General features: G+C 41.4%; 1 pseudogene; it reads left to right on the forward strand.

Annotated features, from left to right (window-relative positions):
- The first annotated feature begins 4,133 nt into the window (after positions 1 to 4,133).
- LOC100434266 (argininosuccinate synthase-like) lies at positions 4,134 to 88,020 on the forward strand (annotated as a pseudogene).
- Positions 88,021 to 144,179: the final 56,159 nt, after the last annotated feature.

Genomic DNA, 144,179 nt, shown 5'->3' on the forward strand with positions numbered 1-144,179 from the left:
CCTGAGCTTGTTTTCCTGCAACTAGACAGTCCCGTCCAGGGGTGTTGGGAGACAGTGACAGATCATCAGGCATTAGATTCTCATAAGGAGTCTGCAGCCTAGATTCCTCGTATGTGCAGTTCACAGTAGGGTTTCTGCTCCAGTAAGAACCTAATGCTGCTGCTGATCTGCCAGGAGGTGGAACTCAGGTGGTAATGTGAGCCATGCGGAGCAGCTGTAAATACACATGAAGCTTCGCTCACTCACCTGCCTCTCACCTCCTGCTGTGTGGTCTGGTTCCTAATAAGCCATGGACAGGAGACAGTCCATGGCCTAGGGGTTAAAAACCCCTGATATAGTGCATTCACAATATTGTGCAATTATCATCACTATCTAGTTCCTAAACATTTTAAACATCCCAAAAGGAAACCCTATATCCATTAAGCAGTCACTCTCCATTCTCCTTTTCTCCTAGTCCCTGGAAACCACTTATTTTCTGTTTTCTGTCCATAGACTTAGCTATTCTTGAAATTTAATATAAAAGGAATGATATAAGTGGTCTTTTGTGACTGCCTTCTTTTACCGAGCATGGTGTTTTCAAGGTTCACATATATAGTAGCCTGTATTAGACCTTCATTCCATTTCATGAATGAATCATATTAGACTGTAGGAATTGAACATATTGAACATATTTTGTTTATTCCTTGATCCTTGGATGGATAGGTAAAATTATATGTAATGCTTTTTTTTTTTTTTTTTTTTTTTGAGACAGAGTCTCACTCTGTCGCCCAGGCTGGAGTGCAATGGTGCCATCTCGGCTCACTGCAACCTCCACCTCCCAGGCTCAAGCGATTCTCCTGCCTCAGCCTCCTGAGTAGCTGGGACTGTAGGTGCCTGCCACCATGCCTGGCTAATTTTTTGTATTTTTAGTAGAGACAGGGTTTCACCATGTTGGCCAGGCTGGTCTTGAACTCATGACCTCAAGTGATCCTCCCATCTCAGCCTCCCAAAGTGCTGGGATTACAGGCATGAGCCACCCCACCCAGCCTGTAATGCTTTTTAGAAAAGAACCAAATACGTCAGCATTCATTTTCGATCTAGTGAAATAGGCACAGAATCTGCACATCATGAAATGAGCACCCATTAATATGACATGCAGAACATCTGAAAGCCACCGTGAAACCACACTTCCCATGTTTCTCCAGGGGCGTTATGATAGAAACCTTATATAGACAATATTTGCAAGGCAAGCACAGACTTCTTATTTACGAACTCTCAGTATACTCTATTTTTTTCTTAATGAGTAAACTTATCTATCCATCCTCCATGTATCCATCTATATTTCTATCAACCTATAGATTGTCTATGTATACCTATGTATCTAACCTCTATCAGTTGTCTAATTTATCACCTATTGATTGTTTATCCTATATCCTAGGGGTCCCCAACCCCCAGGCCATGGACTGGTACCAGTTGGTGGCCTGTTAGGAACTGGCATACACAGCAGGAAGTGAGGAGCAGGTGAGAGAGCGAAGCTTCATCTGTATTGACAGCTGCTCCCCATCGCTTGCATTACCACTTGAGCTCCATCTCCTGTCAGATTAGCGGCCGCATTAGATACTCACAGGAGCAAGAACCCTATTGTGAACTGTGCATGCGAGGGATCTAGAGTTTGCTGTGTGCTCCTTGTGAGAATCTAATGCCTGATGATCTGTCACTGTCTCCCATCACCCCCAGATGGGACCATCTCGTTGTAGGAAAACAAGCTCAGGGCTCCACTGATTCTACAAGATGGTGAGTTGTATAATTATTTCATTATATATTATAATGTAATCATAATAGAAATAAAGTATACAATAAATGCGATGCCCTTGAATCATCCTAAAACCACCTCCCCATCAAGTCCATGGAAAAATTGTCTTCCATGAAACTGGTTCCTCATGCCAAAAAGGTTGAGGACTGCTGGTCTATCCATCATCTACCATCTCTATTGTCTACCTTTCTAGCTATCTTCTTTATATCCACCTACCTATACTTGAGATAAGTTTAAACATTCATTTTTTATTAGTTTCATTAAAAATATAGCCTTCTTCAAAGGTTAGCTTAGAATCATGTTTGATCATTTTTTTCCTTCAATAGAATAAAATGCAGTTGTAATAAAATACAGTCTAAATTCTTTAAAAAGTGACTTTATTGTAATCCTTTCATTTATTTTTTTCTCTTGGCAAGTGTGTAAGATTTTTCTAAAACACTGTATAAACTTTTTGCATGTACGTATGTCTGGTTTTTGTTATTGTTGTTGTTTGTGCTACAGTGTGGGTAATCAAAGAATGAAAATATTTGTTTTATTCTCATCATACAGGCTTTATATAATTCTTGGGACTTAATTGATGAGTGACATATTGGAGGTGTCTAGAAAAATGGTGATTTCCAGTTCTTTCTTTTAGTCAATCCTTCAAAGTCCGTACATTCTCCTGTTTCCTAAGGGGGCAGGGTGTTGAGAAACATAAAAAACTTGACTTGAAAGTGCTTGTACAATTTAAATACTGTGTTTGTTTGGCAGAAATAGTGTTTTAACAAAAGCACCATTTGTTTCTCCCTCATTTATAAGAATTCTCGAGATGGAAAACCCAGGGATGAAGTTCTGGGATGCCAGCACCTTCCTCCCTTAGCATGTGGACTCCCATGTTTAACAAAAGCTGATGGCCTCACGCGTCATCCCAGCACTTCAGGAAGCCAACACAGGCAGATCAATTGAGGTCAGGAGTTCAAGACCAGCCTGGCCAACATGGCGAAATTCCATCTCTACTAAAAATACAAAAATTAGCCAGGCATGGTGGCACATGCCTGTAATCCCAGCTACTTAGGAGGCTGAGGCAGAAGAATTGCTTGAACCCAAGAGGAGGAGGTTGCAGTGAGCCCAGATCGTGCCACTGCACTCCAGCCTGGACAGAGCCAGACTCCATCTCAAAAAAAAAAAAAAAGACAAAAGCTGATGACTCTTCAGCCACCCCATCTGTATTCCAGACATAAATCAGGAGAACAGGAGGAAGGAAGAAAAACAAACAAAACAAGACCCCCTCCAGGAGCTCCCAGCACCACTGAACTTACAAAGTGTCAATTGGAAGAATCTTTAGAAAAGAATAGATTTTTCTGTTGAGCATATTGTATAGCGTGTGGGTATGTGAGTGTTTTTCCCCTACAGCTGCTGTAACCGATTACCACACATTTAGTGGATTATAACAACACAAATGTATTATCTTATAGTTCTGGAGCTCAGAAGTCCAAAATTAAGGTGCTGGCAAGACTGTGTTCCTTCTGGAGGCTCTTGGGTGAAATCTGTGGTCCCTTTCTGTATGTTCAAAGCCAGCTGCCTAGTGTCTTCCAATCTTTCTGACCCTCCTCCTTCCCTCTTCTACAGACCCTGTGATTACATCAGGGTGCACCTGGACAACCCAGGCTCATCTCCCCATCTCAGGATGTTTAACTTAATTATAAGGTTGCTGCAAAAGTAACTGCGGTTTTTGCCGTTAATATTAGGTTGGTGCAAAAGTAATCGCAGTTTTTGCCATTATTTTTGCACCAACCTAATACATCTGCAAAGTCATTTTTTGCCACACAAAGTAACATATTGATGGGCTCCAGGGATTAGGATGTGGACATCTTTGGGCACCTGTATGCAGCCTGTTACACTCAGTAAAGAAGTAAGGGAAAGTGAGTGTCACGTAGGTATCTGACTATCTCAGCCACAGTGAAATGGAAAAAGTTCCCTCATCTCCCTCACAGGGCGTGCGATGGGGGTGTGGCTCACTCCTTCAGTGCCCCACTGCGCAAACCTCTGGGAGGTGCAGGCAGACCGGGAGGTTGTGGGGTTCCGACCCCTCGGCAGCATCTAGGGATGAATGTTTACAGCTCCTGAAGCCCCAGTGGGCGTGTGTTACAGGGTGCTCTTTTAGTTTAGCCGTCCATAGGTGGCTTGTGTCACTCAGCTCAATTAGACCCCCTGCCTTATCACAAGGATGGAGGGCTTTCTGTATCCGGGGTTTCTTGTCTTTGTGTACCGGAAGAATCAGATCACACGTGGGCTTGGAGAATGAGTGCAAGGTTTTATTGAGTGGAGGTAGCTCTCAGCACATGGGGGAGCCAGAAGGGAGATGGTTTTCCCCTGGAGTTGCCAGCCGCCCAGCAATCCAGGCTTTCCTCTGACCTTCCCCGCCAAAATCCGTGTAGTTCTGCTGGTCAATGGCCCGCCGGCCCGCTGGCGTCAGCCTCTGGACTCTTCCGCTGGCGTGCTCCCCTCGAGGTCCGGCTGCTTGTGTCTTCTTCCGCTGATGTGTTCCTCTCAATGTCCAGGCACTTGTGTGTCTGCCTGCTAGGTCTCGAGATTTTTATAAGCACAGATTGGGGGCATAGCAGGCCAGAGTAGTCTTGGGAAATGCAACATTTGGGCAGGAAAACAGGAGTGCCCGTCCTCACTTAGGTCCGTGGGCACAGGCCCACAGGTGGAGCCCTAGCCAGGGACCGCACCCTCCTCTACCCAGCACTTCCCTGCCCCGCTTCCATATGAACAGTGCTGTAAATGAAAAAGTACATGACTGATTTTTATGTAGATTCATGGAGCTACAAGTACACTCAGCCTAGACCTATCTGTAACCTCTTTGTGCATACCAAATTTTATGGTATATCCTTAACATGTAAGCACTTTTCGTTGGTTTGTTTTTGAGACAGAGTCTCGCTCTGTCGCCCAGGCTGGAGTGCAGTGGCATGATCTCGGCTCACTGCAACCTCCGCCTCCCGGGTTCAAGTGGTCCTTCTGCCTCAACCTCCCAAGTACCTGGGATTACAGGCATGCACCACCACACCTGGCTATGGGGTTTTGCCATGTTGACCAGGCTGGTCTTGAACTCCTGACCTCAGGTGATCCGCTTGCCTCAGTCTGCCAAAGTGCTGGGATTACAGGTGTGAGCCACCCCGCCTGGCCTCATGTGAGCATTTTAATTGCCACTAAAAGATATGATGGGCTGTGAGTTTGTTTCATGGTAAAGTGAGCCACACAGCAAAGTACATTTAAACACGCTTTAGCAAGATAGCTATTCACATACCATGAGATTTCATCCTACACCAGTCAGAATGGCTACTATTAAAAAAAAAAACAAACAAAAAAAAACAAAAAACAGATGTTGGTGAGGATGCAGAGAAAAGGGAACACTTATACACTGTTCATGGGAATGTAGATTAGTACAATCTGATGAAAAAGGGTATGGAGATTTCTCAAAGGACCAAAAATAGAACTGTCATTCAATCCAGCAACCCACTACCAGATATCTACCCAAAGGAAACGAAATCATTATATCAAAAAGATACTTGCACTGGCTGGGCGGGGTGGCTCATGCCTGTAATCCCAGCACTTTGGGAGGCTGAGGCAGGTGGATCACTAGAGGTGAGGAGTTCGAGACCAGCCTGGCCAACATGGTGAAATACTGTCTCTAATAAACATACAAAAATTAGCCACTTGTGGTGGCGCACGCCTGTATCCCCAGCTACTCAGGAGGCTGAGGCAGGAGAATTGCTTGAACCCGGGAGGCAGAGGTTGCAGTGAGCCAAGATGGCGCCTCTGCACTACAGCCTGGAAGACAGAGCGAGACTCCATCTCAAAATGAAAAGAAAAGATACCTGTACTGGAAGCCCTATTTACAATAGCAAAGATATGGAATCAACCTAAGTGTCCATCAATGGATGATGGGATAAAGAAATTGTGGTATATGTACATAGCGGAACACTATTCAGCCACAAAAAGGAATGCAACCATGTCTTTTGCAGCAACATGGATGGAAGTGGTGGTCATTTTCTTAAGTAAAACAACTCAGAAACAAAAAGACAAATACTACGTGTTCTCACTTATAAGTAGGAGCTAAATAATGTTTCCAAATAGGCGTAGAGTGTGGAATAATAGACATTGCTGACCGGGAAGGGTAGGAGGGGGCTGAGGGATAAGAAGTTATTTAATGGGCACAATATTCATTATGCCAGTGATAGATACTTCACCACTGCACAATCTATCTAGGTTACAAAATCACACTTGTACCCCATAAATTAATACAAATTTTTTTAAAAACCAATTACACTGCTTCTAAAAGTCATAATTTAAAAAGTCAAGCAACAGAAAATGCATTTGTTGATTTAATCATTTGTCTAGTTAATAAATCACACAATGTTGAGTGTATTAATGTAGACTGAACTCCACATGGGCCTAAATTGTGTTAAACCCACTTGCTGAATTCTTTACTCAGGCAGGGAGGTCAGAATGTGAACTCCTGGCTACACTCCACATCTCAGCAGGGAACAGCATGTGCTGTCTTGCCTGTCTGCTCCTGCAGATCAGTAGCAACCTGTCTGAAGTGCAAATAGAGAACCAGTCTGGGGATGTGTCTGGGCTAAGCAGAGAAAATCACTTCGAGAAATCACTGATGTCTGCCAAGGGCTGGGAGAAAGGAGGACACAGGGGCATTCAATTAGCACACCTGCCCTCATCAGTCCTAATGCTATTTCAGTGCAAACTTTTATTGCATTGTGTCTTAGTCTGTTTCACACTGCTGGTAAAGACATACCTGAGACTGGGAAGAAAAAGAGGTTTCATTGGACTTACAGTTCCACACTGCTGGGGAGGCCTCAAAATCATGGCAGGAGGTAAAAGGCACTTCTTACATGGCGACAGCAAGAGAAAATGAGGAAGATGCAAAAGTGGAAACCCCTCATAAAACCATCAGATCTCATGAGACCCACCCACTACCATGAGAACAGTATGGGGGAAACCGCCCCCATGATTCAAATTATCTCCCACTGGGTCCCTCCCACAACACATGGGAATTACAAGAGTACAATTCAAGATGAGATTTGGGTGGGGACACAGCCAAACCATATCACATTGGTAACATGCTTGCCTGTGTAGTTTTAGGAATGTGCTTCTCCAGCCTACTAAAACGTAATTCTAATATAGAATATCTTATTTTAATTTTTAAAGATTTTTCTAACAGATTTTTGGAGAAAGAAAGATTTATATCAGTTTATTTACTGAAACAAAGATAAGAGATTTGTTTGTAAATATCTCCTAATTATGCAATATGGAAACTTCAAAGGAAAGTGAGCATCTGTTTGTTGTTGTTGTTTTGTTTTGTTTTGTTTTTGAGATAGGGTCTCAATCTGTCACCCAGGCTGGAGTGCAGTGGTGCAAGCATGGCTCACTGTAGCCTTGACCTCCTGGGCTCAGGTAATCCTCCTGCCTCAGCCTCCTGAGTAGCTGGGGCTACAGGTGTGCACCGCCATGCCCAGCTAACATTTATATTTTTTGTAGAGACAAGGTGTCATTATGTTGCCCAGGCTGGTCTCAAACTCCTGGACTCGAGCGATCCTCCTGCCTTGGCCTAATAAAGTTCTGGGATTATAGGCGTGAGCCACCACACCTAGCCTTCATTGTTAACATCTTATAATGCCTATAAGAGATCACTTGATTTCCAGGCACTCGTGTTCTATCATTGGTTTCTTCAAAATTTATTAGAGCAATTTTATCTTGTGTATATTTGTTAATAATTGTATCACAAATGATTTAATATAGTAATTATTATATTTATTGTTAAAAATGCAAATAATATATATTATATAAATATATGTGTCTTTAAGATATTTTATGTTATATAGGTGTATAAGATATAAAATGATATCATATTCATGAAATACACACTATATTATATTATATATAATATATTGCATATAAGTTACAAGTGGTGGCTCATGCCTGTAATCCCAGCACTTTGGGAGGCCAACATAGGTGGATCATAAGGTCAGGAGATCGAAACCATCCTGGCCAACATGATGAAACCCCATCTCTACTAAAAATACAAAAATTAGCCGGGCGTGGTGCGGCTACTCGGGAACCTGAGGCAGGAGAATCACTTGAATTCTCGAGGTGGAGGTTGCAGTGAGCTGAGATCTCGCCACTGCACTCCAGCCTGGGCGACACAGTGAGACTCTGTCTCAAAAAAAAAAAGTTACATATGAATATATAACTTGCATCATAATATAAATATCTTTCTATAATATGTAATATTTATGTTATTGATGATATATTCATTCTATTATATAATATATTCATATATTATATTATATTTATATATTTGTATATTATATATTATACATTCATTTAAATATATCTAATGTTTATCTAATCAAGTTATCTAATTATCTAACTTCAAACATCTAAATAAAATTTATATTTTATAGTATTATATCAATACATTTAAATGTATCAACATCAATATATTGTGTATTATGAAATATTTATGTATTATAATACAATAAATTCATATTTATTCAAACATGTATACATTTAAGTTATGCACTTAAATATGTATGAATATCTTATGCAGATTTCAGTATTAATTAGATAAGCATGCAAACATATTTTCCCTTTGCCTTTAGGGAGTTCGTTATTCTGTATAAGTTTTCCTTCTTTTTCAACTGGAAAAAACATAAATAAACTTGAGTTAAAATCTAAATGTTTGATCTGTTTATTCCAACATTTCTTACACTTAGTTTATCTGTCTATGGCTCATACGACTTACACTTAGTTTATCTGTCTATGGCTCATACGACTTACATGGATTGCTTGAAAGAGTTATTGGTAGGGTTATGGTAGGGTTATTGGGGTAGGGGTTTAAGCAGAATTAAATGTAGGAAACTGAGTTCCCCCTAGAAGCACAAGCAGAGACTAGGATTTGAGGGTAAGGTGTTTATGGGGCAGTGATACCAGGAAGGACCCATCGGAGAACCAGAAAATGAGCCAGTGGAGGCCCCATTCCAGAAACGTTCACTGAGCTAATCCGAGTGCTTGACCTGGGACTGCGCATTTTTGGCGAACACCAAAGTTGTTTCTGAAGCAAGTAGAATATGGATCGTGCATCTCCCAGAGGATACTCTGATTTGAAGGAATCTCCTGTTTACATTGGCTTATTGGCTTTTTTGAGTGATAACCCTGACTGGGCCCATGACAGGTCAATTTCACCTTGAGAAAGAGTAGTTCAGGGACACTGGCTCTGCTGTTAACCTTCCTAGTTACTCACAAGGGTGCCCAATGGCTCACAGGTGAGAAGACGAAGGTACAGCAGGGGGGGATCGGCAGTCAATTCCTACCACTAGAAATGACTCACATTGTGGCCCAGTAATTCCTGATGTATAGTGCATTATTACTGGATAAATGGCTGCCTCCTGGGAAGATACAGAATTCACAGGCCCTCACCCATTTGCCAACTTATTAATTTTCTGTGGCTGTTGTCACAAATTGCTATAAACTTAGTTGCTTAAATGATGCAAATTTATTTTCTTACACTTCTACAGTTCAGTAATTCTGGAGGTGAGAAGTTCAACAAGAGCTTCGTTGGGCTAAAATCAAGATGTCGATAGGCTCAGCGTCACGCAACGTAACAATGTAATGAACCTGCACATGTATCCCTTAATCACAAGTACAAGTTGACAGTTATTTTAAAAAATAAAAACCTTCACCAAGAATGAAAAATCCTTGTGAATTTCCTTCTGGAATCTCTTTTGAACAGATGTATGGTGTATTCATTTTTTAAACCTGATCTTTGATCTGATACAAATGTTGATTTTTTTTCCTAATTTTTACATTAAATCATTCATTAAAGTGGTTATAATTATAAAAGTGAAAAAAAAAACAATAGCAAAAAGGTGTCAGTAGGGCTGCATTCTATTAGAGAAGATGTTGGGCAGAATTCATTTCCTTGCTTTTCAGGGATGGTGGCAGAATTGTTTCTTGTGGTTGTAGAATCGAGGTCTCCCTTTCTGGGTGGATATAAACTGAATGTCATTTCCAGCTTTCAGAGACCACCATACTCATCTCTGAGTCTTCTGCTGTTTTTTGTTTGTTTGTTTTTTGTTTTGTTTTGTTTTTGAGACAAGGTCTTGCTCTGTTGCCCAGGCTGGAGTGCAGTGGTGTCCTTACAGCTCACTGCAGACTCGACCTCCTGGGATCAAGCAATCCTCACGCCTCAGCCTCCCAAAGTGCTGGGATTACAGGCATGAGCCACTGCACCCAGCCTTTTAATTTTTTTGAGATAAGGTCTTGCTCTATCTGCAGTGCCACGGTCATAGCTCACTACAGCCTCTAACTCCTAGGATCAAGCATTTCTCTCGCCTCAGCTTCCAGAGTAGCTGATATTACAGGTACATGCCTCCATATCTGGCTATTTTTTTTTTTTTTAGTAGAGACAATGTCTTGCTATGATGTCCAGGCTGGCCTTGAACTTTGTCTACTTTTAAGGACTCTCATTATTAGATTGGGCCCAGCCTGAATAATCTAGGACAGTCTCCCAGTTTTAAGGTTGAGTGAGTTAGCCACCTTAATTCCATCTGCAACCTTTATTCCCTTTCTCCATTGCAGGGTACCATATTCACAGGAGATTGGGATGTGGCCCTTTTTCGGGGGCCATTATCCTGCCTCCTATGCCTTTCTCTCTTTGACTCTGGCTCATGTCTGCCATGGAATCTTGTCTCCACCTGATAGCCCAGAACTGCCCCAAATGCTGACCAATTTTGACACACAGAGTTCTCAATAGGCTCAGCTCCTCAGCTGATAGGCACTGAATCCAAGCACATCTGACAGCCACACCAAGGCCATGGTGCTCCAAAGGAGCATTCAAAGCTCTTTCAGTGTACACTACAACACTCTCCACCCGGTGTCTGAGCGTGGCTCATGGGCCTGGGGCCTGTGTTGACCCAAACTCTTGGTCAGTGTGCTAACCCACCTGATATTTCTCATTGATTTTGATGTTGCCTCTAACCTGAATGGTATTAGTTTTGTATACTTGCTGTAAAAAATTACCTCCTCTTGCTCTATCACCTGCCTCAGCTGCCCGGGGTCGTAGTGGTTCACTGCACTGTGAAGACAGATTCCAGATGCAGGGAACTCACACCTCCAATCCCAGACGCTGTGTCCAGCAAAGGCTCCATGGTTCTGGCCCACAGTGGTGGCCTGGACACCTCCTGCATCCTCATGTGGCTGAAGGAACAAGGCCATGATGTCATTGCCTACCCGGCCAACATCAGCCAGAAGGAAGACTTTGAGGAAGACAGGAAGAAGGCATGGAAGCTTGGGGCCAAAAAGGTGTTCATTGATGATGTCAGCAGGGACTTTGTGGAGGAGTTCATCTGGCCAGCCATCCAGTCCAGCACCCTGTATGAGGACCACTACCTTCTGGGCACCTCTCTGGCTAGGCCCTGCATCACCCACAAACAAGTGGAAATCACCCAGCAGGAGGGGGCCAAGTATGTATCCTACGGTGTCATGGGAAAGGGGAACGATCATGTCCAGTTTGAGCTCACTTGCTCACTGGCCCTCAGATTAAGGTCATTGCTTCCTGGAGGATGCCCAAGTTTTACAGCTGGTTCAAGGGCCTTAATGATCTCATGGAATACGCAAAGCAACATCGGATTCCCATCCCAGTCACTCTCAAGAACCCATGGAGGATGGACGAGAACCTCATGCATATCAGCTATGAGGCTGGAATCCTGGAGAAACCCAAGTACCATAAGCACCTCCAGGTCTCTACATGAAGACTAAGGACCTCACCAAAGCCCCCAATACTGCTGACATTCTCTAGATTGAGTTCAAAAAAGGGGTCCCCGTGAAGGTGACCAACGTGAAGGATGGCGCCACCCACCAGACCTTCTAGCAGCTCTTCGTGTACCTGAACGAAGCTGCAAGCAAGCATGGCCTGGGCCATATTGACATCGTGGAGAACCATTTCATTGCAATGAAGTCCTGAGGCATCTATGAGACCCCAGCAGGCACCATCCCTTACCATGCTCATTTACACATCCAGGCCTTCACCATGGATCAGGAAGAGCACAAAATTAAACAAGGCCTGGGCTTGAAATTTGCTGAGCTGGTGTACACCGGTTTCTGGCACAGCCCTGAGTGTGAATTTGTCCGCCACTGTATCACCAAGTCCCAGGAGCTAGTGAAAGGGGAAGTGCAGGTGTCCGTCTTCAAGGGCCAGGTGTACATCCTTGGACAGGAGTCCCCACTGTCTCCCTACAATGAGGAGCTGGTGAGCATGAGTGTGCAGGGCGATTAGGAGCCAGTTGATGCCACCAGGTTCATCACCATCAGTTCCCTCAGGCTGAATGAATATCATCATCTCCAGAGCAACGTCACTGCCAAATGGACCCCTATACAAGTAGGAGCTGGGGCCTCCTCACTTTGCAGATCCCCCAAGTACAGGCACTAATTGTTGTGATAATTTGTAATTGTGACTTGTTTTCCCCAGTTGGCAGTGTAGTGGGCCTGCCAGGCCCTAGCTTTATTCCCTGGTCCCCTGAAGCCTGCAAAAATAGTCATCAAAGGGAAGGGTGGGGGGCAGCTGCAGTGGGGAGCTATAAAATGACATTTTTTTTTTGAGACAGGTTATGACTCTGTCACCCAGGCTGGAGTGCAGTGGCTCGATCTCGGCTCACTGCAACCTTCACCTCCCGGGTTCAAGTGATTCTCATCCCTCATCCCTCATTCTCATTCTCATCCCTCAGTAGCTGGGATTACAGGCGCACACCACCATGCCTGGCTAATTTTTGTATTTTTAGTAGAGGCAAGGTTTCACCATGTTGGCCAGGCTGGTCACGAACTCCTGACCTCAGGTGATCTGCCCACCTCGGCCTCCCAGAGTGCTGGCCTTGCAGGCGTAAGTCAACACGCCTGGCCAGAAATAACAATGAAAAGAAGGTTAAAAAAAAAAAATGACCTCCTACTGGGTGGCTGAAAGCAACATAAATGTATTATCTCCCAGTTCCGTTTTTTTCAAAATTTGTTAGTTTTTGTGGGTACATAGGAGGTGTATATATTTATGGGATATCTGCAATGTTTTGATACAGGCATCCAATGCATAATAATCACATCACAGAGAATGGGGTATCCAGTCCCTCAAGCATTTACCCTTTGGGTTACCAATAATCCAATTATACTCCTTTAGTTATTTTTAAATGTAAAAGTAAGTCATTTTTGATCTCCTAGTTCTCTTGTTGGCCTCTCCCTAGCTTCCAGTAGCCACTGGCAATCCTTGGCATTCCTGGACCTGTGGCTGCATCACTGCAGTCCCTGCCTCCATCTCCATGTGGCCTTCTCCTCTGTGTCTGTGTATCCTCTTCTGTCTCCTAGAAGGACACCTGCCATTGCATTTAGGGCCCAACCTAATCCAGGATGATCTCGTTTTGAGATCCTTGACTTAGGTATATCTGCAAAGACCCTATTTGCAAATGAGGTCCCACTCACAAGATCTGGGCATTAGGACATAGATATATCTTTCCAAGACCACAGTTTAAGCCACTACAGGTGTACTTAGTTCCCTCTGGAAGCTCTAGGGGAGGGTCCTTCCTGCCTCTCCCAGCTCCTGGGGGCTCCAGGCGTCCCTGGGCTTGTGGCTGCATCAATCCAGTCTCTGCCTCTGTCTCCACATGGCCTTCTCCTCTGTATCTGTATCTCCTCTTCTGTCTCTTACAAGTACACCTGTCATCGCATTTAGGGTCCTGAATCCAGCATGACTTCGTCTTGACATCCCGTACTAATTACATTTACAAAGACTCAATTTCCAAATAAGGTTCTATTTCAAAGTTTCGAGTGGACATGGAATTGTTTTAGTGGGGAAGGTGGGGAGAAGACACAGAATACCTGTTGTGTTTCTCGCATCCTCTGGCTCCTGCTGTTTTCTCCTAGCCAGTGGGATCCTGGTCTCTCACATCTAGCCATTACCTGGAATCTTGCCTGCAGGGAGCTACACCAACCCCCTGCCCTGACTGGCTCTGATTGGGTTATGTATTCCCCGTCTAATTGTATCACCACAATTATCACAAGGTATATCTCATGATCATCATCCCCAGTTTAGGGACTTTACCTTCAACCATCCTTTCATTAAAATGGCTTATTAAGGTGCTTACTGTAAGTTAGACTATGTAACTGGATATATTTTAAAAATACCTGAATTGAACAACATAATTTGACCTCCTACTCTCTGTTTGTCCTAGAAAAAAGCAGTAAGTACACATGAATTACAGTCTTAAAATATGAGAGCTTTTCAGGTTGGGCGCAGTGGCTCACGCCTGTGATCCCAACACTTGGGGAGGCCAAGGCAGGAGGAACACTTGAGCCCAGGATTTCAAGACCAGGTGGGCAACATGATGAAACCCCTCTCTCTACAAAAAATACAAAAAAGTTAACCAGTGTGGTAGCACGCACCTGTAGTTCCAGCTACTCAGGAGGCTAAGGTGGGAGGATCACTTGAGCTCAGGAGGTGGAGGCTGCAGTGAGCTATAATCAGACAACTGCATTCCAGCCTGGGCAATACAGCAAGACCCTGACTCAAAAAATAAAATAAAATAAAATAAAATAGGAATTGAACAACGTAATTTGATCTCCTGCCTTGTGTCGATCCTAGAAAAAAGCACTAGGTGCCCTTGAATTCGAATCTTAAAATATGAGACCTTTGTTCTAAATGAACGACCCACACTCTCCACACCTGTTGTGAAGAAGTAACTAAAATGCCCTGATTTTGTTTACTTAGCAGAATCCCCTATATCCCTAAGTGACTCATAGCCTGTTGCTGTTATGTAACAGCTTGCTAGAGAGACTAAACATTTCAGGATTGTTAAGGGAACAAAATGCAAGTAAGGTGTTCCTACAGAAACATTGCCCCGGCTATGAACACCTATGAGACACTTGGAAAATGATGTCGTTTTGTTTTGTTTTGTGGGAAGACAGATACACTGCATACTGTCCACATATGGAAACCATAGTCTGAGTATATAACCTGGGTAGCCAAATTAGTTGCAAACAAAGATATAGTAGCAATAATAGAGTGTAACCCTGATAGAAGGAGAATGAACAGATCCACAATAGGTCAGAAGGTTTGAAATTGCATCCACCTTTATTCATTAGGAAGCCTATAAAAAGCAGGAAACAGTAGCTAATATGCTTAATTCACGTTTAAAGAATAATTGAAGTAACAGATATCAGTGTGTTTTCAAAAGAAATAAAATTCAATGGCTGCAGTTTCCTATCTGGTTATATAATTCCCATGTAGTTGTATCACCCAATTGATGACTAAGTTAAACCCACAACACCCTTGCCAAGGCCTGCCCAGCCTCCAGCGATAGGCAGTGATATTTCAGTTCGTTTAGGGGTAGGTTTGTTCCACATTCCACCAGCTCTATTATGTGGGTTTTCCTTTTAGGGAGACAAAAATCCACCTCTAGGTAAGTTTCATGGATCACAGGTACACCGCTAGGGACCCTGTAGAATGTCTGTGATACTTTGACTACACAGCAGCCCTTCAAATCTTAAATGGCACACGCACAAAAATAATCATGCTTCCTGTGTCTTAATTTGGTTTAGAATAAATATGCACTCATGCATGTTGACGTTAAGAGTCTGCTATGGTCTGCATGTCTATCTCCCACCCCAAATTCATATACTGAAATCCTCACCTGAAAGGTGATGGTGTTGGGAGGTACGGCCTTTGGGAGGTGATGAGGTCGTAAGGTGGAGCCTCATAAGTGGGATCAGTGCCCTTAGAAAAAGGGCCCCAGAGAGTTCTCTCGCCCCTTCCACCATGTGAGGACACAGCGAGAAGGCTCCATCTTAATCCAGGAAGCGGGTCCTAACAAGACACTGAATCTGCCCCGCCTTGACCTTGGACTCCCAGCCTCCAGAAATGTGAGCAGTAAATGTCTGCTGTTTGTGAGCCCCCCAGGCTATGGTATTTTGCTAGAGAAGTCTGAGTAGACTAGAATACGGTTCCTTACACCAACCTTCGCTTTTCTATATTTCTTCAAATTCAAGCACTCAGTGCCAGGAGTATCTAGATGAGACCAGGTTGCGAGTCCTCACTAGACACTGAATCTGCCATCCCTTGATATTAGACTCCCAGCCCCAGGACTATGGGAAATCAATGTCTGCTGTTTATAAGCCATGCAATCTAAGGTATTTTGTTACAGAAGTCTGAATTGACTGGGATACAGTTTCTTATAGCAGCATTCACTCTACTATATCCCTTCAAAATGGAGCACTCAGCACTGGGTATCCAGGGAGACCAGGTTGGGATGACTGTTGGTGCCTACACTTCAGCTGATTGGAGCTGAATATCACAGCACATTGTTTGATTTGGACAGGTATTTGTCAGTCTTGGTTTACATTCAACCAGTTGTAGACATTCCTAAAAGTTTTTCAAGCCATTCAGTCATCTCTGCTCATCAGGTATGGTGTGGAGAGGTTCAGAACACTTGCCTTATCCAGGTGGGTCTGCTATCATCACAGGGATCCTTACAAAAGGGAAGTGGGAGAGTCAAAGCTACAGAAAAGACACAGGCTGCAGGTTGACATGATATAATTTGAAGATATAGGAAGGGGTCATGAGCCAAGGGATGCAGGGAGCCTCTAGAAGCTGGAAACAGAAAGAAATCGTTTTTCTCCTAAAATACTCAAAACACAGCTCTGCAGCCATCTTTATTTTATTCTGATGTCCAAAAGTGTAACAGAATAAATGGGTGTTGTTTTAAGCAACCACATGGGTGATAATTTGTGACAGCAGCCACAGACTCGCACACTCATCATCCTGCTGGTCAACCTTCCCTACAAGACAAATGCACCCCAGGCCCTTTGCACCTGCTGGCCCCTCTGCTTGGAAGCTTCTTTCTCCAAATACTGAACGATTTATTCCAACACCACCTCCTCAGAGTGGCTTTTCACCTATCCCTTTCCAAAATAATCTTCTCCTTTCCTTTTACCCTGATTCACTTTTGGAAACAGTTCCTATGTGAGTTTAGAGTTTATTTTACTGCATTTGATTCTCTCAGTAGAATGTGAGCTCAATGGAAGCTTCAGCGTTCTCACCCATGGCCCTGTCTAGGGTTAGGGTTAGGGTTAGGCAATCTGGAGCCATCAATAGCTATTGAATGAATAAGCATGGCCAGGTCTATGTTTAGAGGGTCAACTTCTGGACAGGGACATAATATCTTCTTAAGCAGTGAGGAAGTCAGCAAGAGCCATCAATCTGTCATAGGGAAAGAGTAGAAGCACACATATTGCAAGTGGAAATCAGAGTTAGGGGACACTCCATGGGTCTCTCTGATTCTGAGACACCCGACTGCATGGTGAGACATTGTATTAGTCCATTTTCACACTGCTGATAAAGACATACCTGAGACTGGGAAATTTATAAAAGAAAGAGGTTTAATGGACTTACAGTTCCACTTGGCTGGGGAGGCCTCAGAATCATGGCAGAAAGCAAGGAGGAGCAAGTCACGTCTTACATGGATGGCAGCAGGCAAAGAGAGAGCTTATGCAGGGAAACTCCCCTTTATAAAACCATCAGATCTCATTAGACTTATTCACTATCACAAAAACAGCATAAGAAAGACCTGCCCCCATGATTCAATTACCTCCCACCAGGCCCCTCCCACAACACGTGGGAATTCAAGATGAGATTTGGGTGGGGACACAATCAAACCATATCAGACTTCCTCCATAAGTGGTATTGGCTCCAGATACACAGTGAAGTCACCTGTGACGACCGTTAAGGTGACTTTGGAAGTCACCTGTGAGCTTCCAAAAACACCTGCACCTATGGTTCTAACTACATAGATTTGACTTCACTGGAACTGGGTGTAGTCTGAATTCTGGGAGTGCAAATGTTCTTCTTGTGAATCTAACAACCTGTAGATGGATATGGTAATGCCTAGATCCCAAGAGAGAAACAAATGTATAGTGAGCATCAAATTGGTTTGGGATGTGGGAGGCAGAGGATGCCATGGGTCAGGGAAAATGGGAGATCTTGAATTTGCCAACCTTTCTTATAGAGAAGGTCATATTTTCCTCAGAAGAGTAAATCAAACCCAATTTTAAACTTGATTTAGACAAAACATGTGTCTGCACATGGGTGTCTATCCCTTAAGGATGTAAGAGTCATTGTACTATCCATTTATATTTATGAAATATAGTTCTCTACAGGGAGAAAAATGCTGTAATTTTCTTTTATTTGAGGCCAACTCTGTTTTTTGGCCATGTGTTCAGCCATAAGTGGAACTGGCCGAATTTTAATTTTCCACAAGTATCATAAAGAATAGAAATGGAAAGTAATAAAGAGACAGTGATTGAGTGGGCAACATTTTCCTTTTCGCTCCCAAAGAGAATGGCCAATATTTTTCAACCCTAAGGAATGCCTGTCATTTATTCTCAGAAGCAATGTAGGAATTCATGGGCTACCTCAAGAGATGCCATGAGAACAAAAGTGTAGACCCAAAACAAAGGTAGCTAGTGTCAGCACGTGATGTATGATGCAATTTGAAGACCAGGGAGAATTTGAAGGGATAAAAGGAGGGACATTGTGTCTCACATATAAAATCATGTAAGGGAAAATATGTACAGTGTGCGAAGTGAGTGTTTTCCAATTGGCAGTAGACATCAACTCTTCTACTGAGAAATAGTATGGGGGGAAAGAGAAAGAGAAGGCTAGAGATATGTTGCCTCTGTATTGGAACAACTCTTTGAAAAATGTGTATAGAAAACTTCTAAGCGTTCCAAGACCACAGACATATAGGATGTAGATTTGGCCATGGACCTTTGGCAATGGAACATTTGCACTCCCAGAATCCAGACTACACCCAGGACCAATGAAGTCCAATATCCCTATAGGCAGAACCATTGGTGCAGGTGTTTCTGGATGCTCACAGGTGACTTCCAAAGTAAACTTAAAGGCCATCACAGGTAGCTGGGGCCCAGAACCACTCGAGGAAGGAGGCTCACAATGCAGTCGGGTGTCTCAGAATCAGAGAGACCCATGCAGTGTGCCCTAAATCTGATTTCCACTGGCAATAGTTGCACTTCTACTCTTTCCCTACGACAGCCTGATGGCTCTTACTGTCCTCCTCACTGCTTAAGAAGATATTATGTCCCTGTCCAGAAGTCGACCCTCTAAACATAGACCTGGCCATGCTCATTCATTCTTTCAATAGCTATTGATGGCTCCAGGATGCCTAACCCTAACCTACCCCTACCCCTAACCCTAACCCTACCCGTAACCCTAACCCTACCCCTACCCCTACCTCTAGACAGGGCCATGTATGAGAACACTGATGTTTCCATTGAATTCACATTCTAGACAAAGAGTCAGACACAGTACAATAAACATTAACCTCACATAGGACCTGTTTCCAAAAGTGAATCAGGGCAAAGAGGAAGGAGAAGGTAATTTTGGAAAGGGACAGGTGAAAAGCTGTTCTGAGGAGGTGGTGTTGGAATAAATAATTCAGTTTTTGGAGAAGGAAGCTTCCAAGAAGAGAGGCCAGCAGGTGCAAAGGGCCTGGGGTGCATTTGTCTTGTGGGAAATTTGAACAGCAGGATGATGAGTGTGTGAGCCTCCTGTGGTTGCTGTTACATGGGTCTGTAGGGTGATAAAATGAGAACATTTTAGTCAAATATTTCAGTGCCCCGTTTGAGGACAGCAGGTTGATAAATCAGCCAGGAATATTCCAGGCTTTTTCTCTCTTCTTTTTGCAAGACTGAAACTGGCCTTGTCTGTACCATGTTTCAATAACAGGCTGCCTTATTAACATGTACTCCTGTAGGATAGGAAAAACGCTGACTCAATAATAACACTGCCTGAAAAAAATGAAACAAAATATGTTTTTCCTCTTTCTCCCTCTCTTCTTATTCCTCCTCCCTCTCCTCTAATTGTATAAAGTGATATCTTATTATCTTCATTTTTATTTCTCATTACATTTTGATTTTGGCTCTCCTCGTACTCATTGAATGAGTTTTCTAGGGATGTTGCAGTGCATTCCCACAAGTTCAGTGGCTTAAAACAACACACATTGAGTATCTTCCAGTTCTGAAAGTCAGAGTCCAAAATGAGTCTCCCTGGGATAAAATTGACTTATTGGCAGGACCCCATTCCTTCTGGAGGCTCTACACAGGGAGGATCTGTTTTCTTGCCATTTCTAGCTTTTAGGAGTGTCAACTAAAAATAAAATTCTAACACCCCCTCCCCACTCCCCCACCCCCCACCCCCGCTCCCTGGTTATCTGAACTGATCCCTCCTCTCAGCCAAGGGCACTCCAAAGTTAACCTGAAAAACTGGTTCAGGCCATGATGGGAAGTGGAAGCTGGACATGCCTCATCAGGCGCTCCTCCCTTTTGGAATCACTGATAGAACAGACTCTCTAACTCTGATAAGAAACCTTTACAATCTATTCTCTCTGGAGCCTGCTACCTGGAGTGCGTGTGTGCATGTGTGTATGTGTATGTGTGCGTGTGTGTGCATGTGTGTATATGTGCATGTGTATGTGTGTATTGTATGTGTGCGTGTGTGCATGCATGTGTGTGCACGTGTGTGTATGTGCATGTGTGTATGTGCACGTGTGTGTGCATGTGTGTGTATATGCATGTGTATGTGTGCGTGTGTGTGTGTGTGTTGCATGTGTGTGTGTGTATGTGCATGTGTGTATGTGAGCACTTTTCTGTGAGGTACTTCTAAAATATTTTTCTTTCTTCTCACAATTCAAATACTTAACCAGAATACTTCTAGTTGTTATTTTTCTTTCCATAACTTTCATCTGGGACTAATTAAGAACCAGATAGCCACAAAGGTCCTATGAATTATTATTTTAAGAATAAAGATAATGTTATTTTGTAGATGTTACAAAAATACAATGAATTGATTTCCAAGAACACTGTGCACTCTTTTTTGTTTGTTTTTAGTGTCTCCAATAATTTATCTTGTAGGTAACCTATCCTCACAAAAGCACTCAGGGCAGAAGAGGAGACCGAGGTTTCTGTGCAATTATTTATTTGGAAATGGAGCCCATTCCCTCCCTGGAGCAGGAGCTCAGGAAGTGGAGGGAAGGATGTGAAACAGGAAAAGAGGAAAAGCCCATTTGAGGATTTATGACTGGATTTGCTGCCAAAGTGGCAACTATAGTTTTTTTAGGATAACTGTAAGGCTGCACTGGGGAGATGAAAGAGGAAGCTATTTCTCCATCTCCTTCCGTCCTCTACGGGTGAAGGATGGCTCCTTCTGTCTTCTGATCCTGAGTGCTGGAAAGCTGAAGAAATTCTTCTGAGAACTGAGTGAGTTCAGCCAGCCTGGATTCCCTGGAATTCTGGTGAAGCCTGACTGGGGTAAGAACAAAGATTGAGAAGGTCTGACTTGGTAGACAACCAGTACCTCATGAATAGATATCCTGTAACATAAAATAATGGTAATACTAATAATAATTATCATTATTATTAGCAATAATGCTGCAGGTTTGTCATTACTGCCTATGTATATTTTTTCCAGGATGAAAAAACTTCCTCCACATTATAGGACAGAATTTCACTCCATGAGTAGGTAGTCCACAGAATCTTAACCTCACAGGATGGTTCATTCAAAAGAGATTCAATGCTAAAACACACTTTGGAAAGGTTAAATATATATTATCCTTGGTAGTGACTCATAACCCTGTTAGTTATGGCTGTGTAACAAATTAACCCCAACACCGAGCCGTTTAAAGCCACACACAACACACATGTATTATCTTGGTTTCTGTGGGCTTGGGATCTGAGGATGAGCCAGCATGGTTAGCTGGGTCTCACAGCTGAGGGTCTCTTAGGAGTTTGCAGTTGAGGTGGAGGTGGGTGCTACAGCATCTCAGGGCTTGACTGCAGAGGGATTTGCTTCCAATCTCACTCACATTGCTGTTGGTGGGATTCAGTTCCTCACTGGCTGTTGTCCGGAAGGTTCCTTTCATTCTGAGTCACGTGGACTTCTCCATTGGGAAGCTTACGACGCAAAGGCTGGCTTCCCTCACAGCAAGCACTCAATCAAGCCAGTGAGGGGGATGAGGAATATGGAAGCCACAGCCTTTGTGTTACCTAATTTTGGTAATTGCATTCTATCACAGTGGACACATAGTGTTCATTAGAAGCAAGTCGTGCATCCTGCCTACACTCAGGGAAAATGATTATACAAGGGAGTGAATGCCAGGAGTCGGGGGTTCTTGAAGTTTCTCTTAGAGTGAGCTTTCCTATGTTGGCAACATATGCAGAATCTCTAGTATATCAGGTTCATTCAGGAAGAGACAACCTGCAAAATGGGACAAAATATTTTCAAACTCTGCATCCAACTAATATTCAGAATCTACAGGGAACTCAACAATAACGAAAAAAATCCGTATAACCCTATTAAAATGTGGTCAAAGAACATGAACACACAGTCTTCAAAAGAAGACATATCAATGGCCAAAAAGCATATGAAAAATTGCTCAACGTGACTAATCATCAGAGAAAAGCAAATTGAAACCATAATGAGATATCTTCTTATTTCAATCAGACTAGCTATTTTTTTTTTTTTTGAGACAGAGTCCCGCTCTGTCACCCAGGCTGTAGATAATTTGTTTATTACTGCCATGCCTTGGTATTTGTGTTTCAAGAGCTGCCAGCAACTGCTATTAAAGGATGCATTTATAAACATCCCTGTGAAATTGATTACTGAGTCAGCTCCTGAAATATCTGGAAAGACTGTGTCCACTTTATGTATCTCTCCTCTATATATAGGAAGTCCCAAGAAAATGGGAGTCCAGTATCAAAAAAGGATTTGCTTCTTAAATAGCACCACACTTTCTTCTATTTAATATTGAAAACTGTCAAGGACTATGTTCTTTCTTTATTTAGACTGCCAGAAAGTACAGACACATCACCATCTGTGTTCATCCTCGTGGTTTCATTGTCAGCCCTCACTATCATATCACCCTGGTTTTCTATCACTCATTTATAATCTGTATTCTTTATATCCTATTTTTAGTTGCATTTTGTATATCTTATGTTATTCTGTTTCTTCTTTCCTGAAACCTCCTCCTTCTTTTCAAAGGACAAGGCAAGGCCAGACATGATTGCTCATGCCTGTAGTTCTAGCATTTTGGGAGGCTGGGGTGGGGGGATCGCTTGAGCCCAGGAGTTAAAGATTAGTCTGGGCAACATGGCAAGACCTTGTCTATAAAAAATAAAAAAATTAGCCCAACACAGTGGTGCACACCTGTATTCCCAGCTACCTGGGAGTGGGAGGTGGGAGAATCACTTGATCCCAGGAGGTCAAGGCGGTAGTGAGCTATGATTGCACCACTGCACTCCAGCCTGGGAGACAGAGCAAGACCCTGTCTCCAAAGAAAGAAAGAAAAAAGGACAAGGCATGGCCTGTAAGTTGACAACCAACAAGAGAATCACTGCAATTACAAACTGCCCTCCAATTTGGAGCAGTTCTGGTGGCTCAGACCATGTGGTTAAATATCCTGGTTTCTAGTGACTTTGAGGGTGTGAGGTTTCCCATACACATGCACAGCACAGCTTCTCAGAGGTCCGAAAATGGTTTCCTTTTCCAGTTTGCACTCTCCGCTCATAGGTTTTACAACAGACGTAAATGTTCATGTCTTATATAGCATGTTCAACAATTGTGCAATGTATAATTTCACCATTTGCAAGGATACTAAGTGAGTGGAAAACAGAATTTATAATATTGATGTGCATTACACCTGTTGCCTGATGTATTAGTCAGGATAAAAGAGAACTAATAGAATGTGTTTGTGTGTGCATGTAGTTGACCCTTGAAAAACACAGCTTTCAACTTATACGTGAATTTTCTTCTACCTCTGCCATCCCTGAGACAGCAAGACCAACCCCTCCTTTTCCTCTTCCTGCTCCTCAACGTGAAGACAGCGAGAATGGAGACCTTTAGGATGATCCATTGAAAATGAAAGTTTAAAAAAAGAATATATTGGCTGGGCGTGGTGGCTCACGCCTGTAACCCCAGCACTTTGGGATGCCGAGGCGGGCAGATCACGAGGTCAGGAGATCGAGACAATCCTGGCTAACACAGTGAAACCCTGTCTCTACTAAAAATACAAAAAAAATTAGCTAGGCATGGTGGCGAGTGCCTGTAGCCCCAGCTACTCAGGAGGCTGAGGCAGGAGAGTGGCATGAACCCAGGAGGCAGAGCTTGCAGTGAGCCGAGATCATGCCACTGCACTCCAGCCTGGGTGACAGAGTGAGACTCCATCTCAAAAAAAAAAAAAGAACATATTTGCTAACATCATAAATAAATAAATAAATAGCAAATCTATTTTCTCTTCCTTATGATTTTCTTTCATGACATTTTCTTTTCTCTAGCTTACTGTATTGTAAGAATACAGTATTGAGGCCGGGCGTGGGGGCTCATGCCTGTAATCCCAGCACTTTGGGAGGCCAAGGCAGGTGGATCACTTGACGTCAGGAATTCGAGAGCAGCCTGGCCAACATGGCGAAACTCCATCTCTACTAAAAATACAAAATTAGCTGGGCATGGTGGTGTCTGCCTTTAATCCCAGCTACTTGGGAGGCTAAGGCAGAACAATCACCTGAACCTGGGAGGTGGAGGTTGCACTGAGCCAAGGTCACGCCACTGCACTCCAGCCTAGGTGACAGGGCAAGACTCCATCTCAAGAAAAAAAAAAAAAAAAAGAACACAGTATTGAATACATATAATGCACAAAATTTCTGTTAATCAACTGTTTATATTACCAGTAAAGCATCTGGTGAACAGTAGGCTGTTAGTAGTTAGGCTGTGGAGGAGTCAAAAGTTATAGGTGGATTTTTTCTTTTTTTGAGACAGGTTCTCACTGTGTGACCCAGGCTGGAATGCAGTGGCCTGATCTCAGCTCACTGCAGCCTCTGCCTCCCCAGCTCAAGCGATTCTCCTGCCTCAGCCAACCGAGTAGCTGGGACCACAGATGTGCACCACCACATCCGGCTAATTTTGTACTTTTAGTAAAGACAAAGTTTCACCATCTTGCCCTAGCTGGTTTTGAATTCCTGAGCTCAAGAGATCTGCCCGCCTCAGCCTCCCAAAGTGCTGGGATTACAGGCGTGAGCCACCATGCCCGACTGAGTTATAGGTGGATTTTTTACTGTGTTGGGGGGAGTCAGTGCCCCTAACCTCTGTGTTGTTCAAAGATCAATTGTATATATAGTTATATATACTTTTATATAGGTATACATATACATATGCCAACATGTTTATATTTGTATACATATTTTACATATGTATATGTTTATACGTATTACTATATAAAGTTACATATATAAATATATATGTATTGTGTATGTATGTATATAAATAAGTATATATGTCTTTGTGTATATAAATAAATACATATGCATGTAAATATAAATATATGTATATACACATATATTTATTTACATATACATACACTTACTTACATTTACATATACATATATATACTATATATAATATATACATACATACACTTTATATACACTCACATAAATGCACACTATATATATTTTTTATACACACACATACATATATATTTATTTACATACACACAAACACAGAGTTTTGAAGAAATTGGCTTATGCAATTGAACAGACTTGGCAAGCCCAATGTCTGCAGGGTAGACCAGCAGGCTGGAGACCCAGGGAAGAGCTGATGCTACAGCTGAAGCCCAAAGTCCTCTGTGTGGAGGCAGAATTTCTTCCTCCTCCAGGGCCCACAGTCTTTTCTTCTCTTATGGTCTTCAGCTGATTGGACAAGGCCTACGTACCTCATGGCGGGCAATCTGCTTTACTCAAAGTCTATAGATTTCGGCATTAATCTCATCTAGAAAATACCTGCACGACAATGCCTAGGCTAGTGCTTGACCAAATACTTGGGTTCCATGAGCTCACCAAGCTGTCACATCAATTTGACCCTTGCTCTAAATTTTAAAATGTCTTGTATTGCAAACTTGCAATTTCTTTGCTTGTACACACCCCTCTATGTAGGACACTTGTGCTCCACAGTCAATCCTGCCAACTGCACCTCTTACTCCAGTCAATGTCACCATGGCCAGTTGCCTGCAGCTTTTGCCATGTTCCCCAGGTGTCTCGTGGCTGGCTTGTCTCAGGTGTGCAGTGGCACCTTCCCCTCCTGCCACCTTCCTTCTCTGCAAATAGTTTGACTTTTGCAACCAAGCAAGCAAGACACAGGAGAGAAGAGCCTGAGATGGAGCAAGGACTCCCCTCTTTGGAGCCTGTGGGATTCCCCACACATGGAAATAAAGGAAAATCTTGAGTTCCTTGGAGGGAAATTCCAGGCATCTAGCTGGCTCTGAGAAGTCAATGAGCAGCCTGATAAGCAAGAAGGTAATCGTAGCTTAAAACAATTGCCAAGGAAGAAGTTAGAGTCACGAGATGCTTGGCTCCCCTACAAGAACTAAATATAACATCTTAGCATGTGTCCCTGAGTTGTGTTTGCAGAAACTCAGACCTCCACCCAATAAATCTACTACCCTCTCCCCTGACCGCAGATAAGGGGGACTGGGGGTTACACTCTGAGCACAATTCTTTGTTCTCAATTTCTTCCCAAGGGGCCTGGATGTCACGACCCTGGGTCAAAATGGACTTTCTTTCCTGCTGATCCCAAATTTTAAGACAAAGCTTTGCCTGCTTCACTGATTACAAATCAGAGGGACTTTGAATCCACCTAGACCCATAGGCCTCTGCTTTGGGATTTCTCGCCGTTTTAGGTCAAACCAATGTATAAACTCCATGCATTGATTTCTGACTTTGCCTGTAGCCTCTGCCTCCATGAGTTAAAGAATTCACACCAAGAAGCCGTCATGAAGGCCAGGGTTTAACCATGAGCTGCCCAATTCTCCTTGTTTGGTTCCCTGCAAATAAACACCCTCTTTTCTCCCACTGCGAACCTCACTGTAGACATCTGGTCTTACTGCACTGGGTGAGCAGACCCCAGTTCAGCTCCAAAACAAGATGATGCAGCCTCTGCACCTTAAGAATTGCAGGCTGCTGGACAAATGCCTTTGCTTGCAGCCCTTGGGAGGACAGTTCTGAGACACATTTCTCAAGTCCAGGTTAGATAAGACCCCCGTTGTCTGTAACAGGGACGAAGACCACAACCCAATCTTGTTTGCCTTTCTCTCTTCCCAGTTTCACACTTGACCCATAAACCACTTGGCAAGGAAACTTCCTGCACACAGCCCTGCCCAGGCAAAGATACCCTTGAGTGAGCATCTGATAAGCCAAAACAATTAAGAATGAAAGAATGCAATGACTTGCACAGTGAAGAATGCGAGATCCAAAGTAAGGTCTTAGCTGTGAGACCAGCCATGATATGAGTATGAAATATTGGAGCCTGTGGCCTGCACTCAACAGGGGGGGTTGCAGCTTATATGGAAATAAAATTAATAATACTGTAGGGTCAGAATAGGTAGAGGGTTTTGGATCGTGGGATGTATGTGTGTGTATGTATATGTATGTGTGCATATATGCACATACATGTATGTGTGTGTGTGTATATATATATGTATATATATGAATTAGCATGTGTATCTCTACCTTACTCCTTGAGGCAAAATTCATCTTCTCATATACTGGGCAGAAATATTGTTCTCCCCCCACAAAGTCATGTTCAAATATTGTGACACTACCTTATCCAATTTTGTTATTCACATAAGTTAGTCCACACACCTCTATAAGGCAGTTCAAATCCTTGATGAATATCTACATTTACATATAGCCATACATACACACACACATACATGCATGCATCTACATCTAGACAGGCATAAATGCATGCACATACATCACAGATAAATGATAGATAAGTAATAGGTGCATACATAATAGATAGATAAATGAATAATAGATGATTGATAGACAGATGATATAATAGATACATAATACCTGTATGAATGCATGATAGATAAACAGATGATAGCTAGGTAGATAGGTAGAGAATAGATAGATGAATGGATAGATAGATGATGAATAATATATAGATAGAAAGATAGATAATAGATGAATGGGTGGCTGGAAGATAGATGGATAGATGGAATAAATATATAACAGATAGCTTGATAGATGGATGAGATAGATAGATACATAGATAGATGATAGGTAGATAGATAATAGATAAAGAAATACATGATAGAAGAGATACACAATAGCTAGATGGATAGATGATAGATAGTAGATAGATAAATAGCTGATTGGTAAATAGGTACATAATAGGCAGATAAGTAGAGAATAGATAAGTGGATGGATAGATGAATAGATGATACATAGAAAGATAGCAGATGAACGGATGGATGAAAGATGGATAGGTAGATAGAATAAATATATAATAGCTTGATAGATGAATGATAATAGATAGGTAAATAGATAGATGATAGATAGATAAATGGTAGATAATAGATGAACGAATGGATGATACAACAGTTACATAATAGCTAGGTGGATGGATGATAGATAGCAGATACATAAATAAGTGATAAGTAAGCAGATAGATAGATGATAGGCAGTTAGGTAGAGAATAGATTAATGGATAGATAGATGAATGAATAATACCTAGAAAGATAGACAGATAGATAATAGATGAATGGATGATAAAAGGTAGATAGATAAATAATAGATGAGACATAGATAGATAGATGATAGATAGATATCCATTAAAATAAAATGCAATGTCATGTGTCAAATACTTAATGCAAAGCAGTGAAGGAGACAAAAGCATCTTCTTGTTGGACTTCTGGGCTCTGTGTATATCAGAGATTCTCTAAATTATGGGAGGAGATGACTCAATTTCATATTAACTCCTCATACGCTGATGCCTCCAACTCTCCACTCAAATTCATCTACCTATCTGCCTATCATCTACCTAACTACTTATCATCTTTCTATTTATCTATCTACTCTCTATCATTCACCATCCGCCTAGCCATTAGGTCTCTATTCTGTCTATCTATCATCCATTTTGACATGTGAGACAAGGGAAAAGGGAAGAAGACAACAATGGTAAGCCCAACAAAACTCAATGAGAGCATGTTTGCAACAGTGGATGCCATTTATAAGTAATTTTTTACTTTATTTTACTAAATAAGCGAATGCATGAAGAGCACAGGTTGCTGAGGCAAGGCAGGTGACAGAAGGAAAGGGTGGCCTGCTCAGAAAGAAAAGGTAGACAGAAAAAAAAGGGGGGCTGCAGGACACCCAAAGATAAACTGGTCAAGATGTACTTGTCCTTAGGAACCAAGAAACACTCATTAATTCATTCCATGGCGACTGTTTCTCCAGCAAGTGGAGAGACAGTAATCTGATTCCCTGAACATGGCCCCAGTAGCAAGGTCAGCTCTGGGCCAAGTTACCAGTTGGGCAAAAGTTCCCATAATGTCTACCTTGTCCTTTTTGGGGACAGCCGGTTCCTCCACACCAAGCCTATTCTTGCAGTTCTAAGTCTCTAAGTAGCCACTCATCTCTCCTCCCAGGCACGTGTCATCCTATACATACCTGCTGTCTTTCTTTTTTCTTTTTGAGACAGAGTCTAGCTGTGTCATCAGGCTGGAGTGCAGTGGCACGATCTTGACTCATTGTGGCCTCTGCCATCCAGATTCAAGCAATTCTCCTGCCTCAGCCCCCTGAGTAGCTGGGATTACAGGTGCGCGCCACCACACCAGGCTAATTTTTGGAGGGGGATTTTTAATAGAGACAGAGTTTCACCATGTTGGCCAGGCTGGTCTTGAACTCCTGACCTCGGGTGATCCACCCATCTCGGCCTCCCAAAGTACTGGGATTACAAGCATGAGCCACCACGTCGGCCCACACCTGCCTTCTGAGGCATTGAAGATGCACCATTCCCTGTACGTATTAGGGTTGCAGGATTAAATATAAGACTTCGATTTAACTTAGGTTTGAAGATAAACAATTATTTTAAAATATATATTGTAAGTATATTCTACATATTTAATAAATCATACTAAAAATGATCCATCATTAATCTGAAACTCACTTTTAATTGGACATTTTGTATTTTCGTTTGCTAGACCTGACAATCCTAATACAGAGCATTTTCATTTTGAGAAGTAAAAGATACGTGGATTGCTGTGACTCCAAATATCTGCCCCTTTAGCATCTATATGTGTGTGTGTGTGTGTGTGTGTATGTATATGTGTATATATATATATATGCGTGTGTGTGTTTCTATACATCTAGCTATTGTGTATCTATTCTATCATGTGTTTCTTTATCTACTATCTACCTATCATCTATCTATCCATTATCTATCTACCTATCATCTATCTACGTATCTATCTATCACATCCATCTATCAGGCTGTTATATATTTATTCCATCTATTCATCTGTCTTCCATCCATCCAATTCGTCTGTTTTCTATCTTTCTATTTATATATCATCCATCATCTATTTATCCATTCATCTATCTATTCTCTACCTATCTACCTATCATCTATTTTTCTATCATGCATTCATATAGCTGTTGTGTATCTGTTATATCATCTGTATATCGATCTGTCATCTATCTATTATCCATTTATTTATCTGCTATCTATATACCTATTATTTATCATCTATCTTTTATGTATGTTCATGCATTCATGCCTGTCTAGATATAGATGCATGTATGTATGTGTGTGTGTATGTAGATGTAGATATTCATTAAGGATTTGAACTGCTTTATAGAAGTGTGTGAACCAACTTATGAGAATAACGAAATTGGATAAGGTAGGGTCACCATATTTGAACAGTATATATTACTGGGACGATTTTCCTGTTTTCTTCAAATCTCACCTTGTTAGGAACTGCTAATAAGGTCAAGTCAGGTTCCTGAGCTTTAGCCATGAGCTGCATCTTCCTTCTTCCCTGGGTCAGAAGACTCACAGATGATCCCTTGTGCCCACAGGAAACAGAAGCTTTTATTTGAAAGTAGCAATGCAGACAGAATGTATTTTTAGGAATTCATTAACATATGGGATGCTAAAGTATTAATCTTCTCCTTTGATCACTTTCAGCCTCATACTTTCTGGGTGTTTTTAGAATACATTTCTTTGCATTTGCAAACTATTACATGACTCACATTTGGGAAATAAAAGTGACATTAGTTCAAAAGATTCAAACTTCTTCATTTTGACTCTGAAGTCAGAAGTAACCTTTGATGATCTATAAACCCTCTGGATCTTTAATCCAACTATATACCAAAGGGGAAAAAATTGGCATTTTTAAAGATGTTTTTATTTGAACTCTTCTTACAGAAGAAAAATCTGCAGTCATTTTACTATAACAGAATATACCATCAGTGCAAAGCATAAAGCATTTTAACTGAGTATGCAAATGCTGCATGGTTATTCCAAAGGGAAGAGAGGTGAATGGAAAAGAAGATAAACATGATTTATAGTATGTCAGTGCCTAAGACTGTTACCTTCTTAAAGTAACCAATAAAGAAGAGCAACTGTATCTACTTATATAATTTTAGCAAAGACCTTGAAAACTGCAACAATGTAGAGCAAATGCATATTTAAGCTGTCATTAAGCAGGTAGATTAAAAGAAGAAAATAGTGGTAGTTAAACACAAATATTATGATCAGAAGCGTTTAAAATTGAATGAAACACATGGCAAGCAGCCATCATTCTGCTGCTCCACATCTAGGAAGAAAAATGCCAAAATAAGGAAGTCAATTTCCAAAATAAAAAAATAAAGCCTTCGCTGGAAGAACGTCTCCATTTTTCTTTATTCTTTGTGAGTTATGCCTACTCTTCCAGTCACTGGTCATCTGGGAATCTGTGGTTGCAAATTGTTAACATATAATTTCTTTCTAAGATAACACATGGTGCCCCTGGAATTAGAGTAGATGTTCTTTGGGGGCTTAGCTTTGGTTTAGAATTAACAAAATGATGAGCAGGCGGAGGATTTACTTTAAAGGAGGTTTAAGATTCCTTCTTGGCTCCAAATTTATCCGCATTAAATTAAAGGCCTATGAGAGCAAGTAGCCACTAAATAAATCTTTTTTCAAACATTAAGTGTGTATGTCATATTTAGGCATATGAAGGGTTTCTGAGGTGAATGTGTTTCGTGGATGGATTGCCTGGGAAGGGCGTCCTAATATAAAATTGGTACTTTCTAATTTGGGTATGTATGGCTTTATTCATAAAGAAAAAGCAAACTAGAAAGATATGAGACATCACCCACAACCAATGCTTCAGAAACTTCAATGTACATATGGATTCTGTTAAAATGAAGATTCTGGCATGGCAGGCTGGGGCTGGGACCCAAAATTCTGCATTTCCAACAGCTCCCAGGTGATGCTGATGCTATGAGCCCATGGACCACACTGAGGGGCCGTGCCCCAGCCCGCCACATGTAAGTCACAATCTCCAGGAGCAGAACCTGCCACTGGGTTCTTTTTTAAACCCCCAGGGGATGCTACCATGCAGTAAGAATTGAAAACGTGAATGTACACTCATCGACGGCTTTTCCAGAAGAGAATCAAACCTAAAATCCCTTAGAGTTGTCCAAGTTCATGTTACAAGATAGCAGCATCGTGAAGACTACAGGCTGCTTCCCTGATCTCTAGGTCTTGGTAGCTGACACTTTATTACTGTAATGCGGGGGACCCCACACCCCCAGGCCATGGAACAGTAGTGGTCTCTCCATCGTAGTTCCTCCTTTTACTGACATCGTGGCTGCAGGATGCCCTCTTACCATTTAAAAAGTGACATCAAACCAAAGGAGGTGGCCGGGCATGGTGACTCATGCCTGTAATCCCAGCACTTTGAGTGGCCGAGTGGACCAGTCCTGGTCCATGGCCTGTTAGGAACTGGGCTGCACAGCAGGAGGTGAGCAACAGGTGAGCGAACTTTCGTCCGTCTGTATTTACAGCCATTTCCCATTGTTCCTTACTGTCTGAGCTCCGCCTCCTGTCAGATCAATGGCCGCATTTGATTCCCAATAGTGAACTGCGATAGTGAACTGTGTGAACCTGACAGTGAACTGCGCATGTGAGGGTTCTAGGTTGCATGCTCCTTATGAGAATCTAATGCTTGATGATCTGTCACTGTCTCCCATCACCTCCAGATACAACCGTCTAGTTGCAGGAAAACAAGCTCCGGGCTCCCACTGATCCTACATGATGGGGAGTTGTAGAATTATTTCATTATATGTTACAATGTAATTATTATAAAACTAAAGTGCACAGTAAATGTAATGCATTTGAATCATCCCAAAACCACCCCTCCCCAATGTCAGTGGAAAAGTTTTCCTCCATGAAATCAGTCCCTGGTGCCAAAAAGATTGGGGGACCACTGCTCTAGTATATATGATATGAAGAACTTTAATTGATGAAAAACAATTAAGTGCTAACAGTGAAGAGGTATGAATACAAGAGTAAAGGGAAACTGAATTACAAAAAATATTTTTCCATTCCTCCTTTGGTTTTGGGGATTTGGGGTTTTGTTTTGTTTTTTGAGACAAGGTCTTGCTCCACTGCCCAGGCTGGAGTGCAGTGGTGCGATCTCGGCTCACTGCAACCTCTGCCTCCTGGGCTGAAGCAATTCTCCTGCCTCAGCCTCCAGAGTAGCTGGGACTACAAGCGTGCACCACCACACCCAGCTAATTTTTGTATTTTTTGTAGGGTTTCACCATGTTACCCAAACTGGTCTGGAACTCCTGAGGTCAAGCAATCTGCCCACCTCGGCCTCTTGAAGTGCTGGGATTACAGCATGAGCCACCACGCCCGGCTCCCTGCTTTGGTTTGATGTCACTTTTTAAATGGCAAGAGGGTATATTGCAGCCGTGATGTTAGCAAAATGAGGAACTATGATGGAGAGGCAGAAAGTGACAGGGAAAGTGGATGAGGAGAGAAGAGAGACAGATCAGATGGGGAAGATTTGGTCAGGAATTTCTTGGGCTCGAGTTTGTAAAAGAGACTCCTCTAGCAAAGCCAGATTGCCATGGTGTCGATATCTCACATTCTTTCTCCCGCCCACTGGCTTTTCCTGACATGCCCACTCAACTTCATTAAAAGGTGCAGTGGCTCACACCTGTAATCCCAGCACTTTGGGAGGCCGAGGTGGGCAGATGACCTGAGGTTGGGAGTTCAAGACCAGCCTGATCAATATGGAGAAACCCCATCTCTACTAAAAATGCAAAATTAGCTGGATATGGTGGCACATGCCTGTAATCCCAGCTATTCGGGAGGCTGAGGCAGGAGAATCCCTTGAAACTGGGAAGTGGAAGTTGCGGTGAGCTGAGATCGCACCATTGCACTCCAGCCTGGGTAACAAGAGCAGAACTCCGTTTCAAAAAAAAAAAAAAAAAGGCCCTATTGGTGTTAAATGTTGCCCACACCACAAAAGGACTTTCTTAAAGAGCTATTGACATGTTGCCTGAAGTCCTATTGACAGAAAGCAGACAATACGGTCAGCCTGAACAATTATTCCTTTTGAAGGCAGCTCCAAAAGACAGGCTCTTCTCTCTGCTCAGAGCTTTGGAAAGAAAAAATCCCAGCCAGGGCTAAAGAGAAATCCCAGCCAGGGCTAAAGAGAAAAATGCTTGCAAGATCAACCTGCATTGTCCTGTCACAAATAAGCACAACAGGGAATATACAGGAATGTCCAAATTGCTGCCTTTCTGAGATTTTTATTTCTTCAAAATGACAAGGCATTCAGCAAAACATGAGAAACAGGTTTGCACAGATTGTCTTGTGGGGAAATCTTACATTGAGGCATATCCTTTTGGCAACTTTGTGGAAACCATCAATGAAACATGTCTGGAGGGAAGTCGTCGATTCTACATTGAGAAGGTGCTATGCAGTGGAACCTCCTACAACCTCACTTCTGGTTTCAGTTGGCATAAAATAGCAAGCATTGTTCATATATTTCTCACCCTAATATGCTTTAGAGTATTTCTTATTTGAAGGGATCATCATTTTACTTTAGTTATATTTTTCTGATAGGAGAAAGATTAAATAGAAAAAATGTTAAATTCACAAGAGCAAAGACATGGAATCGGCCTAGGTGCCCATCCACAGTAGACTGGCTAAAGAAAATGCACATATACACCATGGTGCATATATACCATGTAATACTATGCAGCCATAAAAAAGAAGAAAATTGTGTCCTTTGCAGCAACACGGATGCAGCCATTATCCTAAGTAAATTAATGCAGAAACAGAAAATGAAATACTGCATGTTCTCATTTATAAGTAGAAGCTAAACATTGGGTACTCATGGATATAAAGATGGGAACAAAAGATACTGGGGACTACCAGAACGGGGAGGGAGGTGGAGGGAAAGGGTTGAAAAACTACCTATTGGGTGCTATGCTCACTACCTCAGTGAGGTGACCAATCATACCCCAAACCTCAGCATTGCATAATACACCCATGCAACAAACTTGCACGTGTACCCCCTGAATCTCAAATAAAAGTTGAAATTAGGACAAAAATAAAAATTTTAAAAAAGGAAACACTAAAAAAGAAAAAAACTGTAGCAAAAATGTTTCTGTTTTACAGAAAAAAAAAAAAAAACATTTATTTATGTTTTGAAAGGACTCCAAGATCCTGAATGAAGAAGGAAAAAAGAAAAAAACCACCCACATATAATGATCATACTGTGTCCTGAAATATTGTGTTGGGTAGAGTAGTAGTTAAGAACTCACACTCATAGCCAGATCCCTCCATCTAGAGTCCAGCTCCCATTTGGATAATTATATGAGCTCTGACTCACCGGTTTAAGAAAGATAATGTCTGCAAAGCAATTAGCAATCAGACCAGCACACAGAAAGCATTCAGAAAATACTATCGTGATGATTATATATACTTTTTATTTCTTTACAACAGAGAAGTTCCTTCACTGCTGCCTTTCTCATTACTTTACACATGTTAGCTGTTGGTTTTACTTTGATCTATTCCAGACATACCATCCACTGACAAGGTGCCAAAGCCATAAGATAATTTAAGACTCATATGAGGAGGAAGGTAGGGGCATCCGGAGGTGAAAGTACCCCCAGGGCATTGTAAGATAACACGTGCAAATAATAATAATAGTTGTTATTATTACAGCAATGTGAAGACTAGGAAATAATGATTTATGATTATCCATTGGTCCTGCCAAGAATGATCTCAGCAAGCAGTATTTTAGGTAAATAATGTGTGGGAGGTTCTTAGGTTAATATAGCCATTGAAATTTTAAAAACCCAATTCATGAGGCAGGAGTTCATTTCCCTTGTTATACAACAGAACTGTGCGTTGGCTTTGTGGTCAAAGACTTTCAGTAAGCTACGCCAGCCTGTGCTATCTGCATGAACGCGGCAAATTCCCTGCCAGTCTTAACTCCCCGTCTAGACATGGAGATAGTCTCCTGATTAGATATCCAGTAGGGAAGCTTTGTAAGAATGCCAGCAGCAGACCTAGGGCACCAGAGGATGCCTGCCATATCTTGCCTCCAATAAACATTGTAGACTAACTCTGAAGCAGAAAACATCATTACATTACAGAGACATTTCATTTGGCATCTAAAATGTCACACCTCCTTCAAACATTGAGGTGTGTGTGTGTCTGTGTGTGTGTTTGTGTGTGTGTTGTCCCATTAGTGTGTTCTGTTGGTCTGGCCCTAATAATCACTTCACTATATATTGATCATTGAGCATATTTTTACAAAATGTAACCATATGTAGGGATTGAACCTGATTGATTGAGTTTGCTTTTTTTTCGGATGCTCTAAAAACACTACCCTTTTTGTATTCCATTTCCCTTGTGTTTTAAAAGGGCTCCTGACTTAGGAGTTTCTGTAACCATAGCCATGGATTCTCCCTTCCCTTTCCACCAGCCTTCGATCGCTATGGCTGGAGTATTTGTCCTCTCTAAAACTCAAGTGGAGATAGGCACAGTGGCTTATGCCTGGAATCCCAACAATTTGGGAGGCTGAGGTGGGAGGATTGCTTGAGACCAGGAGTTTGAGACCAGCCTGGCCAACATAGAGAGCCCTCATCTCTACAAAACATAAAATAAAAAATTAACGAACTGTGGTGGTGTGCACCTATAGTCCCAGCTAGTCAGTAGGCTGAGATGAGAGGATGGCTTGAACCCAGGAGTTCAAGGCTGCAGTGAGCTGTGATTGCACCACTGCACTCGAGCCTGGGTCACAGAGCAAGACCCTGTCTCTATTAAGAAACAAAACACCAAAACAAACAAACAAATAAACAAAAACTCATGTTGAAACTTAATCGCCAATGTGGCAGTATTGAGAGGTGGAATCTTTAACAGGTAATTGAGTCATGAGGACTTTGCCCTCCTAAATAGATTAAACCATCCATGTATTAATGGGTTAATAGATTAATGGGTTTTCCCAGGGGTGGGACTGGTGGCTTTTTAAGAAAAGGAAGAGAGACCTGAACTAGCACCATCAGTCCTCTCACCATATTATGCCCTGCGCTGCCCCAGGGACTCTGTGGAGAGTCCCCACAAGCAAGAAGGCCCTCAACAGATGCCACTCCTCAACCTTGGACTTCACAGCCCCATAACTTTAAGATGTAAATTCCTTTTTCTTATAAATTACACAGTTTCAGGTATTCTGTTATAAGTAACAGAAAATGGACTAAGACACCAATAGAAATCAAATTTTTCATAATTTTTATACTTATTTCTTTTTAACACAGTTGTTACCATGTGAATCCAACTGTGTCACCCTGAGCCAGCATTCTCTGTAATGTTATTGTCCACCCTCTTATTGGACCTTTTTTTTCTTAATAGAGATGGCAATCTCAGTCTGTCGCCCAGGCTGGAGTGCAGTGGCACAAACATAGCTCACTGCAACCTCAAACTACTGCACTCAAGTGATCCTCCCGCATCAGCCTCCTGAGGCTCTAGGACTACAGGTACATGCCAACACACCTGGCTAATTTTTTAAAATTCTTTTTAATTTTTGTGCGGACAAAGTCTTTCTGTGTTGCCCAAGCTGGTCTTAAACTACTGGCATCAAGCAATCCTTCCACCTCAGCCTCCCAAAGTACTGGGATTACAGGCATGAGCCACTGCCCAAACCTATTGCATCTTTCTGGATGTACTCTTGAATTCTTTAAGTGACTAGATATTATTTCTAAGAATTGGCTCAGTACATATTTTGTATGAATTACCAGTTCTCTCTTCCACACAGGCTGCTTCTCACCGAGGAGGAAAAATTTATATCTTCTTTGTAAATTCTGAGCATGGTAATGATCCGAATTGCATTGGTATGTTTTGTATCTTACAGTAGTGACTCATTTTAACTGAGACAGAAGAGTCTTATTCTCACATCAGGTCTTAATACATTTTACAGTTGCAAAGATGAACTTGCATTTATGGCAGAGCCTTTAACACAACTTTTAGGAGCTCTGCCCACTTCCATTTATAATGAAAATCACACTTCTTCCCAGTGTTAACCTAAGCAACATGCAACAACACCCAATGATGTTATTATCTTCTCACGAAAGGACAGAGACATGAATTGGTCCTCGAGTTTTTCTAATGGAAAGACCTTAGAATAGACTCAAGTTCTGCTAGGCAGTGTGAGAACTACACTGTATTAGTCTGTTCTTACACTGCCATAAAGAACTGCCTGAGACTGGGTAATTTATAAAGAAAAGAGGTTTAATTGGCTCATGGTTCTGCAGGCTGTACAGGAAGCATGTTGGCTTCTACTTCCAAGGAGGCCTGAGGAAACTTACAATCATGGTGGAAGGTGAAGGGGAAGCAGTCAGGTTTTACATGGCTGGAGCAGGAGGGCGAGAGAGAGAAAGAGATGGGGGAGATGCTACATACTTTGAAACAAACAGATCTTGTGAGAACCATATCAGCACTAGAGGGATGGTGATAAACCATTAGAAACCATCCTCATGATCCAATTGCCTCCCACCAGGCCCCACCTCCAACACTAGGGATTACAATTCAACAAGAGATTTGAATGGGGACATAGAGCCAAACCATATCATACACCAAAACTCTTCTCCAGATAGATAGCTACAAGGAAAATGCCAACGAGAAAGCTTCTTTCACCAGGTAGAAGCTTCTTTCACCAGGCAGAAGCTGACTTGCTTGCATTTGGAAGAATTTTTTTTCTGTGTGTAAGTTTTTGTAATACAGTGATATTTTAGGAAAAAGCATCTAACTATCTTTACAAAAGAAACCAACTAAAATACAATACTGTTGGTTTATTTTGCCTTTGTAATTTTTTAAATTCAGGTGGTGCATGTTCAGTTTTGTTTTATGGATATATTATGTAATGGTGAGGTTGGGTTTCTAGTGAACTCATCACCCAAATAGCGAACATTGTACCCAACAGGTAGTTTTTCAACCCTCACTTGTTTCCCACCTTCCCACCTTTTGGAGTCCCCAGTATCTATTATCTATTATTTTCGTCTTCATGTCCATGTGTACACACTGTTTAGCTCCCACTTATTAGAGAGATCGTGCAGTATTTGACTTTCTGTTTCTGAGTTATTTCACTTGGAGATAGTGGCCTCCAATTCCATCTGTGTTGCTGCAAAAGACATGATTTCATTCTTTTTTATGGCTGAGTAGTATTCCATGATGTATGTGTACAACATTTTCTTTACTCAGTCCTACAATGATGGACACTTAGGTTGATTCCATGACTTTGCTATTGTCAATAGTGCTCTGATAAACATATGAGTGCAGGTGTCTTTTTGATATAATGATCTATTTTCCTTTGGGTAGATACCCAGTAGAAAGATTGCTGGATGGAATGGTAGTTCTATTTTTACTTCTCTGAGAAATCTCCATATTGTTTTCCACAGAGATTGTATTAATTTACATTCCCACCAAGAGTATAAGTGTTTGGAAGAAATTGATTAGTAATGTAGTAAAAGCTAGCGTATATTGAGCATTTTTTAATATCCAGGAATTTTCCAAACAGTTCTATGGAGTTAAATTGATTGTCATGAGTAACCTCATTTTACAAATAAGGAAAAAGGGGCTTTGAGAATGTACACAGTGAAAACTAGGGCCGCAGAGCTTTGGAGGTACTGAGCTGGCATTAGTCCACTGCTATGGGCTGAATTGAGTCCCTCCAAAATTTATTTGTTGAAGCCCTAAACCCTAGTTGCTCAAAATGTGACTATATCTGAAAATGGAGTTTCCAAAGAGGTAATTAAGGTAAAATGAGGTTATTAGGGTGGGCCCTAATTCAATATGACTGGGGTCTTTATAAGAAGGGGAGATAAGGACACAGACACACACAGAAGGACAACTCTTGGAGGACGCAGGGAGAAGATGGTGTCTCCAAGCCCAGGAGAGAGGCCTCAGGAGTAACCAGCCCTGCCCACACCTTGATCTGGGACTTCCAGCCTCCAGGACTATGGGAGAATCAATGTCTGTTGTTTACAAGCCACCTAGTCTATGGTATTCTGTTATAGCAGCCTGAAATGGACTGACACCTCATAAGAGGAGGAGATAAGGACACAGACACACACAGAGGAATGACTTTGTGAGGACACAGGGAGAAGATGATGTCTATAAGCCAAGGAGAGAGGCCTCAGGAGGAACCAGCCCTGCCCACACCTTCTTCTGGGACTTCCAGGCTCCAAGACCCTGACAAAATAAATTCCTTTTGTTTAAGCCACCCATTCTGTGAGACTTCATTATGGCAGCCCCAGAAGACTAACACATACATGAACATTGGAGTTCAGAGCCATGTCATAAAGCAATAAGGTCTGTTGTCTTAGATTAAATGTTCATAGAATTGAAGCTCCCAAAGCTATGACTCGGACTTGAAATGCATTCATTCTCTACTCCTCCTCACCTTTGACCGACCTGAAGAAGTGCTGATATTCATTTCGATGTAAAAATCTGTTCAACATTACTCAGGGTCTCACAGAGCCAGCCCCAAGTCTCAGGGCAATTCGGGGGCCACTTGTTCTGGCTCCTTTAAGCTGCCCAGAAACATTTCCTAAGTCCACACAACCTCTCTACTCAGCTGTGAAATCTTGATACTTCACTAAGTATCAATCTGTCAGAGATGTGTGAAGCAGAGCAACTCCATCTTGAATAGGAGCTAGGTAAAATGAGGCTGAAACCTACTGGGCTGCATTCCCAGACTTAGAAGTCACAGGATGAGACAGGAGGTCGGTATAAGATACAGGTCACAAAGACCTTGCTGATAAAACAGGTTGCTGTAAAGAAGCCAGCCAAATCCCACCAAACCCAAGATGGCCATGAGAGTGACCTCTAGTTGTCCCACTGCTACACTCCCACCAGCACCGTGACAGTTTACAAACGCCACTGAAACCTCAGGAAGTTACCCTACATGGTCTAAAAAGGGGAGGCATGAATAATCCACTCCTCGTTTAGCATATCCATAGAAATAACCATAAAAATGGGCAACCAGCAGCCCTTGGGGCTGCTCTATCAAGTAGCCATTCTTCTATTCCTTTACTTTGCTAATAAACTTGGTTTCACTTTACTCTATGGACTTGTCCCGAATTCTTTCTTGCATGAGATCCAAGAACCCTCTCTTGGGGTCTGGATGAGGACACTTTCCTGCAACAAATCTTCCAAGGTTTAACAGTCCTGTATTTAAAGGAAAATATCCTCCAGAAAGGACACAGGGATAAAGCAGAATGAGTGATCCGCAGAACGCAATGTGTTTGTCTGAGAAAGCAAGGCAAGGACGACGGATAGATTGTTGAGCAAGCGATGCGGGAGGAGACGACATGTGAAGGAAGGATGGGAAATGACAAGGCAGAGAGGCTTTGGGGTCAAGGAGGTGATAGAGTAAGAGTAGGAAGAGAGAGAAGATCGGGGAAAAACCAACCGCAATTCTGACCGCAGATTTCCTGCCCTGCTGTTAGAGTTCTTCCTCCTCAGCCAGCCCCTGGGGCTTCTGATACACTTCCTTCCATCCTTTATCCCCCACATGGGAGGCCAATTTCCTCTCCAGAAACTTGCTCCCTCCAGCAGCAGCCAAATTCTCACCTGCAACATTTCCGGTGGCCTCCGAGAAACCAACCAACCACTAGGTAAAAATCTCAGCCTAGCTGTGTTCCTTCAGGAAAGAAGAGCCTGTCACTACCTTCTGTGGGACTCCTCCCTGCTCTCACCTGGCTAGTTCACACTGTCTGTCTCCTTTCCCTCGCCCAGGAGGATTGACTGTTGACCACACACTGAACACCCAGGATGGTGGCCGGAGTATCTGGAGGAGATGTCCTTCAACGTGGTCTGGCCCTTTCATCCAGCTGAGGGCAGGAATGGCTTTTGCAGCTAGGCCTATGTGCAGAGAAATGCTGACATCCAGAGAAACGAAACTGCTTCCCACATGCAAGCTGGGCAGCTGAACAGGCTTGTTTGGGTGGCAGGGGATTCTTCTGACTTCTTCTAGAATCTATTATAATTCTTTTTCCAACATTTTGAACATGTATTTTCAGGAATCGTTCTGCTTTTCATAGGCTTGGTGACTTTTGGAAATTCTTAGAAAATGGACGTTATCTATCTTTGTGTATTAATTATCTCTGTTCCAGGCTTTCAAGGACAACAACAAAAAAAACTCTTTTGGGGGGAGATAAGAGATATATAGATTGTACTTCAGTCGGTGAAATGTAATGCACAATTTCTTACTGAATTGAAACCGTATTGAGGACAAAACTCTGACCTTTTTTCTTTTCTTGCCAAAATTCCTATCTAAGGGGTCTCGGGAGTCATGCCCTACAAATCATGAAGTCTCCGGAGAGGGATTTTATTTAACCCTGTATAACATGGCTTACTTTCCAACCTGACTCTGGCATAATATCATATGACAGTTAAGAAAGGAAATCAAAATATTTTAACCCCAAATATGTTTCTTTGCCATATCTTGAAATAGCCCTGCAAAGCTGTCTCTTGTGAGGGAAAATCTACGTTCTGTAGAGAATCTCTTTCCCTTTTCCAGGACTCCTTATCTTAACCCAGACATTTCCTTTCTATTGATTCCAGGTCTTTAGATGAACTCTTTCAACCAATTGCCAATCAGAAAACCTTTGAATCTTCCTGCTATAACCACAAAGCCACCACTTCCAGTTGTCCCACCTTTCCAAACAAAATCAATGTGCATCTCACATGTATTGATTGATGTCTCATGTCTCCCTAAAATGTATAAAACCAAGCTGTAGCCTGACCACCTCGGGCAATGTTCTCAGGATCTCCTGGGGCTGTGTCACTGGCCATTGGCCACTCATATTTGGCTCAGAATAAATCTCTTCAAATATTTTACAGAGTTTGACTCTTTTCATCAATAATATATATACAGGTAAGAAAAATAATAAGAAGCAAGTAGTTTCTTTCTGATGATATAGGATATGAGATACCAAATGTAAATGACATAAGATGATGGGGAAACATAGAAGAAATGAACATTAGCAATATTCTTTGAGTTGTGGATACTTGAAGTCTCCATTCCCTTCATTTTTGGCTCACTCTAATCTTGTAACTGCCCAATGGGTTCACCTTGCCCACTGCCTAGACAGAGACGATTTATTAAGACAGGGGAATTGCAATGGAGAAAGAGTAATTCATGCAGAGCCGGCTGTGTGGGAGACCAGAGTTTTATTATTACTCAAATCAGTCTCCCTGAGCATTTGGGGATCAGAGTTGTTTATTTAAAACAAACAAACAAACAAAAAAACAATTTTATTGAGGTATAATGGACGTACAACAAACTGCATATATTTAAAATGTACAATTATATAATTTTTGCACCCATTAAATCATCACCACAATCAAGGTCATGAACATATCCGTATCCCAAAATGCTTCCTCTATCCCTTTTTTTTTTTCTTGAGACAGAGTCTCACTCTGTTGCCTAGACTGAAGTGCAGTGGCGCAATCTCAGCTCACTGCAACCTCGGAGATGAGAGTTTTTAAAGATAATTTGGTGAGTTGGGCCTTGGGAAGTGGAGAGTGCTTATTGGTCAGGAGGTGGAATTGTAGTGGGTCAAAGTGAGGTTTTCTTGCTGTTTTCTGTTCCTGGGTGGGATGGCAGAACTGGTTGAGCCAGATTACTAGTCTGGGTGGTGTCAGCCGATGCATCAAGTGTAGGGTCTGCAAAATATCTCAAGCACTGATCTCAGGTTTTACAATAGTGATGTTACCCCCAGAGGCAATGTGGGGAGGTTCAGACTCTTGGAGCCAGAAGCTGCATGACCCCTAAACTGTAATTTCTAATCTTGCAGCTAATTTGTTAGTCCTGCAAAGGCAGACTGGTCCCCAATCAAGAAGGGGGTCTTTTTGGGGAAAGGGCTATTTTCAATTTTATTTCAGATTCAAACCATGAACTGAATTCCTTCCCAAAGTTAGTTCAGTCTACGCCCAGAAATGAACAAGGACAATTTAAAGGTTAGAAGCAAGATGGAGTCATTTAGGTCTGATCTCTTTCATTGTCATAATTTCCTCAGTTATAATGTTGCGAAGGCAATTTCAGTCTGAAATTTCTCCTATGACTTTAATCACAGCTCTCTGCAAGCTCACCATAATTCAATTAAATCACTCAATCCACTGGATGCAATTGACCCTCACCGTTCAACAGACAATTGAATGTTGGAGCACCTCAAAACTTTCTCCTGGACTATTTCCTCTTATTTTATTCACCTTTTGTAAGTTTTTCCATCTCTGCCCCTGACTTCTATCAACGTGTATAGATCAGTCACTCCAAATGTACGTTTCCAGTTCAGATCTTGTCTACATACTCCAGACCCATATATCCAAGTCTTTTCAACATTTCCTCTCAGATATCTCAAAGGTCATTACACTTATCAATGCCTGATATTCTTTGGGTATTTTTCCCTTCCAAATCTCATGTTGAAATTTCATCTCCAATGTTGGAGGTGGGGCTGAGTGAGAGGTATTTGGGTCACCGGGGTGGATTCCTCATAAATGCCTTGGTGCCATTCCCTGGTAATGAGTGAGTTTTGGCTCTGTTGGTTCATGTGAGAGCTGGTTGTTTAAGGGAGCCTGGTATCTGTATCTGGCTTCCTCTCTTGCCATGTGTTCTATACACACACCAGCTCCCCTTGCCTTCTGTCATGACGGGAAGACGCCTGAAGTCCTCACCAGAAGTAGATGTCAGTGCCAAGCTTCTTGTAGTCTGCAGAACTGTGAGCCAAATAAACCTCTTTTCTTTAAACCACCCAGCTTCAAGTATTCCTCCGCAGTAATGCAAACAGACTAATTCAAGAACAAAGAACAAACTTGTGTCCCAGCCTTTCACGTCCAGTTCCACAAGTCAGGAATCTAGAGGTCTTCATTTTCTCCTTGCAATCAATCGCCAATCCTCACAGATGTTTCTCATTTGTCTGCATTTCTCCTTTTCTATCACCAACCATCTGGTGGAAACTACCTTGGCCTCTTACCTGGACACTTCATCTGCTTCTTAAGTGGCCACCTGTAGACCTGGTATTCCTCCTTCCTTCATCCTTTTATTTATTTATTTATTTATTTATTTATTTATTTATTTATCTATTTTGCATCTCAAAGAGTTTTCACTCTTGTTGCCCAGGCTGGAGTGCAGTGGCACGATCTCGGCTCACTGCAACCTCTGCCTCCCAGGTTCAAGTGATTCTCCTGTCTCAGCCTCCCAAGTGGCTGGGATTACAGGCACATGCCACCACGCCTGGCTAATTTTTTTGTATTTTTAGCAGAGATGGGGTTTCACCATGTTGGCCAGGCTGGTCTCGAACTCCTGACCTTAGGTGATCCACCTGCCTCGGCCTCTCAAAGTGCTGGGATTACAGGTGTGCCTTCATCCTTTTAACTGCTTGCCATTGCTTTTACAATGGATGTCATTCTTGATGGCCCTCAAGATGCTCTGCTTTGCCTGGTTGTGGCTCTCACTTCTCTCTACTTTTCACCTTCCCTGAAAACCTAGATTTTCTCTAGCCCTAACTACCCCTGCTGCAGACCCTTTGCCATGCTGTTTCTTCTACTTGGAGCATGCAGAATTTATCTGTGACCTCCTGAACTAGTTCATTCCCTTTGCTACAATTTCTTCTAGCATCATATTTATTTCCCTCATAGTACCTACCACAGTCTATAATGATACAGCTATTTGTCTGATTTTTTAATTACTGTCTGCCTCCACTAAATCATGCATTCCAGGAGCATGCTTGGCTCATTTTGTTCACTCCCTTATTGCCTTCATTGAATATTCTGCCTGGAAGAGCATCAGCACATCACCCATACCCATGAACAAATGGATATGAGCACCACAACTGCTGAGCTATCTACAGACTTAGCGGCTAGGAAGCTTGTCTTGGATGAGAATGTTAAATAGGAAACTCTATCCCTCAGGAGTTTCCATTCTGGCTTCTCCTACTGATTCTGAAAAGCAAAGCATGTGCTTGAGTGACTCACACAGCACAGTGCATGAATATGTCTGAAGAGGTTCCTTATGTAGCTCATGGGACCATGTTTAATTGAATAATGTTCTACTACTCAGGTTTTTATCACTTCTGTACACTGAAAGTCTGAGAGTAAATGATTCTTCTCGATGCATTTCTTACCTCCAATTACATTCACCCTAATAATTGTGTTATTCATTGTAAGACCTCAGCCTGTGAAGCAAGCTGTCATGTTTTTCCTCAAGCCACCAAGACTTGGGGTCAAGATGCTTGGCAGGGAATGGGGCAGTTGGAAAACACTAAGGAGCATTTCTTCTCTGCTCAAGGGCAATGATTAATTTGGAAATGTGAGATACTTTGATCAACCGATGCTACTGTTGATCTCCTTAAATTATGAGTATTAATTATTCTATTTTCCCAATTGCAGCAATGACAGAGTCATAGAGAGATTCCTGTAAGACAGAATACCTAAAAAGGAGAGTGGTGTGTGTGTGTGTGTGTGTGTGCATGCACTATATAGAATTCCACCAGCACTAGGATAAATGTTTGTCTCTGTATTTAGCTTGGCCATAACTCCATGACATGAAAGTAGACTCATTTAAGTCATCAGTGAACACCATGTTAAACCCTAAGACAGACGGATATAAGGATAATATGTATGCATACATGGGCCAAGGTTGCAGCATACAGCATATTAATGAATCCTGTCCCAAACCCAGCAAGTTCCTTAGATGTTTAAAAAAAATTATTCAAATTGAAGTCAATATCCAACTACAGGTAGCTTAAACTTTGCAAAAGAAATGTCTTATTAGATGCTAGAGTGCCTTAGAAACATTGAATTCCATGTCTGAAGCTTTTTTCTTAACTCTAAAGCTTTTTAATGTTATGAGTTGACTCCAGGGTAAAATTTAGAATATGTATATAGAGAGACTGAGTATCCCTCATACAATCCTTCATTACTAATGTAGTTTACCTTAGAGTCTAAAGAAGACTGAAGAGTAGAAATTTCAAAGTTAGCATCTTCAGCAAGAACCTAGTCCAGGTATTGACAACAACGAAGATAGTAAAAGTTAGCATTGTGTCTTCTCATGAAAATGGAATTCTCTAGCAAAATGTTGCATCTAATGGATACCACCACGCAACCTTGCAAGAAAAGGGGCTGGGGATACCTCTGGTGGGGAAAAAATTTCCCCAGAGAATAATTCTGCATTGGCTTCAGTGAATATATGGTTGTTGAAGACTTACTAACAGGAACATTGACAAATAATGATGTTTCTGGATTAATTTATTTACTCATTTACATTTTTAAAATCATTTATTAACTCACTTATTGGTACCATGTGCCAGTCTTCCACTTTGCCCAAAGGGGATGCCAAATTCATTTACCACATCAGTTAACATTGAAAACAAATAAACAAAAACTTGTTTCTCATTAAAAGCAAATTCAGTGTTCCAAAATGGTTGATTTGAATGATCTAATGTCTCTGTAAAGAAAATCTCTTTTTGACAAAAGAGAAAACTACTTGGCCCCTTCCCATCCCACCCACAAGGACTGAAAGAGATATTCTGCAGTTTTCCCTAAAATAGGTATGTGGCTTTAATGTTAACTGTTGGTACAACTTTGTTTTGTGTTGAAGCTGTGCTGGGAAAAAAGCGGATAGAATAATAAATCTACCTTTTATTGGTCTTACAACTGAAAAATGCACATAAAAGGATTTCGATAGGACTTTTCAATAAAAGAGAAAAATGAACTTTCTGTCTTCCAAGAATACCAAAAATAGAGTCTGCAGGAATATCAGGCAGGAGCTATTAAATGCCCTATAGATCACATAAGCAAATAATAAGTTCCTGGGATCCTTTATGGTCATTTTTGATATCATTGAACTGAAAAAGCAACCAATAAACAGATAAACAGATAGCCTATTTTCCTTGCTCTCAAGGAAAGAGTCAAAGAAATGGAGATTTTAGAGATAATCCATTGGTATACCAGCAAGACCAAGTATCTCTGGGCTCAGTAGGGGTGTATGCAAAGCCACATGGAAAGAAAAATCTGTGCCATAAATATGTGTTTTCCCACAAGCCCTCCCACATCACATAGAGGTCACCTTTGGGGAAGATTTTGTTAACTAAAATTGATCTGTTTCTTTTAATTTTAAAATATTTAATTTATACTAAACAATGTAGAAGAATGTTCTTTAAATTTGATTCAGTATAATTTTTATGTATAAAAATTGGGCAATATTTTGGAATATACCCATGTTATATATATACACACACACATAAGCACATATACATATACATAACATTTATTTCATATGTCTATAAGATGTGAATACACATATATACATATAAACATATATATTTGTTTATGTGGGTACATGCTATGGACTGAATGTATCTCCCCAAAATTCATGTGTTGAACCCTCATCTCCAAGGTGATGGTGTTGGAAGGTGGGGCCTTTGGAAGGTGATGAGGTCGTGAGGGTGGGGCTTCATGAATGGGATGAGTGCCCTCATAAAAGGGATCCCAGAGAGCTCCCTCGCCCCTTCCACCATGTGAGAACACAGCAAGAAGGCTCCATCTAGGAACCAGGAAGCCCTCACCAGACACTGAATCTACCACACCTTGATCTGGGACTTCCAGCCTCCAAAAATGTAAGCAATAAGTGTCTTTTGTTTATAAGCCTCTCAGTCTGTGGTATTTTGTTACAGTAGCTCAGACAACATAAGACAGTATATATTAGTATTTGTATAATTCCATTTCCTGAGCAGTTTTGAGTAAAGTAAATCACGAATCTTTGAATTTATGCTTTTTCTTATCTGCTTTATCTTTAATCCTTATTTTTCTTCTTATAGAATATTGAGACATAAATATTTAAGTGTAAAATTTTCATTATAAAAAAGGCAGAAGTTTGAAAATATGTTGCAAATTGAAATTAGACTTTAACAAAGTGTATTGTTAAAGATAACAATAAAAAATATTTTACTCCGCACGCTAGTAATATCTGAAAGCTCAAACATCAAACAGTATTTATAGTATTCATCCTGATCCCTTCGTTAATGGCAAGTGAGACTGAGCATAGCAACTGTTGGCCTAGGACCATACATTTTCATTTTTCAGTAAATATTAACTTCATAAATGAAATTATTGGCTCCCCACGTTTCCCATGTAAAGTATCATATGGCATGTATGTTTGAATATCCAGCTTCAAAAGTTACTAATCAATAAAATTGAAAGTAGCAATGTTGCAATAGAAGCATCAATTCAGTGAGTTTTCAAAGAAGCTCACGGAATTATTTACTGTTTGTGAAACTCACATTTTCCATCTCTTTTCTAGGAAAAAGTTATCCCAGGCAGACGAATTAGATCCTGGTAGCTGAAATGATCTTAAAGCTGTCAACTATTATAAGCAGTATGTCCCAAATGGTGGGTGAAGGGTGGTACAGTATCCTGGTATCTATCAAAGCTATGTCTAACTTATTTTTTTATGGGCAATGAGGAATGCCACTTAATCTTGGAAAACATTTTTCTTGTTTTTCTCCATTACATATAAATAACATTGCATTTGGAAAATAGCTCAATTATCCAGTTGTAAGAATACAATTGAACTATAGATTCTCTCTCCTTACCTCTCTTCTTCCATCAGCTTTTGCTTTTTTCTCAATTATTCCTGCTTCCCTCCTTTTCCTCCCATTCATCCTCTTTATCCCTCTTTGGAAACTGTGCCTCCTATAAAAGATGGGGCCAAAATGCTAAAGAAAACACGCTTTGTCTAAATCTGCATGCCACTAATATCCGGAAGCTGAAACATCAAACAATATTTATCGTATTCATCCTCCTGATCCCTTCATTAATAGCAAGATCATTGCCATCAGTATTTTGTGTCACAAAAACCATCTGCTTTGTATTACTTTGCTCAGGCTTACATAACAAAGAACCATAAACCGGGAAGCTTAAAAAACAGACATTTATTTCTCACAGTCCTGGAGGCTGGAAGTCCCAGAGGAAGGTGTGGGTGGGGCTGGCTCCTCCTGAGGCCTCTCTCCTGGGCTTGCCTACACCGTCTTCTCCCTGTGTCCTCACAGGGTCGACCCTCTGTGTGTGTCTGTGTCCTCATCTCCTCTTCTTATGAGATGTCTTAGTCCATTTCAGGCTGCTATCACAGAATACCATAGACCGGGTGGATTCTAAACAACAGACATTTATTCTCTCACAGTTCTGGAGGCTGGAAGTCTGAGATAAAAGTGTGAGCAAGACTGGCTTCTCCTGAGGCCTCTGTCCTGAGCTTGTAGACGCCATCTTCTCCCTGTGTCCTCACCAGGTCTTCTCTGTGTGTGTGTCTGTGTCCTCATCGTCTCTTCTCATAAAGCGTATTAGTCCATTTCAGGCTGCTACAACAGAATACCGTAGACTGGGAGGCTTATAAACAACAGACATTTGTTGCTTGCCATTCTGGAGGTTTGAAATCCAAGTTAAAAGCATGGCGGATTCAGCGTCTGGTGAGGCCCCACTTCCTGGTTCATAGACGGCGCCTTCTCATGGGTCCTCACATGGCGGAAGGGGCGAGGGAGCTCTCCGAGGTCCCTTTTGTAAGGGCACTCATTCCATTCAGGAGGCTCTTTTTAAATCTTGGGAGTAAGAATTCCAATGTCGAATCTTAGGGGGACACAAACATTTAGACGATACCATAAGGCCAAGAGTCGTATTGAATTAGGGTCCAGCCTAAAGACTTCATGTAATTTAATTACCTCGTGAGAGACCCAATCCCCAAATACAACCATCTTCCATGACACTAGGAATTAGGACTTCAGCATATGAATTTCTAGGGACAGAATTCAGCCCATAATAAGTTCCTTCACCATCCATGTTATCATCCTTGCTCCCTAGAACTCAGACATACATCTACCCACCCACACCCATACACACACACACACACACACACACACACACACAGATCCAAATGTCCATTGGGATACATAGGACCTCTCAAGTTAGTGATATTCTTTTTTAGGTTTGGAGATTCTACCTGCATTCACCATTGAAGCTCACTCCATCCTCTGGGATATCTTGATTTAAGATGGTCACCAAACCAGTAACACTACAGAGACTGTTGTGACATTTGCAAATGCTTGTAGACACCTAACGGCCAGTTCCTCTTTTTGTCTTATTTTTCTAAGTATTTTATTATTTCTAAGTATCATATGGTATATACATTTGAATATCAAGCTTCAAAAGTAACTAATCGGCTAGGCACAGTGGTTCATGCCTGTAATCCTAGCACTTTGGGAGGACGAGGTGGGCAGATCACTTGAGGTCAGGAGTTTGAGAGCAGCCTGGCCAACATGGCGAAATCCCGTCTCTACTAAAAATACAAAAATTATCCAGGTGTGGTGGCGTGCGCCTGTAATCACAGCTACACAGGAGGCTGAGGCCGGAGAATCACTTGAACCTGAGAAGCAGAGGTTGCAGTGAGCCAAGATCATGCCAATGCACTCCAGCCTGGGCAACAGAGAAACACTCTGTCTCAAAAAAAAAAAGTAACTAATCGATAAAATTAAGGGTGGCAATGTAGTAATAGATACAGCCATTCATTTATTTTTCAAAATAACCTCACAGAATTCTTTGTCTATTCAACTCACATTTTCCACCTTTGTTTCTAGGGAAAGGTTATCCACATGAAAACCAAATACCAAATGTTCTCATTTAAAATTCCTTAAATAAATTTGATTGTGTATATGTGAGGTTTACAACATGCTGTTATGGGATACATATAGATATTATTAAAATACAAATTTAATATATCCATCCTCTCACATAGTTACTTTTTCCATGTGACAAGATTGCATTAGGGATCTCTGTGCCTTATAGTTTATGATGGTGAAGTTAAAGTCACGTGGGCTCTCCATGAATTCCAGGTGAAGCCAGAGCAGCCATGAAGAATTCACAGTCGATGAAAAATTACACTGCTAGAGGCACCTGTTTTCCAGAAGTCAGTAATTCTGCTTCCTCCACTCTTGGGTAATACTTTTCAAAAGGATAACATTCCATAAGAATGAAAATACATGTGGGCTTTCTGTATTTTTAGAGTCCTATTGGAAAGGTTAGGAAGTCTGGAAAGCTAATTCTCTGGCTGTCCAGCTAATGATTGTGTAGGATGTGAGCATGGACACAACTACGCATTTGTAACTCTCATCCCTTCCACATTCCAGAAGGCAATCCATGTTTTGTACAGAAATTTAAGCAAAATATTTGCCACTAATTCAAGGGCACTCTAAGTATGTCTTGAGTGCATACCATTGATAATTAATTCCATTTTCAGTGTGATAATAAAGATTCTGCGTCTAGGTGGCTTGCCAGTTTTAAAGTCTCTCAGGACCCAGCTAAGACTTTGGGATCAATTACTCTACCAGGGCACCCTCCCCAAGATTATTCTGATGCCCCCTGGAATTCCCAGATGGCCAGAGCTAGAAAAGTTAGCCAAAAGTGGCTCATGTGTCAGACACTTTCTATTTCCCATTTATGCTGAGTCCTGTCAATTACTCAGTAAAAGACCATTTGCAAACAGTTTGCACTGAGGTTTCAGTAAAGTCACCTCTGTGATTTTTTTGTTTCCCAAAACAAAGACAGTGGCAAGTAAAGCAGTGAATGTGTTCAGGACTGGCTATGCAGTCTGTAAACAGTTCTCTGTCTGTAAAGATACTACAGACCCTAGCTGTCCTGAGTACAGGGCCACACAAGACCATTGTATGAGTCAGCTGAGGCCATAGTAACAAAGGTCCACAGACCAGGGGGCTTAAGAAACAGACATTTATTCTCCCACAGTCCTGGAGGCTGGAGGTGTGAGATCAAGGTGTGGGCAGGGCTGGTTCCTTCTGAGACTTCTTTCCTTGGTTCGTAGACACCATCTTCTCTCTGGGCCCTCACAGGATCATCTCTCTGTGTGTGTCTGTGTCCTCATTGCCTCTTCTAACGAGATGTCTTAGTCCATTTCAGGCTGCTATAACAGAATAGCATAGACTGGGTGGCTTAAACAACAGACATTTATTCTCGCACAGTCCTGGAGGCTGGAAGTTGGAGATCAAGGTCTGGGCAGGGCTGGTTCCTCCTGAGGCCTCTCTCCTGGGCTTGTAGATGCCATCTTCTCCCTGTGTCCTTACGTGGTCATCCCTCTGTGTGTGTCTGTGTCCTCATCTCCTCCTCTTATGAGGACACCAGTCACATTGGATCAGGGTTCACCCTAATGACTTCGTTTTACCTTAATCACCTCTTTAAAGACCCTGTCTCCAAATACAGCCACATTTTGATGTCCTGGCATTGAGGACTTCAATATATGAATTTTAGGGGGATACAATTGAGCCCATCCAGTTTTTTCCTTTCTGACTCAATCCTAGGGGACAGAACAAGGACAGGCTTTCAGTAACTTGCCCTGAACTTTTTTCAGAATGGCTGAGATTTACCTGATGAAACAAACCAATCTAAGAATACTTCCTCGGGGCTCATTATGTATAAAAAAAAGTGGTGCAACAAAAAGCTCAGACTCAAAACACCAGATTTGAGTCTGACCCTGGTCACTCACTAGATCTTGAGTCCTAAACAGTACACATACATTATGGATGTCGGCTTCATCACTCTGAAAATAGAGATGTTTCCATCTGCTGGTAGGCTTTTTCCAAGGATTAAGGATAAAAAGATTGCATCACCTGAAATGTGATGTTCATTTTATTTCCTTCTTTTGAAAATGTAAGCTGACATGTGTGTCTTATTACTAAATATCTGATGCATCTCCCAGGATCCTATAAGAGTTTACTGTCAAATGGGCATGGCATTATAACACATGTGCATAAACCCACAGGCATGTACATAAACACATAGGCATGTACACACACTGTACTGCAAGGTAAAACAACAGCCGTTACTGTAAAACAGTGAGACAATAGCCTTACCCTCCTCTTGAAATGAATCAATGAATAGACATTTGTTAGGAAAAGATAGAATTCAAAGGCAATACCAGCCATATAGGAGGTACAGACATAGACACGGACATAATGAAATGTGAAAGAAAACATAAAAACTTAGGACCTCAATTCACTCTTCCAAAAGGAAAGAACAAGGTGAAAGTTGAATCATGCAAGAAGATGCCTTTCCTTTCATTCCTAAGCAGATAGCTACAGATAAAGGGTTAAACATCTCCACAGGTAGCTACATAAGCTAGGTTCACCTTATGCAAAGTGCTAATTTCCTAAACATGAGACAAATATATGCTTGACTACTGCGCCTCTTTCTCCCTTTCTCTTGCAATTTTGATTCAGTAATGTGACCATACCCGCCCTTTTTCCCTTCAAGCCCACTTCTCCCCTTTAAACACTGAAGGCTTCAGAATCATCTTTGGAGAAAGTCACAGACCAGAGACTCTTCCTCTGATTCCATGTTTATTCCTTCTGGGCATGTCCTTAACCTTGACAAAATAAACTTCTAAGCTGATTGAGATCTATGTGAAATATTTTTGGTTTACAGAAACTTGAGCAGGTTTGAGGAATAGAAAATTGTCCACTCTGCCAGGGACACACAGAAAATGTGCAAGGAAGAAGTAAGAAATAACACTAGAAGTGGAGGTCATGGTAATACGGTTGGGGACAATGGATGCCAAGCTAAGAAGGTTGTGGAAAATTCATGCCTTCCAAGCCATCAAAAGCGATTTGTATTGCTTTGTTGTTGAGAATGAGAACAAGAAAAGCCATGCATTAAGAAAACTTAACCCAATAGCAACATGCAAGAATGCAGAGAGACCACTTAGATGTCAACTGCAAAAATGGAAATGAAAGCGAGTGTATAAGTCTCCTATTTGCTGCTGTAACAAATCACTACAAACTTACTGGTTCAAAACAACACCAGTTTAGTCTGGCAGATATGGAGGTCAGAAGTCTGACTTGAGTCTTAGTGGACTAAAATCAAGGTGTCAGCAGGGCTGTGCTCCAGGTTAGGGGAAAATCCTTTTTCCTCCCTTTTTCAGCTTCTAGAGATCTTCTTCCTCCATCTTCAAAGCCTGCAAGGTGCATCTCTCTGTGCCTTTTTTTGGGTAGTCAAATCTCCTTTGCACTCTCTTCTTTCTCCCTCTTCCATTTTTAAGGACTCTTTTAATGACAGTGAATCTACCTGGATATTCCAGGATAAAACTCCCACTTTTTAAAGTCAGCCAATTAGCAACTTTTATTGCATCTGTAGCTTTCATTCCCCTTGACATCTAATTAAGTTTGTTAACATGTTCCAGAGATTGTGATGTGCACATCTGATATGGCTTGGCTCTTTGTTCCCACCCAGATGTCATCTTGAATTGTAATCTCCAGGTGTTGAGGGAGTGACCTGGTGGAAGGTGATTAGATCTTGGGGTGATTTCCCCTGTGCTGTTCTTGTGATAGTGGGTTCTCTCAAGATCTCATGGTCTTATAAGTGGCACTTTCTCCTTTTTGACTGTCTCTTGCTTGCCGCCATTTAGACGTGTCTTGGTTCTCCTTCACCATTCGCCATGACTGTAAGTTTCCTGAGGCCTCCCCAGCCATGTGGAACTGTGAATCAATTAAACCTCTTTTCTTTATAAATTACCCAGTCTCAGGCAATTCTTTATAGCAGTGTGAAAACAGACTAAAACAACATCCTCAGTGAGTGTTATTCTGTCTACCACCGAGATAAATGTCCTGATTAAGTGAGATTTTCCCAGCCTTCCTGTTTTGAGGTAAGCTTTTTTCTGGCTCTCAGAGGAACCAAGCAGTGGCTGGACCCAAAAGTTAAAACAGAAATAAAGCAGTGCTTCTCAGCATGTAATTCCATCTTTAGCTCATCAGATCTTAGGGCATTTAGCTTGGTGGTAGGCAGAATAAGACCCACCAAGGATGTGCATGTTGCAATCCCTGGAACATGTGAATAGACTTGGTTAGACATCAAAGGGGAATGAAGCTTGCCAATACAATTAATGTTGCCGATTGTCTCAGTTTGTGAGCACAGGATGGCTCTCCTTGCAACTGCATCTCTGTCTTGTATTCACTACTGCTATTTCCAGAGGGACCCACTCTTCCTAGAATGGACTAGGAATGTGTGTTTCCAACCAAGACGCTGTGGAGAGTGCCAGAGAGCACTAGGAATGATACCTGAGACCAGAAGTGAGAGCCAGGGCTGGAAAATGTACCTCTACCCCAAGCCGGAGGAGATGTAAAGACAGTAGTTCACCTCTTATCTATGTGGGATACATTCAAAGACCTCTTCCCCAACTCACCGTGTATGCTTGAACCAGGAGATAGTACCTAACCCTTTACATACTGTTTTTTTTATACAATACATACTTATGATAAAGGTTAATTTATAAATTAGGCACAGTGAGAGATTAATAGAGGTAATACACAATAAAATGGAACAATTATAACAGTATGCTGTAATGAACACTATGTGAATGTGATCTCTTTGCTCCTAAGTGAGTAACAGGAAGGTAGCATGTACAGCGTGGATGTGCTGGCAAAGGGATGATTCCTGTCCCTGTGGCCACAGAGCAAGATGGCGTGAAACTTCATCATGCTTCTCATAACAGAGTTCATTTTAAAACTTATGCATTGTTCATTTCTGGAATATTCCTTTTAATATTTTTAGACTGTGGTTGACCACAGGTAACTGAAACCGTGGAAAGCAAAACCAAAGATAAGAAGGGGCTACTGTAATGATTTTAGAAAGTGGGAAAAATAAATTTACTAAGGGAGAATGATACTACAGACAAATTGGCACCATGGTGTTATTTTTTTCCAGAAACTTCTAGCTCAGGTGAGTTGGCAGGCGGGGTTGAAGTAGAATTGAGGTTGCATCCTGTTATCAGAGAAAGAACCAGAGCACTAAAGGTGTTTGCAGGGTAGTGTTGTGGTTTCCAACCATGACATTGAAATAAAAGTGGTTTGGTCCATGCGTCTGCACCCAGATGGCACAGTGAAGACCCTAGAGAAAGTAAGTTGGAGGGACCCAGAGTCTTGGTGAATTCTGAAAGCCACTATTTCAGATACAGTGATGACAGCAAATGCAGGTATGATCACTGCAGGGAAAAAATTGAGACAAGTGAAGAGAAGGCATATTTGGAGTTCAGTAGGTCAAAGATGACTTAATAGTATCATGCACGAGTTCTATAAACTTCAAACCTATTAGAATTTTAATTAACCAACTTGAATATCCTTTGCATGTCGTCATTTTAAAGTTGGCTAAAAGAAGTCATAAAAATAACGTAATGCATTTGTACATTACTGGAGAGGGAAGAATCTGTTTTCTTCATTCCTCTGGCATTTGGAGCAGACACAGTTTATGATTTGGCTGTAAGTATACCTTAATATGCATGGAAGAAGATATATTTTTCTTCATGAAAATATATAAATTTAAAATGACTGCAGTGACACTTTGGATCACAAAAATACTTTAGGAGGGAAATCTTGTTAAATCATTTTCTGCTTTTGCTTTTTGGTTGTACCTTCAGAAATAAAAAAAAAAATTGGGGTAGTTGGGGAGGAAAGGGGTAAAGTCAAGCCAAAAACTAATCAAAAATAGCAAGGAATGATGAAAATCCACTGTTTGGATTCCATTTGCAATAAATGAATGCACATGAACTTCGACACTTCCAGTCTTTGGAGAAATAGTTTCGCTCTCAGTATATTTTTAATCCAGGAGGCAACAAAGGCAGGAATGTGTGAATCTGTCTAGTTTAATTCTAGTTTAATTCTTCAAATATAAATAAACCCTGTGGTTACAAGAACAGTTTTGGGAGGCAAGTTGCTTCAGGTGGTATAATCAAAATGGAGTGTTATTAAAAAATTAATCACAGTAAATATTTCCTCACAGGATGCAGTAGCTAAATCTCACTAAGACCAGCAAGTCTGCTAGTGTAGGCATAAATGCCTCCTTCACAGACAAAATTTTGGAGTGCTCAGGGATGCTTAAGGGTGAGCCCAGCCTACTTTAGTGGTTCCAGGTCAGCCCCATCAGACTCTGTCTCTTCTTCTCCACCCACTCATTCATGGATTCCACACCCAGAACCCATCTCAGAAGCAGAATCCTGTGCCGTCCCCCAAATCTGACACATGCCCTCCAGAGGCCTTTCATCCATGGGACAGAAATTGAACCCATGTTCCATTAGGACCTTGAGATTGTCTCATTTACTTTCCTGCCTGGACTTGGCTCTTTCATTCTACACAAAGCAAAACCATCACTTGGAATCCCCACTGGACCACAAACAATGGATGGTTTATCAGTCTGCTTGAGGCATCATAATAAAATACCCAAGGCTGGGGAGCTTCAACAACAGACATTTATTTTCCCACCATCGTGGAGGATGGAAGTCCAAGATCAAGGTGTGGGCAGGGCTGGTTGCTCCTGAGGCCTCTCTCCTGGGCTTGTAGACGCCGTCGTCTCCATGTGTCCTCATGTGGTCCTCCCTCTGTGTGCATGTTTGTGTCCTCATCTCCTCTTCTTACGAGATGTCTTAGTCCATTTTAGGCTGCTGTAACAGAATACCATAGACTGGGAAGCTTAAATAATAGACAGGCCTGAGATCCAGGAGAGCCAAGGGTGTGAGTTCCAGTCTGAGTCTGAAGGCCTGAGACCCAGGAGAGCTGAAGGTGTGGGTTCCAATCCAAGTGGAGAGGCCTCAGCTCCAGAAGGGCCAATGGTTTGAGTTTTAGTCTGAGAGCAGAAGACTGACATCCCAGCTCAAGCAGTCAGGTAGAAAGAGTGAATTCTCCCTTCTTTTTTCTTTTTATTATAATTAGACCTTCAACGGATTAAATCACACCTATCTGCACCTGTGAGGGCAACCTGCTTCACGCAGTCCACCAACTGCTAATCTTATCTGCAAACATTTTCACAGACACATCCAGAAATAATGTTTAACTAAATTCTGGGCACTTTGTAGTTCAGTCAAGTTGACCCATATAGTTAACCACCACATCAAGATGCCTATTTCATTGAATCTCTGTTATTTCCTTCCTTCTCTTCCTTCCTTCCTTTCTCCTTCCCTTTCTTCCTTCCTTCCTCCCTTTCTCCTTCTCTTTCTTCCTTCCTTTCTCCCTCCCTTCTATTCTTCCTTCCTCCCTTCCTTCCTTCTTTTCTTTCTTCCTTCCTCCCTTTCTTTCTTCCTTTCTTCCTTTCTCCCTTTCTCCCTCCCTTTCTTCCTTCCTTTTTCCCTCCCTCCCTCCTTTCCTTCCTTCCTTCCTTCCTTCCTTCCTTTCTTCCTTCCTTTCCTCTATAGCTACCAAGCTTCTACTTTGCCTCAGACACCACATTGGGAACATAATACAGACAGTAACATAGTTCCTGCTCTTGAATCTTCCCAATGCATTCCACAAGAGAGATTTTTCAGTTTGTGTGTGAGTTTTTAAAATTAGATATATTTTTTAAAATAAAGCCCACGAATTCAGGTTCCGGTGGTGGGGAAAAGCCATCTGGGTGCACAGAAAAATAAGGCCAATATTCTGTTGGCAAGTATGGTTGACCCTCTAACAATATGTGGGTTAGGGCCACTGATCCCCTGCCCAGTCAAAAATCTGCACTTAACTGTTGTCTCCCCAAAACGTAACTACCAATAGCCTACTACTGATTGGAAGCCTTACTGATAACATAAGCAGTTGATTAACATGTATTTTGTATGTTATGTTCATTATATACTGTATTGTTTCAATAAAGCAAGCTAGATAAAAGGAAATCATAATGAAGGGAAAGTATATTTGCTATTCATTAAATAGAAGTGGATCAACATAAAGGTCTTTATCATCAATGTCTTCATGTTGAGTAGGTTGACGAGGAGGAGGAAGAGGAGAGGTTGGAGGTTGGTCTTGCTGTCTCAGCAGTGGCAGAGGTGGAAGAAAATCCACATATTAGTGGACTTATGCAGATCTAACCTATGTTGTTCAAGGGTCAACTGTACAGATAAAGTCATTTCACTTGTTTCCAGCAGGGATCATTCTGTTTTGGAGATGCTCACATCCTCATTGATCAAGAGCCCAGGATGTACTTTGAATCCTCATATTTGCAAATACTTTGTATAGGATTTCAGAAACCCACAGGTCCTAGGATTGCAGTGTGTAACAGGATAGCCACTAATTGCATGTAGCTATTTAGATTTAAGTGACTTAAGTGAATTAACATTAAATAAAATTTAAAAATCCAGTTCCTTATTCGCCACTAGCCACCATGTTTTCAGTGTTCAGTAGCAGCTAGCCAGCTATTGGACTGTGCAGATTATAGCACATTTCCATGACTGCAGAGTGTTCCGTTGGACAGAACTGCTTCATGACCTGGAGTATGAAGGTGAACCCCAGATGCCAGGCGAGTGATGACTGGGTCCGAGAATGTTTAAAGCTCTTCCAAAATGCGCAAGGTTCCTATCTCTAACCTGAGTTTCAGCAAACCAAAACAGATCATGCACAATAGCCCAATTAATGAAGGGAAAGACAGAATTTCCCCGTCATTGGCCACATGACATCTCCTCATGCTACACCTACAATCTTTGCATTTTAAGGGTTTCTATCCATATGCAAGACAGATATTATGGCAAGACATTGGGGACAGAACAAACTCCACAGGTCTCCTGTCTCTACTCCTCCTGTCAATGTTTGTTTTGTATTTTTATACTGCCGTGCTCTGTTTCTGGTTTTAAGAGCTCAGATAGAGGCTAGGCGCTGTGGCTCATACCTATAATCCCAGCACTTTGGTGGGTCGAGGCGGGCAGATCGCTTGAGCCCAGGAGTTGGAAACCAGCCTGGACAACATGACAAAACTCTATCTCTACAAAAAATACAAAAATTAGCCAGACATGGTGGTGCGTGCCTATAGTCCCAGCTACTCAGGAAGCTGAGGCGGGAGGATCACCTGAGCCTGGGGAAGTCGAGGCTGCAACAAGCCAAGATCATGCCACTACACTCCAGCCTGGGCCACAGAGTAAGACTGTCTTAAAAAAAATTAAATCAAATTAAATTAAAAATAATTAAAAAGGGTTCAGATAGATAATTCTTGAAGCTGTTAATACTGGAGGTGAATTCCTGGGTACTAAAGGTCAATGCCTCTGAGCTATGTCAGCTTAAGTGTGTGGTTTTACCTGGTTAAGCCTCAGCTTCTGCACCCCTTTATCTCCCCGAAAAAAATGGGGATGAAGATAAAAACACTTCCTGGGGTTGTTGTAAATAGCAAGTAGTATCTAATAGAGCTTTCAGAACATAGCAAGTGCTCAGTAAAAGTTTGATGACACTTTGTAAATACACTTGGTTTTCTCTATAGGACCTCAAAAACATCCCTGCCAGATTCCTCTCTTTTAAAGAAGAGGAATTTTTCTTTAAAAAAAAAAAAAAAACCTCTTATTTTTCTTTTTTAAAAAAACTCTTATTTTCAGTACACATGAAGGTTTGCTACATAGGTAGACGCATGTCCATGGGTGATCCTTGTACAGATTATTTCATCACCCAGGTATTAAACTCAGCACCCAATAATTCTATTTTCTGCTCCTCTCCCTCCTCCCACCCTCCCCCTTCAAGTAGACCCCAGTGTCTGTTGTTTCCTTCTTTGTGTTCATAAGTTCTCATCATTTAGCCCCCATTTATAAATAAGAGCATGCGGTATTTGGTTTTCCATTTCTGTGTTAGTTTGCCAAGGATAATGGCCTCCCGCTGGATCCATGTTCCTGCAAAAGACATGAACTCATTCCTTTTTGTGGCTGCATAGTATTCCATGTTGTACATGTACCACTTTTTCTTTATCCAATCTGTCATTGATGGGCATTTAGGTTGATTCCATGTCTTTGCTATTGTGAAGTGTTGCAATGAACATTTGCATGTATGTATCTTTATGGTAGAATGATTTTAATTCCTCTGCGTATATACACAGTAATGGGATTCCTGGGTCAAATAGTAATTCTGCTTTTAGTTCTATTTATTTATGTATTTATTTGAGATGGAGTCTCACTCTGCCCAGGCTGGAGTGTAGTGGCATGATCTAAGCTCACTACAACCTCTGCCTTGCGGGTTCAAACAACTCTCATGCCTCAGCCTCCTGAGAAGCTAGGATTACAGGCACCCACCACCACGACTGGCTAATTTTTGTATTTTTTGAGTAGAGATGGGATTTTGCCATGTTGACCAAGCTGGTCTCGAACTCGTGACCTCAGGTGATCAACCCTCCTCGGCCTCCCAAAGTGCTGGGATTACAGGCAGGAATCACCATGCCCAGCCTGCTTTTAACTCTTGAGGAATCACCACACTGCTCTCCACAATGGTTGAACTAATTTACAGTCCCACCAACAGTGTGTAAGTGTTTGAGAAGAGGAATTTTTCATCAAGAGTCTGATCTGGGTGTTTACTCAATGTTCTTCTTTCCCATTCTTTGCTGATAGATGTGAACTAGAGCCAGCTAAAGGTTGGCAGGTAAAAAGAAAAGCATTGCCATTGCATTTGCAGAATTTTAAAGGATGCTCGTCACTGGGAGACAAGGTAGAAGGATGACATCACACATGAATGCAGTTTTGCAACCTGACCCTGGGTCTTGGAAGCTGCAATTGTTGCAAGTCCCATGTGGGTAGACTAGGAGATAACAGGGCAGCCAGTTAGTTGTGCAGCATGTCAGCCATGGCTGGTGCTATGAGGAAATACAATTTAAAATGTCATTTGTTAAATTCTGTTTGTTAGGAACCTGGAAGGACTCAATTTATGCTGTGTCTGAATGGGCATGGATTCTCTTTCATTATAAGAAGTATTTTGGCCGGGCGTGGTGGCTCACGCCTGTAATCCCAACCCTTTGGGAGGCTGAGGTGGGTGAATCACTTGAGGCCAGGAGTTCAACACTAGCCTGGCCAACATGGTGAAACCCCATCTCTACTAAAAATACAAAAATTAGCCAGGAGTGGTGGCACGCGCTTGTAAGCCCAGCTACTCAGGAGGCTGAGGCAAGAGAATTGCTTGAATCTGGGAGGTGGAGGTTGCAGTGAGCCGACATCATGCCACTGTACTCCAGCCTGGGCAATAGAGCAAGGCTCTATCTCAAAAAAAAAAAAAAAAAAGTATTTTTAACAGCACAACAAAGATCTCATGAAGCCACCAGGATGATAATTGTTTGAAAAGAAAGGAATTCACCATATTCCTATTTTAAAGGAATACTTTGACTTTGTTTCTTGAGAAAAAAAACAGAATTAAAAATAGCACATCATAAAGTTAAAACATCACAATACTTTTCTTGGATGGCTGGAAAAATAGATTGCTAAACAAACAAGTTCAAAAATTGTCATTTTGTCCCACGACTGGGTATCGATCCAAAGAGAAAGAAATCATTCTATTAAAAAATTATCTGCACTCCTATGTTTATCACAGCACTATTCACAATTGCAAAGATGTGGAATCAACCTCAGTGTCCATCAATGAATGATTAGATAAAGAAAATTACTCAGCCATAAAAAGAAAAGAATGAAATCTTGTCATCTGCAGCAACGTGGACGGAACAGGAGGCTGTTATCCTTAGTAAATGACTCCGAAACAAAGAGTCAAGTATTGCACGTTCTCACTTATAAGCAGGAGATAAACAGCTTGCACACGTGGACATACAGTGTGGAATCATAGACTTTGGAGCCTGGGAAGGATGGGAGGGTCAGGGGTGACGGATGAGAAATTACTTATAGGTACAATGTGCATTATTTGGGCGCTAGAAACACTAAAAGCCCACACTTCACCACTACATAATACACCCACCAACATGATGATCCACTTCTATTTAATGAATAGCAAATATACTTTCCCTTCGTTATGATTTCCTTTTATCTAGCTTGTTTTATTGAAAGAACACAGTATATAATGAACATAACATACAAAATACATGTCAAACAACTGCTTATGTTATCAGTAAGGCTTCCAATCACTAGTAGACTATTGGTAGTTAAGTTTTGGGGAGCCAACAGTTACGTGCAGATTTTTGCACTTGTACCTCCAACATTTATATGAATTTTTTTAAAAAATTGTTATTTTAATAGATTTGGTTAACAAGAAAGGCACACTAAGGAGATTTAAGGTTTCATGTGTGCTTGTATTTACATATTCAACGCATAATTTATACATATTTAAGACCTTATATGCTTTATAAATTATAACACATGCAATTGAAGATACTTTTTTTTGAGACAGAGTCTTGCTCTGTTGCCCAGGCTAGAGTGCAGTGGCGTGATTACTGTTCACTGCAGCCTTGATGTCCCGGGCTCAAGCAATCCTTCCACCTCACCCTCTTGAGTAGCTGGGACCACAAGTCTACATGCCACCACAACTGGCGAATGTTTTTTGTATTTTTAGTAGAGACGGGGTTTCATCATGTTGCCCAGGTTGGTCTCGAACTCCTGAGCTCAAGCAATTCGCCTGTCTCAACCTCCCAAAGTGATGGGATTACAGGTGTGAGCCAAAGCCTATAGGCCAGGCACTGTAGCTCATGCCTGTAATCCCAGCACTTTAGGAGGCAGAGGCGGGTGGATAACTTGAGGTCAGGAGTTCACGACAAGCCTGGCCAACATGGCAAAACCCTGTCTCTACCAAAAATATAAAAAATTAGTCAAGTGCGCACACCTATAATCCCAGCTACTCAGGAGGCTGAGGAATGAAAATGGCTTGAACCCAGGAGGCGGAGGTTGCAGTGAGCCAAGATTGTGCCACTGCACTCCAGCCTGGGCAACAGAGCGAGACTCCGTCTCAAAAAAAAAAAGAAAAAAGAAATAATTGTATATATTTAATCTACACTTGAGATTTTAAATTCAGATTTTTAGTAAAGCATTACAATTCAAAGAGAAAAGAGTACTTTGTTTTTTTTTTAATCTGCTCTTAGCAGAAGTCAAAAGCAACAAGAAACGATGAGAATGCTCTTTCCCCATCTTGGCACTGATGTTGGACTTTATGAACAACTGCTAAGAGAATCATTTTAACAGAATATTTCCGCTGAAATGTCAGCATTCCTTGGTCTTATAATTTGTGTAACGAGATATTATATTATAAACACAGCATCCTGCATTTCAGAAAAATCACAAAGTAGCTTCAGACGGTGTCCATGGGGAGAAATGGGGAGCTCCAGGGAGCCCAGGTAGAAATAAGGTGGATGTTGTTTTGTGAAGGAGATGAGTTTAAACTTGTCATTCACAAGCTTTCATGTCTGAATGTAGAAGTTACAAAGTGATATTGTTTTTATCCACACACATTACAAATTCAAGGAAGCCCTGGCTTTTTGGTAAGAATGTAAGAGGTACAAGTGCAGTTTTCTTGCATGGATATATTTATTGCACAGTAGAGAAATCTGGGCTTTTAGTAAACCCACCAACTGAATAGTTAACATTGTACCCATTAAGTAATTTCTCATCCCTTACCCCCCCGCACTCTCCCACCCTTCTGAGTCTTCATTGTCTATTATTCCATTCTCTGTGTTTGTGTGTGCCCCATTATTCAGCTCACACTTATAAGTGAGAACACGTGGTGTTTGACCTTCTGAATTGTTTCACTTAAGATAATGGCCTCCAGTTCCATCTACATTGCTGCAAAAGACATGATTTCCTTCTTTCTTCTGTATGGAAAGAATGTGTTATGTATTAAATTGCATGTGTTATAATTTATAAACCACATATCAATTGCCTTAAGTATGTATAAATTATGCATTGAATATGTAAATATAAGCATACACTAAACCTTAAATCTCTTCAGTGCATCCTTTATGTTAACCAAATCTATTAAAATAACAATTTTTAGGCGGGGCGCAGTGGCTCACACCTGTAATCCCAGCACTTTGGGAGGCTGAGGTGGGTGGATCACCCGAGGTCAGGAGTTCGATACCAGCTTGGCCAACATGGTAAAACCCTGTCTCTACTAAAAATATAAAAATTAGCTGGGCATGGTGGCGGCGCCTGTATTCTCGGCTACTTGGGAGGCTGAGGCAGGAGAATCACTTGAACCTGGGAAGCAGACGTTGCAGTGAGTCAAGATCGCGCCACTGCACTCCAGCCTGGGTGACAAGAGTGAAACTCCATCTCAAAAAAAAAAAAAAAAAAAAGAGATTAAATTAAATTTCAGCTGGGCGCAGCGGCTCACATCTGTAATCCCAGCACTTTGAGAAGCCGAGGCAGGCAGATCACTTGAGGTCAGGAATTCGAGACCAGCCTGACACACATGGTGAAACCCCGTCTCTACTAAAAATACCAAAATTAGCCGGGCGTGGTGGTATACACCTGTAATCCCAGCTACTTGGGAGGCTGAGGCATGAGAATCATTTAAACCCGAGAGGCAGAGGATACAGTGAGCCAAGTTTGCACCACTGCACTCCAGCCTGGGTGACAGAGCAAGACTCAGTCTCAAGAAAAAAAAATTATATAAATTTAGGAAGTACAAGTGCAGTGATGTTGCATGGGTATATTGCATAGTGGTGGAGGAGGGCTTTTAGTGCATCACTCACCTGAATAATCTACATTGTACCTATAAGTAATTTCTCATCCCTCACCCACAACCCTCCCATCTTTCCCGGTCTCCAATGTCTATTATCCCACACTCTATGTCCCTGTGTACACACTGTTTATCTCCTACTTATGAGTGACAACATGCGGTATTTGACATTTTGTTTCTGAGTCATTTCACTAAGGATAACGCTCCTCATTCCATCCATGTTACTTCAAAAGACATGACTTCATTCTTCCTGTGGGTGGAGAATAGTTCATTGTGTATTATATATATACCACAGTTTCTTTATCTTCTCATCCGCTGATGGACACTTAGGTTGGTTCCATGAATTTGCTATTGTGAATGGTGCTGTGATAAACACACGTGTGCAGATATTTTTTGATATGATTTTTTTTCCCCTTTGGGTAGCGGGATTGCTGGATCAAATGATATTTCTATGTTTAGTTCTTTGAGATGGCTCCATACTATTTTTTGTAGAGGTTGTACTAATTTACATTCCTACCAACAGCATATAAGCTGACATTCCTCCAGGGTGTGTGTTTTTATAAGCTAGAAAGGTAATTGTGTGTTTGCTGAAAGGTCTCCCCAGGAGAGATGGGCTTCCAACATCCACGGAAGCAGTAGAGTTTTTGTCTACACAAAAGTCAATGAGCCCTCTTTGGTGCTGCAGCTTGGACAGATTTAGGCATGAAGGGGCTGCCGTAATTTCCTCCAAGGTCAGAGTGTGAGATGGAACAGAGTCAAGAATTTTCAGGGGGGAAGAATCATAAATCAACCCAGGTAATGGCTTTTGTCTTTCCACATAAATGGAAGGCAAACCCAGCACTCATGATAAGCACTGTGTGGTTAGGGGACCCTCAGGGATGAGAAAGGCCAGATGACCGGGTTCTCTTCTGTCAATCCAAGTGAGTTTTCTTCATCTGTCTAAGGCTGGAGGTGTGTCCAAGCCCACATGGAAGAAGCCAACCTCAGGACTCAGGAAAAGAGTGAACCCAAATCGATCATGCATGTTTGCAAGTCAAGAGATCCTGGCTCTAAAACGAGTTTTTTAAGTTACCTCAAAGACTGTGGGCATCAGATAAGCTCAGTATTGGGCAAATCATTATAAACATTTCTGGTACAGAAATCTAAGAAGCTAAAGTAGGTGATATCTTTATAGATATCTCGTTCCAAAATCACTGTATAGGGCCTGAATTAAGCTTGCTAGAAGATCCCTATAATAGGCATGCAGTCCTGTGAATTTCCATCTCTGTTTTTCTCTTATGTTTTGCTGTGTGATCTTTGCTGAGTTTCTGTGCCTTCATTCTCTGTGTGTGTGTGTGTGTGTGCATGTGTGAAATAATTGTTCAATTTCATTTACTTCACAGAACTTTGTCGAAGGTTAATGAAACAAGTTGAAAAGCATCTGCTAAAATTCTGAAACAATGAGTTTTAAATGAATGGATCACTCTTACTATTTTGTTACAAATCTGCTAAGATGTGGGTCTACTGTGATAAAGTAAGAAGAGCTGGTACTCCATGAGCAACAATATATACAATAAAATGTGTTTAGCAGATTAACTGTAGTGAATTTGGGATTAGCTGCTTGACCCAGGGAAGGAAAAGATACAGGTATCCCTCCTTCTGTCTTATGGGATGGGAAGGGACTATCTCATGGTAGGCCATAAATAACCATATAATGGAGGATCAATTTTACCAGGGCAGTTTTAGGGATTGGAAAGCTGCTGCTGTAGAGAAATGGAAAGAAATGGAGGATGGAGAGATAGAAGGAATTAGAGGATTTTTAAAATCAGTACATTAAAGACCTTACAATGGGAAAAGGAAATGCTTTGTTCCTGAATCCAAGTGCCTATGTCAGTTATATAAGGAAACTTAGGCATCATTTTACTCTGTTACATTAGGTCTCTGAAACTGCTGAGTCTTCAGCTGAGATAGTTCTGAGTCCAAGTCACCATTTGCCAATGATGATGATTGTGATGGTGATGATGATGATGTTGGTGATGGTGATAATGGTGTTGGTGGTGGTAGTGACACTGCTGATGATGATGGTGGTGGTTATCGTGATGATGCTGATGACAGTCATGGTGATGGCGGTGATGATGATGATGATGGTGGTAGTGATGATGATGGTGATGATGATGGTGGTGATGATTGTGGTGGTGATGATGGTGATGGTGGTGATGATGGTGGTGGTGATGATGATGATGATGGTGATAGTGATGATGGTGGTGATGATGATGGTGGTGATGATGATGATGGTGATGATGGTGATAATGTTGGTGGTGATGGTGGTGATGGTGGTGGTGATGATGATGATAATGGTGGTGATGGTGATGATAGTGCTAGTGGTGATGGCGATGATGATGATGTTGATGACAGTGATGATGATGATGGTGATGACAATGATGGTGATAATGGTGGTGATGATGATGGTGGTAGTGATGATGATGGTGGTGATGGTGATGATGGTGGTGATGGTAGTGATGGTGATGATGGTAGTGATGGTGGTGATGGTGATAATGTTGGTGGTGATGGTGGTGATGGTGATGGTGATGATGATGATGATAGTGGTAGTGATGGTAGTGATGCTGATGATAGTAATGGTGATGATGGTGATGATGATGATAGTGATGATGGTGGTGGTGATGGCAATGATAGTGATGGGGATGATAATGGTGGTGGTGATGGTCATGGTGATGAGGATGATGGTGGTGGTGGTGGTGGTGATGATGATAGTAATGGTGATGATGGTGACGATGGTGGTGGTGATGGTAATGATGGTGATGATGATGGTGATGATGATAATGGCGGTGGTGATAATGATGATGGTGATAGTAACGATGATGATAATGTGATAACGATGGTGGTGATAATGATGGTGATGATGGTGATGGTGATGGTGATGATGATGGTGATGTTGATGATGGTGAGTTATAATGGTGATGGCAATGGTGATGGTGGTCATGATGATGATAATGATGATTGGTAGGGTCGGCTTGTCACTTGTTTAGTTTCCACAACTGAAAAAGGGAGTCTGGATCTGATTCTTCTAATGATTGGCCTCCCATCCTCCTGCCTTGCTCATCTTCAGGGTCCCTGGAGAATCATTCTGCCCCAGTGGCCACTGCTTGACAGATTCCACATGGGCCAGGCTTGTTTTAATGCTAAGGCCTGAAGGAAATCAAAATATTTTACACCAAAATATACTTCTTTGACATATTTTGGGATGGCAGTCAGAGGGACAGCAAACAGAAGCAGCCCTGCAAAGCTGTATTTAGTGGGGAGATTTGCATCTGTAGAGAATATGCATTGATGTAACCAGGCCTTTTCTGAGGACTTTCCTTGTCTGGGTCTGAAAAAGATGAACTGAGACTCTAATACTCTCAAGTAGCAATGAAACATTTGCCATTTATTCTCTCTTGGGGCTGTTACCTGTGAAGTTTCATCTACATAACATGACCCTCTTTGCTAGCCAGACCTCCTCTTCTCCCTCTCCCATAACCTGCCTGGCCATCATAACCTGATTCACCACCATAACCGGTTTTTGACCATGATCTGAGTCCCCCTTCTTTCTGTAACCTCAAGATGGTGTATAAGCTTCTACACTTCATTGGGGAATTGGGGTCATCACTCTGTGATTCTCCTCCATGTGTCCATGTGTAAGTTAATATATTTGTATGTCTTTGCTCCTATTCATCCACCCTTTGTTGATTTTTCAGTGAACCTTCAACAGGCAAAGGAGACGTTTTCCCTTGGCCCCTACAGGCCCCAGCCAGGGAGAGGCCCTGGGCTCTTCCCAACGCCTCCTGACTCAGATGTAGCACTAAGCCTTGGGTCGTGAATCTTATTTTCCCAATGGTTCCTGGAGGAACCTGGGGATGCTACTCAAAGGATGGACTTAACTGGCCATAGGGCAACCTTTGGCCAAATGGCTTAGGAGATGGAAGGAAATTGGTGGGAAAAACTCTACTTTCCACCCCCATTTGTTGGAACATCACAGGTGCGCCATGATTCCAAAGGGTCTTCTCAAGAGACAACACAGTCAGCTGAATTATCTACAAAGCCAGGGACAGCTCAGGGCACCCTCCCTCCCACTGGCTTTCTTGCCTTCTTTCCCAGCACTTTCCCAGCACTTTCGCCTCTTCCTTTATTCCTGTTTCCCTGAGATCAAAATCCCCACCACTTCCCCAAGGGTACTGTTTCTAGAGAGGCCAGGCAGTGGCACAAATGAATAGTGGCCACTATCATAGGTCATAAGGATTAATTGAGATAATATACACAAAGTGCTTCTCACTATGTCTAATCCATTGTAGGTTCTCCGGATCTGCGAGGCCATCAGTAGGATCTAAAATCTGTGTCTGAGAATCGTTTTGGCTTTTGCAAGTTGTTTTCCATAATCTTATTACGTTCTAACAGCAGCAAACAGTTAATAGAGCTGACCACTGAGGGAAGGTTGCTACAGGAACCACCTTGAACAGACAAAAATGATCTCCTGAGAATTCTATCCTAGCTACCTGAACAAGATGCACCAGGTAGGAAAAAAGATACGCAGGGAAGTATCTGAGGTGTTCAAGTGCATCCATGTTCAACTTGATGGTTTGATAATTTTAGCTCAGACCAACACAGGTCATATGGTATCCATGAACATTATCCTGGAAGGAACTTGAAAAGCAGAAGGGCTGTGACTAGCATACTTTTTTAAGCTATTTGAAAGAGCTGATGATAAACCATTTAGGTCTTGGCCAATAGACCGGGGTGGACAAAACCTCTTTATAGACAACGAGGCTCATGGCTCAGCACAAGGACTCCATGAGTCATTACAGAAGAGAAATTGGATGACACTGAAATAGTCTATTGATAGTAGCTGGGAGGGTCCCCACCACAGCATACGAAATGCTGTGGGCTTCACTCCCACTCACTTCCAGGAATGTGTCTACTCTTGGAAGAGAGAAAAGAATAAAAGCCAGGAAGAGGAAGGAGGCCATATTTCATGTCCTGGAATCACTCAACACTGTGAACATTAATCCATGAAGTAAAACAAAACAGTACAAAAGATGACCATATTCCTGTAGTTTAAAAATGTGTCTGAGCCATTGAGTAAATGCTTTTGATAAAAATTTTAGTCATTTGCCAATTGCTGACTGATAAAAATGAAGCATTCTGAAGGAACATACATAATCTAAAAAACAGTAGTATTGAAAAGAATCAAGACTATTCTTACCCTAATTTTTAAAAAGTATTAAAAATTATTTGAGAGGCGATGGAAAGATGGTCTTTGTATATTTATCTTGAAACTGCTACATTTGCAAACAAATCCCTTAGGCTCAAGGAAATAATAATAAAGCATTAAAAGCAATTCAATACCAGACCCAAATTCAACTCAATTTAAGAGATATCGGTTAGGAATACAAATGCATCTTTTGTAGGAAAATTAATTCAGCACCATTTGCTTAGCAAAAGATGTGATTGGCCCTAAACTGAAATTATTCAAAAAAAATGTATTTTAAGATACAAATCTCTTTACGTGCTTTGATGAATAAGAAATTTCGCAAAAGAATTGTGATATGGTTTGGCTGTGTCCCCACCCAAATCTCATCTTGAATTGTAGCTCCTACAATTCCCACGTGTCGTGGAAGGGACCCGGTGGGAAGTAACTGGATCATAGGCATGGGTCTTTCCCATGCTGCTCTCGTGATAGTGAATAAGTCTCACAAGATCTGATGGGTTTATAAAGAGGAGTTCCCCAGCACAAGTCCTCCCTCTTTTGCCCGTCGCCATGTAAGAAGTCCCTTTACTCTTCCTTCATTTTCTGCCATGATTGTGAGGCCTCCTCAGCCGTGTGAAACTGTAAGTCCATTGGAACTCTTTATTCTTTATAAATTACCCACTCTTGGGTATGCCTTTATTAGCAGCATGAGAACGGACTAATACAAAATCATTCTACTCTAGGCTAAAGCTTCAATAATTGTTTAAGTCTAATATGAGAAGGCAGGACCAACAAGCCAAGTGATTTAGGAGAGGTCCACATTCTTCTTTCCATTTGGAGAGAAATGTAGTAATAACCACCCCAAGCAAGTGCTGGGCATGGGTCAGGTTGGGGTTAATTGCATCACAGCAAGTATCACTTATTCTCATAGCCATTGGGAAGATGGGTATAGAGTTCCTGTTTTTCAGTTGATAAAATTTAACCATGAATGGGATATGTAAGTGTTCAAGATATGTGGCATCTCATAAGAAGCCAATGTATGCAAATGCACATAGCAAGGAAAGATTATATTCTCCCGGAATCTGAAAATGTAGTCCCAAGTATCCCCTTGATCCATGCCAGTGTAGGTATCCTTGAAGTTTCACCTCATCTTTTATTGATACTTATTTTATTTTAGATTCAGGGGGTACATGTGTAAGTTTCTGACCTGGGTATATTGCATGATGCTGAGATTGGGCTCCTAATGAACCTGTCATCCAGGTAGTGAGCCTGGTACCCAATAAGTACATTTTCAACCCTTCTCCTCCTCTCTCCCTTCCTGCTTTTGGAATCCCCAATGTCTACTGTTTCTATCTTTGTGTCCTTGTATACTCAATGTCTAGCTCCCAATTATAAGTGAGAACATGTGGTATTTGATTTTCTGTTGCTGTGTTAATTCACTTAAGATAATGGCCTCCAGCTCCACCCATGTTTCTGCAAAGGACATGATTTCGTTCATTATCATGACTGTGTAGTATTCCATGGTGTATATGTACCAAATTTTCTTTATCCAGAGTCCACCATTGTTGGGCCCTTAGGTTCATTCCATGTCTTTGCTATTGTGAATAGTGCTGCAAGGAACATAAAACTGCATGTGTGTCTCTGGTAAAATGATTTATTTCCCTTTGGGTAGACACCCAGTAATGAAATTGCTGGGTGAAATGGTAGTTCTATTTCTAAATCTTTGAGAAATCTCCAAACTGCTTCCACCGGGGCTTAACTAATTTACATTCCCACCAGCAGTGTATAAGTGTTCCCTTTTCTCTGCAGCCTTATCAGCATCTGCTGTTTTTTTCATTTTTTAAAGCTATTCTTGCAGGTGTGAGATGCTATCTCATTGTGATTTTGATTTGCATTTCTCTAATGATCAGTGATATCGAGCTTTTTTTCATATGATTATTGGATTCATGTATGTCTTCTTTTGAAATCTGTCTGTTCATGTCATTTGCTGACTTTTTAATGGGTTATTTGTCTTGGGTTTTTTTTCTTGTTGACTTGTCTAGGTTCCTTATAGAGTCTAGATATTAGTCCTTTGTCCACTGCATACTTTGCAAATGTTTTCCCTATTCGGTAGGTTTTCTTCTTACTCTGTTGATAATTTCTCTTGCTGTTTCACCTTATCTTAAATATGCACCGTGCATACTGCATGTCTTACAATGTATCTGTTGGATTAAACACTTACCTTGCAGTGAATTGGCTCTAGGAGGAAGTTCCCTGCCTTGGTCTTGAAGGCTTGGGGGCTGCAGCCCATTCTGTCTCTGGGGCATGTTTGCAGGTGGGTGAGTGAAGGTGAGGCATGGATGCACATCCCACAAAGTCGATGTAAAGGAGCTGCTCACCAAAGTTGGTCAACAGAACCTAACGATGTAAAGAGGCCTTTCCCTGAGCATGGAGCATAAGTTGGGTTTCCCTGCTGACTTTTTTCCGCTCCTCCCTTTGCTGGAATGAACAGAGGCTGACAAAGACTGTGTTGGAAGTGCTAAAAGAGAAAAATGCAAGCATTCTTTTGGTTTTATTTGGCATTTGTCAAATAATTTTTCCTCTCTCCCGTAATAACTACAAGTGCAAGGGTTGCAATTGGCTGGAGTGCAGTGGCGCGATCTCGGCTCACTGCAAGCTCCGCCTCCCGGGTTCACGCCATTCTCCTGCCTCAGCCTCCCGAGTAGCTGGGACTACAGGCACCCGCCACCATGCCCGGCAAATTTTTTGTACTTTTGTTTTTGTTTTAGTAGAGACGGGGTTTCACCATGTTAGCCAGGAAGGGGTTGCATTTTTTTCTTGATGGAGACAAAAATAAAAAGTGCATATTTCAGTGTGTCTGTGTGAACCTGACATCCCAATGCAGATGACAGCGTTTTGGAAGGAAAAATATCTCCATCTTCTGTTACAGGGTTAATCATGTGCCCCTACAATGTCCATGTTGAAGCCCTAAGTCTCAGTATCTTAGAATGTGATTTTATTTGGAGACAGGGTATTTAAAAAGGTAGTTAAGGTACAATGAGGTCATTATGAATGGCCGTAATCCAATAAGACTAGAGCTCCTACAAGAAGAGGAGATTTGGACACAGACCTGCGCAGAGGGAGGACCATGTGAGACCACAGGGAGAAGATGGTGTCTGCAACCCAAGGAGAGAGGCCTTAGGAGGAACCAGCGCTTCCCACACCTTCATCTCAGACTTCCAGCCTCCAGGACGGTGGGGAAATAAATTTCTGTTGTTCAAGCCACCCAGTCTGTGGCTGTTTGTCATGGCAGCCCTAGAAGATGAATACAGCCCCCTTATAGACAACAACTTCCTGTGCATCCTGCTTAAATTTCCACCAACCCTGGACACACACACACACACACACACACACACACACACACACACACCCCTAATGGAAGGGGCTATTAATGCATTTTTGGCTCAATATTTAACTTTCAGGACACATATACTTGGCCAACTTCAACACCACCCAGGACTCTTCACTCCTGTGCAACAGGCTATGGTCCCATGATTCTCACCTTCTCCAAAGCCCTCTGGGTAGGAATAATTCTCTCACCATCTTCCACTCAGTTTTCTCCTTGAAGTTCCCAAAATATCCCTGACTTCTTGGCCCTGCTTGTGTCTCAGGGGAGAAAAAGTTGGTCACCACCAAAGAAAACAGCCTTGGTAAGACTTCCTGACAACGCCTTCAAGTGCGTTTTCATTCTGCAACTATTCAGTCATCAGCTAACTGCTCCACACAAAAGGAGGGCACTTTTGAATGAAAATAAGAAATATGTAAGCAATATAAAAGGTATCAGAAAAGTCATGTGGCTGGACACAGTTGCTCACACCTGTAATCCCAGCACTTTGGGAGGCCGAGGCAGGCAGATCACCTGAGGTCAGGAGTTTGAGACCAGCCTGACCAACATGGTAAAACCCCGTCTCTACTAAAAATACAAAAATTGGTCAGGTGTGGTGGTGGGCACCTGTAATCCCAGCTACTCAGGAGGCTGAGGCAGGAGAATTGCTTGAACCCAGGAGGCAGAGGCTGCAGTGAGCTGAAATCATGCCACTGTACTGCAGCCTGGATGAGAGAGTGAGACTCCATCTCAAAAAAAAAAAAAAAAAAAAAAGGAAGAAGAAGAAAAGAAAAGTAATGTATCTTCTCCCTGGGGGGAGGGGGGAAATGCATGTATGTGTGTGTGCGTGTGTGTCTGCGCACACATATTCAGTTAGAAGACAAGCATAGACCCATTGTAGGGGAAGGAGAATGCCACTCAAACTTGGGAGGAATCATCTGTAGTGTAGTGTGCTGTGTCACGTTGTGTTATCTTGTACATTGCATTATATTTTGCATGTTATTGTATTGCATTGAATTGTTAAAGCTTAGTATTGTCCTTGACATGTGGAAGAAAAAGCAATAGGTGGATTTAACTCTATCTCTGTCTTTCACTCACACAGGCACACACACACATGCACACACACACACATGCACACACACACACATACACACGTAATGAACACTCAATTGTTCTATAACACTTGTTTGGAAAACACAAATGGGTTCCAATGCAATTGACATATGAGGGCACACTTGAACATACTGCACATTTTGCATTGGATTTTGCATAACTTTCTCCACACACACAAAAGTAAGACAACATCAACAAAACCCACAGATGAGCAAAGAGAATTGCATTACCAGAAAACTTCACCTGAATAAAGAAAAAGCACACATTTCCACACCTCAAACATATACCCACTTCCTCAGTTTACAGGTGTCTTAGGAGCAGCATGCACCCATTCCTGACCTGGGTGAAAACTGCCCATCCATTTTTGGACAACCTGCCTGTTTTACTGCATTCAGGCTGCTATAACAAAATACCACAATCTGGGTGGTTTAAACAACAGACATTTATTGGTCACAGTTCTGCAGGCTGGAAGTTCAAGATCAAGTTGTGGCAGATTCAGTGTCTGGGGAGGACTGGCTTTTTGGTTCATAGATGGTGCTTTCTTGCTGTGTCCCCACATGGTGGAAGGGACAAGGGAGCTCGCTGGGTCTCTTTTATAAGGGCATTAATCCCATCCATAAGGCTTCACCCTCACGAACTCATCACTTCCCAAAGATCCCACCACCTAACACCAGCACCTTGGGGGTGAGGGTTTCAATACAGGAATTTTGGGGGTGATACAAACGTTTAGACCATAGTACTGCCTTCCTCAACTTTACAATATCTCCCAAGTGGCTACCCTTCTGAGGCCCATGTGCACCAGCCAATATCAGGTCTTTTTCTGGGTAAGGTCTGCTGACATATATTGTAATGTTTACATATGCCTTAACAATTTAGCACATGCAAAACTGTTACCATTTTAACAGTCTTTTATATCCTTGTTTATTTATTTATTCTTTTTTTTTCTTTTTCTTTTTGAGAGAGGGTCTTGCTCCGTCACCCAGACTGAAGTGCAGTGGTGTGATCTCAGCTGACTGCAGCTTCGACCTACTGGGCTCAGGCGATCCTCCCATCTCTGCCTCCTGAGTAGTTGAGACTACAGGTGCACACCAATATGCCTGGCTAATTTCATGTATTTTTTGTAGAGACAGGGTTTTGCTGTGTTGCCCAGGCTGGTCTCAAACTCCTGGGTTCAAGTGATCAACTCGCCTCAGCCTCCCAAAGTGCTGGGATGCCACTGCATTGGACCCTGTTTATTCATTTTTAATTGACAAATTGTATATTCTTTGCATCAGTGATAACATCTTTGAGGGCTGCTCCACACCATGGTTTTTCCATAAGCCCTGTGGTTATTATTGAGTGTTTTTTGCACAGCACAGTGATTTAGGGGAACACATCTGTTCCCTTAATGCAGAATGGACTATAATTAATGAGGGAAGAAAAAGAGTGGGATTGAGTTTCTAGATCCATCTTGAGAACACGGTGTGTTCAGACCTGCCTTGCAGACTCAGCTGTGGTTCTTCCGTCATGACCCTAACGAGGAAAGAGAACAAGTCCTGACTGAGTTGCCTAGTTCCCTTTCAGATTGTGTGGGCCCTCAAGCTGTTCGCCTCAGAACCAGGGCTGAGTATGTCTAAGAATGTTTGGGAAGATGATTTAAAGCAGGTGCCCTCAATCAGGTGTGGTTTATTTATTTTATTTCAGTAAGTATTGGTGAGCAGGTGGTGTTTGGTTACATGGATAAGTTCTTTAGTGGTGATTTCTGAGATTTTGGTGCACTCAGCACCCGAGCAGTGTCCACTGTACCCAATGTGTCATCTTTGATCCCTCACCCCACTCCCACACTTTCCCCTGAGTCGCCTAAGTCCATTGTATCATTCCTATGCTTTTGCATTCTCATAGCTTAGCTCCCACTTATGAGCGAGAACATATGATCTTTGGTTTTCCATTCCTGAGTTACTTCACTTAGAATAATGGTCTCCAATTCCATCTAGGTTGCTGCAAATGCCATTATGACTGAGTAGTATTCCATGGTATATATATATAACATTTTCTTTATCCGCCTGTTGATTGATGGGCATTTGGGCTGGTTCCATATTTTTGCAATTGCAAATTGTGCTGCTATAAACATGCATGGGCAAGTCTTTTTCATATAATACCTTCTTTTCCTCTGGGTGGATACCCAGGAGTGGGATTGCTGGATCAGTTGGTATATCTACTTTTAGTTCTTTAAGGAATCTCCACATTGTTTTCCATAGTGGGTGTAGTTCACTTAAAGGTGGTGGGATAATGAGGTGTGATCTATTTACAGCATGCAGCGTCAATCAGGTGTCGCTTATTTAGAGGATTGGGGTCAATTAGATGTGGTCTATTTAAAAGAGGTGTGGTTCCAAGAAAATGGGATAAATCAGATGTGGTCAATTTAAAGCAGGTAGGCTCCATCAGTTGTGGCTGATTTACAGCATGTGGGGGTCAATTGGGTGTGGCCTTTAAAGCAGGTGTGTACCAATCAGGCATGGTCTATTTAGAGCAGGTGGAATTGATCAGGTGTGGTTTATTTAGAGCATGTAGAGTCAGTCAGGTATGGATGATTTAAAGCAGGTGGGATAAAGCAGATGTGGTCTATTTAAAGCAGTGGGATTGATCAGATGTGTCTACATAAAGCAGGCAGGATCAATCAGGTGTGGTGTATTTAAAGCAGGTGCAATCACTGAGATATGGTCTATTCAAAGCAGGCAGGGTTGATCGGAGATGGTGTATTTAAAGCAGGTGGGATTAATCAGGTGTGGTTTACGTAGAGTTTATGTAGAGTCAATCAGGTATGGATGGTTTAAAGTAGATGAGATAAAGCAGGCGTGGTCTATTTAAAGCAGGTGAGATAAAGCAGGCGTGGTCTATTTAAAGCAGTGGGATTGATCAGATGTGTCTGCATAAAGCAGGCAGGATCAATCAGGTATGGCATATTGGTGGAATCACTGAGATGCGGGCTAGTCAAAGCAGGCAGGGTCAATCAGGTGTGGTCTATTTAAAGCAGATGGGATTGATCAGGTATGGTTTATTTAGAGCATGTAGAGTCAATCAAGTGTGGTGTATTTAAAGCAGGTGGGATAAAGCAGGTGTGGTGTACATTAAGCAGGCAGGGTCAATCAGGGATGGTCTATTTAAAGCAGGTGGGATTGATCAGGCGTGGTTTATGCAGAACATGTAGTCAATCAGGTATGGGTGACTTAAAGCAGGTGTGGTCTACATTAAGCAGGCAAGGTCAATTAGGTATGCTCTATTTAAAGAAGGTGAGATATAGCAGGCATGGTCTATTTAAAGCAGGTGAAATAAAGCAGGTGTGGTCTGTTTAAAGTAGTGGGATTGATCGGATGTGCCTACATAAAGCAGGCAGGGTCAATCAGGTGTGGTGTATTTAAAGCAGGCAGAATCGCTGCGATGTGGCCTATTCAAAGCAGGCAGGGTCAATCAGGTGTGGTCTATTTAAAGCAGGTGGGATTAATCAGGTGTGGTTTATGTAGAGCATGTAGAGTCAATCAGGTATGGGTGATCTAAAGCGGGTGGCATAAGAGAAAGCAGGTGTGGTATACATAAAGCAGGCAGGGTCAATCAGGTGGGCTCTATTTAAAGCAGGTGGGTCAGATCAGATGTGGTCAATTTAGAACAGGGAGGTTCATAGAGAGATTTCTGGCCCAGAAACAAGGATGAGGTGTATCCTGTTCCCAGCTCTGCATAATTGATAAAAATCCATCCAATCTCTAGGCAGCACAGATCTGTCTGTACTCCTAGAAGATTTGACTCAGTGGCCTACACAAAAAACACAGGCCCCAGTTGAGCTCTGAAATTCTCTTCTCTTCAGAGCTCCTCCTCATCCTAAATCCACTTCTGCTCAGACCTTGGTCTCCAAACCCGAGATCTCTCTTCTCCTTCCATGCAAATAACTATTTTTTGTTTTCGGAAAAGGAAATACTTGAATACGCTGTTGTGGCGGTGGCTGCTCTTCTACAGGCATAAACACGATTTCTTCTTCATGAAGCCCTCTCCCTGTGAATGTGTGAAGCTGATTTCAGATGAGCGCAGAGTGTGTTTAATTAAGGTGCTTCCTTTCCTGGCCAGCGTGCGGGACCCAGGAGCCATGTACGGTAGCTCGCTGGCCGGGCTCTCATCTCCCTCCCAAGCAGAGGGCGGAGGACACCAAGCAGTGGGATGTCCGCAGCCAGGAAAGCTTGGGGAAAAGGCTCTGTCTACTGCCAGGGACGAGGCTTCCTGCCGGAGTCTGAAGGGACTGTGGACGCCACATGGGAGACGGACCACGGTGGCGCATGGGTAGCATCACGGCCGCTTTCCACGCTGCGGCTTGGAGTGGTCCTTGTTTAGATTCCTTTAGGGAGGTTCCGGAAGGAGCTGGACGCTAAAGTGCGGTTATGTGTCCAGTGGGCTTGCTGGACGATGGTGTGGAGGGCCATAGCAGAGCCTTATGTTTTCCAGGTAGAGAATGAGTTTGAGAGCCAGGTAGGGGGTGGATCCCTCAGGAAAGGGGAGACAGGGCCTCTGATGGTCACAGGGCTGGGTGTATCAGCGGCATGTGGGATCCAGTTCATGTAAGGAGGGATGCGGCTGTAAGTAGGTCTGAAGACTCTGAAAGTACTGTTCCCCTTAGCAAAGATGGTGAGTGGCTGGGTGTGGGTGTCTGTGTGCCTCAGTGTCTGTTCTGTGTGTATCTGTGTGGTTTGGTGTGTGTATGCATGTGTGTATGTGTATATAGATGTGTTCTGTATGTCTGTGTATATGCCCCTGTATGTCTCTGTGAGCATGTATGTGTGTCTGCACTTTGTGTATGTGTGTGTCTGCATGTATGCACATGTGCGTTGTGTGTATTCTCGTATGTATTCATGTGTGTCTGTGTATGGGTGTGCACTGTAATAGGTGTGCTGTGTGTTTTACATATGTCTCTGTGTATACACATCTATGTGTGTATCAGTATGGGCATATATGTTCTCTGTGTGTCTGTGCATATGTGTCTGTGATACAGGTATGTGTCTATATATATGTCTCTGTGTGTCTGTGCCTATATAGATGCCTGTATGTGTGCCCAAGTGTGTCTGAGAGTGTCTGTGTCTGCATGTGTGTCTGTGTGTGTGTGTCTGTGTCCTGTGTATGTGCGCACATGTATGTATGTGTGTATGTGTGTTTCTGTATGTATTCATGTGTGTCTGTGGGTAAGTATGCATTGTGCTAGTGTACTGTGTGTTTTATGTGTGTCTCTGTGTGTATGCTTGTATGTGTGGATGAGTATGTGCCTATGTGTTCTATGTATGTCTGTGGTTTTGCATATGTGTTTGTGTATATATGCATGTGTGTATATATGTCTCTGTGTGTCTGTGTGTGTATGAAGATGTCCGTGTGTGTACCCAAGTGTGTTTGAGTGTCTGTGTGTTTGTCTGCCTGTGTGTCTCTGTGTGCATGTGTTTGTCTGTATATGTGTGTCTGTATATGTAAGTATGTGTGTTTCTGTGTGTTTATAGATACCTGTGTATGTGCCCAAGCATGTCTGAGAGTGTCTGCCTGTGTGTGTGTGTGTGTCTGTATGTGTGTCTGTATATGTAAGTCTGTGCAGACTGTCTGTGTGTTATAGATACCTATGTGTGTGCCTGAGCATGTTGTGTGTCTCTGTGTGTGTGTGTGTCTATTTGTATATGTGTGTCTGTATTTGTAAGTCTGTGTCTGTGTGTGTAGATACCTATGTATGCATCCGAGTGTGTTTGAGAGTGCCTGTTTTTGTCTGTCTGTGTGTCTCTGTGTGCGTGTGTGCCTGTATTTGTGTATCTGTGTATGGAGATGTGTCCATATCTGTGTGCGTATAGATACCTGTGTGTGTGCCTGAGCATGTTCGAGTGTGTCTCTGTGTGTGTGTGTGTTTGTATATGTGGGTCTGTATATGTAAGTCCGGGCACATCTGTCTGTGTGTGTATAGATACCTGTGTGTGTGCCTGGGCATGTTGGAGTGTGTCTCTGTGTGTGTGTGTGTTTCTTGGTGTATCTGTATATGGAGGTGTGTGCACATGTCTGTGTGCATATAGATACCTGTGTGTGTGCCTGGGCATGTCTGAGTGTGTCTGTGTGTATGTGTGTGTGTTTGCATATGTGTGTCTGTATATGTAAGTCCGTGCACGTCTGTCTGTGTGTGTATAGATACCTGTGTGTGTGCCTGGGCATGTTAGAGTGTGTCTCTGTGCGTGTGTCTGTATATGTAAGTCTGTGCACGTCTGTCTGTGTGTATAGATACCTGTGTGTGTGCCTGGGCATGTTGGAGTGTGTGTCTGTGTGTGTGCATGTGCATGCGTCAGTGGCTGGGCTTTCACTCTACCCTGGGCTACTGTGATGAAGCTTGTGGCTGGATTCCATGTGCACTTGCTCTCCTCACCCCTGGAACCCATAAGAAGAAACACAAGAGGAGGCGGATGCTTGCAGATCAGCATTACCCTGCTGACGAGTGAGCCCCAGGAGATGAGAGGAGGAACCGCATGCAAGGCGGTTCTTAACCTCTAATGCTTGAGTTGCTGGGACATGCAGTCCAGCTAGACAAACGCTGCCTTGCCCACGAGGGATTTTCTTAGTGATGCTCTGTGCCTGGATGCATCTGTCTCAGGCAGGCACCTGCATGTGAGCCCAGCACTCCAGGAGGACGCACGGGTCTGCAAGGCATGGTCCAAATTCCATAACTCAGGACTTCCTAGAAGGCTTTAAGGAAGCAGAGGAGTTTGGCTGGTTTGTTGTTTTCAGGACTCAACCCATTCATTTTACCAGCAATCAAGATGAGCATGGATTCTCACTGCACCTGCTCAGCAGAGAGGGCGGCATCCAAACCAGTGGATCTGCAGCTGTGGCCTCTGCAACAACAGCCTCAGCATCACCTTTGCCCATCCTAGCAACAAAGAGCCCCAGACTCCACTCCAGACCCAATGGAGCAGAAACGCTGGGGGCTTCACAACAGCCAAGCTATGGAAACAAGCAAAGTGTCTATGGATAGATGAATGAAGAAAGTGTGCTCTATGCGCACGATGGAATATTATTCAGCTTTAAAGCATTTCTCCTTTGTCCTGAGAATACTGCCCAGGCAGTGAGATGCATTTTTTTTCTAAACAGGAAATGTGTTAATAAACAAAGACGGGAAAAAGGAGATTCTGTCGTTTGCCGCAACATAGATGAACCTGGAGGACGTTCTACTTGATGCACACTCGTTGATGCAGTTTCTTCATAGTGTCATTGGTCTTTATATTTTGGTGTGTTTTTGCAGTGACTGGTACCTATTTTTCCCTTCCATACTTAGTGCTTCTTTCAGGAGCTCTTGCAGGGCAGGCCTGGTAGTAATGAAATCCCTCAGCATTTGCTTGTCTGGAAAAGATTTTATTTCTCCTTCGCTTGTGAAGCTTAGTTTGACTGGATATGAAATTCTGGGTTGAAAATCCTTTTCTTTAAGAATGTTGAGGCTGGGTGCAGTGGCTCACGCTTGTAATCCCAGCACTTTGGGAGGCTGAGGGGGACAGATCATGAGATCAGGAGATTGAGACCATCCTGGCTAACACAGTGAAACCCCGTCTCTACTAAAAATACAAAAAAATTAGCCGGGTGTGGTGGCGGGCGCCTGTAGTCCCAGCTACTCGGAAGGCTGAGGCAGGAGAATGGCGTGAACCCGGGAGGAGGAGCTTGCAGTGAGCCGAGATCACACCACTGCACTCCAGCCTGGGCGACAGAGTGAGACTCCGTCTCAAAAAAAAAAAAAAAAGAATGTTGAATATTGGTCCCCAATCTCTTCTGGCTTGTAGAGTTTCTGCTGAGAAGTCCACTGTTAGTCTGATGGGATTCCCTTTGTAGGTGACCTGACCTTTCTCTCTGGCTGCCCTTAACATTTTTTCTTCATTTCAACCTTGGAGAATCTGATGATTATGTGTCTTGGGGTTGATCTTCTCATGGAGTATCTTAATGGTGTTCTCTGTATTTCCTGAATTTGCATGTTGGCCTGTCTTTCTAGGTTGAGGAAGTTCTCCTGGATAATATCCTGAAGTGTGTCTTCCAGCTTGTTTCCATTCTCCCATCTCCTTCTGGTACTCCAATCAATCATAGGTTCGGTCTTTTTATGAAGTCCCATATTTCTTGGAGGCTTTGTTCATTCCTTTTCATTCTCTTTTCTCTATTCTTTTCTGCATGTCTTATTTCAGTAAGGTGGTCTTCAAACTCTGATATCCTTTCTTCTGCTTAGTTGATTCAGCTGTTGATACTTGTGTATGCTTCATGAAGCTCTTGTGCTGTGTTTTTCAGCTCCATTAGGTCATTTATGTTCCTCTCTAAACTGATCATTCTAGTTAGCAATTCATCGAACCTTTTATCAAGGTTCTTAGCTTCTTTGCATTGGGTTAGAACATGCTCTTTTAGCTCAGTGTAGTTTTTTATTACCCATTTTCTGAAGCCTACTTCTGTTAATTCATCCATCTGATCCTCCGTCCAGTTCTGTGTTGTGATCATTTGGAGGAAAAGAGGCACTCTGGCCTTTTGGGTTTTCAGCATTTTTTTTGTTATTCTTTCTCATCTTCATGAGTTGGTCTAGCTTCGGTCTTTGTGGCCGCTGACCCTTGGATGGGGTTTTTGTGGGGGCTTTGTTGTTGTTGTTGTTGATGCTGTTGTTGTCGCTTTCTGCTTGTTTGTTTTGCTTTCAATAGTCAGGTCCCTCTTCTGTAGGGCTGCTGCAGTTTGCTGGGGGTTCACTTCAGGCTCTATTCATCTGATTCACGCCCATGCCTGGAGATGTCACTCAAGGAGGCTGGATAAGAGCAAAGACGGGTGCCTGCTCCTTCTTCTGGGACCTCTGTCCTTCAGGGGCAACAACCTGATGCCAGTAGGATTGCTCCTATATAGGGCATCTGACAACCCCTGTCAGAGGGTCTCACCCCATTGGATGGCATGGGGAGCAGGCCCCATTTAACGAAGCACTTTGTCCCTTGGTGGAGGGGGTGTGCTTCACTGGGGGGGAAACTCACTCATCTGGGCTTCTGGATTCCTCATAGCTACCAGGAGGAGAGGCTAAGTCTGCTGGTCCACATAGACTGTGGCCACCCCTCCCGCTAGGTGCTAAGGCCCAGGGAGATCCAAATTCTGTCCCTGAGCCTCTGGATGGAGTTATTGGAGATCCTGAAGGAAAGCCCCACCCAATGAGGAAGGATGGGTCAGGGTTAGGCCTGAAGAGGCACTCTGGCTGCAGATTGCCACAGCCAGTGTGTTGGGCTGTGGGGACAAGTCTTGGGACCAAGCCATCCAGCCTCCCTGGCTCCAACAGGGGGAGAGCACAGCCTGGAGCTATAGAAATGGGTGACACCCTTCCCCTGCCCAGGGAGCTTAGCATGTTAGGCAGTCACAATGCTGGCTGCTGCCCCTTCCCCAAAGAGTTCAAAGGGCTTAGACAGCAGGCAGCCTAGACAGCAGGCAGCCGCAGCTAGTGCTGGTCGCCCCTCCCCCCAGGAGTTCGGTAGGCTTAAGCAGATTCCAGCTGAGAGGCTGTAAGAATCTGCCATTCCGGGGTTGGGACACTAGGTCCCGGTGGCATGGGTTTTGGGTTCATGAGTGGGATCTTCCGATCCATGGGTTGCATAGTTCCATGGAGAGAGCACAGTTTCCCCGGCTGGGTAGCAGGCTCACTCACCACCGCCCTTGGCTGAGGGGAAGGGGTTCCCCTTCCCTGTGTGACTCTCAGGTGGGCCGCCGCACCATACTATTCTTCCTTCTCTTCATGGGTTACCCCGGCCTTCTAGTCAATTTTGATGAGGGAACCTGGATGCCTTGGTTGTTGGTGAAGGATTTGCATGCTTTTTATGGTTTTCTCCATGGGAGCCTCTGAACGCGGCAGCTTCTAGTTGGCCATCTTGGCCCCGCCCCCACATCTTTCTTTAATGAAACGTTCGTGTGATTGGAAGCTGAGACCATTTAGAAATATTCTTTCCTAATGTGGATGTGAAAAGTCGTGTAAAGCCTGTCATTTTATTCCTTGAGTGATTGCTGAGGGTGAAGTAGGGTTGGGTTGTGCTTTCACTAAATACTTTTGGTAAGGACCATTTAGGATTGGGAGTTGTACCAAGGGCACCCCTTGTTCTTAGACCTTAGGATTTGGATTGATTTACACCACAGGTGTATTAGTCCGTTTTCATGCTGCTGATAAAGACATACCCGAGACTGGGAAATTTATAAAGAAAAAGAGGTTTAATGGACTCAAAGCTCCATGTGGCTGGGGAGGTCTGACAATCATGGCAGAAGGCGAAAGACACATCTTACATGGCAGCAGGCAAGCGAGAATGAGAGCCAAGCAAAAGGGGTTCCCCTTACTAAACCATCAGATCTCATGAGACTTATTCACCACCACTAGAACAGTCTGGGGGAAACTGCCACCATGTTTCAATTATCTCCCACCAGGTCCCTCCCACAACACATGGGAATTATATGGCAGCTACAGTTCAAGATGAGATTTGGGTGGGGACACAGAAAAACCATATCAACCACCTTATCTAGGTCTTCAACGTGTAGAATATGGTGGGTGGGACTTAGCCTCCATAATCACGTGAGCCAATTCCCATAATAAATATCATCTGTATCTATAGCTATAGCTATAGCTATAGCTGTCTGTCCTATTGCTTCTGTTTTTCTGGAGAACTCTAACAAATATATCCCTTATCAGATATATGATAGGCAAATATATCTTTTCATTCTGTGGTTTGTTTTTTCACTCTTTTGCTTGTGTCTTCTGATGAACAAAAGTTGTTGTTGTTTTTGGTGCAGTCCAGTTTACCTGTATTTTTTTTTTCCTTTTGTTGCCTGTGTCTTTCGTGGCATGGCCAACAAATTATCATAAATTTCCAAAACTTTTTCTAGACCATCTAATGTACATGGAGAGTGGAAAACATGAGATCTGGTTGGGCCTTTCTCTGCTCAGGATTTTCTGGATGCAGTCAGCCGTCCAGACAGCTGAGTGCAATGGCGCCTTCGCCCCATCTGTACCTCTGCAGAAGGTGGGCCCCTGCCAAAAAGACTGCATTTTCCAGGAGGGCAAGAGACAAGCCAATTTGGCAAAAGCACACAAGTGAAGTCAGTGGCTTTCTCCAGCCGACCATCTCCACTGGTGTTGCTGGCTGGCCCTTCACATCCAAGTGGCTTCACTGGTAATATCCTAAGAATAGCCCAATACATTAACCATCAACAATGCCAAACTTTCCAAGGCTCACTTTGAGAAAATTTCCTGTTTTTTCATTATCTTTTCCAATTTTTTTCTCAAACAAAAGTCTGTCAATCTGACCTCCTGATGAGAGTCTCTTTGTAGCTGCAAGAGGTCATATTCAGAAAGTAAGTGCCTGCAAAGATAACATTTTTCAAGAAGGTGCTTTTTTTTTTTCTTCTCCAGATGGTGACATATGGAGAATTAGCAGGGATGCTACAAACACCCCATCAGAGGGCTTTTGGTGGGGGGAAAGGTGACAGATAAAGCCAGTAAAGGATCTAAGATACCCTCCCAAATGTCCGCAGACAGGGCAGTTTCTCATCCCCACAGCTTTCAGCTTTCGCCTGCAGGTTCCAGACCGCTGATGTCAGCCCCTGGAAGGATTGAGGCACAGCTGTCTGCCCAGAGTCCCAGAGCACAGCACAGACATCTTCCAGGATTATAAATCGAGCAGCATGTCAGCAGTTCTCATGCCTAATACCTGCACCGGCTGCTTCTATGGGCCCAGGGAAGGACTTATTTCTCTGCTATGCTTTTATGGATGATTTCCTGGTTGTGGCAAGGGCTTCTGAGGCATGCATTCCTCAGCTGCCCTAATCAGATAGGTGCTTCATGCACAGTAGTTGTCACAGTGACATTTGTATTAGTCTGTTCTCACGCTACTAATAAAGACATACCCAAGACTGGGTAAGTTATAAAGAAAAAGAGGCTTAATGGACTCACAGTTCCACATTGCTGGGGAGACCTCACAATTACAGCACAAGGTGAAGGACACAAAGGCACATCTTACATGGTGGCAGGCGAGAGAGCTTGTTCAGGGGAATTCCACCTTATAAAACCATCAGATCCCATGAGACTTATTCACTGTCATGGGAACAGCACAAGAAAGACCCACTCCCATGATTCAATTACCTCCCACTGGCTCCCTCCCACAACATGTGAAAATTGTGGGAGCTACAATTCAAGATGAGATTTGGGTGGGGACACAGCCAAACCACATCAATATTTTTCCTGTTCTAATCCTTATGGAGCCAAATTGTGTTACCCTGAAACCTATCTCTGGCCAGAGAGTGCATTTATAATAAAAGCTATACTATTCTGGGGGAGAGAACCATCCATTCACCTCCTGGCTTGGACTTTAATCATATGTAAAATTTGGAAGCATGGAACTTTCTCAGAGGCTTCAAGAATCTGTATGTGTTTATGTGTGCATTTGAGACGGTATAGGCTTTTGAGCTACATTCACTGGGGTATCAGTGAAAATATTCAATAAAATGTTCATGCTCTGAAGAGAAATCCTTTGCCATTATCCATCGTGTCCCATTGATAGATGTGACACACAGATGTGGATGTGTTTGTTGAATCCGTTTTGGGACTTGATCTTTCACTATTTAAGCAATCTCACACTTATCAGTCAGAATTTTAGCTTGGTGAAATTTTTTTCTGTTGAAAGCCTGTTTGATGGTGTGTTGTAACTCAGGACTGATTTTAACATTAACCTCCTGTGTCTTATGTCGCCCATTCAAAACTCTCTGTTACCAACATAAAAACAACTGCCATTTGGATGCGCGATTTACTCTATAAAGAAAGGATGTTCTAATGAGCTGGATCTCTGCATTCTTGTTGGGAATTGCAGCTTAGGGAGCAAGAAAGAATGCAGAAGAAAATGGAGATGAGAGGAAAGAGAGGATTGCTTTGGAGGACACACACAGACACAGGTACATATACTAGCAGACACAGACACATGCTTACACTTATACAGAAACACATGCATACATACAACTGCATGCATGTACATATATACACACAACACACATGCATAGATAAACTTATGCAAAAACTAATGCATACTTAAATTTGTATGCATGCACATATATACACACAAACACATGCGTACATAAACTCAAGCAGAAACCCATGCATACATACACCTGCATGCATGCACATATATACACACAAATGCATGCATACATAAAATCATACAGAAACTCGTGCATACATATGCCTGCATTAATGTACACCCGTGCACTCATACATGGGAACACATGTACATATACAAACACACATACATAATACACTCATGCAGAAATGCATGCATTTGTGCATCTACACATACAAATATGAACACACAAAAACACATGTGCGTACACAAATTCATACAGAACATGCGCATACGGACACATAAACCTACAGAGTCTCAAGGTGAGTCACCCAGGTCAGGGCCAGATGGGGGACATAGCTGAGACTCAAAGGGTCCATATGGGTGGCAATGGAGCCCTGATCAGGCCAAAACCCCAGGTACACAGGCTGCAGGCTCCAGCCCCAGTGCCAGCAGCATGCAGGTGGATGAAGCCAGACAAGGCTCAAGCAGCAGCCCAGCTATTCTTCTGCTGAGCCTCCCTTAACTCAAGGCCTTCTCTCCATGGCTAAGATGTATTTTGCTCCCCACATTTCACTTCCAGACCTCAGCTTGAAGAAGCTCTTGGTGATGATGGCTGAGGGCAAGACATGAAGAATAAGCCACGCATTTCCCCAGAAGGAACCATGAACCTATGGACACACCAAGAGGGTCTCTGCTTTGCACTGAATTTACTCCACCCCATTCTTCCAGCTTAGTGGGAGATTTGCAGCCCTTCAGATTAGCGAACAGATACTAAGTGTGCACATTTTGCAGTTTGCATGCCTAAAAGTGAGTTCAGTAACCTTTGACACCCAATCCATCAGGGTGGTCCAGGAAGGACAGTTGTGGTCCAGGAAGGACAGCTAATGTTAACAGTGACTAATGGTGACCACCAAGGGCTCTATCCAATTGCATTTGCAAATTCAGCTTTTATCTCACTACCATAACCATGCACCACTGTAACCATCTGTGTCAATTCAGCACTTTTTCTATTTTAATTTTTATTGAGCTCTGACTAGGTGGGAAAATACTAAACTAGCCCATATGCCCACCTGGAAAAGAGCCCAGTGCTGGCAAAAGAGTAAGCTTATTTGTAGGACTGCATTCTACATTTCATCCATGTGCAAAAAAAAAGAAAAACTGAAAACATAAAACTCGAGAAGGACCACCTGATACAGGTGATTATTTTCTTTTTCTTTTTCTTTTTACTTTTGGGAAATATTTCACCAAACCATTTATTAGACTAATTAATGGAAGTGGGGAACCCTACCTTCAACACACAGAATACTGGCTGTTGGATATGTCCATCTGTTCAGGTCTCAATGTTTCTTTCCCTTCCCCCCAAATCCATATGACAAAGTTCTAACTGCCAGTGTGAGTGTATTTGGAATAATGTCTGTAAAAAGAAAAACCTTAGACAAATTAAATTTAACAGAGGTTAATTGAGCAAAGAATGATTCCCAAATCAGGCAGCACCCCAAAACCAGAATAGGTTCAATCTCTGGCATTGCTGCATGGTCAGAGATTTATGGACAGAAAAATGAAAGTGAGGCACAGAAACAGCTGGATTGGTTACACCTTGGCATTTACCTTATTTGAACATAGTTTGTACCATTGGCCACCTTTGGTCAAAACTTGGTGGTTAGCACAGGAGTGGATGCCAGTCCATTTGCATGTTTGCACATCTAGTTAGGTTACAGTGCACTGTGTGCAGAGAAACTTTGAGGCTGAACTTAAAATATGTGAGGAGGCAGCTTTAGGCTAAACTTAATTTAACAAGATGTAATTAAGATTCAATGATATTATGGTTTGGATGTGTCCCCACCCGAATCTCATCTTGAACTGTAGCTCCCATAATCCCCACGTCATGGGGGGGACCCAGTGGGAGATAATTGAATCATAAAGGTGGGTCTTTCCCATGCTGTTCTTGTGGTAGTGAATAAGTCTCACAAGATCTGATGGTTTTGTAAAGAGGCATTCCCCTGCGCATGCTCCCTTGGCTGCCGCCATGTAAGACAGGACTTTGCTCCTCCTTGGCTTCTGCCATGATTGTGAGGCCTCCCCAGCCATGTGGAACTGTGAGTCCATTAAACCTCTTTTTCTTTATAAATTACCCAGTCTTGGGTATGTCTTTATTAGCAGCCTGAGAACAGACTAATACCGATGTCATAAGGATGGAGACCTGATCCGATAGGATTAGTGTCCTTATAAGAAGACACTCTGGGGAGTTCACTCTCTCTCTCTCTGTCTCAATCTCTCTCTATATATATGTTTCTCTCCCTCCTTCCCTCTCTCCCTCCCTCCCTCACTCTGTCCATCTCACCCTGTCCACCATGTGAGGAACCAGCAAGGAGGCACTGTCTATGAACCAAGAACCAAGTCCTCACCAGACATTGAATCTGCCATGCCTTGGTCTTGAACATCCAGCCTTCAGAATTGTGAGCAATAAACATCTGTGGTCTAAGCCCCCAAGGCTATCACACTTTGTTGAGCATCCTGAGCTAAGAGACCATCTCTGGGTGTCTAACCCTTCACTTATCTATTGCTAGGTCAAATGGATCATACAATCTGCAATATGGTTGCATGATAGGCCTCCAAAGGAAGCAACTGGACATCGGCCAGCTGAAGAGGTCAGCCAGAGGATCCTACTGTGGTCGTTAAGGTACAGCTTCCACTTCCCATCCCCAGGACCCAGAGGAAGCACATGGGTACATGTGTAGGCAGTGTTTTAATTCTTCAGCATTTATTTTTGCCAAGATGGCAGAAGGGACACGGGAAGCAATTTGTTCCTCACTGATTTCTTCTGCATAGGCTCTGGGGTGAGTAATGCTCCCTGAGTGTGTACACCTGTGTGGGCCCAGCCAGCCCTGCTACCGGCGGCAGTGTGGCCTCGTAGGGGAAGGACTCGTGCTTTGCTGACAGGGTGGGGAACTTTCTGGTAAAATGCTCCTGGAATTAACATTTGACAGATTAACTGTGCTGGAAGACAGAGTCATAAACAGAGGGTTCTGGGGAACCACTGAGAGCCAGAAGAACCTCATGGTGGACATCTGTCATTTATCTATCTATCATCTATTTATCTATCTATCTATCTATCTATCTATCTATCATCTATCACCCATCTATCCGTCTATATCTATCTATTCATCTATCTATCCATCATCTGTCAATCCATCATCTATTTCTCTATGTATTTATCATCTGTCACCTATCTATCTATGTCTGTATCATCTATCACCCAGCTATTTATCTATCCATTATCTTTCTATCATCTATCTATATAAAATCTATTACCTATCTATCTATTCATCTATCATCTATCTATGTATCTATCCATCATCTCTCTATCTATTCCTACTATGGAAATGTGCTTCAGTGTGTAGTCAATCAGAGCTTCCCCATGCACAGATTTCATTTGGGTTCAGCACTCTGAGGGGTACATTATGAATGGTTTCAAAGGATTCGAGGTCAATCCTGGATATTCCCAGGTATAAGGAAAGCATTGTGGAAACTCAAGCTCTTATCCCTACCTTGTTTAGGCCAGATGCTAAATAGCCAAGTACACAGAGGTGTGTCTTGGGCTCTCTTTGAAACTCCAGGAACAGTCGTGTAGGCTCACATTCTCTTTGCCATCTGGCCATTTGTATGAATCCGGTTGATGATAACGCAGCACATCTAATAAGCAGGTACCTCCATAAGTTTCCTACCATTGATGCTACTGCATGGGCTGAAATATGTCATTCAGGAGCAAGAGTGAGGGAAACAATGGCCTTCCCAGTATGTGCAGGAAATAAGAGCTTCCTGTCAAGGAAGAGATGAGTCTGTTATTTAGCTTAAGCAGATTTCCATGTATCAGACAAACAACTATATTTAAACCAATGCATTTGGGAAAAAATATATATTGGAATATATAGTTCAGCATTGCAAAGAAACAATGCCTGAATTGTTGTGAGTTCTAGTATACGTCCACCAAATATCCTCTCCCTAACAATGGTGGGAAGGAACCGCACCTTTAGAATTCTCTGGGACCCAGGCCACAGGAACAACATCTAAATAAAATTGCTTTATACTCCTCTGATTGGGGAGAGTAGAAATTATGCTTTTTGCTCTCTGGGAAATTGCTAGGTATGCTTGCGATTCAGGAAAGTTCTTACCTCACTCATAGTTAGGTTGAAGCAGAGGCGTTGGAAAGACAAGAGGAGTGAATGTGATTTGAGGCTTTTAAGAATCAGTATCTGACATTTCTCCTAATAGAAAGTTTTTATTCCATGTGCACTTTCTTCCTCCACTGGAGACTTTGCTTGGAAGTGCCTCGTCTGACATTTGAGGACCCTTAACTTGATTGAGTTCATGTAGAGCTCTTGGGGTTGGGATGGGGAGCTTAGACTCCCCTTGGGTAGGGCCCTCTCAGCTTCCCTGAGAAAATATCTCAGCCAGACATTCGCTCTGGATAGACTTCCAAATTTTTCTCTATTGTGTCACTTTGGGCAATTTGAGTAACCTCAGAATATGAGGTAATTACAGCATTTTATTTCCTAATTCACCCAAATCTAATTGCATCCAAAGAGTTGCAATGCCCTTGGCTACAGCCTGAGATATTTCTGTAAAATCATGAAAGTTCACAAGAAAAGGATTAGTGGAATTTCTCTGAGCCAAAAAGCGGAGGAATCCATTGTTATCCTAAGAAGTCCCCAATGTAGAGGACACACATCAATAACAAGATATCCTTCTGTGACCTCAGAGAAATAGTCTCCGTTCGTGGCTTGGCCAACATCGTGGCATCAATGTCATCTCAATTAACTTGACTTTTCTTACACTTGGATAGTTGCTTCTATTCATCTTTAACCCCATTTTCTGCTTTCATGTCTGTGCAGGCATGAATTCATAGCTTCCAATCTTATAACTTTCTCATTGTCTTCACCAGATTCCCTATTATTTCCCTTTTCCTGATAGTCTTGGTAACAGCTGGAGTTACCCATACTCAAAAATCATAATTTAAAAAGTCTTCATGAATGAGGAGGGAAGAACCAAGAAGGATATCTGGCCTACCACCTTTGCAGAATTCTGTCCAAAAGAATGACTCAATATTGTAACTTAAAGCTATCTCCTATTTCCAAGCAGACAAGATCATTGTGCTCTCCCACAGTGTCAAAGAATTCATGCTCTCTTTCTTTCCTTCTTCACACATTTCCATTCTCACTATACTCGGCCCACACCTAGCACATTGACTGGTATACACCAGGCACTCAAACAGTGTCTTCGCTTCATGAATGAACGCATTTTACCTTTACCCAATGATATCATAACTGATAAGAGTTCTCGGTTTGATTTTCTTTAATGTATTTATGGAGTACTTCGAAATTTCCTACAGAGTTATAGTAGCCAAAACAGCAAGGTAATGATATAAAACCGGTCACACAGACCAATGAAACAGACTAGGGCACCCAGAAATAAATCCACAGATCTAAAGCGAACTCATTTTTCACAAAGGTGCCACAAACATACTTTGAGGAAAAGACAGTCCCTTCAATAAATGGTGCTGGGAAAACTGGATATCCACATATGGAAGAATAAAACTAAACCCCTATCTCTTACCATATACAACAATCAAAATAAAATGGATTAAGGTCTTACTTTTTTTTTCTTTTTCATATCTGTTTTATTTCAGCCCTCTAAGAAAGTTAATTTTCTAACGCTTCCCTTTGACAAGCTATCTTCTTCACTGCCTTGGTTGTCAATGTCTACCATTTTCTCTTCCACTAAATATTCACAGTCATTTTCCTCCTTTGTGGGGGGCCAGTCCTAGTGATATTTCCCAGCCTGATCTTTTTTTTTTTCTGTTTATTCAGCATCTTTTTTGGTTAATGGAAACAGCTTAGGAACATTTATAAATGTGGTTCAACATTCCAATCTGTTTCCATAATCCTTTTTGACTTCTCTCAAGTAAGCAAGTGATGGCTAAGTGTTTCCAGGCCTGCGGACATTTTCCTGAGGATATCCTGAGGGAAATGTGGAATCTTCTTGGGCTTTTCCTGAAATTCAGCTCATGAGCTCCCAAAATGCCTGCTACAACCATGCACATGGAGTCTCCTCATCTGAAAATAACATTAGATACACTCAGACTGAATTGCCTGCTCATGGAAATGTTTCATCTTCATCTTTGGCAGGAAACCAGGTGATTCACACAAAGACAGGTCCTAATTAATCACCGGCAAGACCCAATCTCTCTAGCCAATTATATGACTTGCCAATTATTTTGCTTTAAAGCCTTATAAATCAAATGAATTTGCTTCTTCCCTCCTTCTCCCAGTTCCTGTTTTTTCTTGCCTTCCTGTAACCTCTTCCCTTCTTAGGGAAGCCACTTTCTTATCTATTATATAATTCTGGGGAAGAAAAATCTCTTTCAATTAGCGTTTAAACATGTCTTCTATGCACGTACCTGCACACATGTTGCCATTGGCTAAATGGTGTGGAACTATCAGAATGATGTCTGTAAACTACAGACTATCCTAATCTTGTTGGATATTTGAGTGTGTTTATAGGTGCACTAGCAAATTTTAATGAGCCCTGATAGCAGCAATATGAACACGTTGCCAGAATTATTCTAACACGTGTGAACTAACATGTTCACACTTCTACTGCTTCTAACAGACATAACCTTAAACCCATGAATTTCTATTTTTAAAGGAGTCTGTGGATGTTTCCTGTATCACATGACAGAAACATAGATGCTGCATCATAGCATCTGGTAAGCATTGACGGCAAGCCATGTCACATCCTTAGTTGCAGCTGCTCCTCGAACAGGAATTGGCTTCTCTCCAAATATTCCGTGAGGAGAATATGCTGATACTGCTTTGACACTGAAGACATCTCACTGAAAGAAAAAAAAAAAGTATATATATATTTAAGGTTTTGCCAAGGAAACAAAATATTCAGGGAAAAAAAATGATTGCTTGAACTCCATAAGATCATTTCTGCCTTTTGTACAAAGGTCTGTGTTTTCTGTGGACATCCAGAATCGCAGCTAATGTAATAGCGAGATGCCTCTCCCATTTCCAAAGTGCTGTGGAGATGTGCTTGCAAAAGATGCAGCAGTCCAGGGAGGGCCACTTTCTCCAAGAACGGCAACAGCGCTCCAATCAGACCCTCTTTCCAGGGCAGCCTTTCTGTTGAGCTTAATGGCAAGGGTCTAGTAAATAGAGGAGAGTGAGTGACTTTCTCCTTGCTGTCCTTGGGTCAGCTGCAGGGTTGCATCCTTGCAACTCTGTGAATGCCATAAACCAGGAGTCCATGAGCTGGTATTGGTCACGGCCTGTTAGGAACCGGGCCACACAGCAGTAGGTAAGTGGGGGCAAGTGAGCAAAGCTTCACTGTATTTACAGATGCTCCCCATCGCTCACATGACTGCCTGAGCTCTGCCTCCTGTCAGATCAACAGTGGTATTAGATTCTCATAGGAATGTGAACCCTACTGTGAACTGCCCATGCAAGAGAGCTAGGTTGTGCGCTCCTTATGAGAATCTAATGCCTGATGATCTGTCACTGTCTCCCATCACCCCCAGATAGGACCATCTAGTTGCAGGAAAACAAGCTCAGGGCTCCCACTGATTCTACATTACGGTGAGTTGTATAATTATTTTATTCTGTATTACAATGTAATAATCATAGAAATCGCTGCACAATAAATGTAATGTGCTTAAATCATCCAGAAACAATCCCCCCACCACCCCCTGGTCCATGGAAAAATTGTCTTCCATGAATTCGACTCCTGGTGTCAAAAAAACTGGGGACCACTGCCATAACCACTGATCTCCATTCCTAACAAAATGACACATGCACGCATCTCACAGCGGAAAAGTTTAGTTCCATCTTTTCCCTCCTAAGATCACCAGCCAATCTACTTGATTGGCAAAGTTGATGAGCGAGGAAATATCCAAACTCCACCTCCCAACATCTCATTTCCTACAAAGCAATGCTACAATAATCAATTAGGATGGGATGTCTCCTATTAGGATTCCATTCAAGCTTTGTAATTTTTGCTCTGTGTCAGGATTTCCTCGTCAGTTCAATTTGAAAGAGTACGTGTGTCCTGAAAGACTGCTATGTGAGGCAGGACTCAAGTCTGGAGGCCGGACTCACAGACCAGACCAAACTGAGGACTAGCTAAAACAGGGAAGGAACAGAAGCACCTTCCCATAAGACACACCCACCAGTAGGCCATGTCAGTTCACCATTGCCATGGCAACACTCAGAAGTTACCATGCCTTTCTATGGCAAAGACTGGTGACTCAAAAGTTACCACACTTTTCTACAAATTTCTGCATAATCCACCCTTTGGTTTGCATGTAATTAAAAGTGGATAAAAATATGACTGCAGAACTGCCTCTGAGCTGCTACTCTCAACCCACTGCCTATGGGGTAGCCCCATTCTGCAGGAGCAGCCATGGAACTATGACATTGTAGCCAGAGCTGTAATACTGTAGCCAAGCTGTAACACTGTAGCCGGACCTGTAACACTGTAGCCAAGCTATAACACTGTAGCCAGACCTGTAACACCGTAGCCAGAGCTGTAACACTGTAGCCGGAGCTGTAACACTGTAGCCAGAGCTGTAACACTGTAGCCGGAGCTGTAACACTGTAGCCGGAGCTGTAACACTGCCACCTCAATAACTATGATTTCTTGCACCACCTGCTCACTCTTGAATTCTTTCCTCTGTGAAGCCAAAAACTTTTCCTGAGCTAAACCACAATTTGGGGCTCACCTACCCTGCATCAAGGCCACCCTCCAGGGTCTGCAGAATCTCTAAAAAGCTGAGCTCAGTATGGCAGACTCAGTATGGCAGAAAGGAAGTAACTGGCAGTCTTGTGGGCTGGCTGCAGCATTTACAGGTGTATAAGGTTGCTCTGCCGTGGGACAGTGTTGACTGGGGATGTTTCTGGATGGGGGGAAATCACTTTGGGATGCACACAGAAATCCCCTGGAGACAGAAGCTGAACAATAGAGCCCTGATGATAAGTTATGACAATCATTATCAGCTGAAACTCTTCATGACAACCCCGTAGAATAAAGATGATTGGGATATACAAACGTGATTTTGTGTTTAGGAACTCATCACGGCACACAAGACATGCTCACCATTGTTTCATTTCCTTTTTATTTGTATTAAATTAACATGACACATCATGAACTCTTTTAAAGTGCACAATTATCCAGGTGCAGTGCCTCATGTCTATAATCCCAGCATTTTGGGAGGCAGAGGCAGGTGGATTACTTGAGGCCAGGAGTTCGAGACCAGTCTGGGCAACATGGTGAAACCCTGTCTCTACTAAAAATACAAAAATTAGCCAGGCATGGTGGCAGGCACCTGTAATCCCAGCTACTCGGAGGGCTGACACAAGAGGATCGCTTGAACCCAGGAGGAGGAGGTTGCAGTGAGCCGAGATCAAGCCGTTGCACTCCAGCCTGGGCAATGGAGTGAGACTCTGTTTCAGAAAAAAAAAAAAAAAAAAAGAATAAAGTGCACAATTCAGTGGTGTTTATTACACTTGCAGTACTGTGCAACCACCACCACTATCTGGTTTCAGAATTTCGTCATTACCCCAAAAGGAAACCCCATATCCACTAAGCAGTCGTTCTGCATTCCCTCTGCTCCCAAGCCCTGCGTATAACTACCACTCTGCTTTCTGGGCTTTGAGATTTAGTGATTTTGGATATTTCATGTAAATGCAATCATGTACTATGGGGTCTTTTGTGGCTGGGTTCTCTCACTTCTTGTAGTGTTTTTGAGGTACATCCATGTTATACCATGTGTCAAGACTTCATTCCTTTTCATGACTGAATAAAATCCCGGGAGACAGACAGACCACAATTTATTTCATTTTCTTTCCTACTCTTGGTAGGGTGGCTTTGTCCTGGCTTTCCTCAGACAGTTCTAATTTACATCAATGCTCATGAAATTAATAAACACCACGCCCCCCTTTAATCACCCACAATGTGGGTGACAAATTGCAAGATTGCTGTAGTTTGGGGATATATCAATGTAAAAATCACAAAACCAGGTGTGTTTTTTTATATCCTTGCTAACAGCTTTGTTCATAGACCATACCATGAGACTCTTAAGAAAAAATCATCAAAAAACAAAAATGTGCTATTTGGGGCTGCATTTGTAGGCATTGTATAATTCTGGGGTCACTTGAGGAATAAAATTTTCATTATCATCTACCAAGCCTCCATGTCCAATGAAGGGAGGAACATGAGGGAGTTATTTGGCAAATTCGGGCAAGAAATCTTATCTCATCTTTGTGTTTATGAAATGATGAAGACTTCTGTCTTGAATGAGGACTCTGTAGTTCACTTAGGTCCATGTGTGTAACATTCTGGTTTACGTCCTATCAGGATGCCCATTTTCTTAGTAATTAGAGCATTTCTATTTTTTTTTTTAATTATACTTTAAGTTCTAGGGTACAGGTGCACAACGTGCAGGTTTGTTACACATGTATACATGTGCCATGTTGGTGTGCTGCACCCATTAACTCATCATTTACATAAGGTATATCTCCTAATGCTATCCCTCCCCCCTCCGCCCACCCCACGACAGGCCCCGGTGTGTGATGTTCCCTTTCCTGTTCCAAGTGTTCTTATTGTTCAATTCCCACCTATGAGGGAGAACAGGCGGTGTTTGGTTTTTTGTCCTTGCAATAGTTTGCTGAGAATGATGGTTTCCAGCTTCATCCATGTCCCTACAAAGGACATGAACTCATCATTTTTTATGGCTGCTTAGTATTCCATGGTGTGTATGTGCCACATTTTCTTAATCCAGTCTATCATTGATGGACATTTGGGTTGGTTCAAAGTCTTTGCTGTTGTGAATAGTGCCACAATAAACATACATGTGCATGTGTCTTTATAGCAGCATGATTTATAATCCTTTGGGTATATACCCAGTAATGGGATGGCTGGGTCAAATGGTATTTCTAGTTCTAGATCCTTGAGGAATCGCCACACTGTCTTCCACAGTGGTTGAACTAGTTTATAGTTCCACCAACAATGTAAAAGTGTTCCTATTTCTCCACATCCTCTCCAGCACCTGTTGTTTCCTGACTTTTGAATGATTGCCATTCTAACTGGTGTGAGATGGTATCTTATTGTGCTTTTGATTTGCATTTATCTGACAGCCAGTGATGATGAGCATTTTTTCATGTGTCTGTTGGCTGCATAAATGTCTTCTTTTGAGAAGTGTCTGTTTATTTCCTTTGCCCACTTTTTGATGGGGTTGTTTGTTTTTTTCTTGTAAGTTTGTTTGAGTTCTTTGTAGATTCTGGATATTAGCCCTCTGTCAGATGAGTAGATTGCAAAAATTTTCCCCCATTCTGTGGGTTGCCTGTTCACTCTGATGGTAGTTTCTTTTGCTGTGCAGAAGCTCTTTAGTTTAATTAGATCCCATTTGTCAATTTTGGCTTTTGTTGCCATTGCTTTTGGTGTTTTAGACATGAAGTCCTTGCCCATGCCCATGTCCTAAATGGTATTACCTAGGTTTTATTCTAGGGTTTTTATCGTTTTAGGTCTAACATTTAAGTCTTTAATCCATCTTGAATTAATTTTTGTATAAGATGTAAGGAAGGGATCCAGTTTCAGCTTTCTACATATAGCTAGCCAGTTTTCCCAGCACCATTTATTAAATAGGGAATCGTTTCCCCATTTCTTGTTTTTGTCAGGTTTGACAAAGATCAGATGGTTGTAGATGTGTGGTATTATTTCTGAGGGCTCTGTTCTGTTCCATTGGTCTATATATCTGTTTTGGTACCAGTACCATGCTGTTTTGGTACCAGTACCATGCTGTTTTGGTTACTGTAGCCTTGTAGTATAGTTTGAAGTCAGGTAGCGTGATGCCTCCAGCTTTGTTCTTTTGGCTTAGGATTGTCTTGGCAATGTGGGCTCTTTTTTGGTTCCATATGAACTTTAAAATAGTTTTTTCCAATTCTGTGAAGAAAGTCATTTGGATAGCACTGAATCTATAAATTACCTTGGGCAGTATGGCCATTTTGACGATATTGATTCTTCCTATCCATGAGCATGCAATGTTCTTCCATTTGTTTGTGTCCTCTTTTATTTCGTTGAGCAGTGGTTTGTAGTTCTCCTTGAAGAGGGCCTTCACATCCCTTGTAAGTTGGATTCCTAGGTGTTTTATTCTCTTTGAAGCAATTGTGAATGGGAGTTCACTCATGATTTGGCTCTCTGTTTGTCTGTTGTTGGTGTATAAGAATGCTTGTGATTTTTGCACATTGATTTTGTATCCTGAGACTTTGCTGAAGTTGCTTGTCAGCTTAAGGAGATTTTGAACTTAGACGATGGGGTTTTCTAAATATACAGTCATGTCATCAGCAAACAGGGACAATTTGACTTCCTTTTCTCCTAATTGAATACCATTTATTTCTTTCTCCTGCCTGATTGTCCTGGCCAGAATTTCTAACACTATGTTGAATAGGAGTGGTGAGAGAGAGCATCCCTGTCTTGTGCCAGTTTTCAAAGGGAATGCTTCCAGTTTTTACCCATTAGTATAATATTGGCTGTGAGTTTGTCATAAATAGCTCTTATTATTTTGAGGTACATCCCATCAATACCTAATTTATTGAGAGTTTTTAGTATGAAGAGCTGTTGAATTTTGTCAAAGGCCTTTTCTGCATCTATTGAGATAATCATGTGGTTTTTGTCTTTGGTTCTGTTTATATGCTGGATTATATTTATTGGTTTGCATATGTTGAACCAGCCTTGCATCCCAGGGATGAAGCCTACTTGATCATGGTGGATAAGCTTTTTGATGTGCTACTGGATTCGGTTTGCCAGTATTTTATTAAGGATTTTTGCATCAATGTTCATCAAGGATATTGGTCTAAAATTCTCTTTTTTTGTTGTAACTCTGCCAGGCTTTGGTATCAGGATGATGCCAGCCTCATAAAATGAGTTAGGGAGGATTCCCTCCTTTTCTGTTGATTGGAATAGTTTCAGAAGGTATGGTACCAGCTCCTCCTTGTACCTCTGGTAGAATTCGGCTGTGAATTCATCGGGTCCTGGACTTTTTTTGGTTGGCAGGCTATTAATTATTGCCTCAATTTCAGAGCCTGTTATTGGTCTCTTCAGGGATTCAACTTCTTCCTGGTTTAGTCTTGGGAGGGTGTATGTGTCCAGGAATTTATCCATTTCTTCTAGATTTTCTAGTTTATTTGCATAGAGATGTTTATAGTATTCTCTGATGGTAGTCTGTATTTCTGTGGGATCAGTGGTGATATCCCCTTTATCATTTTTTATTGCATCTATTTGATTCTTCTCTCTTTTTTTCTTTATTAGTCTTGCTAGCAGTCTATCAATTTTGTTGATCTTTTCAAAAAACCAGCTCCTGGATTCATTGATTTTTTTGAAGGGTTTTTTTGTGTCTCTATTTCCTTCAGTTCTGCTTTGATCTTAGTTATTTCTTGCCTTCTGCTAGCTTTTGAATGTGTTTGCTCTTGCTTCTCTAGTTCTTTTAATTGTGATGTTAGGGTGTCAATTTTAGATCTCTCCTTCTTTCTCTTGTGGGCATTTAGTGCTATCAATTTCCCTCTACCCACTGCTTTAAATGTGTTCCAGAGATTCTGGTATGTTGTGTCTTCGTTCTCATTGGTTTCAAAGAACATCTTTATTTCTGCCTTCATTTCGTTATGTACCCAGTAGTCGTTCAGGAGCAGGTTGTTGAGTTTCCATGTAGTTGAGCAGTTTTGAGTGAGTTCCTTAATCCTGAGTTCTAGTTTGATCGCACTGTGATCTGAGAGATAGTTTGTTATAATTTCTGTTCTTTTACATTTGTTGAGGAGTGCTTTACTTCCAACTATGTGGTCAATTTTGGAATAAGTGTGGTGTCGTGCTGAGAAGAATGTATAGTCTGTTGATTTGTAGTGGAGAGTTCTGTAGATGTCTATTAGGTCCGCTTGGTGCAGAGCTGAGTTCAATTCCAGGATATCCTTGTTAACTTTCTGTCTCATTGATCTGTCTAATGTTGACAGTGGAGTGTTAAATTCTCCCATTATTATTATGTGGGAGTCTAAGTCTCTTTGCAGGTCACTAAGGACTTGCTTTATGAATCTGGGTGCTCCTGTATTGGGTGCATATATGTTTAGGATAGTTAGCTCTTCTTGTTGAATTGATCCCTTTACCATTATGTAATGGCCCTCTTTGTCTCTTTTGATCTTTGTTGGTTTAAAGTCTGTTTTATCAGAGACTAGGATTGCAACCCCTGTCTTTTTTTGTTTTCCATTTGCTTGGTAGATCTTCCTCCATCCCTTTATTTTGAGCCTATGTGTCTCTGCACGTGAGATGGGTTTCCTGAATACAGCACACTGATGAGTCTTGACTCTTTATCCAATTTGCCAGTCTGTGTCTTTTAATTGGAGCATTTAGCCCATTTACATTTAAGGTTAATATTGTTATGTGTAAATTTGATCCTGTCATTATGATGTTAGCTGGTTATTTTGCTCGTTAGTTGATGCAGTTTCTTCCTAGCATCGATGGTCTTTACAATTTGGCATGTTTTTGCAGTGGCTGGTACTGGTTGTTCCTTTCCACGTTTAGTGCTTCCTTCAGGAGCTCTTGTACGGCAGGCCTGGTGGTGACAAAATCTCTCAGCATTTTCTTGTCTGTAAAGGATTTTATTTCTCCTTCACTTATGAAGCTTAGTTTGGCTGGATATGAAATTCTGGGTTGAAAATTCTTTTCTTTAAGAATGTTGAATATTGGCCCCCCCCCTTCTGGCTTGTAGAGTTTCTGCCGAGAGATCCGCTGTTAGTCTGATGGGCTTCCCTTTGTAGGTAACCCGACCTTTCTCTCTGGCTGCCCTTAACATTTTTTCCTTCATTTCAACTTTGGTGAATCTGACAATTATGTGTCTTGGAGTTGCTCTTCTCGAGGAGTATCTTTGTGGCGTTCTCTATATTTCCTGAATTTGAATGTTGGCCTGCCTTGCTAGGTTGTAGAAGTTCTCCTGGATAATATCCTGCAGAGTGTTTTCCATCTTAGTTCCATTCTCCCTGTCACTTTCAGGTACACCAATCAGATGTAGATTTGGTCTTTTCACATAGTCTCATATTTCTTGGAGGCTTTGTTCATTTCTTTTTACTCTTTTTTCTCTAAACGTCTCTTCTCGCTTCATTTCATTCATTTGATCTTCAATCACTGATACCCTTTCTTCCAGTTGATCGAATCGGCTACTGAAGCTTGTGCATTTGTCACGTAGTTCTTGTGCCATGGTTTTCAGCTCCATCAGGTCATTTAAGGACTTCTCTACACTGGTTACTCTAGTTAGCCATTCGTCTAATCTTTTTTCAAGGTTTTTTGCTTCTTCGCCATGGGTTCGAACTTCCTCCTTTAGCTCGGAGAAGTTTGATCATCTGAAGCCTTCTTCTCTCAACTCGTCAAAGTCATTCTCCTTCCAGCTTTGTTCTATTGCTGGCAAGGAGGTGCTTTCCTTTGGAGGGGGAGAGGCACTCTGATTTTTAGAATTTTCAGTTTTTCTGCTCTGTTTTTTCCCCATCTTTGTGGTTTTATTTACCTTTGGTCTTTGATGATGGTGACGTACAGATGGGGTTTTGGTGTGGATGTCCTTTCTGTTTGTTAGTTTTCCTTCTAACAATCAGGACCCTCAGCTGCAGGTCTGTTGGAGTTTGCTGGATGTCCACTCCAGACCCTGTTTGCCTGAGTATCAGCAGTGGAGGCTGCAGAACAGCGAATATTGCTGAACAGCAAATGTTGCTGCCTGATCATTCCTCTGGAATCTTCATCTCAGAGGGGTACCTGGCCTTGTGAGGTGTCAGTCTGCCCCTACTGGGGGGTGCCTCCCAGTTGGGCTACTCAGGGGTCAGGGACCCACTTGAGGAGGCAGTCTGTTCTCAGATCTCAAACTCCGTGCTGGGAGAACCACTCCTCTCTTGAAAGCTCAGATGGAAATGCAGAAATCACCCATCTTCTGCATCGCTTATGCTGGGAGCTGTAGACTGGAGCTGTTCCTATTCGGCCATCTTGGAACTGCCCCCATAATTAGAGCATTTCAACCTTGCTGTTCTGATCATTTTTCCCTGGGCATCTCATCAACTGATAGAGGCAGTAACTCCTTGAGCAATCAAGTGATATCCTGTCATTATAAGGCTCCAGGCAAACTTGGAAAAGATTAATTTCTGTTGATGCTGCCTTTGCCTTCATGGCTAAATCTCTGTGGCTCTCCCCACATGGGCACAGCTGAACTTCTAATTCCTTCGGAGTTAGAAAAAATTCTTCATTGTTTACTGTTGTTTTTACACAAACACATTTACTGGGTACCTGCTTTGTGTCAGGTACTATCCTAGGTTCTGGGAAAGCAAAGGTGAATAAGAAACAGACCCTGTGCCCTCAAGAATCTCAGTCTTTGCAATGACTCTCTCTCTGGTAGGTTTTACAAATTGAACTTAATTGCAATAGCAATTAGTTATGTAATTTTCTTCCAAAGGACCTGCTTAGTGCAAAAGGCTTCAAGAACAACAGAGTATATTCTTCCCTTTCTTATTTACTCTTTTTAAAAAAATAATAAATTTATTCTGTATATTTAGGTGTACAGCCTGATGTTATGAGATACATTTAGATAATAAAAAGGTTACTATAGTGAAGCACATTAGCCTATCCATCATGTCACATAGTTACCCATTTTTTGTTGTTTTTGGCAAGAGCAGCTAAAATCTACTCCTTTAGCAAGAATCCCAAATACACTACAATGTTTTTCCCTGTAGTTTTCACGTGGAACATCAGCCCTCTAGACTTGGTCATCCTATATGTCTGCTATTTTGTATCTTCTAACCCAGAGGTCATCAATCCCCTACTGGTCCCTGGCCTGTTAGGAACCAGCCCGCACAGCAGGAGGTGAGTGGCGGGCAAGCCAGAGAAGCTTCATCTGTATTTTCAGCCACTCTCTATAGCTCACATTACCGCCTGAGCTCTGCCTCCTTTCAGACCAGCAGCAGCATTAGATTCTACACAAATCCTGTTGTTAACTGTGCATGTGAGGGATCTAGGTTGTGCATTCCTTAGGAGACTCTAATGCCTAATGATCTCTCATTCTCTCCCATCACCCCCAGATGGGACTGTCTAGTTGCAGGAAAACAAGCTCAGGGTTCCCACTGATTCTACATGATTGTGAGTTGTAGAATTATTTCATTATATATTACAATGTAATCATAATCAAAATAAAATGCACAATAAATGTAATGAGCTTTAATCATCGTGAAACCATCCTCCCCGCCCCTGACCCTACTCCTGGTCCATGGTAAAATTGTCTTGCATGAAACCCGTCCCAGGTGCCAAAAAGGTTGGAAACCGCTGCTCTAACCTCATCTCACTATTTCCTCCTTCCCTCAGCCCCCTCCCTGGTAACAACTGTTTTGATAGAGAACAAATGTAGCTATCTACATTTGAATTTTTTATGTTTAGATTCCACATATAACTGAGATCATGCAGTATTTTGCTTTCTGTCTCTGGCTTATTTCACTTAGCATAATGTCCCCCAGTTTTATCCATGTTGAGCAAATGTTGAGATCTTGTTTTTTAAGACTGAGTAATATTTCATTGTATATATTTACTACATTTCTGTATCCATCCTTCTGTCAACAAACAGGATGTTTCCATAGCTCAGCTTTTGTGAATAATACTGCAATAAAATTGGGAGTAGAGATATCTTCACAAGGTTGTGGTTTCATTTCTTTTGGGCATATGCCCAGAAGAGGGATTGCTGGGTCCTATAGTAGTTCTATTTTTAATTCTTTTGAAACCTTCATACTGTTTTTCCATAATGACTGTACCAGTCTACATTCCCACCAATAGTGTACAAAGGTTTCCTTTTCTCCACATCCTCACCAATGTTTGTTATCTTTTGATTTTTTGATAATAGCCATCCTAAAGAAACGAATAGATTCTTTATGCAACCCCATGCATCTTGATCTAAGAACACAGCAAGGCTAGCTAAAATTGGTAACCCAAGGCACATCCTACAAACATCCTCTAATACAGCATTGGGGAAGTGGTACTGGGGGAGCCAGGAGTTCACCATGACTTTTGGCAAAGATGAGAAAAGGTTCAGAAGTTGTCTGCTCCCAATAAGGACAGCAGTAGATATCTCAGTCTGTTTGTCCAACTATAACAAGATACCTGAGACTGGGTAATTTATAAAGAGCAGACATTTATTTTTTCGCAGTTCTGGAGGCTGAAAAGCCCAAGAGTAAGGCATGGTGGAGTTGGTGTCTGGTGATGGCTTGTACCTTCATGCTGTGCTCTCACATGACAGAAGGTAGAAGGGCAAAGAGTTAGCATGGTCCCTCAAGCCCTTGAATAAGACACTAAATCCCATGTGTGGGAGGGCTCAACCCTCATGACTTAATCACCTCCTAAAGGCTCCACTACTTCATATTATCACATTGTTCATTACATTTAAACATACGAATTTTGGGGGATACATTGAGACCATAGCAGTAGGATTAAGATAACACAGTGAGAACTGAGCTGAGGAGGTGGCTAAAGATTCTGGAACAGTCTTGGAGACTGGCTAACATCAGCTAAGGTGCAGACCACAACCATCAGCAATGAGGAGGCCAACTGAAGGTGGTGTGGCTCTGAAGGCACCTGCAGACTTCAGAGATGGTAGAAACAGCATGAGACCACAAGGATGGAGCTTCAGCCACCTCAGTTGCAGGCTAATGTGAGAACCGGGTAGGAAAAGATACCAGTGACCCAGTCTCAGCTTCTTCAGCAAGAGGAGCAAGAGGACAGCATGCAGGGACATTCTAACCAACATGTTCAAGAGAAAGATCTTTCCTGCTCAGGTACACACTGGGGGAGCTGAAAGAAAATACAGCCCCCACAGGACTTCTGGAATGATGTGGCAATATCGATTTCCACCTAGTGAAACCAAGTCCCACATTTTTAGCAAATGTCAGCACCAGGGACTGGTGATGATGTGGCTGTAATGTTCTAACCAGAAAGAATGATGTTAGGCAGTGTGACCTGGATCTTATTATCTAAAAAATGATGGGGATGTTGTTCCTCTGAGTAGTCTTCTATCTATTTTCTAAGACACCTCTAGAGAACATTGGGGAATGTCTGGAAACTTTTTGGCTGTCACAATTGGGTGGTCCTACTGGCATCTAGTGGGTGGAAGCCCGGGATGCTGTTCAACATCCTACAGTGAACAAAACGGCCCCACCACAGAGAATCATCCAGCCCCAAATTTCAATAGGGCTGAGGCTGAGAAACACTGCCTGACCATGAGATTCTTCATCTATCTATCTATCTATCTATCTATCTATCTATCTATCTATCTATCCATTTTTCTGTCATCTATCACACCTAACATCTATCCATATCTATCTGTCAGCTATCACATCTATCTATCTATCTATCTGTCATCTATCACATCTGTGTAACTACCATCTATATTTATCATATCTATCAGCTATCATATTTATCTATCATCTATCGTCTGTCATGTCTGTCTATCATCTACATATCTATTATCTGTCATATATATCGCCTATTTATCTGTCATCTATCATATCTATCATCTAACATATTTATCTATCTATAATCTATCATATCTATCATCTATTTATCTGTCATCTATGTGTCATCTATCATATTTATCTATCATCTATCATATCTATCATCTATCAATCTATCATCTATCCATGTGTCTATCATCTATTCATACATCACCTCTGTCTACCTATCCATCTATCCATCATCTATGTATCTGTCTACCCATCTATCATCCATCCATCTATCATTTATATCTATCAATCTATCTATAATCTATATTTCCATGTATCTATTTCTGTCTGTTTATCATCTATATACCTATCCATCTATTATCTATCCACTATCTATCATCATTATTATTTATCTATCTATCATTCATCTATCACTCATCTATCTGTCTGGCATCTATATCTATTTATCAATTATCTATATCTATCTATCTATCATCTATCTATATCTATCTGGCTATCTCTACCATTTATCTATCTATGACAGTGGATTTCAAATGGGGGGAGTTTTCTCCCCAGGGCACACCACGTAATATCTGAGGACATATTCACTTGTCTCGGTGAGTGAAGGGTTGCTCCTGGCATCTGGTGGGTGGATCCCAGGGATGTTGGTCGACACCCTACAGTGCATAGGACAGCCTCACCACAGAATCATCTGGTCCCAAATGTCTTATTTCTCTTGTTGAGAAACCTTAGTCTAAAGCAAATATTTTTCAGTCAAGATTTTTTAAATTACAGTAGGAATATATACATTTAAAAGAGTTTCTAAAAAGGCAAGTTAGTTGGGAGTAACATTTCTCAGATGTACGTTAAAATAATTAATCCATAATTTAGTTTTTAGAGTTTGCTCTTGACTTCTGTTTCTATCTGGTTTGAAAAATAGAGGTCAATTAACTTATTTCAAGGGTATGGAAGGTTTTAATCCCCATTGTTTTTGAAGTTCAGTGAAGCAATATTTATTCTCCAGCTGAATAAATAACATCTAAAGTGGATCTGACATTTCAAGTCTGTTTCTGCCTTGGAAGCCGCATTGCCCTTAGCTTGGGGCTCAAGAAGGGTGTGGGTCCTACTGAATCCTTCTGAGTTTGCTGTTTATAATATAACAAAGACTGGGGAAAAAAGCCCCACAAGTTCTGTTTTCCTATGATGTAGAAAACAATAATCCCAGATATTTTTAAAGCCAAGTGTTGAACTGAAGAACATCATGGCTAATTTTATATTAGGAGTTGTAAAACAATGGGCCAGATTGGGTTAGAAGACATACCAGCACGGTCTAAAAATGACAGAGGGATAGTCAAGGTTGAGTGCTCTGTGCACCCACCTTGCATTGCATCCTTTCGTCCTCTAACCCAACTTCCTCAAGCTGTCCACTAGGGTCCATTTCTCTTCTGATACCTTGCTGTCAGCACAGAAGCTGGTGTCAGAAGAACTCTAACCTCCAATTCAGGAAGCCAGGTTCAGTCTCAGTTTTTCAATTAGCAATAATTGTTTTGTTTTGTTTTGTTTTCTTCAGAAAACATTTATTATGGCTCCTCCAGGGGCCAGACAGACTCTTAGATAGCTCCAATAATGCTCATGTCCTGATATTTATACTATTACATAATCGCTTCTCCTTGAGTGTCCGTGGGGTCCATGACTTGCTTCTAATCAATCCGATACGACAAAGGCAATGGGATGTCCCCTCTGTGATTACACTACAGGAGAATGTGAGTTTCATCTTCCTAGCAGCCTCTCTGTGTTGACTCTTTCCCTTGCTGGGTATGGTAAACAAGCTGCCATGTTGTGAGCTGCCCTATGAAGAAGTCAACATTATGAGGAATTAAAGGCAGTCTCTAGGAATGGAGATTCTTGGTCCAAAAACCTATGAGAATCTGAATCTTGCCAACAACCACATGAATTACCTTGAAAGTAGATTTTGCCCCATTTCAGCCTTCAGATGAAACCCCAGCCCCAGAATATACCCCATTTGAATTGTAGCAATTTTACCAACTCAAAGACACTGTGAGTTAAAAGACATATGTTTTATAAGCTTCTAAGTAGGTGATGATTTGTTAGACAGCAATAGCTAACTTATACTTCATAAGCCAACATTCTATGAGAGCCTGAGAGTGAAATAGGCACTGTCCGTTCTCTCAACACATTCAGATATTAGAAGTGGGGTTTGCAGACTGGCAGTGTGAATGATCTTGAGCAAGTTTATTAATTTCTCTGTGATTTCATATCCTCAGCTTTCCAAGAAGGATGCCACTGGGTTTACAGAGATAAAATATAATAAAAGTGCTTCAGAAAATGTAAAACTCACCGCAAAGGAAAAGTTTGAAATTGTTTCAGTGGTTCTCTCTTACCATTGTGAAATAAAAATCTGTATTAATGACTTCTCAACTGGTTCAAATTTTTTAATGTATTTATTTCTTGAAAATCATACAATCTTGCTTTCAAAATGTTAAAGATTAATTAGAAAGGAAAAATAGCTAAGGGTGGAAAAGGCCACACATAAAGTTGCTCTTTTATTGTCTATTGATTATAAATAAAACTAGGGGATTCTTATCCTTAAGCATGATAGAACTATAGTGCTGTATTCTGTTGGTGGCAGGATATATACAGTTGTCTCTAGGTATCCATGAAGGACTGGTTCCAGGACCTCCTGTAGATACCAAAATTCACAGATGTTCAAGTTCCTTACATAAAATGGTGTAGTATTTGCATATAATCTATGCACATCCTCCCATATACTTTGAATTATCTCTAAATTACTTAAAATACTGAAAACAGTGAAAATGCTACACAAATAGTTATTATACTGTATTGTTTGAAGAATAATGACACAAAAAAGCTTGTACATGTTCAACGCGGATGTGATATTTTTTCAAATATTTTCAATCGGCAGTTGGTTGAATCCGTGGGTATGGAACTCTTGGATATAAATCCAAATGTACTCTTGCCTTTTCTTTAAATATAATGTATTTCTAGTGCATTGTGCTCAGTGAGGTTGCAATTGAAGGAGTCTGATATTACTATGATGAATTGTATTATGAAAGATTTTCCTGGTATAAATATGTGAATGGCAGAGTGGCAGGCTTAATCTAGGGAACCTAGAACACAATCTATTATTTATTTCAGGACATAAGCAACTGTCATAATGTTTACACTTGCAGTATCTGTTTACTATTTGCTTTCAGAAGAATTTGATATTTACACTTGCAGTAAATATGTTTACTATTTGCTTTCAGAATTGTGGACTTTTTTTTTTGCACATGCATAACAGAAAAGCCAAGGTGCTCCAATGCTGTCAGTAAAAGCAAGCCCAGGATAGGGAGATGTTGTCACTTTTAGGAGTGTGAACTGAAGACATCCATATTCACATCTAGTTCGGCTCACTTGTCATCTGCGTCTCTGGCACCAAGTTCTTTTCCCTCTGTGTGAGTATCAACAAAATGGAGATAGTAGCCAATAGATAATGTCTTCTGAATAAATAGATATGCACAATGTACTTAGGAAGAAGAGTCTCACATGTTGTCAGTCCTGTGTAAATGTCTTTATTACTAACATTCTTAATCTGCAGTTTGTTTAAGAAAAGACACCACAAAGAATTCAATTTCTCTGCTTTTGAAAGACGCAAGAAAACTCTGCAAAATAAAAGTGATAGCTTATTTACTTCTCTGATTTTTTTTACACCTCCTCAGCTTTCATGTGAGGGATATATAGTTTTGCATGTGAAAGTGGTTTATAAGTTATAAATTCCTGTTCTATTGTTTGAATCCATCCCCTTAAATTCATGTGTTGGAAACTTCATCCCCAGTGCAATAGTGTTGGAAAGTTGGGCACAATAGGAGATAATTAGGTCTTGAGGGCTCTGCCTTCATAAATGGATTGTCATTATGGCGGAAGGGAGTTAGTTATCTCCAGAGCGAACTTCTTAGCTGGTTATAAAACAGTTTAATGTTCTCTCTCTCTCTCTCTCTCTGTCTCTCTCTCTCTCTCCTCTCTCTCTCCCCTCCCCCCCCCCTCCACCCAGCCTGTGCCTGCTCTCTTTTTCTTATGCTTTCCACCATGGGATGGCATAGCAAGAATGCCTTCACCAGCCACAACCCCCTCACCCTTGGACTTCCCAGCCTTCAGAACTGTAGGAAATAAATATCTATTCTTTCCACATTACCTCCATCTCAGATACTCTGTGATAGCAGTACAAAATTTACTAAGACATCCTAGAAACTGGGGAGATTGAAGTCCTGTCTGTGTGATATCTCTGTTGCATGAGATCAATTACTCAAGTCAAGTACACCCAGTAACTCTATGTTGGAAAAAGTCAGTGATCTGTTCTTACACTGCATCTTACTTGAGCAACCTCTAAGTGACCGTGGACACACTGGTTGGAGGACCACCCATCCTGGTATGCCCATAACTGTCCTGGCTTTAGTCTTGTGTCCTGGGAACCCCATTAGTCCCAGGCAAATGGGGATGATACATTACCCCACACAATGGGTCCCTCCCTCTTTTTTGGTTTTGTGTTCATTTGATTTCAGGACACTGACTCTTCTTGCTTTTCTACTAACACAATTTACACACCTTCAGTCTTATCTTCCAAATCTCCTTAATGTCATCCTACTCTTGAAGAATCCCAGGCTCAGCCTGTTCTTTTCTATCTTTGCTACTCCTTAAGGAAACTATATAATCTCATGTCTTTAAATATTTTCATTGGCCAACAACCCTCAAATTTATATCATTAACTTTGATTCCTCTGCCAAACTCCAGACTTGCACATATTCAACCACCCACTTCAACACCTCCACTTGAGTGCTTAGTGGACACATCATTTATATCCTTGTTCATGGACATCTCCAATTCAGCATGTCAAGAACTAAACCCCTGGCCTACCTTTGAAAATGTCTCCCTTCCACCCTTCCCCATTCTCTGGTCAAATACCTGGAATCAATATTCACTCTTCCCTTTCACATCAATCAATGAAGAAATGTTATTAGTTTTACTGTCTGTATTAGTTTCCTAGGGATGTCATAACACAGAGCCACCAATTGAGTGGCTTAACACAACAGAAATCTATTATCTTGCAGTTTTAGAGGCCAGATGTCTGAAATCAAGGTTGTAGCAGGATTATGCTCACTTCAGAGGCTCTGGGGGAGAATTCTTGTGGAGGCTGTAAAGGGGAATCCTTGGTATCTGTCTGTTGGCTTATAGATCATCACCCACCCTAGTGTCTGCCTTCACCTTCACATGGTATTCTCTCCGGGTGCGCATTTCTCTGTGTCCAAGTTTCCCACTTTTCTAAGGACATCAGTCATATTAAATTAGGTGCTCACCATGCTCCAGTATAACTTAGTTATATCTACAACAACTGTATTCCTAAATAAAGTCATATCCTTAGGCACAGGAGGTTGGGAATTTCATATATAAATTTGGTGGGAGTTGCAATTCGACCCATAATACTATCATAACCATTTTAAATTGTACAATTCACCAGCACTTTGGTGCCTGTACAACATGATGCACCCATCACCATTATCTGGTTTCAGAACATTTTGATCACCCCAAAGCTGTACCTGTTAAGCAGTCACTCCCCATCCTCCTCTCCCTGCAACCCCTGCAAAGCACTAATCTATTTTTTGTCTCTATGTTTAAATGTACATTAAAGCAGGGTATTTCTAAGTAGGTTATAGGAAAACACATGAGCAAATGAATGCCTGGTTCTATCTAGACAGTTTAGATCCCTTATCGAGTTTGTACCGAAGTCCTCTTTGTGGGCTCTGTCTGTACAAACAGCCCAGGAAAACTTAAACAACCTCACTACTGGATCGTTAAGTATGTTGACTAGTAACTTGGATGACTGGATTTTACAGCAGGCTTTGTAAGCTCACCCAATTAAAACCAGCTGAAGAAAGACCAATCCAGTCCCTTGAAAAAAATGAGATTTACATATCCCATAATGTAGGTGGGGTGCAGGCATAGTAACATAAGAAAATTCTGCTAGATAGAAAAACTAAGTTCTAGTGTCCAATAGTATGCTAGAGAAAGTAGAATTAACAATAACTTATCGTATATTTCAAAATAGCTGGAAAAGAAGAATTTGAATGCTCCGAATGGAAAGAAAAGATAGATGTGTGAGGTTCTGGGCATCCCAATCATTCTGATTTGATTATTACACATCGTATTCCTGTATCAAAATATCCCATGTACCTCTGAAATATGTACAACTATGATATATCAATTTTAAATAATTAATTTAGAAAATAAATTTAAAACCTAAAAGAAAAAAAAGACTCTGAAGAGTCCCAGGGTTGCAAAGTCAGGGTTTTGTGCTGAGGGAGAAAAGAATATATCAGGGCAAAGGTCTGGTAAAAATCAAGAATTACTTAACTGTGTTCTCTGCTCACCAGACAATAATAATCAAGAAATAATTATTTATCATTTGCAAATATCCATCTTGCTCCTCTAGTGCGATGGGAGATTTAATAACAACAGTGTTGTTTGCAACAGCATTCGTGTTTGCATTTAGAGCCTTGGTAAGATCTCATACATGCAAATAAACTCAATACATGTCACAGAAGAGATGAGCTGGCCATTTCCAAAGAAAAACCCCAAAACTTAACCCATTTATGCTTGAGGTTGCAATATTTTGAATTTTTGCAATCAGACCTTGGCAATGACCTGAGCAGTAGGATATAAATAACTCCGACGTGCTTAGTGTTCCATTGGAACGCTAGACATAAATGGCTCAAGGCTATCACACATTTCATCTTCAGCTCAACATGTCCCTTACTTCATGGATATGCAGGCAATAAACAGAAAATTCAGAGTTCCTGGAACACCAAACTAAAATGGGAACGTAGCAAAGTAATAGTTCCTTTTTCTCTGACTTCCTGCTACTTTGTTGCTGGGGTTTGCAGTCAGAAAACTGGTTCTTCCTTTTCCTCCCTGTTGGATTTGACGATGGAATCAGATGGACGGCCAAGATCAATATATATTAATATGCCACCATGGAATGTACTTTATGTTTCAGTGGATGTTGGTGCATTTGACAGTGTGGAAATGGAAATCGCCTTTAGAGAGCAATTGCTAGGGGCCAGGGACAGAAAAGTTCAGTGACTCCAACAGCAAGTAGGATTAGAACAAATTCCTCTGGGCTGTGGCAACACCTTGGCTGCAGGGCATGGGGAAGTTGAGCATCTCTGTAGCTTCTCAGCAACAGCAACACACAGATCAAGCTAAGAGCTAAGTTCCTATAACTGAAAGAGTGAAATTACGCAGCACAATTTCTAAAATATGATAGAAAAAAGGGGAAAACAAAATCATCTTAGATCCCTTTAAAGAAGAATTTCTCGCAAAACAGTTTTACTCCCCATGAAAGAAGCAATGGAATCAATCAGATAGTTATTCCTTTTTATGCTTTGCTTTGAGAAATGCCAAGGTTTTTCAGTTTTATTATAGCACCCTGTAAAATTAAACTCAATTTCTGCAAATGGAGTGTCACTATTTCATCCACAGATTCATGAATATAACTGTAAATCATCTAACATCTGAAGCATTCCTAAAAACCACCAACTAATCTATAATTTGGGAATATTAACCGATCCCTTTCTAAATTAGATGAACGGAATTTCTTTTGGCGAACTCTGATGAAGCTTCTGAGAAAAACTTCTGGCCACAAGTTTACTACGTCTGTACTTCACCATTGTTTTCTTTCTCTGTGATTTTTTTTAAGTTCTTCATAAACTGAAGAACAAGTTGGAAGTTCACATGAGGTAAAATAAATATGGTGGTCATAATTTTCTAGCATCCCCAAACAAGATATGTTTCTTATTTACAAGGGTTGTGGCTAAACTGGATTTCCCTCAAGAGACTAGGCAACATCAACTCTATAATGCATTCACTTTTGTTCCTGGCTTTATAGTACTATTAAAATATTTTTATTGTCATGAAAATCGGGCCACCCTGGACAATGGACTTTGACTAACAAAGAAAATAACATCAAAGCAATGTCATTAAAATAAGTTTCTGTTTGCCTGACAGCTGCCTTTTATTAAAGCAAAGCTAAAATGATGGAGCTGTGTGAGTGTATGATTGGATTACTTTGTTTTTGAAGGAAAACATCTTATAAATTATGTCAACTTTCCTCAGAGCTAAGAAAATTGAAGCACATCAGGTAGATCATAATATGAGGACTGTTTTAGAAGGAAGGCTCTTTTGCATGTTTGTTTGTTTGTTTGTTTTTGCACAAACTGAAAGAGCAAACATTTCTTCAGAGGGCTGGGTGCTTTATGTCCTTATATTTTTTTCATGGGATCCTCGCAGCAAACCAGTGTGTTCTCTTTCTTGTTCTTGGTTTTACAGGTGAGAAAGCTGAAATTACACAGGTAAGTGTGTCAAACCCCAGAGTTGAATCTAAATGTGTGCTGCTCAGGGTTTGTCTAAAATACTTTCCTGCCTGTGGAAACTACAGTATCCTTTCATTTAACTTGATTTTCAAAACAAATGTTACATAAGTATGCATGCCCAGAAACATAAAAAAAAAAATGAACATAAGATGTCCCCTGCTGATGTCTAATTTGATTAATGACTTTTATAGAGTGGATATATTGCTATCTATCCAGCAAGCCATCTTCTAGAACAACGGAAAGACAGGATGAGCTAAATCTCACAAAAGTGTCAAATGCATAAAATTCTAGGGCTTGCTGACTGGGTTAAAGATTTACACTGGGTGGGGTTGCCCAAGACGGAGAAGAATTGGGGCGGGGTTGGGGGTGCAAATAAATTTCTCTTAAGCTACTGCCTGCATGGGTATTACTTAGAAACAAATCAACTTGTCTAATTTCTTCCAGACATTTCCTTGAACAAACAATATACTTCAATCTCCCCCCACTGACTCATCATCAGGCAGTTTGTTTATTTGCCTATTTAACTGGGTTTTCCCAAACAAAGGAGGGACCTTTCTATGCAAAGTCCATTTCAGAAGTCGCATCCATTTTAGAAGACATGTGAAATAAAATGGAGAGAAAACGAAGGGCTGAGAAATCCTCAAAGCTGCATACATCTGGTTTTGATTTGGGTCTGTATTTTTCTTTTCCTCTGGTAGCTTTCGTTTTCAAAGCGGCCAGTGGGTGAAACATTTTAATTGATGCAACCCTTTTTCCAATGTCCTGGTGGTCATCCCTGAAACCGTGTCGCATGGTTCTCTAAAAATGCATCGATGATAGAAACCCTCTGTCTCCTACTTTGTTCAGACGCTTGCAAAAATCTTTCTTAATTGATCCCACGTGTTGTAGTGTGGCTAAGGTATCAATATTTCATAGCACTAAGACAGAACTTGGAGTAGTATCAGTTCCCCATTCTCCCAACCCCAGGCTTGACTTAGCATAGCAAGTCCTTTAGATTTGCAAGGAGTGCCCAAAAAGTCAATCAGTAAAAATAAATACAAGCTTTATTCAGTTTATACTGTATCTGAAATATTAATCTTTACAATAATTAGACTTAACTTTTTCCTCTTCTCAAGCACAGAGGGAAGCTGTCTTAGTTCATTTCAGGCTGCTGTAACAGAATACCACAGTCAGGTCTTATAAACAACAGGCGTTTATTGCTCACAGTTCTGGAGGCTGGAAGTCCAAGACCAAGGTGTGGCAGTTTCAGTGTCTGGTGAGGGCTTCCTGGTTCATAGACGGCACCTTCTCACTGTGTCTTCAAATGGTGGAAGGGGTGAGGGAGCTCTCTGGGGTGCATTTTATGAGGGCACTGATCCCACTCATGAGGCTCCATGCTCATGACCTCATCACTTGCCCATGCCTCACCTCCTAGTACCTTTGGAGTTAATGTTTCAAAATAGGAATTTGAGGAGATATGGACAAGCTGCAGGTATTCAAGAACATTACATTAATTTAGGAAGATAAATAGGGGAAGGAATTTAAGTTTAGCTGCAAATGCATGTACACACACACACACACACACACACACACACACACACACACATACAAGTTTTCTCATTTTTTTGAAAGCTAGCTCCCCATAGGCAGAGATCTGCAGAAGATGAGGCTCTGGACTTGATAATGTGTTCTAATTCTCCCAAATGTTGCTTTATGAATTTGGATGCTACGCTACTAGCTGAAAAAAAGTTCAACATTTTTATAATCTTATTTTATAATTTTATAAAGTTCAGCATTTTATAATTATTTTTGACAAAATTTTTTATAACTTAACCACAACCTTCTTTATTTTTCTTTTCTTTTTTCTTTTTTTTCTTTTCTTTTTTTTTTTTTTTTTTGAGACAGTCTCCCTCTGTTGCCCATGCTGGAATGTAGTGGTGTGATCATGGCTTACTGCAGCCTTGACCTCCCAGGCTCAAGAGATCCTCCTGCCTCAGCCTCCCAAGTAACTGGGACTACAGATGTGTGCCATTATGCCCAGCTAATTTTTTTGAATTATTTGTAGAGATGAGGTCTTACTATGTTGCCCAAGCTGGTCTCAAACCCCTGGGCCTTTTTCCTTTCTTTTCTGCTTCTCGTTAACCAAACTACAGAAATGTTATATTTACTTACTGTGTTATTTTTTTCTCCATACCTTTGATCTTGGCCTTTTTCTGTTTGGGGCTTCAGGCCCTTGGAAACAGCAAAGACCTAGATTTTTTTCAATCTCATCTGAGAGTTCATGTCTACTAAGATATATTTTCAGACCATTTATATTTATTACAGTTGAGAACAGTTTTACAATGTATTTCTTGTGTTCAATTTTGTACATTCTATTAACCATTCATTTTCTTTGTTTCGATAATTTCTATTTTCTGATACCTAAGTGGGGTTTTTTTTAAAGTTTTTTTCTTTTTTGAGAAAGCTGTTTTCAGTTTGTATTCTTTTACGGACTGGCAATAAATTTAATATGCATAGTAACATTCACAGGAAATAAAATAAAGCTAATATTTATACTCTCCTTCCAAACAAAGAAATAACCTGTTTTAGCTCTGACCATTGCATTTCTCTCCTACAAGCTATTCTGACCTTTAATTTTAGTTCCACCTTCCTTTTAGACCCTCAATAGAGAATCACTTGAACCCGGGAGGTGGAGGTTGCAGTGAGCCGAAATTGTGCCACTGCACTCCAGCCTGGTTGACAGAGTGAGACTCCAGCTGAAAAAATAAAAAATAAAATAAAAAACGGACCCTCAATGGAGGTGTCCTTTTATTATTGGTGCTGGATGGTGATGGTGTTTTATATGGCCGACACTAGTTTTGATTTAACTCTGGTTCCTCTATTTTTCTGATGACCAGTAATTTTTTTTATTACTTAACTTGTATTTTAAGTACAGGTGTACAAGTGCAGGTTTGCTATATAGGTGAACTTGTGTCATAGGGATTTGTTGTCACCCAGGTACTAAGCCTGGTAGCCATTAGTTGTTTTTCCTGATCCTCTCCCTCCTCCCACTCTTCACCCACCATAGTGTCCGTTGTTCCCTTCTACGTGTCCATGAATTCTCATCATTTACCTCCCACTTGTAAGTGAGAACATGCAGTATTTTGTTTTCTGTTCCTGCATTAGTTTGCTAAGGATAATGGCTTCCAGCTCCATTCATGATCCCACAAAGGACACGATCTGGTTCTGAATTCAGTCTATCATTGATGGGCATTTAGGTTGTGTATTACTCCGTTTTCACATTGCTATAAAGAACTTCCCTGAGACTGGGTAATTTATAAAGGAAAGAGGTTAATTGACTCATAGTTCCACATGGCTGGGGAGACCTCAGGAAACTTACAATCATGGTGGAAGGCAAAGGGGAAGCAGGGCACCTTCTTCACAAGGTGGCAGGAAAGAGAGTGCAGGGAAAACTACCACTTTTTTTTTTTTTCTTGAGAAAGTTTTGCTCTTGTGCCCAGGTTGGAGTGCAATGGTGCGATCTCGGCTCGCTGCAACCTCCGCCTCCTGGGTTCAAGCAATCCTCCTGCCTCAGCCTCCTGAGTAGCTGGGACTACAGGCTCTTACCACCAAGCACAGCAAATTTTCGTATTTTTAGTAGAGACGGGGTTTCACCATGTTGCCCAGGCTGGTCACGATCTCCTGACCTCAAGTGATCCGCCTGCCTCGACCTCCCAAAGTGCTGGGATGACAGGCATGAGCCACTGTGCCCGGCCGGAAAACTGCCACTTTTAAACCATCAGATCCCATAAGAACTTCCTCACTATCATGGGAACAGCATGGGGGAAACCGCCGTCATGATCCAATTACCTCCCTCCAGTGCTCTCTCTCTACACGTGGGGATTATGGGGTTTACAGTTCGAGGTGAGATTTGGGTGGGGACACAGGGCCAAACTATATCAGGTTGATTCCATGGATGCCCCATATTTCCTGCATCTTCTGCCTTCCTCCAGCTTCGGTACCTCTCTCCCTGTAGAGCATCTTTGAGTAGTTCCAACAGGGAGTTGCAGTAAGTGGAAAACGCTCTGGCTCCAAGGTGGTGCATTTATTTCCTGCTTACTCCGGAAGAGCTGAGCTCAGTGTAGAGCCGTCCACAGTCAGCAATTCCCCTTGAGGGCTCTGAAGACCTTTTCCCATTGTTCCCAGGGCCCTCCCAACCCTGCTGGGGTGTCTTCTTCAGGTCATGCAGGGAGTCTGGGGGCCACCTGTCTGGCTATTTAAAGGATTTTTCTTTGTTTTGGCGGCTCCCATATTTTTCCTGAGTATTGTGTATTGGCTTTTACTTATACTCTTTTACTGGAAGAAAGAAATTCTGTGGAAGATCTGAGAAAATAATCAACCATTGTTTGTTTAAATACGGCTGAGCCCTGTCCTCTCCAAACAGCCCTTAGGGGCATTGAGTAAAAGTTTTGGCGACACCACCTCCTTTGTTCTGCGGCTTTGAAACTCATTTTCATATTTGCCATGTCAGAACTTCTTGGAGCTTGGAATTATCTCCTGGCCTCTGAATTGCTTTTTCGGTTCAAGTAATCCTTTGGGTTATTTGGTTATTTCAACAAATATGTGTGTGTGTACACAAAAATATATACACACAGACACACACGTGTATTTGTAAATATATATGTGCATAAGTGTATATATACTCATATGTTTATATGATCATTTAAGTATATATATGTTTACAAATATATAGGTATGTGTACATATCTACACGTGTATTTCTAAGTATATATATACACATATATGTACATACACATATATACACATATATGTACATGCACGTATATACACATATATGTACATGCACGTATATACACATATATGTACATGCACGTATATACACATATATGTACATGCACGTATATACACATATATGTACATGCACGTATATACACATATATGTACATGCACGTATATACACATATATGTATATGCACGTATATACACATATGTATATGCACGTATATACATATACACGTATATACACATATATGTATATACACGTATACACATATATGTAGATACATGTATACACATATATATGTATATACACGTATACACATATATGTATATACACGTATATACATATACATATGTACATATACATATATACATATGTGTATATGTACATATGTATATATACTTGTATGATATGCTTATATAAGTATATATACATGTATTTACAAATACATATATTTGTACATTTAGACATATCAGCATTTGTAAATATATGTGTATATATACTTATATGATCTATATATTTAGAAAACATATGTATGTTTACATATATACATATATACACATAAGTGTATTTGTAAGCATATGTATACATATGTTAATACTTATGTTTATATGCTTATGTAAATATATATGCCTGCATATTTACAAATATGTATGTATATGCATTATACAAATATGTGTATTTGTCAGTATGTATGTACATATGTGTTTATACTGATATATTTATATAAGTATACATACATATAATTTACAAATACATATGTGTATATACATATATACCTATATATTTACAAATACACTTGATTATTTTAAAAATCCCATTGTTCTTTATTATTTATTATTTCAATTAACAAATTTAAAAGATACATATTTATGGGATACAACATGATGTTTTGATATATGCACACACTGTGGAACGGCTACATCAAGCCAAGAAATATATCCGTCACCTTTCATACTTATCATTCAAGGGAAGGGTGGAAATCTTTAAAGGGTGTTCCTTTAGCAATTCCCAAATGTACCATGCATCGTTATTAACTATCATCCCCATGTTGTATAACAGATCTCCTGAACTTATTCTTCCTGTGTTCTTTGCACGTCTCCCCTTTTCAACATTTTTTCCCCAGAGGACTTTGTCTCTGTTTTCGTTGTGATCTCGGCATCTTTTCATGTTTCAATTCCTTCCAAATTAGGGGTTTCACCTTCTGCTGCAGACTGCTGTCCAATCAGCTGACGTTCTCTGGGGACACACCTGCCCTTTGCTGAGGCTGTGGATGGGAACTCATTGTGAGATTTTTTTGCCGTGTGTGGATGGGCTCTGCAAGGTTGCAAGAAACAAAGTCAAAAATGGGTACAAGGCTCACATGTTTTTCACGTTTGAAAAAGCAAGTTTCAATTCTTTAAATTTTCTTATTGATGTATAATGATTAAGTCAGAGAGTACAGTGCTGCAATCATAGCTCACTGCAGCCTCTACCTCCTGGGCTCAAGTGATCCTCTTGCCTCAGCCTCCTGAGTAGCTGGAACTGCAGATGTGCACCACCACACCCAGCTAATTTAAAAAAAAAATTTTTGTAGAGATGAGGGTCTTGCTCTGTTGCTCAGGCTGGTCTTGAATTCCTGGGCTCAAGGGATCGTCCCATGTCAGCCTCCCAAATGGCTGGGATTACAGGTGTGGGCCACTGGGCCCAGCCCTGTGTTGGTAACATATCATCTCCCCTTCCAGCTACTTTGAAATATACAATATATTATTGCTAAATACAGTCACCCCACTCTGCAAGACAGATGCCTCTTGTTTTTACTCATATGTGGTAGTTAAAAATTGACCTCATGATGGGAGGATCACCTAAGCCTTGGGGAGGTCGAGGTTGCAGTGAGCTGTGATTATGCCACTGCCCTCCAGCCTGGGCGACAGAGCAAGACCCTGTCTCAAAACAAACAAACAAACAAACAAACAAAAAATGACCTCATGGAGATAGAGAGCAGTATGATAGGTTCCAGAGGCTGGAAAAGGTGTGTGGGTGGGAGGCAGAATAAAGAAAGGTTGGTGAGTATAAGCCCCAATGTTTGATAAAAAAATTTTTTTAGCATTATCCCAATTCCAGGAATCCTCACCATTCTACCAGTGCTTGGATGTCCTCCTGGGCTGAACCATGAGAGACCAAGCTCAGGCACTTTGATTGAGTTTGGCCAGGGGGATACCTCTTCCCTGGAATTTGCAGACATGACCCCAGTTGTGTTCCAGCAAACTGCCCAGACATCTGCAGACCTTACTGCTCCGGATCCTGACTTCTTTCCAGTTCCGCTCTGGGCCAGACCTGTTGCAAATATGCAAGATGGACCCTAAGAAAAATGTCACTGAATTGAGAGGTGATCCTTCAAATACAAAGCAACCTCTCCAGTAGGAATGCTGTGCTGAATTCATGAACATCTCTAAGTTCTTAGAGCATCAGAAAATCTGCACTAAAATTCATCTGTCCTCCTCAGGAATGGCAGTGAAGGGCTAATGCTTTCATTTGACTTCTCCAGAACTGAGCTGAGCAATTGCATGGTCCAGGCTGTGACAACTGTCACATGGAGAGTGGTGGCAGCCCAAGGGATACATAGAGAAACTAAATGTGGAGTGGGGAAATTCTTGAAGACAGAGCCAGCCCTAATGCACATATCCCAGACATGAGCGATTCACACCAGAGCAAGGGCTCCAGCATTAATGTGGCTTTAGAATGAATCCGTGGGCACGTGGTTGGTGCCAGCCCCTTTGTTTGGTGCCATCACATCCATGCTTCTCAGGCACATTCTGTGTTTGCTGCTGCTGCAGATCCCACTCACCAAACAGATCCACATTCAAATGAACATATGAGGTCCCGACGCCCTCCACCCCATCAAGACTGGAGCTCTTACTCCAAAGACATTGAACACCCCTGGTCCCAGCTAATTTCCGCTGCTGCATCTTGCACAACCCAAAGAGGTGTAAGCCAAGACTTGATTGTGGAACCTAAGAGGGAAGACAAGCTCTTCATGATAACCTGCCTACCACCACCAGCTCTAGGTCCACAGGGCTGATGCCCCATAAGGGAATGGAGCTCATGAATGTGTATTGTACCTTCCGGGTGTTTTGCTGCCTTGCACGTCAAGCTCTGCAGCCTTCCAGATCCCCTTGTTCTCTGACTGAGAAAGGGAAAAGGAAGCGATTGAACATTCCTGCAGTGATATTACTACAGTCTGAATGTCTGTGTCCTCTCCCAAATGCACATGTTGCAATTGAATCCTGTGATGGTTAATAGTGAGTGTCAACTCGATTGGATTGAAGGATGCAAAGTATTGTTCTGGGTGTGGCTGTCAGTCAGTGGACTGAGAGAGGCAGACCCACCATCAATCTGGGTGGGCACAATTTAATCAGCCACCAGTACAGCCAGAATAAAAGTAGGCAGAGGAATGTGGAAAGACTAGGCTGGCTGAGTCTTCTGGCTGCCATCTTTCTCTGGTGCTGGGTGCTTCCTGCCCTCAAACATCAGACTCCAAGTTCTTCAGCTTTTGGACTCTTGGACTTACACCAGTGGTTTGCCAGGCACTTTCAGGCCTTCAGCAACAGACTGAAGGCTGCACCATTGGCTACCCTACTTTTGGGGGTTTGGGATTTGAACTGGCTTTTTTGCTCCTCAGCTTGCAGATGGCCTTTTGTGGGACTTCACCTTGTGATCATGTAAGTCAACACTTTTTAATAAACTCCCTTTCATAGACACATCTATCCTATTAGTCCTGTCCCTCTAGAGAACCCTGACTAATACAAATCTGCAATGTGATAGTATGGAAAGGTGAAGCCTAAGAGAAGGGGTTAAATCATGAGGCCTCCAGCCTTATGAATGGGATTAGTGCCCTTATAAAAGAGACTGCCTTCCACAGTGTAAAGACGCATCAAGAAAGCACAATCTTGGAAGCAGAGAGTGAGTCCTCACCAGACACTAAATCTGCCCCACCTTGACCTTGGACTTCCAGCCTCCAGAGCTGTGAGCAATAAATGCCTGTTGTTTGTAAGCCACCCAGGCTGTATTAGTCTGCTCTCATGCTGCTAATAAAGGCATATCAAAACCTAGGTAATTTATGAAGGAAAGAGGTTTAATTGACTTATAGCTCTACATGGCTGGGGAGGCCTCACAATCATAATGAAAGAGCAAGGGACATCTTACATGGCTGCAGGCAAGAAGTAAGCTTGAGCAGGGAAACTCCTCCTTATAAAACCATCAGATATTGTGAGACTTATTCACTACCATGAAAACAGCACAGGAAAGACCCACCCCCATGATTCAATTACCTCCTGCCCCACCGGGTCCTTCCCATGACACATGGGAATTGTGGGAGCTCCAATTCAAGATGAGAATTGGGTGGGGACACAGCCAAACCATATTATAGGCTAAGGCACTTTGTTATAGCAGCCCGAACAGACTAAGACAGATATCAAACCCAAAGTCAATGCCATCCCCTATAAGCACAAGTGTTGGAGGAATCTCTTGCAAACATTTATCTGAGCTCAGCTGGCTCTGAGAAGTGGGATTTTTTGCCTCATTCATTGGGTCCTAAAGCCTGTCATCAAGCATGGCAGTGTATGTGGTTATATTAGAAGGACAACACGGTAGATCCTGTGGTGATGGAAATGTTCTGTTCCTTGACCGTACCAAGGTCAATATCCTGGTGTGAGATTGTACTGTAGTTTTATCAGAGGCCTTCAAACCAGAGTGACTTTATCTTGAATAGGGGCTGGGTAACATGAGGCTGAGACCTGCTGGGCTGCATTCCCAGGAGGTTAGGCTTTATTAGTCACAGGATGAGATAGGAGGTCGGCACAAGATACAGGTCATAAAGACCTTGCTGATAAAACAGGTTGCGGTAAAGAAGCCGGCCAAACACACCAAAACCAAGAGGGCGACAAGAGTGACCTCTGATTGTCCTCATTGCTCATTATACGGAATTGCCCACCCCTTTCCCAGAAAACTCATGAATAATCCACCCCTTGCTTTGCCTATAATCAGGAAATAACCATAAAAATAGCCAACCAGCAGCCCTTAGGGCTGCTCTGCCTGTGGAATACCCATTCTTTTATGCTTTCACTTTCTTAATAAACTTGCTCTCACTTTATGGATTCGCCTTGAATTCTTTCTTGCACAAGATCCAAGAACCCTCTCTTGGGGGCCTGGATTGAGACCCCTTTTTGGTAACAGTTTTGCAAGATATTACCCCTGGGGGAAAAGTAAAGAGTACCAGGGATCTCCCTGTGTTATTTCTTTTCTTTTCTTTTTCTTTTTCTTTTTTTTGAGAGAAGGTCTCACTCTCTTGCCCAGACTGGTGTGCAATGGTGCAATCTCGGCTCACCACAACCTCTGCCTCCCAGGCTCAAGTGATTCTCCTGCCTCAGCCTCCCGAGTAGCTGGGATTACAGGAGTGCACCACTACCGCCCGGCTAATTTTTGTATTTTTAGTAGAGAAGGGGTTTCACCATGTTGTCCAGGCTGGTCTCAAACTCTTGACTTCAAATAATCCACCTGCCTTGGCCTCCCAAATCCCTGTGTTATTTCTTACAACTATGTGTAAACCTAAAACTATCTCAAATTTAAAAGGTTAATTTTTTAAAGTTCTTAAAAGTTTCGAAGATTAAAGAAATGTATGGATCAGTTCACTGCATATTGGTCTCAATATACACAAAGATATTAGACATTTTTTTCTCTATAAATGCTGGCTTTCAAGCCAACTATCTTGAAAGGGATTCAAACAAAAACATAATAATAATTCGAGAGTCAAAGCGGAGGAATGTTGCTTTTTCCTAAGGGAGTGTCCACCCATCTCTTGAAGCTCTGGAATTCTTTGCCTCCATGCATTCTAAGGCCCAAGAGAAAGAGCATTCACAGGGTATGAAAAAGCATCTGAATATATTTCTATATAAACTGCTTCTCATTACAGATATGTGTGATGCAACATCCCTGTGGTCAAACACTTCTCAGTCTTCGTGGAGTAGAGAACGCACAACTAATTAAGCTGGGAATCACAAAACAATGTGATCTGAGCAATGCTGAAGTTATATCCCGGAGATTTTGTAGAGTTCTTTTAGGAATTATCTCACATTGGCCTTTGATCAACAGAAAGGAGAGAGATGGCTGAGAAACTGAAAGTTAGGATGAGTATGATCTTGCATGGGGATTCAAGACATCAAGGCCCAAGTGTTTTGGTCTAAAGTATTCCATGCATTAAGGGTGAATGTGTCGTCATCATCAAAATGTTGAATCCCTTGGGCAGATGGTGCAGATGAGGAGCAATTGGTGGCCCTCTCTCTCTGCTGTTGAGCATCCTTTAGTAATTAACTTGATAGGGGCCATGTTACTCAATCCTTGTCAAGGATGTTAACTCTGGAATAATGTACAGGCTTTGCAAGTGTTCTCTTCAATGCTAGAGGATTTAGCATATCCAATGTGTTTGTTCTAGAAAATGATTCTTTTTATGCACATGTGTATGGTTTTGTTTGGCTTTGTTCGAGTCAGCTATGACTCTTTGTCCTTCCAGTAGAGTAGAAATTATTCTGGAAAACCAATTTGCTGGTCCTTAAATATTTTCAGAATCTTCCATCTTCCCTTGAAAGTGATGTATATGTCACTTCACTCATGAAATGCTCCCCTTAAAGAATGGATTCTGGACATTCTGAGACCAGGGGTTCTCCTTTCAAGGAGGATGTTTACAAAACATTTAATGCCAATTCAACCTCCATGACCACAGATTTTTAATAGAGCTGGGTTCAGTGTGTTTTCTCGTGGAATCATGCGTCTGAGGGAATTGGGAGCAGAGAAACATGCAACTAGAGAATCACTAACTCAGTGACAACTGGAGCATATTTTTAAGCAGTGGAAAATTACATAACACTACATTTCTCAAAAATGGGTCAACAAAAACTGTCAAACTCTGCAAAATTATTTGAAGAGATTTACTTTGAGCCAAATATGCATGACCATGACCCATAACACAGCTTTCAGGAGATCCTGAGAACATGTGCCCAAGGTGATCGGGACACAGCTTAGTTTTATACATTTTAGGGAGACATGAGACTTTGGTCAAATACATTTAAGGTTGTACCCAGAAAGGCAAGACAACTTGAAGCGGGCTAGGAGTCAGGGGACTTCCATGTTATAGGTACATTTAAAATTTTTCTGATTGGCAGTTGGTTGAGTTTATCTAAAGACCTGGGATCAATAGAAAGGAAATATCTAGATTAAGATAGGGGACGTGAGACTGAAGTTTATCATGCAGATGAACCCCCCGGGTAGCAGGCTTCGGAGAGAATAGATTGTAAATGTTTCTTATCAGAAGCAAGGCCTGTTTTGATGTTAATGCTGGAGGTCTATACTGAGGCATGTCTAACCCCCACTTCCCATCATGGCTTGAACCAGTCTTTCAGGTTAAATTTTATTTTATTTTATTTTACTTTGTTTATTTTGAGACGTTGTCTCGCTCTGTTGCCCAGGCTGGAGTGCAGTGGCATGATCTTGGCTCACTGCAACCTCCACCTTCCAGGTTCAAGCGATTCTCCTGCCTCAGCTTCCTGAGTAGCTGGGACTACGGGCATGTGCCACCACACCCGGCTAATTTTTGTATTTTTAGTAGAGACGGGATTTCACCGTGTTGGCCAGGCTGGTCTTGAACTCCTGACCTCAAGTGATCCATCTGCCTCAGCCTCCCAAAGTGCTGGGATTACAGGTGTGAGCCACCACGCCCAGCCTGGGTTAAATTTTAAAGTGCCCTGGAGGACGAAGTCCATTCAGGTATTCGAGGAGTCTTATAATTTTATTTTTGGCTTACAAATGGCACATTAAAGTTTTAGCAATGACAGGAATTGAAATTAAGAGAAGGGAGAGATTGAAGGGTGGCACCAAGACTGAAAGGAGAAAGAGGTTGAGGGATAGTGAAAGAGGTTGGAGAAGAGAGTAAAAAGAGGCCGCTTACCCAATTTAAAATCGGTGAGATGTTCCTTGGGCTGGTTGGTCTGAGGACCCAAGGTCGTAGGTGGATCTCTTCACGGAGTGAGGGTGAGGAAAGGGGACTGGTCTCCCGAAAGAGTCCCGCTGACCCGGGTCTTCGGCATCAAATGTCTCACGTGTCCGTGTGAAGAGACCACCAAACAGGCTTTGTGTGAGCAACATGGCTGTTTATTTCACCTGGGTGCAGGCGGGCTGAGTCCGAAAAAGGAGTCAGCAAAGGGTGGTGGGATCATCATTAGTTCTTACAGGTTTTGGGATAGGCGGTGGAGTTAGGAGCAATGTTCTGCAGGCAGGGAGTGGATCTCACAAAGTACATTCTCAAGGGTGGGGAGAATTATAAAGAACCTTCTTAAGGGTGGGGGAGATTACAAAGTACATTGATCAGTTAGGGTGGGGCAGAAACAAATTACAATGGTGGAATGTCATCAGTTAAGGCTATTTTCACTTCTTTTGTGGATCTTCAGTTGCTTCAGGCCATCTGGATGTATACGTGCAGGTCACTGGGGATATGATGGCTTAGCTTGGGCTCAGAGACCTGACAGTTTTATTGTTTCCTCTATACTCCTATTCCCCCAAATCCCATAACGTATCACCTTGCATTATTGATCAACAAGATCAGTCTCAATCAGTGAGCAAGATTGGCTATTATGTAACAATGGCAGCAAATAATTGTGTTCAAATGTGGGTTTGTATGTAGAAAAATTGGTAGGGCTAGAGATTTAGGTTTACAAGTTATCCTGTTAGAGGTGATATTGAAGTCATTTTGGAAGAAAACATTGTGAAGTAAGCCCATTTAGGGAAGATGGAAAAAAGGTGATTAAAGTCAGGAATGCTTTTATGAGCAATAAGTACTAAAAGCAAATTAGGAAAACAGGGTATTAAGAAGCATTCCATGGCATGATTGTTAGTAAAATAGAGAAGAGTGAACTTCTGGGTGTAACTCTATTGATAAATACTATAGAAACAAAAAGGGACTTGAAGAAAGACCAGCCAGATGTGGTGGCTTATGCCTGTAATCCCAGCACTTTGGGAGACTGAGGCAGGAGGATCATTTGAGTTTAGGAGTTCAAGACAAGCCTGGGCAACATAGCAAGACTGCCATCTCTACAATGAATTAAAAAAAAAAAAAAATAGCCAGATATGGTGGTGCACACCTGCAGTCCCAGCTACTCGGGGGGTGGGGCTGAGATGGGAGGATCACTTCAGCCCAGAAGGTTGAGGATGCAGTGAGCCCTGATCATGCCACTCTACCCCAGCCTGGGTGACAGAAGGAGACCTTGTCTCAAAAGGGAAAAAAAAAGAAAGAAAAGAAAAAAGAAAAGAAAGATCAAGTAAAAACTCATAGGAAGAGATGATGAAATCATAGAATGGAAATGGAAGATTTAAAGAGAATGACACCTCAGCTTTCTGAAACTGCCTTTGCAAAAATTATATCAGTGAAAAAAATTACGGCAGTGGGGGAGATCTGATCTAGCCAACCCCCCTCTTGCCTTTAGCCTCCAACCTGCAAGACATTTAGCTTATAGTTTAAGTGATAATAGGACTTCCACAAAACTCTACCGCCTTTGTAAAGCTAATGAGAGACCACCAGGCTAGTCCAGAGAAGTCTGAATTCTGCTAAAGCGCAGACATAAATGATTGGCAGCCATTATTCCAGAGGTCACAAGCTATGCAACTTCCCCAATTACTCCTGCAGATAACATCACCATTGCAGAACCGAAGGACTGGACTTTTGAGATGTCTTTTCAGGTGTTTTTGCATGTCTGACACCCATGGAAACACCTGGACCCACCAACTGAGGGCTCCACACTCCTGTAGCCCCACCCAGGAGCAGCTCAGCCCAGGAGGACAGCTTCAACTCCCTATGATTACATCTCTGACACAACCAATCAGCAGCAGGCACTCATTGCCTAGCCACCCAGACTCCTTCCCCAAACTACCTTTAAAAAACCCTAGCCTCCAATTTTTCAGTAATAACTTTGTCTCCCATGTGGCATGGTTGACTTTGTGTCTATATTAAGCTCTTGCTTTATTTCAATGTCATGGTCTCAGCAAACTGGTTTTGTCTGTGCAGGGGGACAGAAAGAACCCATCATGCAGTTACAACTCCACTTGACAAATATTTATTTCCCTGAGTCCTCATTGAGTCCTGAGGCTGAGATTGTGATGTATTAGAAGCCACGCTCTGTTTAACACCCTTACACATATAATCCAGCCATCCCACTTCTGGGTATAGATCCAAAATAGTTGAAATGAGTATGTTGAAGAGATATCTGCACTCTCATGTTCACTGAAGCATTATTTACAATAGGTGAGATGTGGACACCATGCCAATGTCCATGTGCAGATGAATGGATAAAGAAAATGTGCTTGTCCAGCCCTGGTGGCTCATACCTGTAACCCCAGAACTTTCAGAGGCCGGGGAAGGAGGATCACCTGAGGCCAGGTGTTTGAGAGCAGGCTGGGCAACACAGCTAGACCCCATCTCTTAAAAAAAAAAAAGTTTTTAAATGAGTTGGGCATCATGCATGTGCTTGTAGTCCCCTGTTACTCAGGAGGCAAAAGTGGGAGTATATTGCTTGAGCCCAGGAATTCAACACTGCAGTGAGCTATGATCATGCCACGGCACTCCAGCCTGGGCAACAGAGCAAGACCTTGTCTCTAAAAAATGAAGAAGATGAGGAAGAAGGAAGAAGAAGAAGGAGGAGGAGGAGAAGGAGAAGAAGAAGAGGAGGAGGAGGAGAAGAAGGGGAAAAGGAAGATGAGGAAGAGGGAAGAAAGAAGAAGAAAGAGGAGGAGGAGGAGGAGGAAAGTAGAAAATTGAATGACCTACATAAAATTTGGAAGTGCAATGCTTTTTGGTAACCAAACATCTACCAAGGCCAAGCCGATTCTCACTATTCTACTTTGAGGGTACGTCATCTTGGAAAACTTATAGAACTTTGATTAGTCTCAGCTTCTTCATCCAAAACTCAAAGCCCTAATTTATCTTCTATAAAATGAGCAAAACGAGGGAAACTGTCACAGTTGGAAGGGGCAAGAGTTGAGACCATGCAGTAGAGATTCTTCAGTCCAGGTGAGCATCAATCACTCCCATGGTCACTTAAGGATGCCACCAATACACAGCCATTTCCACTCTAGTGAGCTTCTCTAATGCTACACTGCACAGCTTCCACCATGCTCCTTCCAATTCAAGACACAGCTTCCAACCCCACTACATGGCTGTCTTCCTGCACCTTGTCACTCCATTTTCCTTCTCTTCTTGTTTCTTTCCAACTTCTATTTTAGGCTCAGAATGTCCACGTGCACGTTTGTTACATGGGTAAATTGCATGTCGAGGGGGTTTGGTGTACAGATCATTTCATCATCCAGGTAGGAAGCATAGTACCCAGTAGGTAGTTTTTCAATCCTCTCCCTCCTCCCCGCATGCACCCTCAAGTAGCCCCCAGTGTCTGTCATTCCCAAGTTTATGTCCATGAGTACCCAAGGTTTAGCTCCTACTTAGAAGTGAAAACAAGCAGCACTTGCTTTCGTGTTCCTACATTGATTCACTCAGGATAACGGCCTCTAGTTGCATCCACGTTGCTGCAAAGCACATGATTTCATTCTTTTTCACAGCCGCATAGTATTCCAGGGTGTCTATGTACCACATTTTCTGTATCCAGTCCACCACTGATGGGCATCTAGGTTGATTCCATGTTTTTGCCATTGTGAATAGTGTCACTCCATTTTCCACCCTCAAATATGACTATGAATTTATTCTATTGTGTCCCTCCCATTCCACTATAATGTTTTTTTTTTTCTTTCCATTGCTCATCTAAAGCAAAATGATTTTCCCTCTCTCCTCCACGGCCCCATCTTCCCATGGTCTTTCAGCACACCGTTTCTATCCACAGTGAGGTCAGGAGGAGGTAGTTACCATAACTCCTTGCTGATGTTTATGCCTCTGCTTTTGTAATAAAGCGCATCATTGGAAGTCCCTGTCTTCCAATCATGCCACATTCTACAGTCCTTGTTTGCCTCACAAACATCTGCTCGCTGTCAGACTCCTGGAGCTTCAATCAATCCGTAAAGTGAAGGGGGCTGCTCTGCTGTGGCCCTTTCTCTATGGCAAAGAGCTCTGAGCTCTGAGCTGAGAACATCTGGAGTTGCATATTCGACTGGGAGAGCCTATTGCAAAGTGACGACATTGCAGTGAAAGGAAAACAGGGACATCACACCTCATTTCTCATGTGGATGGAAATCTGGACTCTCGTAGAAGCTGAAGAGTGGAATACTCTTGGCTAGCTCCTAGAGCCTAGCTTTTATCTCAGACCAAAGATCCACAGCAAAACGTTCTCTTTGCTTTCTATTCCTTGCTTTGACAGATTTCCAGAAGGAGCTTTTTCATTGAGTAAATGCGGACAATAAATTTCTCATCAAAGGCAAAATGGGTTTTGTGACTATTACCCATGTTTTCTCTAGTTTGCATCAAATAAACCAGGTTTCCGATGGCCATTAATTTTCCCAAAATAGAGATACTCGCATAGTTGCTGGTTATAGTGAAAAGGAAAAAAAAAAAAAAAGCCCCATTAGTCAGGATTTTTACAGTCAAATCTCTGTTCATTTTACCATTAACGGTATGCCATAATCTCAGTATATGGTAGTATTATTTTCACTATACTGGAAAATGGAAAATTACAGTGAGAAAACTGTGTTCTGCAGACATAAGAGGACTGCTCACTTAATTTCATGTGAGTTGCTTTCTAATAACATTGTAGGAGGCTATTTTGCTTCTGATCTATTCTATTCTCTTATGCCATGCTCTTCTAAGCACCTAAATTTCTGAACTGGTGTTTATGTTTAGGAAAATCTCTTGTAATGGAAAGAATAAAACTCTACTACCAAAAGCCAAGGAGTTCAATCATATATTCTTGTAGTATTAGCAATAATGACATCATCCCTTTGTATTTACTGGGCAGTGATACATCTTAACAATCTAAGTAAAACTAACAAAGTAAATCTAAGAAAATCTAACAAAGTAAAAACTGGATTTAGGGTAGCAAACATAAGAAAGACCTGAGGATCATACAAAACTATCCCTTTGATCTTCCTTCTCCGTCTTTCCCCACAGGAATAGCCAGAATTGGGAATGAGAATAAGAGCTATGCCTCCTTCCTCCCTCAACAGTAAAATGACGCAGAATAAATTTAACATGGAAGAAAAATGGAGATAAATGCATGACCTGGGATATTATCCAGTGGCGCCACAAGAAGTCTTTCAAACCAGTGACAATGGAATAAATACAGTGCAGCCTATGCATTAGAATAAATTGAAACTTTTCAATTAGGAGAATAGAAAGTTTGCCTTGCGGGTCAGAGCTTTAAATCTCTTTGTGTTATGCTGTGTTTTCCATTTTTGTACCATCTATAATATTTTGATTATTTGGATATAGAGGAAAATGTAACCTCTTTTCTTAGCAAGAAATAGCATATAGCATCATACAACTCACTAAACAAATAAATCAACCTGTTTATTGCTTAAAAATGTATCACACAAATTCAGTTTCTGCTTTGTTATTGTAAGGCTGTCGAATGGATAAATAAAGCATGGTTGTATGTTAAAAAAATAGGGAGAGAGGGAGTTGGAAGAAGTCCAACCACAATTTCTTGTGCAAAATCTTACAGAAGCTGGCTTGAAGTGCTTTGTAACACTTCATTAATATTTGTTGTAGACACTGTGATGCCAGGCCGTGGAGAAACCGATGATCTGACCATTGTAAATCACTCAAATGTGTACATCCATGGAGCAACATGGATTTTAAGAGGTTGTCTATATTTCTAGGAGGAAATTTACTAACACATTCACCCAAATATTTAACTTAGTATGATACGTCATTTACTGTGTAAATGCCTGATTGAAACAGTATGGGGGAAAGCTGTTTTTATGGAGAAATAAGGAATAAGGAATTCACTGTTTAGTTTTTGTGTTTGGCCTGAATGTAACAGCCTTCACTCTCCTCTACCAGAACGTCTGCTGGCAAAAACACAATGGCAGCACTACTGAGAACAAGACCTAGACTTAACCTCACAGTTGGAGTTAAGGCTGCTTTTCCAACTGTAACTTCAATTTCTGCAAAGCAATCATTGATCTGAACTTCTTCTGTGATGGATATTTCTAAATGATATAAAGGTGGAAAAAAAATAGAAAACTTATAGGATAATCCTCATTAATTAAAATGGTAGTTATTATTTGCTTTTCAATATGTAAAATTTTCCCAAGACAATTTTTTTTTTTTAGTAGAGATAGAGGGGTTTCACTTTGTTGCCCAGGATGGTCTCAAACTCCTAGACTCAAGCAATCCTCCTGCTTTGGCTTTCCAAAGTGCTGGGATTACAGGAGTAAGCCACCACGCCTGGTCCCAAAACAATTAGATCGTTATGTTCGACTAGCCTGAAAGATTTCCTCATAATCTAATGTCATCTAAATTATGAAATTGATTGGGAATTTGAATCTGAATTTTGCAATATACACAAGGCACTTGAGTTCCTAAAAATAGGAAATGTATTCTGATTATCCTAATAATAAAATGCCCCTGAGAAGTAGCAGGCATTTAACATTTCAGAGCATCATTGACTCTGAATCCCAAAGTAGTGTAATATTTAGAAAATCAGATTTTTTTTTTTTGAGAGTCTCACTGTGTCACTCAGGCTGGAGTGCAGTGGCGCAATCATGGCTCACTGCAGCCTTGACCTCCTGGGCTCAAGTGATCCTCCCACCTCAGCCTCCCAAGTAGCTGGGACTACAGGTGCGTGTCACCATGGCCAGCTAATTTTTTTTTCTTTTTTTTTTTTTGATATGAGGTCTTGCTATGTTGCCCATGCTGGTCTGGAACTCCTGGGCTCAAGCCTTTCTCCCATGTTGGCCTCCCAAACTGTTGGGATTATAGGCATGAGCCACCAAGCCTGGCCAGAAACTCTGATTTTTAATAAAAGGCAAGAGGATTGTGTGCAGAATTTGAAAATATATCTTCTTGATCAAAACATGAAATCTTGCATAGATATGAGAGTTCTGATGAATAAGAATTTGGAGAATTCACACAGAAAAAGTGCATTCTTGTCCTGGGCACACCAGAAAACCACACACAATTCGGACTCACCACCCCTGGCCCCAAACCTGTAGTCAGGACCAAGTTGTCAGGACCTAATTAACGCCAATGGAGTTTGGCTACAAGATCTGCCTCATTAAAAATAAATCACTTTTGATATGCTAATTACCCTAATTTGGTCACTGTGCATTATATGTATTGAATCATCACTACGTACCCCATGAAATATGTGCTGTTGTTATTTGTCAATTTTTTGTTTTTTAGACAGGGTCTTGCTCTGTTGCCAGGCTGGAGTGCAGTAGCACGATCTCAGCTCACTGCAACCTCCGCCTCCCGCGTTCAAGTGATTCTCCTGAGTAGCTGGGATTACAGGCACCTGCCACCACACCCGGCTAATTTTTATATTTTTAGTAGAGGCGGAGTTTCACCATGTTGGCCAGGCTGGTCTTGAACTCCTGACCTCAGGTGATCCACCCGCCTCAGCCTCCCAAAGTGCTAGGATTATAGGCATAAGCCACCATGCCCGGCCTTACTTTTTAATTAAAATTAAATATATGTATTATAATATGTATACATAATGAGATATATACACATATATGTGTGTGTGTGTGTGTGTGTGTGTCTATATCCTGAATCTACCCCCAAAAAAAAAGAAAACAAAACAAAAAAATAACCAAGTCTCTCCCAACCAGTGGCATCCTAAGGGTGTATCCTAAGGGTGCAGCCCTCTGTTCCACAAATAGGTAAGAAGCAGATCCATATCTATAGGGAATTTTAACATAATATTAAAACGAACCCAAGTGGGCTTGTTTGTAGTTATCACCACGCATCGGTCATTCTTCATAACTTTATTTATAAAGTACAAAGCTGATATTATTGCAAACTGATACAGCTGCTTTTGCGTTTTAATAATAATATTGTATATGAGAGCTTCAAGATATTTGTTGTCTTTCGATGAGCCTTGCGTTCCACAGGAAGATTCAGGGAACTGTCACAGTCAACCGGCAATACAGACAGGCTCAAAGACACGTGCTCTTTTTGAGAATAGATTTGCACAAGTGCAGAATCTTCATTTTAGGTTTCTATTTCCCATGCTTCTAAATACTCTTGGGTTTAAAGTGTGGACTGGAAAGCAACATTGATAAACGTAATGAAAAAATAGCGGTTAGGGTCCAATTTTTATTTATTTTTATTTTTATTTTTGAGACAGCGAATTGCTATGTCACCCAGGCTGGAGTGCAGTGGCGTGATTTCAGCTCACTGCAACCTCCGCCTCCCAGGTTCAAGTAATTCTTCTACCTCAGCCTCCAGAGTAGCTGAGACTACAGGTGTGCACCACCACACCTGGCTAATTTTTATATTTTTAGAAGAGACGCCATGTTGGCCAGGCTGGCCTCAAACTCCTGACCTCAAGTGATCCGCCTGCCTTGGCCTCCCAAAGTGCTGGCATTACAGGTGTGAGCCACCACGCCTGGCCCAAGTTAATCTTTGAACCACGTAGAGTTCACTTATTTGCAAGCATTTCTGCATGTGGCTTTTCCCTTTTCTCAAAAAATTGACATAATTAGAATGTATTAATCCATTACTTTTCCTTTTATACAGTAATATTAATTTTATTGTAGAGATTTATGAGGCACAATATGATGTTTTGATATTTGCTCACATTGCAGGATGATTAAATGGAGCTACTTATTTATCACCTGACATATTTTTGTATAGGTAGTGAGAATATTTCAAAATTTGTTATTCTCTTATCCATTTTCAAGTATACCTTGCTATTAACCGTAGTCACCACGTTGTACGGTAGATCTCCTGAACTTATTCCTCCTGTGTCACTGAGATTTTGCATCCCCTGACCAACATCTTCCCTAATTCCCTACCCCACTCCCCAGCACATGGGAACCACCATTCTACTCTCTACCGCTAGGACTTCCTTCTTTAGATCCCATATACAACTGAGATCATGTGTTGATTGTTTTTCTGTACTTCGTTTATTTCACTTAACATAATGTCCTCCAGTTCCATCCATGTGGCTGCAGACTGCAGAGGAAAGAATTTTATTCTTTTTTCTTTTCTTTTTTTTTTTTTTTTTGAGACAGTCTCACTCTGTCACCCAGGCTGGAGTGCAATGGCGTGATCTCAGCTCACTGCAACCTCTGCCTCCTGGGTTCAAGCAATATTCTCGCCTCAGCCTCCAGAGTAGCTGTGATTACAAGCACCCGCCATCGTACCTGGCTAATTTTTGTATTTTTGTAGAGACAGGGTTTCACCGTGTTGGCCAGGCTGGTCTTGAACTTCTGACCTCAGGTGATCTGCCTGCCTCAGCCTCCCAAAGTGCTGGGATTACAGGCATGAGCCACCGCACCTGGCAGAATTTTATTATTTTTTTATGGCTGCGTAGTAATTCATTGTGTATGTGTACCACATTCTCTTTATGCACTCATCTGTTGATGGCATTTGGGTTGATTCCATATCTTGGCTATTATGAATAACATTGCAATAAACATGGGAGTGCAGATATCTCTTAACCATACTAATTTCAATTCCTTTGGCTATATATTTATCAGTGGGATTGATGGGCCATAGGGTAGTTCTATTTTTAATTTTTTGAGAGAACTCCATACTGTTTTCCATAATAGCTGTACTAATTTATATTCCCGCCAGCAGTATGCAGGAGTCCCTTCTTTTCTGCATCCCCACCAATACTTATATTTTATCTTCTTGAGAGTAGCCATTCTGACAGGTATAAGGTGGTATCTCACTGTGGTTTTCATTTGCATTTCTGATGATTAGTGATGTTGAGCATTTTTTCATATATCTGTTGACCATTTGTGTGTCTGTTTTTGAGAGACACCTATTCAGGTCCTTGGCTCATTTTTAAATTGGGTTATTTGTTTTCCTGCTGTTGAGCTTTTGAGTTTCTTATGTATTTTTGATATTCACTTCTTATCAGATGTATGGTTTGCAAATATTTTCTTTCTTCTTTCCCTTTCTTTCTCTTTCTTTTTTTCTTTCTTTCTTTCTTTCTTTTTTTTTTCTTTGAGACAGGGTCTTCCTCAGGCACCAAGGCTAGAGTGCAGTGCTGTGATCACGGCTCCCTGCAGCCTCTACCTCTTGGGCTCAAGCAATCCTCCCACCTCAGCCTCCCATAACTGGGACCACAGGCATGCAGCACCACCCCTGCCTAAAGTTTTTTTTATTTTTTGTAGAGACAAAAGTCTCCCTATGTCACCCAGACTGATTTTGAACTCCTGGGCTCATGTGATCCTCCTGCCTCAGCCTCCCAAAGTTCTGGGATGACAGGCGTGAGCCACCATGCCCAGCCAAATATTATCTTTCAATCCACAGGTTGTCTATGTCTATTCACTCTGTTAACTGTTTCAGTGGCTGTGCAGAAGTATTTTAGTTTGATGCAATCCTATATGTCTATTTTTGCTTTTGTTACCTGTGTTATTTTATTTGTATTACTTTTTACTGACATGACCATACCTATCAGTCCCATAAATGACAATCTTCACTATGTTTCTTTCCTGTCCTTATTATTATTCCTCTAATTCTATAACAACTGTTGAAAATCCTTTTGATTTATAAAGAAAGGAGTATTATAATATAATTCACTCCCGGTGTCAGATACAGTAGATATACCACTGATCTTGTCCCTTCTCTGCCAACAATGAGAGGCTTAAATGGTGGTGTCCCCAAATGGAATGAGTTACTTTCCTGATTTATTGCTTGAAAGATGTATTGGTTATCCCTTGTTCTGTAACACATCACCCCAAAATTTATCAGCTTCAAAGAACAGACATTTATTATATCATGCAGTTTTCAAAGATCAGGATTCTTGGAGAGGCTTAGCTGGATGTTTCTGGGGCAGGTGTCTCATGAAGTTGTAGAGAAACCCTCTATTGATGGCCCCGAAGTATTCCCAAGGGACCCACACAATGAAGAACATGCCACTGGACTTCCTGGGAGCAAGACATAGGTTTTTTGTACTAATCTGCTGAGATTTGGAGATTATTTTTTGAATACTCAATATGGGTTTTTCTGCACCAAATATTTTTCAGAAACTTTTAAGAGAAGTTTTCAATATGAAAAATGAGAGTTTCAGGAAAGAAAATTTCCCTATTATTTATGGGATTTGAGCTTCCTGGATCTATTCCCTGCAATGATTCCACATAGAGAGCTGTGGGAATATGTTTGCAATCCTCATGTTTATAGTTAGTTTCTCACAAAAGTTAAAAGAACTTTCATGACTGCAAAACTAATGCAAGATTCTATGAAAAGTTTACTTCCATTTAAAACACTGCACGATTACAGATACTGTTATTTCAGCTCTCTTTCTCCTTCCCTTTAAATCCACAGAAGTACAAATGAAGGTGGTTTTTTTAGTCGAAATCTCACTTTCCATGTTGAACAGTGCAATCTAGTAGATGCCACGATAACCAAGTAAATTTGGGATTGATTTAAACCATATAGTGATTACACTTCCTTGATACAGATATAGCCTAAAACTTTCAGAGAGCATTTGCTAAGGTTTGCCTGGAAGAAAAAAAAATGGTAAATTTTTGCATGAAAATGGACAAATGTTTCCCCAAGCAGTTTTACTTGTCTTGTATAAGTTATATTTTATTTTCAAATTGTCATCATATGCTGTCTTTAATTTTGTCTATTATGACCTCCCTCTGAGTGGGAAGCAGAGGATCCTAGGCGAATGAGATGGAATGTGATTAATTCCCAGGCTCCTGAGAATCGGGGGAAGAATGCCAGCAGTGCAGTCAGGGGCCACTTTGGGTTCTCAGCTCCCTGTCTCGGTCCTGCTCCTAAGCTCTGCCAAAGCCCTCCCAGGTCATTGCAACCCTCTCCTCCTGCTCTGGCGGGGGATGCAGAGGGAATCCCCACCAGGTCTCACTTCTGCAAGGTCAAGGGTGAATAGACTTGAGGGTGAATACACTCTCAAGCCATGAATGGATCTTAACTTTAAGGTGGTGGGTGGCAGGGCTTGATCTAGTCAAAAGTGGACGGATTTGCAGGGGTTCACTGAGGTCTCTGACTCAAAATGACCAAGAACCGCTTGCTGTTCACGTCCAACCTGGACGTGCATGAGTTGGACTTCTGCTTCTTCACTGCAGACATTTAGAAATGAAGCGGGTCTTTGCTGCATCTTCTCCAGAACCCTGGATTTTACAGACAGCACTGAGGTCCTTTCATAAACTCTGTCTTCATCCCATTGTAGAGCTCACTGTCATGCCATTCAGCTAAGTCTTTTCTTCTGTTTTGGAAAATATTAATTTTTATTTCAAAATGTGAATTGTATGAAATGCATAAGGGATTTTGTGATGTTGAAGTGAATTAATAAATGTATGTATAATGTCTCAGTTTTTCTGTCTAATATAATGAATATTGACAAGTGTAAGCTCCATCAGTAAAGCCTCTTTTAGGTCCTTGATAATTTTTTAGAGTGCAAAGAGTGCTTGAGACCAAAAGAGCTTGAGAACCAGGGTTTGAAGACATGCAAGGAAAGCTAGGAAAAGGCTATTCCAAGGATGGTACAAAGCACAGGGGGAAGGTTTTCTGGATATATTATGTAATATATATAATATTATACAATAGTTATATAATGTAAAATAAAATATATTTTATGTTTTATATAATTTATATGTAGTATATAAATATATTAGGCACAATATTTATTTTATATATAGCATATAAATATATGTTATATATTAGTCATATGAAAATATTATATCTAATTATATAAAATAATAGATATAATATATAATAATCATATAAAATATATAAATATATTATATGAGTATTATATATTATATACTATATATGATTATTATATGGTACATATTATATATTTTATATTATATGTAATATAATATTAATATACAACATACAATATATAATCTATGAAAAAATAAATATATAAAATATAAATATATTAATAATATATCATCATATATAATACATAACATATAATATTGCCTTGTGTAAATATATATATTACATATATTATGTATAATATATATTATATATTATGTATAATATATATTATATATTATGTATTATATATTGTATATTATGTATTATATAATATATTATGTATAATTATCTATAATATATTATGTATAATTATATATAATATATTGTGTATAATTATATAAAATATATATTATATATACTATGTAATATATATTATTATGTACCATAATATATTTAATATATTATTGTATATAATATAACATATTACATTTATTATGCAAAAACATATTTTATATATTACTTATATTATGCATAATAATGTATTATATTACATATATTATGCATAATAATAATACATATGCATAAGAATATATTATGCATAATATATTTTTATATTACATATTATGTATATTATGTATATTTATGTATATTACATATTACATAAAATATATGATATAATATAGGATATATAATATAATATATAATGTATAATATATGATATATAATATATAATGTATAATATATTGTTATGCATAATATATCATATATAATATATTATATGTATCGTATATTATATGTATTATGCATAAGATATGTAATATATAATATATTATTTGCATAATATATTAAATTTTTATTTTGTATATTAAATATATTTAATATATTTAATATATTTAAATTTATTTATTATGTATTTATGATTAATATAAATATATTATATGATATATTCTATTATATAATATAGAATATATGATATAATATATATTATATCATATATAATGTATTAATATTATATAATGTATA

This window comes from Pongo abelii, chromosome X, assembly GCF_028885655.2.
Source record: "Pongo abelii isolate AG06213 chromosome X, NHGRI_mPonAbe1-v2.0_pri, whole genome shotgun sequence".
Classification (NCBI taxonomy): Eukaryota; Metazoa; Chordata; class Mammalia; order Primates; family Hominidae; genus Pongo; species Pongo abelii.